The sequence below is a fragment of the Rhinatrema bivittatum genome, chromosome 6 (assembly GCF_901001135.1).
Source record: "Rhinatrema bivittatum chromosome 6, aRhiBiv1.1, whole genome shotgun sequence".
Lineage (NCBI taxonomy): Eukaryota > Metazoa > Chordata > Amphibia > Gymnophiona > Rhinatrematidae > Rhinatrema > Rhinatrema bivittatum.
The window spans coordinates 247966920-248088349 of record NC_042620.1 but is presented as its reverse complement, the minus strand read 5'-3'; the positions used below and the strand labels follow the sequence as shown (position 1 = coordinate 248088349).

The window sequence follows — 121430 nt, the reverse complement described above, 5'->3', positions numbered from 1 at the left end:
CCTGTTTAGATAATGGCTGCTCAGCATCCACATATAGGACTGATAACCTCCTTGATCCAGTGGGCCATTGTAGCCCACGATGCCGGCTCACCCTGTTTACCCCCACCGTGGAGTATAAACAGTCGGTCAGTCTAAGAGGTCTAGAAAACTCTAAATATTCCAAGAGATATTGACATCCAAGGTCCGCGACAGACAAAATTCATCCACATTTCTCTCCCTGTCCAGCACTGGCAGGGAAATCAATTGATTCAAGTAAAAATCTGAAACCACTTTTGGCAAAAAAGATGGAACAGTTCCCAGCTGGACCATCCCTGGAATCGCTAGCAGGAACGGTTCCCGGAAAGAAAGAGCCTGCAATTTGGAAACTCTACATGCAGAACAAATTGCCACAAAAAAAAAAGTCTTCAAGGTAAGTAACCTCAAGGAGAGGCTACACAGTGGTCAAAAGATGGGACCCACCAGAAAATCGAGAACCAGATTAAGGCTCCACACAAAGGCACTGGAAACCATAAGGGAGGACGAAGATGCTTCACCCCCTTCAAGAACTGGCCCACATTTGGATGGGCCGACAAGGATCTACCATTCACCTGATCCCAGAAACAGGCAAGAGACGCCACCTCTATCTTTAAGGAATTAAGGGCCAAGACCTTAATCAACCCATCCTGCAAGAAGTATAAAATGAGTAGGTTCTTAACCGAATGAGGATGAACCTCTCATTCCTCACACCAAGCCTCAAACACTCTCCAAACCCGAACACAGGCTAAGGAGAAAGAGAACTTTCGAGCTTGAAGTAAGGTGGAAATCATAGCCATGGAATAACCACATTTCAGCAACTAAGCACTTTCAAGGGTTATACCGTAAGACAAAACTGAGTTGGATCTTCGTGAAGAACAGGCCCCTATTGTAACAGATCTCTCTGGACCAATAACCAGAGAGACAACAGTCTCTGCAGATGTGCATACCACAGTCTTCTGGCCAGTCAGAAGCCACCAGAAGCACCATCTCCATGTGCCTCTTCATCCGCTGAACCAACCTGCTTAATAAGGGTCATGGGGGGGGAAGGCATATAGAAGCTTGCCCTTTGACCACACCTGCACTAGAGCATTGATGCCTAGAGACTTTAGATCTCGCCTGCAACTGAAAAAACAAGGTATCTTCACATTGTGTGATGTCGCTAGTAAGTCCAGATACAGAAGGCCTCAGCAGCCCACTATGAGCTGGAATGCTTCATCCGACAGTTCCCTTTCTCTTGGATCCAGACTCTGTCTGCTAAGAAAATCAGCTCTCACATTTGTCTTTTTCCGCAATGTGGGAGACAAAGATCTCCTGGAGATGCATCTCCGCCCATACCATGAGCTTGTCTATTTCCTGCAACTCTTGACGACTATTGGTGCTTCCCTGGCGATTGATGTAAGCTACTGTCATCGCATTATCTGACACTACTCAGACCGCTTGATCCTGCAAGCAGTCAACGAACTGCAAGCAAACTAACTGAACGGCATGTGCTTCCAGATGACTGATGCATCAGAGTGACTCCTCTGCACTCCAGCACCCCTGCACCATCAGCTCTTGACAGTGAGCCTCCTCAACCCTGGAGGCTTGCATCCGTCATGAGCATTAGCCAGTCCAGAGCTTACAAGGAAACTCCCTTCCTTAGATGATCCGTTTGCAACCACTATTTCAATTGGATGCCAATCTTCACCAGTAACTGGAGCCATATCAAATAGTCCTGAAACTGCGGACTCCATCATGCAAGCAGTGTGCACTGAAGAGGACGCATATGTGTCCTTGTCCACGAGACTACTTCTAGGATGGCCACTATCAAACAGAGTACTTGCAGGTACAAACTGCTTTTATAAATAGTTGCACCTAAGCCATCAGCTTCTGAATGCGGATCTCCGGCAGAGAAACCCTGCCTTGCTTCATGTCGAAATGAATACAGAGACTCCAGGATCTAAGATGACTGTAAATTGCTCCTGACCAAGTTCACCACCCAACCTAGCTCCTGCAGCAAGAAGACCACCTTCAAGAAGCTTTTGGCTGAAATAGCCAATTGTCTAGGTACAGGTGGACTAGAATGCCATCCTCTTTCAATGCTGTCACTAACACAACCATGACTTTGGAGAAGGTTCTGAGAGCATGGCCAAATTGAAGGACAGCACTTGAAACTGATAATCTCACCCGAAAACGGTGAACCACAGAAACCGTTGATGCTTTAGTTGAATGGGAATATGAAGATTCGCCTCTGACAAATCCAGAGACATAAGAAACTCCCCTGACTGTACTGCTATTATCACCAAGTGTAAGGTTTTCATACAGAAATGAGTTACTTGCAAATGCCGATTGACTGCCCTTAAGTCCAGGATGGGGCAAAAAGAACCTTCTTGGGTCCCTGCCTCTTTTACAGGGAGCTGCAGGAAGACACCATGAAGAGGAACGTTGAGATATTCTAGAGCACAGCTGTCTCTTATCACCTCCAGAACCCACTGGTCTGACGTAATTCTGACCCACCTCCAATAAAAAAAAAAAAAAGAGATAGGTGACCCCCCCCCCCCCCACCATTTCCTGTGCAAGGAGGTGGGTCGGGAGGCACTGCCACCTGAGCCTGTTCCCCATCTGGGCTACCTGGGCTGAAAGGACTGAGACCTACTCAGTGGTCTAGCCCTCTGAGAAACTGCTTCTCTAAGATTGAAAACATCTGAAACCCCTAGCATGGCCTCTCATGTTGAACAAATGCAGCGCCTGCTTCTTATCCTCTGGCAACCGAGGAACCTGGGACTCACTCCACTTATTGGCCATTTTTTCTAACTCACTCCCAAATAAGAGTGATCATTTAAAAGGCAATTACATAAGATTAGACTGCGAAATTGTATCGGCCAACCAATTCCACAGCCAGAGCTGACACCTGGCCGCTATCACTGCTATCACCCCCTGGTGGAAGAACAGACCGGATCACAGCCCGCATCCACGAAAAAGGCAGCTGCCGGTTCCATCACAACCCTGGAATTTGAATCAGTCTCATCGACCTCCTGAGACAGAAACAAACAAGCGCGAGCCACCAGGGAGCAGCAGGAGGCTATCTGCAAATTCATTGCCATTGCCTCAAAGAACTGCTTAAGGATAGCCTCAATTCTCCTATCCTAATCATCCTTCATTGCCACTCCCCCCCTCTACCAGATTTGTCATCCGCTTGGTGACGGAACACACCAACACATCAAATTTTGGAAAATGCAACTGCTCTCTCGCCCCCGGATCCAGGGGGTACAGACCATCCAAAGTTTGTCCCCCTTTAAAATTAGCTTCTGGAGCGCCCCATTGAAAATCAATCAGCTCTTGAATAGCATCCATAATAGGAACGAAACATAATGCTTTATGCAAAATAACCAAAATAGGATTCTTCTTTGGTTCAGACATGGCATCAGCACCCAGCACTCCTAGCAACTTCAGTGTCTGAGAGATTAGTGCCAGCAACTCATCTTTATGAAAAAAGCATATCATCATCCCATAAGGTTCCAACCCCAGAAAATTTCCCTATCCTCCAGGGAGAAAGGATCGCCTTCTTCATCCGTGCCATCTGGGTCCTCGTCAGTGTGACCCGCAACAGGTCGCGGCACCTTCCAATGTTTACTCACAGCACAAGCCTTGTGAGGTTCTGCAGCCTGCGATCCTGACCTTTCAGGTCCAGCTGGCTCTGTCAAATGTGCCTGTAGAAAGGATTGTAGCCCTTGAAAAAATTCCACCCAAGAGAAGGTGGAAGGGTCCATACCAAACCTAGGGGTCGTCGGTCTGGCACCCACTGAGTTGCCCTCACCTGCTGATGAACCAAGTAAGGGAGTCTCAAAACCAGGTGAAATCTATAACAGAACCCCCTCCAGTTCCCTTCCTGGAAAGGGCCGGGCTTAGCAAAATAAGTTGGAGACAACTGCCTTGAGCCTCCAAGCAGCGCTGACAAAGATTAGAGGGGACCCCAGACTGAGATGCCAGAATATGGCAAGCAGTGCAAATCGCAAGGCGCTTAAGCTTCTTTGCTACTGGTGCCATGGTTAAGGATGTCCAGAAGCAGCACGCTCAAAAAAATAAGCATTTGCCAAATGTGTGTGAACAGCGTTTTCTACCCGGCACGTCTGGACAGGATGCCCAAGAACAGGACACACATATATTTATATAGTTAGATATAGATACTCTGTTGAATGCTCAAAATCTGGATGTCCAACTACGCAGTCCAGATGAATGCTCATCCTGGGCACACGGGCGGATGATTGAGCAAAAGAAATTGCACGAATGCTGCAGCGGCCTACCACGTGGCATCCCAGCAAAGCCTGCGAGCAGGGCCTAGCCCAAAGGGCTGCTCAAACTGCTAAAACAAACAAGATTCCCCAAGTCCCCCACAGAGATAGGAATATGTGTCAGATCGGCATGCTGAGGCTCAGCGTCCAGCAATGAATGGAGTAATCCCTAAAGCACTCTTTTTTTTTTTTTTTTTTTTAAATATAAACTCTTTACCTGAGTTCAGCTCATTCCGGTCAAGTACAGAGTCGGTCTCTCACTGCAGGGAGAGAGGGCTAATGCCTTCACTGCGCTTGGCTTCCTGTACCTGCTAGCCTCTCAGCTGAATTTCTCCTGGCAGCAAAGTCCACGCTGGAAAACCAGCTACCGGACCGAGGCACTTGACTGAGGGAGGGATCACCAGATCAGGAGAAGCGGTGTGTGATCAATCCTTTCTCCTTTTTTTTTTTTTTTTTTTTTAAACTAGCAATCCTCAGTAGAAAGCTGCACATCCACCATCTGCTGGAGATGGAGAATACAGGACGGCTGATGTAATAGCAGGGGTATTAATACCGTGACATCAGCTTTGCTCTATCTCCATCTGCTGGTAGAGGTGCATAACCCACTGGTTGTAGATTAACCTATCTGAATGCTAAGAAATAACAGATTGTATAATCTTAACAAGGGAAGAGGTAGGAGTAAAATTCATGAAGTCTAATGGATCAGCAAATGACTTTTTAGGAATTGGAGTTACAGATGAATGCTTCAGGTAGGTGGGTAGTTTCCCAGAGGATAGGGACAAATTAACAATTTTAGAAATATAATCGGCAAATTTAGTCTTAGACAGCTTTAGCACAGCTGGGAGACATGGATTCAGGTTACAGGAAGAGGACTTCATCTTTGTCATAATGTTTGACTGTGTCTGCAGTAATCATATTAAAAGAGTTCCCATTGTTATTCAGGAATGGAAGTAAGAGGTATGGTTGGTATCAGCAAGCTGACAAAGTCTTTAGATATATTTTCTGCCTTCTCTGTAAAAAGTTAGATAATAGATTACAAAAATTAAGGTTTACCTTATTTTGTAATATGTTAGTGTGGGAGGTTAATGACTTTACTATGCTAAACAGCTGGGATTGACTGCCGCATGCATCCTGTAGCCAGTTCATCCTCTGGGTCCTTTATAAGGAAGGACCAGAGAAACCAAGGTTCAAATCGCACTGTTGCTCCTTGGGTGACCTTGGACAAGTTTTTTTGCTTTCATTGTTAACTGGTTCCCCCTAGTTTATTGTAAACTGGTACGATAAGACCTGGTCTTGAGCATCGGTATTTTAAAAGAACTTAAATAAATAAATAAATAAGTCAGTCAGACAGTCATTTCATCCTCCATTGCCTCAGGTACAAAATTACATTGTAAGCTCCCCGAGGACAGGGGAAATACCCACAGTACCTGAATGTAATCTGCTATGAAGTGCTAGGAGATTGTGGAAAATACTCACTCTTACCTTCCTCTATAGCAGTGGTTCCCAACCCTGTCCTGGGGACCCGCCCAGCAAGTCGGGTTTTCAGGATATCCACAATGAATATGCATGAGAGAAAATTTATATGTTATGGAGGCAGTGCATGCAAAGTTTCTCATGCATAGTCATTGTGGATATCCTGAAAACCCGACTAGCTCGGGGGTCCCCAGGAAAGGGTTGGGAACCACTGCTCTAGAGCACAACTAAGGAACTGCCATAAAGGCAGCTAAAGAAAGTCAAATCCAATTGACTTATGGCTTACCTTCACCCTAAATTTCAAATTACTAGGGTCACATGTTGCAAAGAAAGGCAACCAAGCTATTTAGAGGGATGAAGGACTGATCTATGAGGAAAGTCTTATAAGATTAGGGTGCTTTTCTTTAGAAAAATAAAGAAGAAAAACCAAGGGATGCACACAGGGCTGGCTTTTTAGAATACTAAAAATAAGTAGTACTGTTGCTCTGTTAGTCCACTTTGATCCATAGAAATAAAAGCCAGCAAACAAGTTTTATGTGATACTTTTTTATTGGACTAACATAATACATTTGTGACTAGCTTTTGAGAGTGATGACTCCCTTCATCAGACCAGTGCAGAATGATCATTCGCTATAAACTTCTCATCCCTACTGATATTTAAATTTCCTAGTATAGCCTTTATAAATCCAAAGCCAATATTCCCCAGCCTCTTTTACCAACCCAAGCATGAACTTAGCAAGTGAAAGATTTTATTTATTTATTTTTTTTTAAAGTTTATGAAAAATACAAGGGTCAGTAGCTACTGTATGCTTGAAACCTTGACTACTTAGGTAGAGCTACCCAAGATGTGGCATTTTTAAACTGTGCCTCCTGCTCCATGTGCCCTGAAGCCAAATAAAAAGCCAGGCTACTACTGTGCCCGTGTATAACAGTGCATACAGGATTGAAGAAAAGCTGGTTCTCTCTCTTCCCACCCCACTGGAGCCAAGGAAGTGCGAGATAGCAGTATCCTCCCCTGTGACCCAGTCAGCAGAAAAGTGGACCTGCACGTCCAGGGCATCTAATCCATTCCTATTGCTGCCAACAACTCTCCCTCCTTCACCAGTCAAACAGATGATGTAACTAGCATGGGAGAATAGTGGTAGCTGCAGAAGTATGTTGAAGTGCCAGTGCCTAGTCTCCGGCTGTTGAGGTATGAGAGGAAAGTAGGGAGGTGAGACAGCGAGGCTTCTGAGAGACTGGAAGAGCAGCTTTCAAGCTGAGGATTCTGGGACTTGTGTGTGTGTGCATGGGGGGAATAAGTAGCAACTGAGAGATGAGGTTGTGTTTGTGGGTGTAGGGGAGCATATAGCGTCTGAGGGTTTGGAGGAGGGGAGGAGAGTGAGGGGAAAAAAAGTTGTAAATCAGTGCAACCATCCCTGACATCACTTCAGGAGGTGCCCAGGTATAGAGGGGGCTCTCCCCAACCTTTGGAGAGGGTCCCTCTCCTCACCCCTTCTCCCCCCTCTCAACTCCAGCTCTTCAAACTTGGAGGAGAGGAAGCCTGCTGCAGATTATTCACCCTTAGCCCTTCATCCCATTATGGTCAGCCATGATAGTGATCAAACAAAAATGTTTACTCTTCTATGTTAGATCAGCCTTTTATTATATTGAAATGATGTAGATTACCTGTAAGAAACTGCTTGAAATTAGATCAGATAACATGCCTAAAAATGCAAATTTTTAGAAAATAGAGGCATTGTTTTCTTTACAATGTATTTTGTTACAGTCCATGTGTGTTGACAATACAGGGGTTACCTGTGCTGTCTGCATAATCCATATAGCCCTGTGGTTCATATTTAGGTACACTCATCCACCCTCTTTTTCCAGTCATGTAATGGCAGCTTCCATCAGGCCTTACTACAGTCCAATCTGCCTGAGGTAAGATTACAGAGTTCGCTAGCAGGTTCTACTGGATCAGCAGGTTTATCTTGCCTCAGTCTCTGGCGCTTATCTCTCACAATCACAAAAATTGAGGCCACCAAGTATACTGCAGCCAGCAAAGTGAAGTAAGCAAAGTAAACGTAAAACTGAAAGAGACAAAAGAAAAATAATTAGGGAAAAGTAGGAAAGCATTTCTGTATCTTACTGAATGTAATGCACAGGAAAGTTAAGCATTAGCCATATGAGTTTTCATAATATACGGGAGCAGCATCTTCCATAATAAACTAAAAGTCATGATGCAATGCCAGATCTCTCATCTTAGACAACCATCTACATGAGAACACAGTGGAAAGCCAGTCCCATCTTACCTAATTACCAAAATTCTTTCTACATACAGATAATACTAAAATCAAACCCAGCTAATCTAAATAAAGACTCAGTTAAAAAAAAAAAAAAAGCCACAGGTATATCTCATGCAACTTCATCGAAGGATACAGAACAAGCAAGGCAAATCTTATCCAACCCCCCTCTACTTGAGAGCCATTGTATCTATGCACAGTCCCTTTGGTTCTCTACCAGTTCAGTCTATACCAAAATCTTATGTGGGAGGGGGCAAGAGTGTGGGAGATAGTGAATGGTGTGTTTAGTGATCCTTTCTAGAGGCAGCATGACATGGCTATCCCCCTCTTTTGGTTTGTGTTGGGATTCTTTGGGAAGAACATAGAATCAGACAGTCTTCCTTTTAAGTTTGAAGAACCACTTATAAGAACATTTCCTTTTGCTGAGCTGGGAATTTCCCCCCCCCCCCCCTACTGAACTTGTGGTTTGTTTTTTTTTGGTAAAAGGACTTTTATTTTACTTTTTTTCTGGGTTCCCATTAACTATGGGCTCAGTCTTGTGTTTTAACATCCAAAAGGTAGATGTTCTCTTCACAGTGAAGGAACCTGAGATCATCTGTATCCAGAGGAGGGATAACTCACAGCCACCCAGAGGAGAGAAGAGAAAGGAATTTAGAAGGCCGAGGCAATGGCTCACTTGCATCTGTTGAAGATCTTGGGAGAACAGGATTGTAATAAGTATCAGTTTGATACTATGAGGAGAAAGGGAGATGTGAAAGAGATACATGTGATTGACTGGACATTTTTGTTTTTTTTAACACTTTATAAATCAGATATGTGCAAAATAATACAATTTATCACATGTTCAGTGCTGACCCCACTTAAGTACACAGAAAGTGCAAATCACAAAGACACTGCACCATGGCTTCCCCCCTCATATTGGGGTACATTTTAAAAAGGAGCGTGCGGGCGTACATGTGCATGCGCTACCCGGCGCGCACACACATACACCCGATTTTATAACATGCACGGGCAGGTGCGTGCATGCTATAAAACCGGGGTTGGTGCACGCAAGGGAGTGCACAATTGTGCACCTTGCACGCTCCAAGCCGTGCTGCCTGCCCCCGTTCCCTCCCAAGCCGCTCCAAAATCAGCCTAGGAGGGAACTTTCCTACCCCCCCACCCCACCTTCCCCTACCTCACCCGCCCTTTCCCCCCTACCTTTGATGACGTGCCTCTGGCCACACCCCGCTCCCTCCCCCAGACCACCCCTTTTGTAAAGCCCCGGGACTTACGCGTGTCACCGGGCCTTTTTAAAATAGGCCCAGCCCATGTAACCTTTTGAAAATCCGGCCCACTGTACTTATTCACTAAAACCACTCAGTTTCATCAGTCCTTCTTTTTCGGCTTTCCAGTAATGATCTCAAACTTTTTCATACAAGCTAGTCTTCTTCCATAAAGCTGAGATGAGTTTTTCCAGCACAGCAATATCATGCACTTGCTTATCTCATGGGTCAATGGAAGGCATCTACTTCCTATATGTGGCTATTGTAAAGTGTACTACATGAATTAGTTGACCACACAGAAGATGGTGATGTCTATCAAGGTTCAGCACTGTCCCCAGCCCAACAAACACAATTTAAGATGAAAACACACCCAATGGGGAGAAAGAATTCTTCTTCTGACTACTTACAAGGAGAGAGAAAGACCTGCTCGGTGCTCCGGAGGTAAGGCTTCGCAGGACCTGGCCCCGACGGCGACCCCGAAGCCCTGCCCTCCCGAGTGATGTCAGCCCGGCGGGAACCTTAAAGCTGGTGCTGGTAATGGACTTTCCTGGGAGAAAGAATTCTTCTGACTACTTACAAGGAGAGAGAAGACCTGCTTGGTGCTCTGGGGGTAAGGCTCTGCAGGACCTGGCCCCGACGGCGACCCCGAAGCCCCGCCCTCCCGAGTGACGTCAGCCCAGCTGGGATCTATTAAGACCGGTAAGTGCGGTGCATCGCGACCGCCGGCGCGTCGCCTAAGCCGCGCGCACCCAAGGGGCGGGCGCGACTTAGCTTTGGACTTTGATTGAATCTGTTTTTGGTTCCAAATTTCTTTCTCCTCTTAAGAAGGGTCTTGATAAATTTAGGAAGGAAGATTAAAGGTGGTAAACTTTCAAATTATATGATAACTACTTCATTATGCCTCATACAAAGCGGAAGGGGCGTCTGAGGCTTGAGTCTGCTGCCTCTGCCCCAAATACCCCTTCTCAATCAAGAACTGAAGGTTACTTCACCCTAGTGGCAGCCTCACACCAGGAGGAGCAGTCCGTTGAGGGAGTAGGCAGGGAACAAAACCTATCCCTCTTGGACAATCAAACATCTCTGTCCCCAGGTGCACCGGTTATCCCACCACCTCCAAATCTTGGAACTGCACAAGAACTCCTCCAGGGTCCAGGGCAATGTACCAAGGGATTTCTGGAGGCAGAGGGAGTTATTGTGGAAAGTACAAGAGATTCACCTAAAATTGATTTGGTTGATAGGGTTAATAAGTTAAAAGAACAGGAGGAGGGAGGGGACTCGACGGGGGAAATTCAAATGTTTTCCAGGACCTGCCGAGTAGGGGTGGTAACTGCTGGTATAAATTTACCTAAAATAGATAAACCTAATATAATTACATTGGAGTCAATATGGCAAGCTATAACAACATTGGAGAAATCAATCTCTCTATTAGATAGTTCAATGAACAATTCACAAGATATGTTACTTTCGATTGAACCAAAGATAAATAAACATGTAGAACAAATTGAAGATATTACAAGTAAGATAACATCTGTTCAGAAGGTGCAGACTACAATGATTCAGTCAGAGTTTGTTTTAAGAAGGAGATTAGAAAATATGGAGAATAAAATGCGATATCTGAACTTGAGAGTTCTCAATTTTCCTAATGTCAAGTTAATTTCTCCGAAGGAACAATTCAAAAAATATCTTAAGGATGTTTTATTATTTTCTCCTGATAAGTTGCCATTAATCTCAAAAATTTATTTTGCCCCATTGACAAAAAATGGAAGTGAGATAAAGAAAGGTCATCTTAATGTTAATTTGGATTTAGATCTGACGGCTTATTTAGAAACTCCCTCAGAGGAACAGATAGAACAACGAGGTACCTTACTAGTGTCATTTCATTTCTCGTCAGATAGAGACTTGGTTCTAAGGCATTTTTGAAGAATTGAAATAAAATGTTTCTTGGCCAAAAGCTCCAGATATATCCTGATATTGTGAAGGATACACAGACTCGCAGGAAAGTTTTTGTTGCATTGAGTTAGGAAGCTAGAAAGATGGGGGCACAGGTTAATATCAGGTATCCGTGTAAATGTTTAATGCAACATGAAGGGAAAAGGTATATCTATTATGATCCTGAACAAATGAAAATGCATTTGGAAAGTGTAAAGAAAAGGCCAGCAGTACCTAACCAATCAGGTGAAAAATGAAATAGGCTGCAAATATCTCTCCTAATATTGTTATGAGTGTTATATAGATTTTGTTCCATATTTGTGTATTCTATGACTCTTCTGTTTCTTTATAACAGTTTAAGTGAAATTTAAGTTTGCTGATGTTTGATGTAAACTTATCTTTTGCATTGTAATGTTTAAAAAAAGGATAAAGGATTAAAAAAAAAAAGAACACACACCCAATGACAATATTTGAGAGACTATGGTTGTAATTCTGTTCCACCAAATGTGGAAATCCCTCTCCTCTCTGCATCTACTCCAGAACAAGACATATGTCTGCGGTGAGAAAGCCACAAAGTACATCGGATACTTATATGTCCTCCTAACCCATTATACATAAGTTTGGTTTTTCTACTACATATAAAAAATGTATGTACCATTTTCTATGCAGTCTTCCTCTGTTAAATTCTCTCTCAAATCCACATTCCATTTGTCAATTAAGGCAGTGAGGGACTCTTATCTTCATTGGCCATTTATTTATTTATTTTGGAAATTTGTATTATGCTAATCCATAGATATCGGTGGATAACAAACTAACTTGCATAATAGAGTACAGCAATAATTTAAAAAACAAAATAAAAATGTACAGTTAAAATAAAATAACACCAATAAGTACATAAATCCTAACATCTGGAAAAGAAGACATCACAAACGTAAAAATTGTGGAACAAACATGTTCTTTTTGAGAATGCCTCCTTAAAGAAATGAGTTTTTAGCAATTTACGGAAACTGAGTCAATAATTCCCTGATCTAATGAATTCAGGTAGTTTGTTCCGTAGAATGGACCTAGCAACGATAAAGATTTGGATAACTGGCTTTTACATCCATTAAATTAAAGAAAGAGGTTACAAATTTAATAAAAGACATGACTAATCATCAGACATGACCAGTATAGCTATAAAGATCATTCTCATTATTTCAGAACATTTCAGTAAAAGTACTGTTGGAAACCAGTTCTGTTTTCGGTTTATTTCATACAGCATAGATAACTCATCACTGCGGTATACTACCCTCTACTTTGGGAAATGAGTATTTTGCAATGCACAGGACCTAAAATAAATATTTTCTGCCACATTCAGGGAATCCTGGACATTAGAAAAATAAAAAACTCAGTGGGAAGTATATCATCGACTATATATTCAAATATGGGTTTCTGGAACCTCTATCTGAGACTACCAGCCCAGGGGTTAATTCTGCTTAAGAACAGGATTGTGGATTCATGTGGATTCACGCAATAAGAAAGCTACTGAAAAGAGAAGCTAGGCTTCTCATTACTTAAGTATGCACTGCAAGGGCAATGGCCTTCTATATTTGATTCACTATTACCTGAGGATGCACGGAGAGAGCCAGACCCCTCTTATCTGCGATGATGATGGTGATTATTGTCTTCAACACTGTTGCAAAGAAGGTATTTATTCCAAACACTAGGGCACAGAGTTCCTTAGATAATGATGCTGCAATCTGAAAGCTTTAATAGGGAATGAAAAAAAATGGTATATTATAACAAAGAAGTGACAAATGAGAGTGAGAGAGGACAGATTATAGATAATTTGCAAAGGCATTTGATACGGTGTTAACTGAACTGTGAGTTTATCCAAATGCTAAATATCTGGACAAGTTTCTGGAGGAAAAGTCCATAAACCATTATTAAAGTGGAGTTGCAAAAATTCACTGATTATCCCTGGGATAAGCAACATTAAATCTATCTACCCTTTGGGATCTTGCCAGGTACTTGTGACCTGGATTTGCTGTGTTGGAAACAGGATACTGAGCTTGATGGACATTTGGTCTTACTCAATATGGCAATCTTACGTTCTACTGTTCTATATTTCACATTTCCTTTTTTTTTTCCCCATCAAGTATTGGATAACAGAGTGATTTCAAAAGGTCATTTATTTATTTATTTATCGAGTTTTATATACCGTCGTTCGGAGCTTTTACTGGCATGCTGTAAGGAGTGAGTCCACATACTCATTTAAGTTACTATTCTTAAGAGAAACATGGGGGTAGCCTGCACGGAGGGGCAGCTGCTATCTAAGAAAGCTTGCTGGGCAGACTGGATGGACCATGTGGTCTTTTTCTGCTGTCATTACTATGTTGCTTTGTTGAAGATCATGGCATTTAATGAACAATCTAAATTCCAATCCATTTTATAAAATGCTGGTATTCATGATCATGTATCCCAAAGGCCAGGAAACACAAAGGGGCAGATTTTAAAAGGGTTACGCGCATAACCCTTTTAAACCCGCTCCTGAGCGCGCTGAGCCTATTTTGCATAGGCCCGGTGACGCGCGCAAGCCCCGGGGCTTGAAAAAAGGGGCTGGGAGGTCCGGGGGCAGGATCGAAGCCTCCGGCACGGTGACCATGCCAGGGTATCGCGCGCCGGCACGTGCAACCTATGCCTGCCCAGAGGCAGGTGCAACTTATAAAATAAAGGTGGGGGGGGGGGGGGGGGGGGCAGAGAAGGAAAGTTTGTAGCGGCCTCGGAGGAAACGGAGAAAGCCATCGGGGCTCCCCTAGGGCTCGGCACACGCAAAATGCACAAGTGTGCACCTCCTTGCGCACGCCGACCCCGGAATTTATAACACGCATGCGGCGTGCGCAAGGGGGTGCACACTTGTGCACCTTGCACGCGCCAAGCCCTAGGGGAGCCCGATGGCTTTCCCCGTTCCCTCTGAGGCCGCTCCGAAATGTGATTTCAATATGCACATTGACACATCCATATCAGGATCCTTGTAGCTACTATACAAGATCTTATTTTGACCCTGGTCATTCAATGACTGATCCATGAGGCAGGGGACTAGATTGTAGGAGGATGGTAGATAATTCTTTGAATTCTTATATATGATGATACACTGAGATAATATCAAGTAATTCAGGACAGGAAGATATGGCAGGATGAGGGGCTCAATAGATTAATAAAGCAAATTGTTTAAATATCCATGACTTAAATATATGTTCTGTACCCTAATAGGAGTGAAAATACTTGTTCTTCACTTCCCTATATCCTCACTCTGAGTTTATTTAAAAGCAAAATCTCCAGGGGACACAGGTTAGAAACGTTCAGTTTTTCCAATCTGCCATGTTTCAAAACTACGGAAATGAAGTAATTTTAAAACTGCCCTCATTGGTGCAAAATGTGCAGGTACTTTTTACCTATGAATTTTCCACTAATTTTGTAATTGAAAGTACGCATGTACTTTCCCTTTAAATGTTATCTCAGGAAAACCACCTGCACACATTTACACCTCCTAATTTGTTCAAGGAAAATGTGGTGCATATTTTTTAAAATTCAAAAATATGGGCCAGATTTTTAAACCTACGCGTGGGCGTAGATTTGTGTGCGCAACCCGGCGCACACAAATCTACACCCGATTTTATAACAATTTCTAAATTGGCTTTGGTCCTATTTGCAAAACAAATCATAACAAATCAAAATAAATTTTAATATTTTACACTGCCATACTTTAATTACGGCGGTGCCTCAGGGGTCCACCCTGTCGGCAGTCCTGTTTATATCTATATGACACAGATCTGTCACTTAGTAGCTTCTTTGAGTGTGTTGTATAAACTCTACCCAGAAGACATCCATTATTTTTCCCCCACTGAAAGCATCTTGGTATGAGACATTGGTTTGCTTCATCATGTCTGTCTGCAGTCAGTAAATGGCTTTTTAACAGCAGGCTAGCTCTAAACATCAAGAAGACTGAAGTCTTGATTTTGAGTAGATGTCCAACATCAAACAAACAAACTGTCTTCTTCTTCTTTGAAGACCACGACATAAGGCTTTCACAATCTGCTCAAAATGTACAGGTACGCTTGGATTCTTCACTCTCCAAGTGAAATCAGTTGTGAAATCACCTTTTGCAAAATTATGAATGTTACCACATCTCAAAACACTTTTTTTTTAATTGAGCAATATATAACAATACTTTCAACTCAACCCAAAAAAAACAGTTTCAAATTTCCCATAACAGACCAGAATGTCCAGAATCAAACACTTGCAAGGACAGAGAATCCGGTACAGCACTGAACCATCTTCTGCACGTTGCTCATTCAGTTTTTGTTTGTTTATATCTTCATCCCTTCCATCCCAAACCCAAATAGAACAAAACAACCATTTCAGGACATGGAGAAAGTGAAGCAGTTGTAGTCATGTGTGCTACAGATATTACATAAGGTAGAGCAAACACCGAAACAAAAAGTCATTTTCCTTCTTCCAACCTGTCCTGTCCCTGAATCCAGCCTGCCAGTCACTCCTGTCCTGGGGGTTACCTTCTTTACTGGCAGCAGTGCCTTGACAACCTCAAGTGATCACAGCTGGAATAAACCAGTCAGCCACCTCCATAAGTATAGATGAGTTCCTGGTGGCATTTCTCAGGAAAAAAAACATCACTAAGTATTTTTTTCATTGGAGAAGACAGCAACAATAACAAATCATAACTGATTTCTACCAAATAGAAAGATTTCCTTCTGTTAGGTGCCTACTGATTGCATCTATGCCCCTATAAGGACACCTGTGGGCAACGAGGCCACCTTCTGCAACCATAAGGGCTTCCACTCCTTCAACATGCAGATGGTCTCTGATGCCAAGGGTTTCCATCATGGATGCAGTGCCAAAGTTTCCTGAATTCTGTTATGATGCTTACATCCTCTTATCATTTCCAGGAAGGACTCTTCATTGATATTTGGCTTCTAAGTAGATATGCTGCTCTCGGTATAACCACACTATAACTAACCTATGTCCTTTTCTCTCCCAGATATCTAGGTGGCCTTACCACTTTGGCCCAGAAGGCCCATACCAGCTTCCTGGTATGGGCCTACCAACTTTGTCCTCCTCAAAACACAGATCATGAGGATGTTTTCTCTACTACCTCATAAAAGCCTGGGAGATCTTTTTACTGCATATTTCATAACCTCACCAAAAATCGAGTCCTGTCTCCTCCAGATGGGCAAGATGATCTTCTTGAGGAGGCGGCATATGACTTGAGTGAGAAGGAATTTCAGGAGATATATCACCAGCCTCACCAGCAGGCAATAGAGGAAAGGAACATTCTGATTCAAAGAAATTTTCATCTGCGAAGGTGCATTTATTTACCTGACAATTGCAATACTTATGCATATAAAACAAAACTTTAATGCTTCCTAGGCCATTCCCTTTTTTTTTTTTTTTTTTTTAAGGGGGTTGCTCTGGTTTCTTGGACTGGCCTAGTCTGGTGCTCCTGCATAGTGGTGTCCAGCCACTACTCACAGTGCCTTCAGAGAGTATGGACCCTGAGGGCAGTGGCAGAGGGCAAAAGCTGCAAGAGGGTTGTGGAGGGGAGAGTAGCACCTGCCATAAGGGGACTTGAAGATGAAGATCTACTAGCACCGGTGTGCCTCTCCTCTTCAGAAGCTGCACAAGGTAAGTCCACCCCCATGCCTTCAGAGGAGTAGGTCCCCACCTGTGCCCTCATAGAGGGGGAAGTCTCTGTCTATGGTGGTGGAGGTGTTACTGGATGATACTAGAGAGTTCAGGTGGTGTATTTATAGGAGGATGAAGCCCCATCATGGGTGATGGTGGATGCACTGGAGAAGCCACACACTAGAGGATCCTTCAACTGGACTGGTGAAATAATCCAGTGTGGTGGTGCTGGTACACCTGCTGGGGGAGGCAGCATCCAGGGGTCTTGTGACTGTCATGGAGATAATGGAGCCCCTGATAGATCACAGCTGTAAGCTTTAAATGTGACAGCCCTCAAATTTCTTAGTCTACATATCTAGTAGAAAACAGCGGCCCAGGGGAAATTTGTGTTCTGGCAGGCAAACCTCCATTACTCTTCAAACCAGTCCATACAAACGGGTTATGCACACCAACCATCAGATGGAGACAGAGAGCAAAAGATTTGCTTTACTCACATCAGCCTGCAAGTATTCTCTGTCTCCAGCAGATAGCAGGCATACATACTGTTCTGTGGATGTAGGCCTGTCAGCACCGGAATGGACCTAAATGCTCCTGAGGTGACAGCTCAGACTCCCTCCCTTCTTAGCATAGGGGTATTCCAGCAGTCCTCCCTGTGCTCTCCTCTCCCTCTGTTGAGTGTGTAGAGCACTTCCAGGAGGATAAGGCAGCTTTGTGATCCTACTCTCTCTCTCTCTCTAGCCCCCCCTCTCCTTTTTGAGACGCCCCCAAACCCACCCCATCAAGAGCCATAGTTCTGAGGCAATCCTTACTTTTTAGGTTATGGCTCTTTAAGGCAGTTTGTGCCTTTGCTGGTCTGAAAGAAAAAAGGACATCTTTTCCTGACTGTGTGGTTGCTTTCATGGCTCCTTCAAGTCCAGCTGCGTTAGGGGCTGTGTGTCAGGGATCAGTGCAGCAAATCTGTGGGGTCATGAATTCTGAAGGTAACTGCCAGCATTACCTTGTGGGTTTTTTATTTTAATCGGTCCATGTATTTGAAGTGCCAGATGGGGCAAGCTGGCACCAGGCAGCCAGAGCAGGAAAGATTCTGTGCTGCGTATTGCCTGTAACGTAAGGTCAGTGCAGGTCAGGGCTGGACAGAAAATGAGCCAGGCTTGAACTGCAGCCTGGGGGACTATCCCTGCTAGGGAGTTTTCAGTGGCGGGGTTTGGTCTGTTCGCTGAACTCAGGGCTGTTAGAGGAAGCCCCCCTCCTCGAGGTGGGGTAGAGACTGAGGACCAAGTCAGGCCCTGGAAGACCGGATAAAGAATTTGGATTTCCTCCTCCACTTTTCCCTAAAACTCTGAACCTGTGGTGTCAGTCCACAGTGTTGGGATGTCAGCGTCCCTGACACCAGGTATGGTTTTGTTCTCTCTGTCATGGGTAGAGTTTTTTTTTTTTAAGGGATTACAGGTCTTTTGCATGGATCAGAGGCTCTGCGAAATGCCCAGGCCCCTGGGACTCCTCAATATTCCTCACCTTCCCGGGTTAAGAAGTGGAAGGGGGACGTGACTCACGGACGAGGATGGAAGCCTAATCCACGAGCTCCCGCCGCCTCAACAATCCACCCGAATCTGAGCTTAATATACCTCCATTCCTACTAGAATATGCTCGCCAGCACGATCAAACACCCAGACTTGACCTCCAAAACTAAATCGTGGATTTCCAACGTTTTTCCTACAACAAAGAGGGGAAAGGCCCCACTGAGGACTGGGAATATGGCACAGGTGATAGCCAAGATGGCACCGACTCGATCACCCTGAGCCCCGGAGTAGACCCAATGATCCCGGAGCACTCGAAGCAACTGAGCTCCGATCACCCAACGACAGCTGAATTTCGTGAGTGGTTTGCCAATCTAAGAGCTGACATAAAATCTTATTGGCAGGAGATGATAGCCCACATGGAAGAAATGAGAGATGAGATGACCGCAATGGGCCACAGAATCGATCAGCTGGACACAAGACTTGACTGCCAAGCTGAAATATAAAAAAATAATAAAATCATGTGCAAAGAGCTTAAATTGGATAATCTACAATTAAAATTGAAACTTGCAGACCTAGAAAATAGGGCCAGATGATGCAAACTGCTTTTCCGCGGTTTCACAGAGGCCTCAGGTAATGAAAATTGTAATGACCTTGTTGCACGACTTTGTCAGCATTTACTGACATCATCCCATATAGATACAGACTACGTCCCACCCGATATAAAATTAGACAGAGCTCACAGCGCCCTGCGGGCACCCACACCCAACAGGAACCGGGACATAGTGGCTTGTTTTCATGACTATACCATTAAAGAACAGATCGCACAGGCAGCAAAAGCACAGAATATATGGAGGTGAAGAGCAGGATATCTCCATCTATGCAGACTTATCCCAAGCAACACTACAAAACAGATATTCTCTTCGAGAGATAACGACTTTCCTCAGAAAAGACAACAAAGTATCGGTGGCTTCATGTTTTTGGACTTTCCTTTCATCTGGAGGGTACCCTACATAAAATCAGTTCCCCATCTGAAGCCCTTCCCATACTCTCGCCACGAGGATTTACCAGTGCCCTGAGCCTCCTCAAAACGTTCAAATCTTCTTCCTCAAGCCCAGCCTGGTAAAGAGTTGGGAAGAGAAATAGCAGGCTGCGTAAGCACTACGGAGGATCACAGCACAGCTGAGGATCGACATGAATGCGGATCATGGAAGAAAATTGATCGTAATCGCATTGGAATAACCTAGAACACTAACCAATACAAAGAAGTGTCACACATATTCATCCTGATGGCTACAGACACTTTGCTGATCTCCTAAGGAGGTTTAATACTGTACTTTATTGATTATTCTGCAATATTATCAGGCTTTCTGTGGGGGGACTTCCTCTTCGTCTATGATAGGAAGCCCTCCAGGAAGGGAGAGGTACTTGCCTGCATGGAGGGGAATGCAGGCACACGACAACAAAAGGGGGATGAGGGAAGGTCTTATGGGTATCATTCTGCATATTGGTTAAGTAACATATTACTTCTAAATAACATTGTTTTTGTTTCAGGTGTCACCAATGAATTCTGGTCACTACTTTTAAAGCGCTCCTGGCAATTCGTAGTATATGATCTGTTCCTGAAGTCTCCTATTTCTGGCATCTTGGAGTTTACAGGGAATTATTGTCACCACAACACGATAGCAAATGCAGAATTGAAACTTGATTTCCTTTCTTTTCTACTCACCGTGGCTTAATATTATAACAACAAAATGTCTAAAACTCATGTTCAATCTATCAATGTTAAGGGCCTAAATTCCCCACAAAAGAGGAGTTACCTATTTAGAGAACTCAATCTTAGGATGCCAGAGATAGTATTTATTCAGGAGACACATCTTTCAAGGAGATATCAACATCTTATGTGATTGTCTACATTTTTTTTTGTTTGTAATCATTTTTATTAGTTTTTCCATTTAAGACCCCGCCAACAGGCCATAGCCTGAAACATGAACAAGATAACGACTTATAACAATATCTTAGCTCTAGATAACCTTTTCCTTCCCTCCCTCCACATCCCCAGCACCCTTGGCTTGGACAATAACTACCAGAATTACAAGATTTACCAACAGTAGTTATAGCAGAAGGCATTTAAAGTGTAACAGTCAGAGATAAGCCAGTAAAAATGAATGGCACATCCATGAAAAGTTAGGAAAATCTATGAAAGTTTAGCCCTCCTGCGGGAGTTAAGTAGATTCCAAAATAGGCAGAGAAGGAACTTTGTCTAGAGATTTATGTGATCTGAGAGGTAGTAACGAGAGGCTGGGGTTTCAGAAACGTGGACCAAGTTGCCTGAAAAAGTTTCTGTTTCTTGGGAATCGGACGGGGTGGATTTCCATTCCAGCAGATATAAGTCCAGCATGTCATTTTTCCATTCCTGTAAAGATGGCGGAGACGGGGTTAGCCAGTGTCACAAAATCAACCGCAGGGCCACCAGTCGTCATTTGTGTAGCAGGAGCGGTGAGATGTGGAGTTGTGGGTCGCTTTGGTCTTGCTTGACACGCTTGCTTGAATGCCCAGTAGACAAAATCTGGCCTCCCATAGTAAAGTCTGTGGGGCACCAATACCAAGTTCCTGGGACACCCGAGGCCAAAACAGATGAATAGAGGCGCAGTCCCATAAGCAATGTACCAAGGAGGCATGGGGTAGAGTACACTTAATACAGGCATGAGATGAGGAAATGCCTGCCAGGAAGGCCTTATGGGGTCACACAACAAGTATGTGCATAATTTTAAAATGCATTTCCCTTAACGCTATACTTAATGCCACCCCATGGTTCACTCGATGACAGTTGCAATTGCTCAACAGATACTGCTCGGTAAGTCGTCCAACCAGCTCCCTGCCACTGAAGTATATAGGTTATAATGTGAAGTGGAGTGCAGAAATTTGTAGGCCATAGAAATTGTTACAGGCTGTTTGGCGCCCATATGTAAAAATCATTGAAAGGGCCTGCTGGTCAGGACAACTGTGCAGGTATCAAGTAAAACACAAATGTAACTGCGAATCTGAATCTAGACCAAGTAATCCATGCTGATAAACCCAAGTTGTTGACAGCAATAATTAAATGAGTATACATTCCTAGCCTTCAAATCAATAAAGGGCAAAATATTGAAGATTCCCGCAGCTAATAAATCAGAATACTTCTTCCCAATGAAACCGGCTGGGAAGTCAGAGTTTCCCACTAAGGTCACTTACGGGCCGATACAGTACAGTGCGCTCCGATGGAGCGCACTGTTAACCCTCTATTGGACGCGCGTTTTCGATGCACTAGCATTACCCCTTATTCAGTAAGGGGCCAAAACACGTGTCCAACCCCCCGAACCTAATAGCGCCCGCAACATGCAAATGCATGTTGGTGAGCATATTCCCACGCGATTCAGAAAACAAAATGTGCAGCCAAGCCGCACATTTTGCTTTCAGAAATTAGCGCCTACCCAAAGGTAGGCGCTAATTTCTTCGGGCACTGGGAAAGTGCACAGAAAAGCAGTAAAAACTACTTGTCTGTGCACCCTCCGACTTCATATCATGGCGATATGAAGTCGGAGGTCCCAAAAGTAAAAATAAATAAATAAATAAATTTGAAGTCGGCCCGCAGCTGTCAGGTCGAAAACCGGATGCTCAATTTTGCAGGCGTCCGGTTTCCGAGCCCGTGGCTGTCAGCAGGCTCGAGAACAGACGCCGGCAAAATTGAGCGTCGGCTGTCAAACCCGCTGACAGCCGCCACTCCGGTCCAAAAGGAGGTGCTAGGGATGCGCTAGTGTCCCTAGCACCTCCTTTTGCCTATTTTTACCGCCGGGCCTAATTTGAACAGTGAATCGGGCGTACAGGAGAGTGGCCTGTGCGTTTGCCCGCTCTCCCACGGACTTTACTGTATCGGCCCGATAATGATATTTTCCAGGGTAGATGTAAATGATTTCTCTGAAATTTCCAGCATTTCCTCATCCTTGAGACTAAAATATTACCAGTGAGTGAGATGAGAGTTTTTCACGGTGGGCATGTAGGATATAGGCCAGATTTCGTGGCTGAAACAGTGCCTTCTCCAGATGTAAAACGGTGGAAGGGCAACTGTATCCTAGCCATTCCCGCATTATGGGAACTAAGCAAGCTATGTTATAATATCGAATATTAGAGACTCCCATGCCCCCCCTCCTCTTTAGGCACTGTCAATTAAAAAAAATTTAAACGGGCTTTTTTAGAATTCAAAAAAAATTTTCCAAAGATGCTCTTTAAAATCCGAATATCTTTAGACAGGAAATAAAGGGGTGTCATCTGCAAGAGATATAATAATTTAGGAAGTAACATCATTTGGACTAGCGCTATCCTGCCGGAAATGGACAATGGGAAGGAACTCGAGCTCCCATTGTGCTGGCGCAATGTGCTGCCTCAATTTCCTCCTTCTATAATAGAGAACAGTTATAAATTATTATATCGATGGCACATCTCGTCTGTGAGACTAAACAAGTATTATCCCTCGGTAAGCAGGCTGTGCTGGCGCAATTGTTCTCTATTAGGATCCTATAGAGATGTGAATCGGAACCGGAATCGGTTCGGATTCCGGTTCAGATTCACATGTGGTTTTTTTTTTCCATCGGGCCCGATCGCGGTTTTGTTTATCGGCTGCGCCCGACCCGATAAACAAAAAACCCACACCGACCCTTTAAAACTAATCCCTTGAAATGACTTAGAGCAAGCCAGCAAGCCATTTCATCAGGGTTTAAACACTAACTTCCCTTCTCCCTGACCTTTGCCTGAATAAAAGCATCACTTGTGCTTAAGTCTCTGCCTAGGAAAGGATACCTGACTATCATGTATTTCTCTGGCTTGTGCTTAGCCCTGAATTCCTGGGGGAGGGGCTGGGTGTTCCCTAGTCAGAGGCAGGACAAAGTCAGGAGGTATAGATTTCAGCAGCCAATGAGATGATCCGTGCACACCCCCTGAGCCAAAGCCAATAGTGTAGGGACTCGTCTGTTGCTATGGGAAAGTAGCCAATCATGTAATGACACATCATCTGCCTTTGTATGAATGTACAATAAAAGGAAGAGCCTCGTGAGGGCTCACCCCTTCTTCTCTTCCTGCCTGCGATGAAAGCTGCCTCAAGTGTCTTCTTTGCCTCCATACTCTACACACTGTGAATCCTAATCCCGAGGTAATTGATCGTGTCACCTGCCCATAGCAATGGGAAATCTGGCCAATGTGCCTGCAGATGCCCATTAACGTCCATGGCCTCTGATTTCGTTAAGTTCAATTTCAACCCCTAAAAGGTGCCAAAAGTATGTATAGTAGCAAGTAAAATTGGGTAGAACTGCGGGCATTAGAAATAATCATGAGCATGTCATCTGCAAAAACACAGCTTTCTGACGAGGAGTAGTCTGACATTTTTGAAGATTAAGTCTGCCTCAATTTCCTCCTTCTATAATAGAGAACAGTTATAAATTATTATATCGATGGCACATCTCGTCTGTGAGACTAAACAAGTATTATCCCTCGGTAAGCAGGCTGTGCTGGCGCAATTGTTCTCTATTAGGATCCTATAGAGATGTGAATCGGAACCGGAATCGGTTCGGATTCCGGTTCAGATTCACATGTGGTTTTTTTTTTCCATCGGGCCCGATCGCGGTTTTGTTTATCGGCTGCGCCCGACCCGATAAACAAAAAACCCACACCGACCCTTTAAAACTAATCCCTTTGCTTCCCCCACCCTCCTGACCCCCCCCCCCCCCAAAATATTTTACAGGTACCTGGTGGTCCAGTGGGGGTCCTGGGAGCGATCTCCCGCTCTCGGGCCGTCGGCTGCCACTAATAAAAATGGCGCCGATGGCCTTTGCCCTTACCATGTGACAGGGTATCCGTGCCATTGGCCGGCCCCTGTCACATGGAGGGAGCACTGGATGGCTGGCGCCATCTTTAAAAATGGCATTAAACAACAAAAAATTCTTATATAACATTTCCTTTTTGGTTACTACTTGAAATAACAATACATAAATTGTAATAATTCACAAACCTTATGTTTTCAAATTTAAACTGCAAATCCCCATTAATTAGAAATGTGAATCCAGTAAATAAACTTGTGCATATGATTTCAAATATTTCAATTTTGTCTAAACATGAGTCCTGGGTCCAAGAGCTGAACTATTTTTAAACATGGGTCCAACAAAAGATATCTTCGTTTCACCTTCCAAGAAGGCTTCCTCAGGGACTGAATATTGTCAAAGCTGTTTCACTTCCATGTCCATTCACTCATGTAGATACAAAGTAACACAAAATCCAATCTGTTACTTTTATAACACAAGCAGAGAACTTCTCATGAATACACACGGTCAGAAATGTATACAATTGTATTCAGAAAGCACATGTTTCATCCATTTATAACCCGGTAGACTTGACCACTTTCCCCCGAAAGCTGAACGCTGAAAACGGGGGTGCTCGCTTACGACGCTGCACCACTAGGTCAAGAACTCCACTCAAATGTCTCAATTTTAAAACAATTTACATAACCGGATGTGACGTCATATTTGCAGTTTAAATTTGAAAACATAAGGTTTGTGAATTATTACAATTTATTATGTATTGTTATTTCAAGTGCAATATGTTTTTTAAAAAAAGGTGTGGATGAATGGTGTGGATGTGTTAGTTTACCATTTTATATTCAGACATATAACGTTATCCACTTACATGGAGCCGGATACATTTAGGCAAGTATATTCAGTGGGATAAACGTCCCACTAAATATATTTGCCTAAATGTATCCGGGTACATGTACCTGGATAACTTTAAAACCTAACTGGTTGTATTCAGACATACAAAGTTATGGGGCTGTAAAGTGGCCATATAATTGACACTTAACATGATATATTCAAAAGATATCCAGTTTAATGGCAGTCAAATGGAACAAAAAAAAAAATCTTGGGATCTTTAGGCCTGAATCCCAGCTCCCCACCTCTGAAAACAAATAGCACCCACATCTTCCGCCCCTCCCCAAACACAAAAAAAATTATAGCAGCAGCCAGTGGCTCCAGGCTGCCCCCTGCTGTATTTTTAAAAACCGTGATCCTTCCTGCTTCCCTCCCCATTCACCTGCAATTTCTCTTCCACCCCTCCATTCCTGTTCCCCTCCACCCAGGAACCCCAAAATTCCAACTGGGAGCGAGGTCTTGTCTTACCAACTCCTGACACTTCTGGATAAGTGCACAGATATTCAAAAACTTGGTATTTAACCATATAACTTGTGAGTTATCCAGCTAAATCCCTTTGAATATTGACTCCTTAATCTTTTCTTCAGATATGACTATCAGGCATCCCAAGTTCTCCTTCCCTATTTGAGATTCACCAATGTACAATTTATCATCATGCTATCCCTCCTGTAGCAGTACTCACATTGCAATGGGCACCAGAAACTGGTACGAACCCCTAAACAAGATGTATGCTATATAGCACACCCAAATGTTGCCGGTAGTGTTCATGAGGAAGAGAAGAGCTGCTTGGAAGGCTGTGAAAAGCCCAATCACCAGCTCTGACCAAAGCGTCCAGCGTATTTTCAAGTATCCCGCTGCAAAAGAAGTGATGGCTCCTAGGAAATAAACATCAAGGACAAAGGGTTATGATTATTCACTGTTACTAACAATCAGCCTATTTTAGCCCAGGGCATATAAAAAAAAATAAAGTTCATCCTCATTAGTCTGAAATTTTCATAAGAACATAGTTATCCATCTATATCTAAGTTATTCTCCTCCATTGACTTCAATAGTTTCACCATCTGAAATATTAAATCTACTAAAAAAAAAAAAAAAAAAAAAAAAAAAAAGTATATCAGCATGTTAACCGCTCAAGAAAAGACAAATGCAATACACTTTGAACAGGAAAATACGTATCTCACTAACAAAGAAAAAGCAGCCAAGGCTACGAACATGAATTAAACAAGCTGAGGAAGCAAGGAATAAAACTACTAGTCAATCATTGTTTAAGGCTCTTATTCCTTCAAATTACTTCTGGAGTATGGCATTTATTTTTGGGTGCCCATGCTCAAACAGGATTTTCAAATAGGATAAAGACTTACTTGTGTCAAAAAATGGCTAAGCTCAACGTAATTATTCTTATAAAATCCAGATACACCGTATCAACTGGCTTACCTTTATCCACATGTTTGTTTTATGCCATCAAAAAATGTAGCTAATTTGTGAGGCAAGAATTCCCTTGGCTAAATCCATGTTGGTTTTGTCCCATTAATTTATGTAAATCTATATGTTCAATAATTTTGTTCTTTATGATAGGCAAAATGGTAGAAACTGACACAGATGTCTGTAGTTTCCTTGATCACTCCTTGATCCCTTTTTTATAAAAATTTGTGTTACATTGGCAACCCTCCAGTCTTCAGGTACCATAGATGTTACTGATAGTTTACAAATCTCCAATAGCAGGTTCGCAATTTCATTTCTCAGTTCTTTCAGCACTCTGGGATGTATACCATCTGGTCTAGGTGATTTGCTACTGTTTAGTTTGTCAATTTGCCCTAGTACATCTTCCAGGTTCACTGAGATTTATTTCAGTTCCTTTGATCTTTGAATATCATTTCTGACATGGGTATATCTCTTACTTTTGGATTAAGTAGACCTTTAGTCTGACTTAGTTTTGCATTTTTGAGGTTTCTTTCACACAGAATGTACCGTAATCTCTTTATGTGTTATGGCTAATCTGATTACCCTCTAACACAGTGTTTATCACATTTGTTATACAATACAGGATATTCTAAACTTTCATCAATCTCTGGTGTCCCAAGATTTGCTGGAGATTGCTGCAGTCAGTTGCAATTAGTTACGCTGAAATAAAAAACCCTGCCATCTGCTGTTGTGGTAACCTCCAACAAACCCTCAAGACCAACATCACTGGGTTACATGAACTGAATGTAACTGCTAAAGAGATTCTCTGCATGGTATATATTATATGTGATTGCAATGATCTCTGGATGGTGGAAGGACCATATAGGAGCACCCACAAAAAAAAACCACAAACTGGCAGCATTACTACAGTGATCTCTGGATGGGAAGGACCAGGTAAACATGCCCAGAAAGAAAAACTGAAACAGTGGCCTCTGAATGGTATTTCTGCTTTACAAAGATACATGAGTTATCCCTAGTTAGAAGACATGCTACAGTGAAAGAAGTGAATAAGTACATCTGAGGCAGAAGTAGGTCTGGGAAAAGGAACTTACCAAGGAGCGTGGAAGCTGCATCCACACCTCCATTGTACACTTTCCTGTTATCTGTAGTGGGATAGATATCATTCCATAGAATTTGTACATAATACAGCATCAGGTAATAGCCAGCAGAGTTAAAGATCCACCAAAGTGACCAGAGTCTTAACTGAGGTAACTTCACAATATTCTGCAGTTCCTTCAACATGAGAACCAAGACAGAATCCTTCCAGCTAGCCATCACCACCAATTTATTCAGTCTGGATGCTGGCTTCATTCTAGGTGCAGGATTCATTTTGTTTAGCTCCAGAGGGGAGAGTCCGCTGCCTGCTGGCATGCAGTTCCTGTTAAAGAACAGACTGCGCTTGGGCCTCTGCAGAAAAAATGAAAGGATCAGACCCAAAGAGACAAACCCCAGGGAGATGTAATTCAGGGTCATGAAGGACACGCCTGCTAGGGTGACACAGAGCTGTCCTATTACAGAGCTGGTGAAAACGCCCATCAGCACCGAGGATCGAGAGTAGCCTGCCACCCGCTGGTAGTGGGAGGGAGTAACCAGTGAGAAAACATAAGAAGAGTAGGCCACACGGGCTGCCATGGTGATGCCATAGAAGAACTCCATGAACTGCATAGCGAGGATGTCCGTGCCAAATATAAGCAGCAACCAGATGGAAATGTGACTGAGGCTCTGCAGTATCAGCACTGGTGTGTAGCGCAGATAGTCTGTCAGCAGGAAGATGGGAACCAGCACTGCCAAGTACGAATAGGACAAAACAGGAGTGATCTCATTGGTTACCTTTAAAAAAAAAAAAAAAAAAAAGAAGAATGTAAGAAATCATCTGTCACCTCTGTAGGAGACATACACAGCATGTGCCACAATTATCAACTTGTGGAGATGTATACAGGGCCGGTGGAAGCACTAGGTAGACTAGGCGACCATCTAGGGTGCCACTGGCATGGTCTCTCCCTCTTCCTGCCTGTGCGGGACCGCGCCATGGCACGTTCTCTTCCAGCCATGCGGACAGGAAGAGAGACCATGTCGATGCCAACCTAGACGGGAAGAATAAGAGTGCATCCTCGCTGCAAGAAGATGCGGTACTGGCCTGGGCCGTGCTGTAATGAAGGGCTGGAAGAGCAGCAGCAGCTGACCAGCAGTGGTCCCACCCTCTCAGGAAGCCGTAACGTTGGCCCCCAGTTCCTGCTCAGCTGTAGGAAGCTGCACAGGAGGTAGAGAAGCATCAGCCCCCACAGGCCTGAAGAAAGAGGATGAGGCTGTGGGTCGTGTGCTGCCGGGGTAGGGGGAGTGAAAGAGCAGGTTCATGTGTGTGTGTAGGTATGAGAGAGAAAGCATGTCTGTGTGCGCATGTATAAGAGGGCATATGTATGTATGTATGTATGTATGTATGAATGTATGAGAGAGCAAGCATGGTATATATATGAGAGCGCGAGAATAAAGTTTATGAGCAACAACTCCCTCTCCTCTCCCCCTGCTAATCCACAACAATCTCAGGGCATCTGGAATTCAAAAGATCCCAGGTATGGACAGCAGGGGATTTTTTTCATCTTTACTAATTTTAATTACTGGGTGCTCTCTGATATGTCTGTTTTTAAATAGTTTACTGGTATTTGGAAAATTTGTATAACTTTTAAATTATTGGATGTTGTTCTATTTGTCAGCTGTTATGAAATATTTATTCTTTTTATTAGTATGGTTTTACTCTATTGATAATTTATATTTCTTGATTGTATTGTTTATGTTAAATTACTATATATGCAGAATTTTATGTGTGTGTAGAAAGGGTGTGCCGGGGGGGGGGGGGGGGGGAAGCAGCAGGCTGTTTCGCCTAGGGCACCTAATAACCTTGCACTGGCCCTGGCTGTATATACCAGTTTTTCACAACCTTTTCAAGCCCAAGGCGTACCTACATTAATAAAAACGTTATGTGCCTCATCAACTTCCATAGGGCAAGCAATGCAAACATGGAGAGGACTCATACGGTCAAAAGAGAGATAGGGAACTCTGAGAGTCCCACTAGTCCCTTCCAAATTTTAAAATTGGGGGGGGGGGGGGGGGCAGAAACGCACACAATCTCATTCAAATGACCCAGGTCCCTTTATGTACAAGTGCAGGTGTTGGAATAAGTCAGCATGATGCAGGTCTTGGTTAGGTACTTTGGCTGCACCATATGACTGCCAGAGCTCCATCTGCTGCTGCTTCCAACACACAAAATGAGTCAAATCCAGCGCTCAATATATGCTCTCTCTGTCTCACTGAGCCAGGGGCGAGAGAGGCTGGTCCTGAAAGGACTCAAAACGGGGAAACTCAGAAAGGTTTGGTGCACTGTGTGTACCAAAAAAAGTGGGATCCAACTATAAGGAGAGGCATGCATATTTACACATGCAGCTACATTTACAACAGCTCCTTTTGTAACTGAGTTTATCTTCCTAACCATAGCTGGTTAGTGCTGCAAATCAGTGCTGACTGGCTAAGTCTGAAGGCTACACCAGGATGCATCTGAAGCTGCTCCTTTTTTGACCATCTGCATTTACTAACCTTGTGAATTTAGGAAGGGCAAATTTAGTCTGTCAGCAAGGAGAGGGATTTTTAAAATCAGGGTTTTAACTGGCTAACTCCTGACTTTAGCCAATTAAACCCTTCAAAAGTGACCCGTGTAACAGCATTACTGTCTCCAGGCAGCATTTACTGTGACAACCAATGTGGCATGCCTTCAAACTGCATATTGTGACACTGTCAAGGAAGAGAACCTTTGTGGCTGCAGGGTGATTGGTGCCACCTACTGAGCAAACTCACTAGGCCCATGCTGGCATCGGGTGGAGAAGCTCGTAGGCAGGACCAGCTGACTCCCTCACAGGTTGTGCCCCCTTGGGTTCTGGCAGCCGGCAGGACTTATGTGGGTCCCCAGGGCTAAGCTGAATGAGAGTTCAATCTGAGCAAGGGTCGCTGCAAATAGGAGATAGTGAAAGGTCAGGGACCAGGCCAGAGTCAGGATCCAGTAGTCAGTTCAAGACAAAAAGAACAGACAAGACAGAGAAGGCCAACAGGACAAGCAAGGAAGGGAAATCAGCAGGGCCAGGAGCAAGGGCAAACAGGCAGAGAACCAGACAAGAACAGAGCACGAGGAAGAAAGGACAATTCAAGGAATCAAAACAGGAACATAGAACAAGGCACAAGGCAAGAACAAGACAAGGATAGCAACACACACTGGACTGCAAGGGCACCAGGAGACCTGTTGCTGAGGTTCTGGCTGGTTGCAAGAGACTTCTTTACATACTGCTGGAGGATGTGACATCATCAGCCAGCCCCACAGGAAGTCCCGGCTAGGTGACCTCTAAAGCTGTCCAGATTTGGAGGAAGTTCTGTCCTAGGTCCTTGGAACAGCATGCTTGCGGAGGCTATTGCTGAGTAGCCATGGATCAGAGGTAAAGGGCTTAACAGTACCCTTCCTCCCCCCAGTTTTCTGGGCCTGGGCTTAAAAAGGAATCTGCGGTGGAATTCTGCCACCAGTTGTGGAGCCTGAAGATTGATGGCAGGTTCCCATGAGTTCTCCTCAGGGCTGTAGTTCTTCCAGGTGATGAGATATTCCAACTTGTTTTGGACCCTGCAAGAAATCTCTCCTACTTCAAACTGGGTGTCCTCTTCCAGAGAAGGTTCAGGCTTTTGGGGTGGAGTTCTGCCTGGCCAGGAGAGGATGGTAGGTTTTAACAAGGAGATATGAAATACATCATATATTCGAAGAGATGCAGGATGTTCGAGTTTAGAGGCGACTGGGCCTAACTACTGTTCAATGGGAAAAGGTCCCATGAGTCAGGGTGCAAATTTTGTGGATGGCATTTCAAGCTTCAAATTCTTGGTACCGAGCCCTACCAAGGTACCAGGCTGGAGAATGGGTGCAGGGTGCCATTTCTTGTCAGCTTGGGCTTTAGCACAGCATGGAGCATGGTCAATGAGTTGGCGAGTTTTTTCCCCATAGGATCCTGGAGCTCTTGTCCTACTAGGGTGATAGCTCAGCAGGTCTCTGACATAGGAACAGATCGTGGGACCTGTGGGTGGCATCCAAAGACGATGTAAAATGGTGATGATCCAGTGGAGCTGTTGACGTGTTTGTTATTGGCAAATTCGGCCCATGGAAGCAAGGAGGCCCAGTTGTCTCATCTCTGATTCACAGATAAGCTTTGAGGCTTTGGTTGATTTTCTCAGTCTGGTCATTTTGCTCTGTGGGTGATGGATGAAGTTTAGGACAATCCTGAATTTCTGGCATAGACTTCTCCAGTACTTCACAGCGAACTGGACCCCTGATCTGAAAGAATGTGGAGAAAAAGTCCATGGATTCTGAATTTGTGCTGAATACAGAGTTGAACAAGTTCTGGTATGGACAGGAGTCCAGGGAGAGGAACAAAATGAGCCATCTTTAAAAACCTATCCACAATCACCCATATAATGGTGTGGCTATTCGAAGAAGGCAGATAAAAATTGATGGCCACATGGGTCCAGGATTCTGTAGGAGCTGGCAACAGCTGTAACAGCACCCACAGTTGGGCTTGGTCACTCTTCTGCACGGCACAAGTAGGGCAGAAACCCATGTAATATCAAATGTCATTCCTCATTTGAGTCCACCAGTAGTGGCTCACAATGAGTTCCAGAATGCGGGTAAGACCAGGATGCCCCAAGAAACTGAAGTCATGGGCCCATTCTAGAGCCTTTTGCCATAAACACTGGGGGAACCACAGTCTTACGAGAAGAAACCGTGAAAGCTGCTGAGTGTACAAATTTGGCTAGATTGAGGACAGGCTGAAGCAGCTCCAGTGCTCTTCTGTACTGAAGGTGCAGGATAGTGCATCTACTCAATGGTTCTTGTCAGCAGGGCAGTAACGCAGCTCAAAGTTGAACCTGTTAAAAAAAACAAAAAAAAACAAGGACCAGCGGGCTTTTCAGGGGTTCAATCTCTGCACTTAAGCCAGGTGTTCAAGATTCTTATGCTCCGTATATAAATGGTTACAGGATGCTTGGCTCCTTTCAGTAAGTGCGCCATTCCTCTAGCACCAGTTTGATTGCAAGCAGCTCATGATTTCCTATAATATAGTTTCTCAACCGGGGAGAATTTCCTAGATTAAGTAGGAGCAGGTCACCAGAGTGTCATTATGGTTGTGCTGCAGGAGGACAGCACCCACTCCTGGGGTGGACACATCTACCTCCACAATGAACGGTCTTGCTGGGTCTGGGTGATGAAGGCATGGACCCTGAATGAGCTCTTCTTTCAGCTGTTCAAAGGCTCAGGTGGTGTCTGCTGGCCAATTCCTGGTGTCGACCACTTTCCTGGTTAGGGCTATCAGGGGGGCCCGCCAATGAGGAGTAGCTAGGGATGAACTGTCTGTAGTAGTTGGCAAACCTTAAAAATCATTGCATCGCCTTGAGTCAAACGGATCAAGGTCACTCCACAATGGCCTTCATCTTAGCCGCATCCATCTTGAGGCCTTAGCATGAAATAATATACCCTAAAAAAGGAGCTCCACTTGCTCAAAGTCACAATTTTCCAGCTTAGCGTAGAAGCAGTGGTCATGGAGTCTCTGCAGGTCCTGTTTCACATGGTGTCGGTGAGAGATTTAGAGAACACTAGGATGTCAGCCAAGTATACGACTACGCAGGAGCAGAGGTCTCTAAAGATCTTGTTCACCACTGACTGGAATACTGCGGTGGCATTACCTGTCATGGGTATTAAAGGCGGTTTTCCATTCATCACCCTCTCAGATCCTGATCAAGTTGTAGGCTCTCCAGAAGTCTAGTTTGGTGAAGGCTTGTGTGTCCCGCAGGGGGTCAAAGAGTTCAGAGATTAGGGGAAGCATGTAAAGGTTCTTCTTTGTTATGGGGTTTAGGCACCAGTAATCTATGCAGGGGATCCAGGTAGTCACTCCAAGACAAACAGGACAGACAAGACAGAGAAGGCCAATAGGACAAGGAAGGGAAACAAGCAGGGCCAGAAGCAAGGGCAGACAGGCAAAGAACCAGACAAGGAACAGAGCATGAGGGAGGAAGGACAACACAAGGAAATAAAGCAGGAACACAGAACAAGGCTCAAGACAAGGAGAGAAACACACACTGGACCACAAGGGCACCAGGAGACCTGTTGCTGAGGTGCTGGCTGGTTGCAAGAGACTTCTTTATATATTCCTGGAGGATGTGATATCAACCAGTGCCACAGGAAGTCCCAGCTACAGGACCTATAAGGGCAGCCCAGAACTGGAGGAAGTTATATACCGGATACTTGGAACAGCATGCTGCCAGAGGCTATGCCGGAGTCATTTCAGCTCAGAGGTAAGGGGCTTAATATATATACTATACAGAACTACTGTGGCAAACTTTGGGATGTATATGTTGCATATGACTACTAAAGCACAGCTTTGGGCTGCAAATACAGTAACTAATGTGGGACAATGCTGGGGTGCATACACTGCATATGACTTTTGAAACCTATGTGCCAAATTTAAGCGGTTAATACTGTATGTGATTGGTAAGTGGTATCAATGGCATTCAAATGCCCCTAGCACCTCTGTGTTCCAAATATAATAGTTGATTGCTTTAGGACATTTTTTATATACAGATTATTATATATAGATATATATACCAAAAAATAAAATATGAACACTAATAAATCCTTTAGTGACCATGTTTTTCTTATTTTCTAAATTACTTAAGAACCTGAACAAAAAATAATATATGCACAAAGAACACAGAAACCTAAAAACTGGGTGAAAAAATATTTGCACAAAGATAGAAACTTAAAAACAGTGAAAAAGGCTGCTCATATCATCACTTCAAAAACCAGCCATAAGAGGTTTGTTAATCAGTTACAATCACTTTTCAATTTTCCATCTAAATGGCTTTTGAATATCAACCTCAAAATATCTATGCAAACATGTTTTTAGCGCAAAAAATATTTTTTGTGCATATACGAGAAATTACTTACTTACCTGATAATTTCCTTTTTTTTAGTACAGACAGATGAATCCAAAACCAATGGGTTATGCACCTCTTCCAGCAGATGGAGACAGAGCAAAGTTGACATAATAGTATATATATACCCCTGCAGTGGCATCAGCTTGCCAGTACTCTCTGCCAAAGCCAACTATGGAGAAACTAGCAAAACCTGATTATTAAAAGATAGCCATTCCAACCCTCAGCCAACAATAAAACACAGAGCTCAGACAAAGGCGTGTAATAACACAAATCTAGGAACTGGATTGACACTTACCAGTACTCCATGGAACAGCCACGCAGGAGGACCATAGCACCACCATTCGGCAGCCAAGGATGGAAAGCTGGATTCACTTGTCTGTACTAAGGAAAAGGAAATTTCAGGTAAGTAGTAATTTCTCTTTTCTTAGCATACGATAGGTGAATCCAAAACCTATGGGATGTACCAAAGCTACTCCCGAACATGTCCAGTCAAAACTGCATGTGCAAAGGCTGCGTCCTCCCAGGCCTGCACATCCAAGCGATAATGCCTGGAAATGGTGTGTAAGGAGGACCACGTCGCAACTAGACAACAATCTAACTCCCACCCATCATACTGCTTGAGCCCTAGTGGAATGAGCCCTGATCTGACTAGGCTACGGCTACTCAGCATCCACATACGTGGCTGTGACTACCTCCTTAATTCAGTGGGCTATTGTAGCCCATGACGCCAGCTCACTCTGTTTACTCCCACCATGGAGAATAAACAGCCGGTCCATCTTTCTGAGTTATTCAGCAATCTCTAAATACCTCAAGATATGCCTTTTGACATCAAGCAGATAATCCTCCGCATCTCTTGCCTTGTCCAGAGACGGCAGGGAAATAGACCGATTCAAGAGAAAATCCGAGACCACTTTTGGCAAAAAGGAGGGAACAGTTCGCAGCTGTATCGCCCAGGGAGACACTGGTAAAAATGGCTCCCGACAAAACAAGGCCTGTAGTTTGGATACCCAACGTGCAGAACAGAACAAGAAACACTGTTTTTAAGGTCAGTAACCTCAAGGAAAGTTTACACCTCTATCGAAAAGTAGCGGCCGCTAAAAAAAATCCAAAATTAGATTAAGACTCCAAAAGGATACTGTAAGGGAGGACGAAGATGCTTCACTCCTTTCAAGCAACAGGCCACATCTGGATGAGCCGACAAGGGCCCACCACGCACCTGACCTCGGAAACAGGCAAGAGCCGCCACATATACCTTTAAGGAATTAAGGGCCAACCCTTTAATCAATCCATCTAGCAAAAATTCCAAAATGTAATCTTAACCCAAACAAGGAAGAACCCCTCGATCTTCACACCAGGCCTCAAACACTCACCAAACCTGCACACAGGCTAAGGAAGTGGAGAACTTTCTCTCTCGTAGCAAGGTGGCAATCATCATAGTAGAATATCCATGCTTCAACAACGGAACCCTCTCAAGGGCCATATCGTAAGACAAAATCGATTCAAATTTTAATGACGAACAGGCCCCTGCCATAGCAAATTCCTGTGCACCGGAAACCGGAGGGGAGAGTCCACCAGAAGCCTTCACAGATCTGCATACCATGGTCTCCTAGGCCAATCTGGTGCTACCAGAAGCATCATCCCTCTGTGACTCTTGACCCTCCGAACCATTCTGTCCAACATGGGCCAGGGGGAAAAGCATACCACAGCTTGCCCTCTGGCCACTTTTGCATGAAGGCATCAATGCCCAAGGTCTTTGGATTTCTCCTGCGACTGAAGAATCGAGGAACCTACCACGCGGCAAACCAGACAAGTTTTGGAGCAGGGCCTAGCTGCAAGGGCTGCTCAACCCGCCAGGCTGTCCCATCCCCTGAAATCCACCAGAGCTGGGAACAACCTTCAGATCGTACACCAACCATGGAGATCGGGGGGGGGGGGGGGGGGGTAAGAATCCCTACTCAACTCCCCTTCTCTTTGACAATTTTTAAAAAATTACCCTTTACCTGAGCTTTGCCCATCCCACTCAGTACAAGGTTGATTTCCGGCTGTGGAGGGAGAGGGCATAAACCTTCACTGCCGTGCTCTACTTACTGCACCTGCTTGCCTTTCAGCTGTTTTTTGGGGGGTTTTTTTTACAGCTACGTCCAGGCCAGTTGAAAAACCAACTACCGGACCAAGGTACTCATCTGAGGGACTGTGGAAATCACCTTAGGAATTCTCAACTGAGGGAGGGACCATACGGTATCACCACAGGAGAGTGGGGCAAATTTAATTTCCTTCTTCTTTTCCCCTTCTAAAACAAAGCAATCCCCAGTAGGGAGATGCATGTCCACCATCTGCTGGAGATGAAGAATACTGGCAGGCTGTCACTGCAGGGGTATATATACTGTGATGTCAACTTTGCTTTGTCTCCTCCTACTGGTAGAGATGCAAACTCACTGGTTTTGGATTCACCTGTATATATGCTAAAAGCATATTTGTGCACAGAAAATATGGTTTGTGTGTGCAAATCATGTTTTTGGTTCATAAATCCCATTATAGGTTCCAGTGCCTGAACGCCATCTCTAACCAGGCGTAAGATTTCCAGTGCTATGAAAACCTGGGTTAAGCCAGTACCATCCTTCTGCATTGGGAGCTGATAGGTAATGTCTTCATTTGCATCGGATTTCCATATAATGGTGCTATGCAGGGCGCACAATTTTCACATGCACATTTTTTGTGTGCAAATCTTGCTGCATTGGGAATAACATTTGCACATAAAAAATGTAAACAACTGATGGTAAAATTGTGTACTCTGCTGAAAGCAACTTATTGCATTTGCCTTCTTGTGGGTAAAATACTTTTTACGCATGGTAATTCCTTTGAAAATTGCCTTAGTTTTGTTGATTATTACTGGGAGGACAATGTAACAGATGGAATTAGAAAAGGCTCCAAGTTCAATCACTTTCCTCCAAAGAAAAGTATAACTATTAGAAACTTATGACAAGATGTGTAATGAAGTAATTTACATTTAGCTTATTTTATTTTTTGATTTAAATTCTGCTTTTTTCAGGCATTTCAAGTTAGATTATATTCAGGTACTGTGGGTATTTCTCTGTCCCAAAGGGCTCACAATCTAACCCCTAGATTCATCAAATGTTATAATAACGCATGGATAATGCCCGCGGTAAAGAGTATCATGGTAATCAACTATTTATATCACTATAGGAGGGCCAGCTAATAGCTCGAAGTGAGGTGTTGGTGGTGGTTTAGGGGCCAGTTTTACATGCAGAGTTAGATGTACGAACAGCACAGTACACCTCAGTGAAGATTTGATGTCATTTGGAGTGAGGAAAGCTTCACAGAGTTGAGATTTCTACTAGGGTATGTACCCGAGACAGTAGGTGACGTAAAAAAAAAAAATTACCCAAACTTATGTTATTGGAATTTAAACCCTGGCTTCCAAGGTTCTCAGTCCACTGCTCTAACCACTCCATAGACCCTTCAAAACAATGTGTTTAGATTTGTAAATCTAATCTATGCGTGTTTCCTTCCTTCAACTTAACCACACCCCCAAATCCACCTACTTTTTGACTGGATAATAGTATATATGTATTTTTACCTCTGAAAAAGAACATGTATACTATTTTAAATGGCTAATTTAGCTTTAAGGGGGTAATTTTCAAAGCCAAGTGACAAGACTAGAAAGCTAAGGCTAGAAAGATGCTGGACTGCATAGAGAGAGGCATAACATGCAGGAAAAAGAAGGTGATATTGCCCCTCTCCAGGTCCCTGGTGAGGCCTCCCCTGGAATACTGTATCTCAGGAAGTATAGATAGGACGGAAGCAGTCCAGAAAAAGATGATCTAAATGAGGTGGGTCTGCACCAAAAGACATGAGAGTTGAGACCGAGGGACTTTAAATATGTAAAGGATATCCTAGAGGACAGGATAAGTTATACTGACTTTTAAATTCCTGAAGGGTATTAAATGATGCACTGGCATCAAGCTTTTTCCAGTGGAAGGAAAGCTATAGAACTAGGGGAGATGAAACTCAGGACCATCATCAGGTGGTAGATGCATGGAAAGCTCTCCCAGAAGAGACCAGAATGGTCAAGAAATTCAAAATGATGTGGAATAAACACAGAGGATCTGTAATGACTGAAGGGTGGAAATGAAGAAAAGGGGCAAGCTGTGTTAACTGTTGTAATCTCTACGGAGCGGCAGATTACGAAAAAAAAGTCTGCTAAGCAGACTGGATGGAACACTTGGGTCTTTTTCTACCATCATTTACTATGTTACATGATAAAGCAGTGGTTTGTGCACTTAAATGGCTCATTATAAACTGAAGGAAAACAGGATGGATTCATTATAAAGTAAACTAAAAGGAACTCCAAATGACGCTAATCACAAATTTGCTATTATGATTCTTCAAAAGAAGTGTTCCAATATCCCTAATTTGTAGTACAGCTACAAATAATTGATACAAATTGCACACAAATGTAAATTTGTTTGTCAGGTAAGAATAGATTTTATCCTCCAGTTATGAATTGGGCATTCGTAAGCCACATCGTTCATATTTATGAGATGTTGGTTTTATGTTTGATTTAGATTTTGTAAAGAAGTGAAAGTGGTTATAAAAGCAATTTACAAAGTGGTGTTAATGCATTTGAGGTTGCTGTCATTTTTGGGTTATTTTTATATTCTATTTTATTAGCATGTATTATCCACACTCATCGCGCGTAAAGGCTATAATATAATAGGAACAATTCACCTCTTTTTGGAGTAAATGGGAAATGGAGGATGAATTTGTGGAATTTATTACCAGGTGGTTGATTTATAGGAGGGATTGTTGCTGATTGTTTTATTTGTCTCTTAGACTACTGCTGATGAGGTAAAGACAATAGATGTAGAGCTACGTCTCCTGAAGGAGCCAGTTACAGGCGAAATGAGGGTCCCTCGAGGGTATACAAGAAGGGAATAGACTTATCTATATTTTTAAAAGATATCCTAAGAAGATACCACATTTTTCTTTTAGAAAAATGTTGGGATCACATTAGTTAAAATTAAATGAGGCAATTTGTTGTGTGAGGGTTTATTCAGGTTATATAAAAGTGTAGATGTCAGGTGTATTTGAATAGCGGTGGTATGGATGTATAGATATCATACGAGTGAATGGGAATTGTGTGTGGATATGTATATAATATTGTACTATGTAATATGTCATCAAAGAAGGGCAATTTAGTTGCTAAATTACAATTATTTTGTATTTATTGTGGGTATATTATATTTTATGACATGAAAGATATTACTATACAGATAGATTTTAAAAGTGTTGCTCATGCATAAAATGGTCCCATATACGTGTATGTGGGCTGCATGCAAGCAACACAAATTTTAAGAAGTGTGATGTACGCATGTACGTATCTGTGCGTGTGCATTCCTGGGCGGGGCCAGGAGTTACATGCATAACTCCGAATTTTAGAAAAGCTGACCACAGCGCGTGTTGGTGTGTTATCCAAGTCTGTGTTTTAGGGATTTTAAAGACCGCTGAGCTACCATATATACTCAGTGGGGAGGGAGGAGAGACGGAGACACACACACACACAATGTGACACTATATATATTTACCACTGTAAGAAGGGCACTTTCAGCTTAGGGTATGTTTGAATAATAAGAACCTTATTCAAACCTAGTTACACTAAATGCTGTAACCACATCCTCTGGCAATGAATTCCAAAGCTTAATTATGCATTGAGTGGAAAAGAATTTTCTCCCTTTGTTTTAAATGAGCTACTTCCTAGAGTGTCCCTCCTAGTCTTTTTATTGTCTAAGGGGCCAATGCAATACAGTGTGCGCAGCCGAGCATACTGTTTAACCCACAGTTGGACACAGGTTGGGGATTAGCGCGTTAATTGCTGAACAGAAAAGCAGAAAAAGCGCAGTTGCTTACCTGTAACAGTGTTCTCCTAGGACAGCAGGATGTTAGTCCTCACAAGTGGGTGACATCATCCGATGGAGACCGGCACAGAAAACGTTTGTCAAAGTTTCTAGAAGCTTTGACCAGCACACAGATGTCCAGCATGCCACTATCCACGCATCCACGTGTGGTCCCCCTTCAGTCTCGTAACGTAGAAAAAAAACGAGCGAAAAAATAAAATAATAAACTGGAAGGAGAATCTAACTCTGCGGGGAGGCGGGCGGGATTCCTGAGGACTAACATCCTGCTGTCCTAGGAAAACACCTGTTACAGGTAAGCAACTACGCTTTCTCCTAGGACAAGCAGGATGGTAGTCCTCACAAGTGGGTGAGTACCAAGCTCCAGGCTGTCCCTGTTAGCAGAAGAGACCAACAAGGTGCCAACAGGCACAACAATTGCAGTGCTGTTGGTCGGCAGGGGGCTGTCTGGCTCCCACCAGAGGAACTAGGTCCGAAGAATTTGGTTCAGGTCTGGAAAAGATAGCGCAGGATGGATTGACCAAAGGCATTGTCCTGACGCCCATCCTTGTCCAACCAGTAGTGGGCCACAAAACGTGTGAAAAGAACTCCACCTGGTGGCCTGGCAAATTTCAACAACAGGACTGCTTGCAGATGAGCCACAGATGTCGCAATGGCCCGCACAGAGTAAGCTTTAACTCTGCTAGCCAGCAGAAGGCCAGCTTGTGTATAGCAGAAGGCGATGCAATCCGCCAGCCAGTTCGATAAGGTCTGTTTACCCACCACCATTCCCAGCCGGTTTGTATCAAAGGACACAGAACTGAGTGGATTGTCTGTGACTGACTGTGCGATCTAAATAGACAAAACCCTCTTGCAGTCCCGGGTATGAAGAGCCCACTCCCCTGAGTAGGAATGAGGCCTAGGAAAGAAAGTTGGCAAAACGAATGACTGATTAAGGTGGAAATCAGTCACCACCTTTGGCAGAAACCTTTGGTGCATAGCATGACCACAACATCGTGAAAAAAACCTCGTGTATGGTGGGTACATAACCAAGGCCTGAAACTCACTCACCCTACAAGCCGAAGTAATCGCCACCAGAAATATAACTTTCCAGGGAGTAAATTTGTGTTGCAGGAATGCAGCAGCTCAAAGGGAGGACGCATGAACCATGTCAGGACAAATGCTGAGGTCCCAGGATACAACAGGGGGGTCGTAGAGGGGGCTTCAGTTGGAGTAGGCCCCTCATAAAACAACCTACTAAAGGGTGCACCGATATGGGTGTACCAGCGACGCCTCGATGGTACTCACAACGCTGAGATGTATCCTTGAGTTGATTTGAAGCCCAGACTCGGAAAGGTGCCACAAGTAGTCCAACATCTGTGTGGAAAGGGGGCATGAGAATGAATCCAAGCCCTGCCCCGCACACCACATGGGAGAATCTTTTCCATTTCAAGCTGTAGGACTATCTGGTGGAAGGTTTCCTAGAAGCCACCAGCACCTGGGAGATACTGTCCGAGAGAGCCAGGGGCTCAAGGACTAGGCACTCAACATCTAAGCCATCAAGGCCAGCGCCCAGAGGTTCAGATGGTGCAGGGTGCCCTAGTTCTGTGTGATCAGATCGGGTGCAGTCCCCAGCCGGATGGGGTCCTAATAGACAGGTCCTATAGTAGTGGGAACCAGGCCTGTTGGGGCCAAAAAGGCACTTTGAGGATCATAGTCCCTCTGTTCTGTTGAAGCTCAGCAGGGTCTTCAGTAGGAGCAGGAGAGGAGGGTATGCATACAGCAGACCTCTCCCCCAGTAGAGGGAGAAGGCATCACAGCCGAGGTGCCTGCCCCCCACCCCAATAGGGAGCAGAACCTGCTCACCTTGTGATTGTGTGGGGAAACGAAGAGGTCCACATCTGGTGTTCCCCACCAGTGAAACAGTTCAGTCACTACCTCTGGGTTGAGGCTCCATTCGTGTGGCTGGAAGGAGCAACTCAGCCAGTCTGCCAGCACGTTCAGAGTCTCGGGCAGGTACATCACACTCAACAACATCCCCTGCGACAGGGCCCAGGGTCCATACCTGCACCCCCTCGAGACAGAGGAGGAATGAGCCTGTGCCTCCCTGTTTGTTGATATACCACATTGCCACCTGGCTGTCCGTCCGGATCGGGACTGCTTTGTGTGATAACCAATCTCTGAACGCCCATAGGATGTAACGGATTGCCCAAAGCTCCAGAAAATTTGACAGCAGGCTTCATGAGCGATCCAGAGATTGTCCACATGGGCTCCCCAGCCCTTGAGGAGAGGCATCGATAGTGAGGATCACTTGAGGAGCAGATTGATCTCCAACTCCAAATTGGAGGTGTTCCCACCAGGACAGACACACCAGCAGACGTTCCATGACTGCAATGCAAGTCTCGATGTCCCAAAAGGCCTGTCGCCACTGTGACCACAAGGTCCATTGAGCCCTCCACATGCACAAACGGGCAAGAGGGGTAACATGGACGGAAATCACCATATGGCCCATAAAACTGAGCAGACGACAGGCAGTTACCTGCCGGCTGCTGCAGGTTGCAGCCACCAGCAAGGCGAGGGCAAAAGCCCGATTGTGTGGCAAAAATGCCTTCTTCTGCACAGTTTCCAGTCAGGCGCCTGTGAAGTCTGGCTGAGGAGACAGGTAGAATTGAGACTTTGGATAGTTGATAATGAACCCCAAGGCTTGTAGAACCCACACTGTCAGGGCTAGAGCACTCAGTGCCCCTGAGCAGGTATCGCTCTTGATTAACCAGGTGTCTAGGTATGGGAAGACATGCACCTCATGATGCCAGAGATACGCAGTCACCACCGCCAGATAATTGGTGAAGAAGTGAGGGGCTAAGGCCAACCCAAAAGGCAGCACCTTGTACTGATAGTCAGCCTTCCCCACCAAGAAGCGGAGGTATTTTTTGTGGCCGGGGAAAATGGCTATGTGAGCATAAGCTTCCTTCAGAACAAGGGAGCAGAACCTGTCTCTTTTGAGAAGGGGAAATCAGCGTACCCAGATAGACCATCTTTAACTTTTCTCTTGAGAGAAACTTGATCAATGCCCTGAAGTCGAGGATGGGGCATAAGCCGCCGTTCCTTTTCGGAATTAGGAAATACCTCGAATAGAACCCTCGGCCCTGCTGGGGGCAAGGGACCGGCACTACTGCGCCTGTTGCGAGAAGGACAGAGAGTTCCGATTGAAGTATGACCTGCTAGGCAGATGAACATGGGGGAGAGGTCCCTGGGAGCAGACTGAAGTTGAGATGGTACCCTTGATGGATTATGTTAAGGACCCATTGGACCGAAGTGACATCCTCCCAGTGATGGGTGAAGCCAATGAGCTTACCTCCCACTGGGGGATCTGGCATCATGAGCTCGCTCGACTGACTCGTCAAAAGCCCATAGCCGGGTTTTGCTGGGGTGCCGGCTGGAATGGCCCCTGGAGCTAGTGCGTGGCGTGCAAGACCGGGAGGCAGGAGGATAATACTTCTGCCTATAGAAGGGTTTCCGGGATTCCGGCCTGGAGAATTTCCTGACCAAGGACAGGGCATCGGAAGCACTAGCGGAGAGCTGTTGAAGGATGTCGTGATGGTTCTTCAATTGCACTACCACATCCCGGAACTTATCCCCAAAGAGGTTGTCACCTGTGCAGGGGGAAGTCAGCTAGCTTCTCTGGGTGGAGGTCAGAAGCTCTGAGCCAGGCCATCGATGCCCACCATGGCTATGAGGGACGCCATCTCAAAGACACTGTAGGTGGATTGCACCTCATGCTTGCCAGCCTCTAAACCCAGCAGGACGATGGCCAAGAGTGCCTCCTGTTGCTGCTGAGGCAGATCCTCTGCGAGGTCCTGGACTCACTTCCAGGGGTTTCGGTTGTACTAAGTCATGTATATCTGGTAGGCGGCAATACGGGCGACCAGCATAGCACCCTGGAAGACCTTCCTGCCTGAGGCATTGAGCTCCCTATGTTCTCGCCTCAGGGGGAAAGAAGCGTGGGTACGGGAGTACCTGGCTTTTTTTCAAGGCAGACACTACAACCACAGACTGGTGGGGGAGGTGCCGCTTCTCGAACTCCACCACTTGCTGCACCAAATAGGTGGCATCTGCCTTCCTATTGACAGGGGAAATAGAAATCAGGTGCTCCCACATACAAAGGAGGAGGTCCTTGAAGATGTTGTGGATAGGAATTGCCATGATCTCCTTAGGAGCGTTGACGAACCGGAGTACTTCCAGCATCTTTTGATGCGCATTCTACTCCATGAGCAATTGGAAGGGGATAACCTCGGCCATGGCCATGGCCCTGACACCCCACGAAGGACAGATCCTCGGGGGAGCAACCGATGCCTTTCCTCAGGTGGGGAGGGCTCCGAGAGGGGGTCGTCCGACTAGTCAAAGGAAGATTCTGTGGAATCATCCCCCCCAAAGATTGTAAGGTCCTTTCTCCTCACTAGGGCCAGTGCGGAGCGGGCAAGGCCCATAAGGGATATCAGCCCTGGGCTCCAATGACTTTGGAGGCCTCGAGGGCACTGCAGGAATCGACGGCTCCCCTAGCATCAAGAGGGCTGGAGGGACCCGGTAAGGGCTCGGGGAACCAAGGCCTCAGGAATACGGCACCGGCCGCATCTTCCTCCTTGGAGGACCTAATAATCAAGATTGCTCCAGTGGGGGGCATCAGTGCGGCACCTAAAAGGAAGTCCAGACGCTCCAGCAGGGGTGCTAGGATCGACAGCGAAGGCTCAGTCACCGATATGAGGGCCAGTGGTTTGATGATCTGAAGCGCCCTGAGCACCACAGTCTGAACCCTGTGGTCCAGCTCATCCTGAAAGTCTGGTGAGGCCAGGACTAAGGGAGGGAGATGAGGCATCACCTGCTCTTCCTCAGGTCTCCGAGGTGGCAGGTGCCCAGCACAGACATCGATGGGGGAACGCCTGGGACTCCCAGAGGCATTGGAGGATGCGGTTTCCAATGGCCGGGGTCGCTTCATTGGCGGTATGGCTGGCTCCAGTACTGCGCTGAAACCGGAGCCATGCGCCGATGGCGACCGGTGGCGATGCTTGCGGAATCTCCCACGGTGCTCGGCCCGGTCTTGCCCGGCGCCGAGGCAGCAGAGGACCCCGATGTCCGGGTCACCGGTGAGATCATGGAGGATCTGTCACCGTCCCTACGATCCTTTGAAGAAGTGGAGAGAGGAACAGTGAGAGGGAGAAAATCCAGGGGCTCCCCGCTTCCTCACAGTGTCGAGGAGTCCAATATCGGTGTGGATGGAGTGGACTTTGAAGAACCAAAAAGTTTCTCCATCTTATCAAGACGTGCTTGATGGCCTTTGGGGGGGGAGTCATCTGATCACACAGAGACACCCATGGATGTCATGCGAAACCCCCAGGCAGAGGATACAGACCTCATGCGGATCTGTGATGGACATGGTCCGTGGGCGCAGGGGGCACCTACGAAAACTGGATGATGCCATTAAAGCTACCCGGCATGCGGCTGATGACCGGCGATCACTGTGAGGCGAGATGTCAGGATCGACTGCAAGGATGGAAAAACAGCAATTTAACCTACCACGCCGAGGAGGCACTGTCTGCAAAGAGGGACCAATGATGGAAAAATCATGATATTTTTGAGAAAAAAAAGAAAGAGTGGAGCTCCACAAACTGCCAGGCAATGCACAGCGGAAAAGAAGAGACTGAAGAGGGACCTCGTGTGGATCGTGGCATGCTAGGCATGCTCAGTGTGCGGTCAAAGCTTCTAGAAACTTTGACAAAACGTTTTCCATGCTGGGCTCCATCGGATGATATCACCCACTTGTGAGGACTACCATCCTGCTTGCCTGTACATCCTCCTACTTAACATCGTTGCGATATTAAGTAGGAGGAACAAAATCTTAAAACAAATTAAAAAAAAAAAAGTTTAAAAGAAATGTGCCTGTGGTTCGGGTTCAGGAAGCGGACGCTCAGTTATCATGCATCCGTTTCCTGAACCCCTGGCTGTGTGCCGATTAGGAAAACGGACGCTGATAAATTTGGCGTCCGTTTTCTAAACCGGCGGACAGTCAACCGCTCGCGGGCTCCCATTGTCAAGGAAGTGCTAGGGGCATGCAAGCAACCCTAGAGCCTCCTTGACAACGCGACCCCTAATTTAAATATTGCATGGCGCCTCCAAGAGGGGGGGGGGGGGGCCTTCATTCCCTCTCCCATGGCCAGAGTGCAAGGGTCTGTAGCACACCAATGTAACACCGCACCCCGACAACCCACCCTGAGTTGAAAGTGCCCCTTTCACAGTGGTAGATTTATACAGTGTCACATTGTCTCTCCTACAGTACTCTCCCCCTCCCCCCCAAAATTAGGACATGAAAAACCTGGTTTTCCCCCTTGTGTGAGCATACACATATAAAAACCGCTAAAGCCTTGGTGGTAATACGTGCGGGACATTTACTCGAGGCAACTGTTAAGATCACACGCGCACATATAATGCGGCAGGGTATTTTAAATGATATGAACTTGTGTGCGTATGATATAAAACTGCAGCATATCTTCAGACGACTCGGATGACCCCCTCTCGGAGCCCTCCTCACCTGAGGAAAGGCATCTGTTGCAAGTGTTTATGGGTGCACACACATTCTTTATAAAATTAGCCAAATAGGTTTTAAAACATTTGTAGAAAGTTTGGAGCATTGATCATATCTTATTAAGTTATAATCAATGTATTTGTATGTAATTTGTATCAATTATTTGTAGTTGTACCACAAATTATGGACATTGGAATGCTTCTTTTGAAGTATCATAATAGAAAAATTAGTCATATGAGGTTCTTTTATAAAATTGCCTAGGGTTTGTTGAGTAAAAGTATGCATGAAATGCTATTTTGTGCATAAATTTACTCAGGCTCAGCAGAGGCATTCCGGGGGCAGGAGTCTGGGCAGGGCTGGGATTTATGCGCATACTTTTTCATTTTCAAATGTATTCACATAACATTCTCTCCGAAAAACTCCCTGCACAAATTAGCATGTGTGAGTAATGCAGGGAGTTTTGCCAACACAGTTTCAAAGCGAATTTATGCGTGTAAGTTTGCTTTGAAAATTGATCACGTGTGTGTAACAACCCACAGATTTCTACGAAATTACCTTCTAAAAGATTTGGAGATAGAGCTAGGGGCAGCAGTGCCTATGAGCCCAGTCTTCTGCTCCCTACACACACAAGCTCGTGCATCTCTTCTCCTCCCCCCAAAACACGTACACACTGTGGGGTGAAGTCTCCGCGTACACGCGCACAAGTTCACTGTGAAAATCCTGCCTTAACTGGCCGAGTACATGTGGAGCTTTACTCGCACACTTGCTCCAAGCAGAGTGTCACTTGTGAGCGTCAAATTCTCTACATAAATTTTGAAAATATGCAAGTATGCACACAATTCCTATCCCTGCTTCAACTCTGCTCCCAAAATGCTTATTACAAGTTTGCGTAAAGTTACACACACATAACAGGGTTATGTGCAGGTGTGCTCGAGATCTCCCCTTTCCACCCTTCTCCATCCCCTCCCTCCTATCCCCCTCTGCCAGCTTGATCCCCGAGGCTTTCACTCCCCCCCACCATGCAGCCTAATATTCATAGATTAATCCCTGGTTTTTCCCCTCCACTCCCTCCCACCCCTGTCCCCCTTCAGTTGAATCGCTGGACCTCTCTTCCTCACCCAGCTCATTCCAGCTTCTTCCTGCACTCCATCCTGATTCCTCTCTTTCCTTTCTCCCCAACTCCTTCTCCCTTTCCTGATCCAACAGGAAAAGGAGTGGACCTCATGGCTCCCTCTCTCTACCCCAACTCCTATGGACCTTAGAAACTTTACCTCTGCTTTTTTTCTGGGGCGTGTGTGTGTGTGTGTGCGCACTACTGTTTACACGACGTCTGCACGTGAATGGACGGGACCTGCCTCCCTGTCTTGCGTGGTTTGTATTGTAGCAGCACCCCATACTACTGCTGCTGCCACCAGAGGCCCATGCTTCATCCTTCTCCCTCATTCTCTTCCAAGCATTCACCTCTTTTCCTTTCCCTGCAATCCCTTCTCTTCTCACGCCTGCTTAGCTTTTATTACATATTTTAGCTCTCTCGCCTACTCCTCCACCTTTTTCGTTTCTATCTCATTCCTTTCCTTTGCCTGCCACCCCCCACCACCTCATGCCTAAGCCCCATTCTTACCCCTTGCCTTTACCAAACACCTCACTTTTCTGATCTCCAGCACCCACCCTTCTGCCTCTTTCCTACTTCCCCCGGCATCCATGCCCCTGGCTTATCCCCTGCTTTTCCCAGCCCCTGCCCCTGGCTTACCCCCCACTTTTCCCAGGCCCTGCCCCCTATTTCCCCCTTCCCCTAGCATCCATCCCCCTGTTTTTCCCCTTCTTCCCCTCTTCTCCCCATTCCCCAGCACCTGATGCATGGAGTTTGACAGGGAGGGAATGCCTTGCGTGTTTTGGAGGTCCTTGTAGTGCCAGCACAGAACAGAGAGCAGACAGAGGTCGCAGAACAGGCTCCTGCCATTCCCTCTAACTCGTCCTGTGTAGACTCACGTGCAGCCTGAACCATCTTGCAGCAAATTAAGCTTCTGTAGTTATTTCCCAGAGGACATAAGAACATAAGAAATTGCCATGCTGGATCAGACCAAGCATCTTGTTTCCAACGGAGGCCAAACCAGGCCACAAGAACCTGGCAATTACCCAAACACTAAGAAGATCCCATGCTACTGATGCAATTAATAGCAGTGGCTATTCCCTAAGTAAACTGGATTAATAGCAGTTAATGAACTTCTCCTTGAAGAACTTATCCAAACCTTTTTTGACCCCAGCTACACTAACCACATTCTTTGGCAACAAATTCCAGAGCTTTATTGTGCGTTGAGTGAAAAAGAATTTTCTCTGAGTAGTCTTAAATGTGTTACTTGCTAACTTCATGGAATGCCCCCTAGTCCTTTAATTATTCGAAAGTGTAAATAACTGATTCACATCTACTCGTTCAAGACCTCTCATGATCTTAAAGGCCTCTATCATATCCTCCCTCAGCCGTCTCTTCTCCAAGCTAAACAGCCCTAACCTCGTCAGCCTTTCCTCATAGGGGAGCTGTTCCATCCCCTTTCTCATTTTGGTTGCCCTTCTCTGTACCTTCTCCATCGCAACTATATCTTTTTTGAGGTGCGGCGACCAGAATTGTACACAGTATTCAAGGTGCGGGCTCACCATGGAGCGATATAGAGGCATTATGACATTTTCCGTTTTATTAACCATTCCCTTCCTAATAATTCCTAACATTCTGTTTGTTTTAACTGCTGCAGCACACTGAGCTGATGATTTTAAAGTATTATCCACTATGATGCCTAGATCTTTTTCCTGGGTGGTAGCTTCTAATATGGAATCTAACATCGTCTAACTACAGCAAGGGTTAATTTTCCCTATATGCAACACCTTGCACTTCGCCACATTAAATTTTATCTGCCATTTGGATGCCCAATCTTCTAGTCATGCAAGGTCCTCCTGTAATGAATCACAATCCGCTTGTGATTTAACTACTCTGAATAATTTTGTATCATCCGCAAATTTGATAACCTCACTCGTCGTATTCCTTTCCAGATCATTTATATATATACTAGCCGTTAAGCCCGTAACAATGGGCTACATTTAAAAAAAATTTTTCGGTCTATTTCCTTCCCACTTCCTCCCCCCTCCCCTCACTCTCTCCTCCCTCCCTCCCCCCACCTCACTCTCTCCTCCCCCCTCTATTCTCCCTCTCCTCCCCCCACTTCCCCCCTCTATTCTCCCTCTCCTCCCTCCCTCTACCTCCCCCCTCTCAGCTCACTCTCTCCTCCCTCCCCTTTCAGCTCATCCATAACCGGCTTGAAGGGGGGTGTCCCTCCCTCGTGCGTGCGCCGCCGCTCCTGCTCCTCCCGCTCGTCGTCGTCGCCACCGCCACTCCTGCTCCTCGCCGCCGCTCCTCCTGGCAGGCGCCATTTTTTTTGGGGGGGGGGCACACTCTGCTCTGGCCGACATGCTCGCATGCGCGGTAGAGCTGCTCTCTACTGCGCATTTGCAGCACGTTGGTCAGGGCTCCCTTATCTAGTAGATATATATTGAAAAGCACCGGTCCAAGTACAAATCCCTGAGGCACTCCACTGTTTACCCTTTTCCACTGAGAAAATTGACTATTTAATCCTTCTCTGTTTCCTGTCTTTTAACCAGTTTGTAATCCTGAAAGGACATCGCCTATCCCATAACTTTTTAATTTTCTTAGAAGCCTCTCATGAGGGACTTTGTCAAATGCCTTCTGAAAATCCAAATACACTACATCTACCGGTTCACCTTTATCCACATGTTTATTAACCCCTTCAGAAAAATGAAGCAGATTTGTTAGGCAAGACTTCCCTTGGGTAAATCCATGTTGACTGTGTCCCATTAAATCATGTCTTTCTATATGCTCTATGATTTTGATCTTGAGAATAGTTTCCACTATTTTTCCCGGCACTGAAGTCAGGCTCACTGGTCTATAGTTACCCGGATCACCCCTGGAGCCTTTTTTAAATATTGGGATTACATTGGCCATCCTCCAGTCATAATGGATGATTTTAATGATAGGTTAACAAATTTTGACTAACAGATCAGAAATTTAATTTTTGAGTTCCTTCAGTACCCTAGGATGCATACCATCCGGTCCAGGTGATTTGCTACTCCTTAGTTTGTCAATCTGGCCTACTAAATCTTCCAGGTTCACAGTGATTTCGTTCAGGGGTGATGAGTCAGTTTGTCTGACTCATCACCCCTGAAAACCATCTCCGGAACTGGTATCTCCCCAACATCCTCATTAGTAAACATGGAAGCAAAGAATGTATTTAGTCTTTCTGTAATGGCCTTATCGTCCCTAATAGCCCCTTTAACCTCTCTGTCATTTAATGGTCCAACCAACTCCCTCACAAGTTTCTTGCTTCGGATATATTTTAAAAAGTTTTTATTATGAGTTTTTGCCTCTATGGCCAGCTTCATTTCAAATTCTCTCTTCACCTGTCTTATCAATGTTTTACACTTAACTTGACAGTGCTTATGTTTTATCCTGATCATTTCCTATTAAATACTGATCATTTCCTATTAAACTGAAACAGTCTCTATCTACCAATCATTAAAATGTTTTACTTCTCGTTAAACTGTTTTATCTTTCCTCTAACTCTAATCCCAGTTAGAATGACCCCCGTTTTATTGTAACTTTTTTCTTCCATGCACTTGTTTTACTTTTTAATGTATACTCTTATGTTATTAGTTATTTACGTTATAATGTATTTCTCACCCCTTGTTTTATGTAAACAGACATGATACGAACTCCGTGAATGCCGGTATAGAAAAATACAAATAAATAAATAAATAAATAAAAAATCCTATTTTCTTCACATGGATCCTTCTTCCAATTTTTGAAGGATTTTTTTTTTGGCTAAAATAGCCTTTTTCACCTCACCTTTTAACCATGACGGTAATCGTTTTGCCTTCCTTCCACCTTTCTTAATGCGTGGAGTACATATGGACTGCGCCTCAAGGATTGTATTTTTAAACAATGCCCAAGCCTGTTGAACACTTTTAACCTTTGCAGCTGCACCTTTCAGTTTTTTTCTATTTTCCTCATTTTATCAAAGTTTCCTTTTTGAAGGTTTAGTGTTAGAGCTGCAGATTTACTCATTGTCCCCCTTCCAGTTATTAGTTTAAATTTGATCATGTTATGATCACTATTGCCAAGTGGCCCCACCACTGTTACCTCGCTCACCAAATCCTGCGTTCCACTAAGAATGAAATCTAAAATAGCTCCCTCTCTTGTTGGTTCTTGTCTGACCATTTTGTCCAGGTGGACAGAAGTATACTCCTATCACTATACTCTTACCCAACACACATGGGATTTCTACCCATATTGATTCTACTGAGCATTTAGTCTCTTGTATGATCTTTATCCTGTTGGACTCTATACCCTCCCGGACATAAAGTGCCACACCCCCACCAAGTTGATCCTCCCTATCATTGTGATATAATTTGTACCCTGATATAGCACTGTCCCACTGGTTATCATCCACCTTCCACCAAGTCTCTGTGATGCCAATTATGTCAATCTCATCATTTGCTGCTATACACTCTAACTCTCCCATCTTACTTCTTAGACTTCTGGCACTGGCATACAGACATTTCAAAGTGTGTTTTTTGTTTGTATTAACAACCTGTTTTTCAGTTGTTAGGGATAATTCGGAAATCATTAGCTTCGGTAATTTTTTTACATATAGGCACATGGACTATGTTTGCTTTAAATGGAACCTCTCTGTTGGGATGCCCTAACTCTCCTGTTTCATTAGTATCCTTCAAGGATACATTCCTCCGAACCATGGACTGCTGAGTGACTGTCGGCTTTCCCCCTTGTTCTAGTTTAAAAGCTGCTCTATCTCCTGAGGGCCTTATTTACTTAGCCATGGCAGAGCTATTATTGTGCAGTACTTTTATAAAATACCACATGCTAACAGTTCCACTTTACTGCGTTATTCACTAAACAAAAGAGGCGCGGTCATGAAAATATCATTTTGCACAAAACCATAAAATACACGCAAAGCGATATTTAACCGTTTGCTCGTTATTTTTCGGGTATACATAAGCCATCCTGCAGCTGTTCATTTGAGGGTTCGTCAGGTATTCTAGGAGAGCGTGAGCAGATTCAGGAGGGGAGACTTTTTTTGCATCAATTACCTGAGCAATTTGTCTTGTGTCTGTTTTCTCTCTGTGCTTACTGTTGCGTCCATCGGTCTTCGATGGCTTCGCCCTGCCTACCTCTCACTACTTGCGGCTCCTCCCGCTCACCTCAGACTACTGGCTGCTGCGGCGTCTCTTTGCCGTCCTCTCCGGCATCCCTGGACCGGCTTTGGTGCTGCCTCCCGCCATGCTCCTTCAAGGTACCTTAGGGCGCGCACGCCACCCTCATCTTTATTTCCACATTGGCGCGAACCTCAGGGGCATCCCCCTGACATGACGTCACGCTGCTCGGATATTTAAGCCTACAGTATTTGCTAGCTCATCGAGTTAGCAACGGAACCCTACGGATGGGATTCGCTCTCCGTACCGAAGCTGCTCGCCACTCCAGCACTATCTGGAACTCTTACACTCTTCGGGGATGCTAACGGGATACTCGCTCCTCGGGGGCCTCTTCTGCTTCTTTCAGGTGCTATAAGGAAACCGGTACTCGCTCCTTGAGGGCCCATGTTCCCTGAGTCGCTGCCTGCATCTTCAAACCTTTCTACTTGGAAGACTTGACTAAGTTTCCATCTGTGAATACAACTACCATCTATTCCACAGCACTGCTTCACTGGAACTAGGTACTCGCTCCTCGAGGGCCTGCCCTCTGTTCCGGTGCCAGACCTCTCGTCTAGTGGAATCTCTGTTCTGCTACGTGAGTACAATACAACTGAGTCTCTCTGCTCTAAGGGATCAAGTACTCGCTCCTCGAGGGTCTGCTCTCCCTGTGTCGGAGCTTCTCCTAATTCTACCTGGAACTCTGAATGCTTCTCATTGTGTACTCATAACTCTCAGTCTCTTTCCTCTACAGCATAGCCTAGCAGAGGATTCGCTGTTCCAGCTTTCTGTGGGAGACCTGCACAGTCGGGCTCAACATCTACTACTCACTACTGCCACCTCTAGTGGTTTCCAAAACTATCTAATAAAAGATTCAAATCCGTGTTTGTGTGTCCAGAGTCTAGCCTGACACTGTGGTCCTTCACGTGACTGCTCCCCCATGGGCGTGGTCAGCTGCCACAGTGTCCAAGGATCCACCCAAACATCAATAACAATAACACTTACTTTTTCCATTGTCTGTTTATATCTGTATATAGGGATGTGCAATCGTTTCTCCTGAATTAGGCAATTTCAATGAAAAAGTTACACAATGTTAGGTTCCACATTAAGTGCTACCACCCAAGAAAGAGATCTAGGCGTCATAGTGGATAACACATTGAAATTGTCAGTTCAGTGTGCTGCGGCAGTCAAAAAAGCAAACAATGTTGGGAATTATTAGAAAGGGAATGGTGAATAAAACGGAAAATGTCATAATGCCTCTGTATCGCTCCATGGTGAGACCACACCTTGAATACTGTGTACAATTCTGGCGCCGCTTCTCAAAAAAGATATAATTGTGATTGAGAAGGTACAAAGAAGGGCGACCAAAATGATAAGGGGAATGGAGGTTAGGACTTTTCAGCTTGGAGAAGAGATGGCTGAGGGGGGATATGATAGAGATGTTTAAAATCATGAGAGGTCTAGAACGGGTAGACGGGAATTGGTCATTTACTCTTTCAGATAATAGAAAGACTAGGGGTACTCCATGAAGTTAGCATGTGGCACATTTAAAACTAATCAGAGAAAGTTCTTTTTTACTCAACGCACAAGTAAACTCTGGAATTTGTTGCCAGAGGATGTGGTTAGTGCAGTTAGTATAGCTGTGTTTAAAAAAGGATTGGATAAGTTCTTGGAGGAAAAGTCCATTACCTTCTATTAATTAAGTTGACAGCTACTGCTATTACTAGCAACAAGTAACATGGAATAGACTTAGTTTTTGGGTACTTGCCAGGTTCTTATGGCCTGGATTGGCCACTGTTGGAAACAGGATGCTGGGCTTGATGGACCCTTGGTCTGACCCAATATGGCAGGTTGTACAGGCACTAACTAATCCCCTTATGCAATTAACACCTCAACAACGCGCGTCCAGCGAGGGATGAATCTAATAGTGCTCATCACATACAAATGCATGTGAATGAGGCCATTAGCTATTCACTCCGAACAGCTAATAGCAGGCATTAATAGCTGAGCGCTCCCACCTTGATAACATGATCCCTAATTTAAATATTCCATGGCGCCCCCAGGAAGGGTGCCTGGGGACACATTAGGAAAGCAGGCGCTGAGTGTTCAGCACCCGCTTTCAGCACACAATTACATCAGCCCCATTGTTTGTTCTAGTTTAGAATCAGGAACTGTGCCAAAGGCCTTGAAAGTAATAGTATTAAAGAAACAGAACCTTGTTCTAGATTACGTTGATATTTTTCGCCCAGTTTTAAACCTTCTTTTTGGGTAAAATTGAGAGAACAGTGTATCAAGTGCGACATTTTTTATATAAGCAGAATGTTTTCCATCCTTGTCAATCAGGGTTTAGACAAGAACATAATACTTTAACCCCGGAGGACAGGATGCTAATCCAGGCTGATAAGGGGCTTGATTCACTTCTGATTTTGTTGTATTTTTTTGACCACTTTTGTCATAGTATGTTACTTCAGCAGTTCGAATTGGTGGGAAAGTTAGGAGGAAACTTGTTGGGGAACTGAAATTCCTGGTTCCTGCAGTTCCAGAAGTTCCAAAAATTCCACAAGAGCTGAATTTTGCTGCTCTGGCTGCAACATAACAAGGAGGCTAGAGATACAAGAAAATAATTTTCAGTACTGAATTAGATAATATTTTCCACAGTTGCATATTTACAGCTCAATAGCGTTCCAATGAGGTTTGACTCATTGAAATCAGATAAAAAATGTAGAAGGAATTCACTGTAAGAACTTGCCAGATTAGCAAAAATGAATAGCTTCCAACCTGCACATAATCCCTTGATTAATATATTTTCTAGCATACATTAAGCCAAACAATGGGCACCAAAGTCCAATTTAAAGTGCACTATACACTTAAGTCCTTTTGCTGACTTGTTCTGGGAAGTACAGGCTCATGCAATACATAATTTTCATGCCTTTCAGTGAACTCTAAATGTATCACCATGCATTTATTCAACTACAGAAAATTTCACCTGTCATTTATTTGCTCATTTTCTTAAAATGTCTAAATCCTTTTGGAATGCCAGGGCACGGCATTATGTTTACTACACCTCACCACAGCCTGTCTTCAGCAGTGGATTAAACATAACCTCCAACACTCAAATCTCACACTAATCAGTAATACCCGTGAGGCCACACTCACCTCTTCTCTGGTGAAGTTTTTGTCGGATCCCAGGAGCAACGGGGTGATGAAGCTCTCTCCGGGTCTGATCTGGGTCATAAAGCCATAGAAGCAGAGGAAGACGACCATGCACTTCCAGCGCTGGGGCTCAGCTTCATGTACCAGATCGGCGAGCTTGGAATCCTGCTCCACTGTTCTGCACACCAGATCCCGGGGCTTCAAGAACTGGGGCTCTCGGGTGTCCTTACTCTCTATAGCCATGATTCTTCTAACAGACTCACCGTGTGGTGGGTGAGGGGGGAGGAACTTGGTGTTATGAATCTCACAGAATATGCGCAATCTGAGAGCTATCAATAAGGATTTGGGAAATCCTCAGGTACAGCTCTGGCTTCAGCAAACCGTCTTTGCTTTGGGTCTTTGTCCTTAGGCTGCAGCAGGCTCTATATTGCAGGAATTCTCTGTTGTGCCAGCACAAATATTTTCACTTGGTGGGAGGCACACAAGCATTGTACTCAAATGTGTGTCTTTGGGAAACATTAAGGAAATGACTTCTATTCGTTTTAATATTAGATGTAAACATGTCCTTTATCCTGACAGAAGTACAGGGAATAGCTCATGCTGACAGTGGATGCCATCTGTAAAACAGAATAGAGGAAAACAAAATTCAAGACCAAAAATGTGCACAGGAAGGTAAAACTCATTTCCACAAAGACAGAACCAGAGACAACAGCCGCCCTGATGAGAGAAGGGTCAAGCAGTCTCTCAACACAGAAAGGAATAGTGGGGACTTACAAAACAGATCTAACAAGGAGGGAGGAACTGAACAGCCCCAAGTGTCGAAAAGCCCCAGTACAGAGTAGACAGGATGAGCAAGCCATCCTGATTTTAAGCAAGGAAAGCAAGGTGGGCAATCCTGAAGGGAATGGAGGATATGTATCTCAGCCATCTCCAAATCCACCAGGGACACTGAGTCAGTGTCTGGTTTTTACAACTTTCAGGTCTAAGAATTTCTCAGATTTGTAGCACACGTTTTGTATTGACACATCAGGGAATGATACAGAATGGGAGCTTTAAAACCAAGACTGGTTCAGTATGTTAGCTGACAGAGCTATGCCAGGATTAGGACATACTGCCTCGGATGGCCTATAAGACATTTGATAACCTTTATTCAAGCTGGGCAAGGAGAAACAAATCTGTTAATGGTTTACTAAGCCAACATAACATGGACTTTAGACAAGTAAGCAACAACTTCTTATTTCTGTTTGTCAATTTTCTTTTCCATAGTTTCAGCTTGAAGATATTCATATAAAGGACTGAATGCTAGCCAAATCCTCTTATCCCTTTCATGTGTTAATGAAAGATTTGAGCTCCATAAGCAGATCTTATTTAATAAATAGCTCAGTTACAAAATGCAAACAGGCAGAACAAGAGAGCACTAAGTCAGCCCACCAAAAAAAACAACATTTTTTTTTTTTTACGTCAGCAAAATAGTTTGATACTTTTACAAAACTTACAAATGTTTTAAGATGCATATTCTTAGGGTGACCAGACTTCTTAAGTACACCGTCAGACGAAGGAAGGAAAAACTACTACTTACCTGATAATTTCCTTTCCTCTAAGGAAGGCAGGCCAATCCCCACAAGTGGGTTGTGCACCTCTACCAGCAGATGGATACAGAGTAAAAGCTCTGCCCCAACATCTGCCAGCCAGTATTCTCTGGAAAAGACAAACTGGACATGCTTCCTACCAACAGGGAACACTGAGCTCGGATAAAAGAATTAACATTCACTAGATTGAGGGACTGGTTAAGACACTGACCAGTCCTCCAACGAATAGCAGGAACACCACTCTGTAATGTATGCACCTAAAGGGCGAAGCAAAGGCAAAATCGGCAGCCAAGGGTGGGTCGGGGATTGGCCTGCCTTCATTAGAGAAAAGGAAATTTATCAGTAAGTAATAACTTCTCCTTCCTCTGCACTCAGGCAGGCCAAGCCCCACAAGTGGGATGTACCAAAGCTACTCCCGAACAGAGCAGGAGGCTGCCCGTGGTCCAGTTACCACTGCAGGTGAGAAGGCTGCGGCCTTCGGAGCCCGAACTTCCAAGCGGTAATGCCTGGGAAGGGATACAAGGAATATTATATTGCTTGCTCGGGAAAACTCGGCCAGAGACAATAAAAGATTCCACCCATGATACCGCCTGAGCTCTAAGCCGCTTAGAGAAAGGAATCTCGGCAACCACACAGGCGGCCGTGATGAAATCATTTTTCCAACGGGCTATAGTTGCCCGTTCTCCTTATTTACCTCCATCATGGATCATAAACAGCTGATCCTACTTCCTGAAAGATTTAGAAATTCTCAAGTACTTCAGCAGATGCTTCCCGAGATCCAAGGCCCACAAAAGATGATAATCGCACATAGCACTATCCCTGTCCAGTGTGGGCAGGGGAAAAAGAGTGATCCAACTGAAACTTCTGAAATCACTATCAGCAAAGGAAATGAAGTTGTACACTGAAATGGCCCACGACGAGAAGTCTGTGCAGCTTGGAAATCAGATGCGCTGAACAGATTGCCACGAGAAAACAAATGCCTTCAAGATAAGTAGTAGAAAGAAAAAGACCATGCAGTGGACAAAAGGTGGGAACCATTCAAGAACCGGAACACCTCTGGATGAGAAGACAATGGCCCGCCACTGACTCGCCCCCTATAACAAGCGAGAGTTGCTACTTGAAACTTCAGGGTGGTAAGGGCCAAGCCTTTAAGCAAACCTTCTGGGAGAAATTCCAAAATTAAAGGAATTTCCCCTTGAGAGGGAGAGAACTTCGCTCCTCACACCAGGCCTCTCAACTCTCCAACTGTAACAAAAGCCAGAGACATAGAAAAATCTTTTCTGGCTTGGCGCAAAGTGGAAATCACTGCAAAAGTATAACCATGTTTCAACACCCGAGCCCTTTTCGAGGGCCAAACCGTACAACAAAAATAACCTGGATCATCGTGTGGAATGGGTCTTTGATGCATCTGCTCCGTCCAGAGTGGCAGCCTTAGAGGACTGCCCACCCACAGTCTCTGCAGAAAGGCCTACAACAGCTTCCAGAGACCATCTTCTGAACGATCCCGCCTAGCAGTGGCCTCGGTGGGAAGGCAAATGCCATCCTGTCCCCACGGCCACATCCGAATGAGAGCATCTATATCCTGCACTCTCCAACTTCTGCTACAACTGAAGAACCATGGTACCTTTGAGTTGGTGGAGAGCACCTGCAAAAAACAGAAACGGACTGGTCGTTGGGACAAAACCTAAGAAGAGTTGACAGTGCACTAACAAGACAAAATGTATACAACTGCTTTAAACAGTTTGAGCCTGGTGACAGGAGAAAGCAAAAGCAAAATTTATGAATGAACTTTGCTAACGCATCTGATATTATTTGCTTTAATGGTTGAAATGTGAAATATTCCCCTGGAGAAGCCTTTTGTTAGGTGAAACTTAGGTCTTTGTTCGGTGGTTGAAAATAAGAAAAAAATGCTATATTTGTGATACTGAACATGATTTTTAAGGGATTAGGAGTGATAGGTTTGTCTAAACTTTGCATGCATTTTGAGATATAGTGTTTGAGGCATATTTGAAATATGATTGGTGTGGATGAGGTGTATGTATGAGTGCTGTACTATTGGTTAATAATGGAGGGTTTAATATGTGGTTTAAGTGTAAAGATTTTTATTAAATGAATGAAGAAATTAAAAATGTTTGAATTGAAAGGATACCATAGGATAAATTGGTTTTTTTTTTGCTTTATATATATATATATATATATATATATATATACACATACATACATAAATACATACACACACATATTATCTGTCTATCTATATATAAACCTTTGTATTTTCCTTTCCTTTTAGTTTCTGTCACTATAAAGACTCCAGATAGTATGCATCCATGTACCAAGCTTTTATTCAAGCTGTCAAATAAGTATAAACTAATAAAAAGACCTCTTATCTTGTATCGTAAAATTGTCTGTGTTGTATATTCTCAAGAATTGATCCTGTGTGTTATTTTTGTATCTTTCTAGGTTTCTAGACTAACCAGGGATGGAGTGCTCTAGGTAAGAATATGTGTCTCTCTAAATTTCTTTTGTCTATTCAGTTGTCTTATGTCTGTATCTGTTTTCTCTTTCTTTTAATTTCTTTCACTTTTTCTCTGTTCTGTTTCTTTACTTTCATCTGTAGTAGCTGTTGATATTGGTACCAACTACTGTTGGTGTGTGCTCTCACTTATCTCTATCTGGTGGCAATCTCTCCTTTCTTCTTGGTTTTTCTCCCAACTGCCTATCTCTTAAACAACTCAAAAAGAGAGTCTGCCTCCCTGCACTGACCAGTCTTCTGCAGCCTGATATATGCGTGTTCCCTCAGCGTATCTTCAACGTCTTAGCGTTTACAGAGTCTAGCCAGTCAAAATAAATAATAATTAAAATGTCCCTACCTAAGGGAAAGAACTGTGCTATATTCAGCTGTCACTTATGGATGTCTCATTCTCAGGGCTTCAACACTGTATTTTTTTCTTACTATGCTACCTTTTGTAACAAGGGAGATAGAATGGTCAGGGTAGATAATTGGTGCTGTTCACTATTACCAATTAAGTGGCAGGAGACACAGTGGAAGGTTAATGTAGGGCTATATAACATTTGCTTATCTTGTTCCCTGAACAAATTGTACTTTTCTCCCTGGCATACAATCTCGGCATACACTCTCAGCCTTCCCACTATCTTAATTAAGCTGCCAAGTCTCCACGATGCAACATTAGTATTAGCATTACCTTCACTGACTTGACCTTACCTTTACTGGATACAGTGTATTTTCTACAGTCACACATCCCATTCACGCTTAATTTATATGTAATTGCTGTTCTTTCCCCTTAAAGTGTTTTGTCACTTTTACCCTCTTTGAAAGAGCACCTTGACAGCACTTCTGCTCCCATCAAGTTCAGCCTCACTACCGTACAACTTCCAAACTGTCCCTCTCCTTCTCTGGCTTCCTTAGAGCTATGCGCCGTGATGTCATCAGGCTCTATTTCCTTATATTTAGGATAGGTGTTCCCTTATTCTGTACTGGTTAGCCTGTCCAAGACTTTGGGTCACCTAAATAGAATTTTCAGAATGTTTCCCTTTTATTTTGGTTCAGGGGTGCCTGATATTATATAATGGATTTCTGCTTTTCCCAGTTCTTGTATTGCTGTACTGACCTGTTCACCCATCGCTAGTGAAGCCATAACCATGTATCCCCCAGATACAACTTCGGAACTTCCTTGCTTCTTCTGAGATGTTTTGGCTGGTCTGCTAGTTTTATGGGTGGCTGGACCCTACCATCTGCCTTTAAACTTTAATTTTGTTTTCGTTACAGATGTTCAAAATATGCTTCTCATTAACAAATGAATTATTCTGGTTCAACAAAATGTATATAGGTCATTTCTTTATTTAAAGATCATTTTACAGCTGACAGCAGACATTTGTTATTTAAATTCCTCAGTTTCCAATTTCTGGACAACGCCTGGATTGGGGTCTGCAGGGTCTCTCCTGGGACCCATAATTAAAATTCCCTGGATTCTAGGGGATTTTAAATCCCAAGTTAGGCAGGTCTCCCAAATGGGGTTAGCCACAATTTTTAAAGTAATGCTGGAGGTCAGGAGGTGGGGTTGGTCAGGTGGTCAGGGTCTCCTTTCCTGGCCAGAACCTTTGTATTTCCCAAATGTTAAAATTTAATTTTGCTTTATTTTTTTAACAAAATTGGGCCCCCTCCCGAGCAGCGGGTATCCCACGGACATCACTGACTTCAGCAAACAGGCACGGGCATCCTAGTCACAGCGTCAGGACTTCCCCAAAGGTCACGATGCTAGTCTCTCTTTTTTTTTTCATTAAAATTATCATCGTGGCGACGACGGGCAGTAAGATTAGGGACTTACCCAATTATAGGCAGAAGAGGACTGGGCAGACGTTGGCAAATGGTAGTCGCAGGGATCAGGCGGGCAGTTGCTTCACTTCAGGCCCAGCAGCAGCGCGCAGCCTGACATAGGAGGAGGACGCCACTGGCAGAGACGATGATTGCCATTACCTCCATCCTGCTGCCGGCTGGCCAGTTCCTTTACCTTTATTAGGATTTATGAATCGGCTCTATCAGTATTCTAGGCGATGTAGTCCCACGATCTGTTTCTTCTCTTCTCCCGAGTCGTCCCCCCCCCCCCTTGGTGGTAAGGAATGGCTGCATCAGCGAGGCAAAGGCAGAAAAAGTGAGCCTGGCCTTGGCGAAGTTGCGATGCCGCTCCTCTCCAGCTGGCCCCTTTCTCCATGCAACTCATCTTTTTCCGACTGGCCTCCTCACCACTCAGCTCGGCCCCGACTGCAATTGCAGCAGGCTCTCTCTCCCCTCTGGCTTGACAGCGTGCAGCAACGAGAGCAGACGCAGGCCCCTCTTCCCTCTCAACAGCGGTTCAAGGACGGCACGGGAAAAGGGAGAGAGTGGCAGTCTGCATTTGTGAGAAGGAATGGCGAGAGTGATGCTCCAACTCTGTACTTGCTCGCAGCCTCTCTCTCATTTTCTTTTGGTGCCTCTCTCTTCTCTAGGGCATCAGCTCCTTTTTCCTACCGGCTTCCTTCCCTGTCGCGATCCTTCTTCCGCCAGCTCTTTCCTCCCTCCGACGAATCAACCATGATGTTCCTGGCTTTTGCAGTCACTCTCCTTTTGCTGTTGCTGCTTCAATGTGTCTCAGCTTGGAGGAACAGCCTGCTTGTTTCTGTGATTTTTTTTTTTTTTAGTTTTGTTCCATTTTCTCTTCTGCTCTGCCTTCTTAATCTTGCAGGGGGGCTAGCACTTAACATAGGTCTCTCTCTTTCTTGGGCTCGCCATTTTCAACAATCGAAGCCTCCAGCCCAGCTCCCAAGTCCAGGAAATTTATAAATGTATTTATTTAGGGTATCTACCTCCCTATTACATATGGATAGAAACAGAGTGTGCATATTCACCCGACAAAGTCATGAAAAGCACAACATTAAAAATGCCATACTGGGTTAGGATGCTGGGCTTGATGGACCTTTGGTCTATCTTCAACAGTGGCAATTCCTAAAAGCAGAGTCAATTATTTTGCTGCTCAGTCCCTTTGACAAATGGTGGGGCTCCCTAAGTCACCTGGTTAATTACTAACTATGGACTTTTCTTCCATGAGCTTGTCAAAACCCTTTTTAAACCTACGGTAGCTATGTTAGTTGCCCTGACCACATTCTCAAGCAACCAACTGCACAGCTTGATTGTGCATTGAATGAAAAAATAATTTCTCCAATTTATTTTAAATCTGCTACCTGTTAACTTAAAGGCGTATCCCCTATTCCTAGTGCTATTTCAAAGAGTAAATAGTCATTCCGTTTACCTGTTCTACTCCAGTCATGATTTTGTAGACTTCAATCAAATCGCTCCCTCCATCGTCTCTTCTCCAAGCTGAAGACCCCTAACCTGTTTAGCCTTTCTTTATAAAGGAGATGTTCCAACCCCTTAAACATTTTTGTTGCCGTTCTCTGTATGTTTTCTAACTCTGCTATATCCTTTTTGAGATGGGCCGACAAGAATTTACACAATACTCAAGATGTGACTGCACTACTAATCTATACAGAGATCTTATGATATTCTGTTTTATTACCATTCTTTTCCAAATATTCCTGTTTCCTTTTTTGGCTGTCATCACACTGAAGGTAAGGATTTCAACATATTGTCAACAATGACTCTTAGATCCTTTTCCTGAGTGGTTATTCCTAATGTGGAACCCATTACTGTGTATCTAAAATTAGGGTTAGTTTTCCCTATGTGCACCTGTCTGCATTATATTTCATCTGCCAAGTAAATGCCCAGTTCTCCAGTCTCATAAGGTCCTTCTGTAGTTCCTCACAATCCATGTATGTTTTAACTATCCTGAATATTTGTGTATCATCTGCAAATTTGATCACTTCACTCATCACTCCCCTTTCTAGTTAATTAAAGAGCATGTTGAACAATGGTCACAGGACAAATCCTTGGGGCACTCCACTATTCACCTTTCTCCACGGAGGAAACTGACCATTTAAATTCTACTCTTGTTTCCTGTCTTTCAACCAGTTACTAATCTGCATTGAGAAAAAGCCTCCTATCCCATGGCTTTTTAGTTTACTGAGGAGTTTCATATGGGGAACTACAGGATAGCCTTAGACTTTAGGCATAAGGCACTGCTACTCTAACCTTCTTATTTAAAGATTCCACCTTTATTTATAACAGAACCAGTGTTCATAAAACGTAACCCGCTTACCTCTAGAACAGCGGTTCTCAACCTATGGGTCGCGACCCCGGCGGGGGTCGAACGCCCAAAACGCAGGGGTCGCGCGCTCCCGGTCTCTCCTGCTGCCGTTGCCGCCGGGCTGTCAGCACGTTCAAGCCCAGCGGGAACGGCAGCGGCGCTAGAAGAAGCTCTGCACCCGCGGCTGGGCCTTTTCTTCTTCCTGCGCCTGCCCCCCCCCCTCCCGTGACCCGGAACAGGAAGTGAATCGTGGTGCGCGGGAAGGAGAGAGAGCCGCGCGAAAAAGTAGCAGCGGCGGCTGCAGCATCGGCCCCCGAGCAGTTGAAGCAGCCGGTAATGGAGAAAGGAGAGAGCAGCACGAGCCTCCCGCGGCCGATGGGATTCTTCTTTCTTGGCCAGCGGAGGCTGCTGCAGCTCCCATTTGTGCTCGGGGGAGAAGAGGAAGTGAGTGAGAGAAAGAGAGAGAAGCAGCCAGCCAGCCTGTGTGTGATTGACTGGTCAGAGAGCTGATGTGTGTGTGTGTATGTGAGAGACAATGAAAGTGATTGCTCAGGGAGATGACCGATTTGTGTGTGAGAGTGTGAGACATTAGTCAGGGAGGTGACTGATGTGTGTGTGTGAGAGAGAGAAAAAGCATGGAAGGGAGAAGTCTGGGTATGTGAGAAAGCATGGGCGTAAGAAGCCTGGTGTTGTGGGGGTGAAAGAAAGCATGGGAGTGAGAAACCAGGGTGAGTGTGCATGCATGAGAGAGAGAGACTGCTTGGTAAGGTGATGGTGTGTGTGAGAGAAAGAGACTGGTGTGTGTGTGTGAATGTGAGAGAATGTGATTCAGGGAATGAGAAGCCTGTGCACGTGGAGAGTGAGCATGGAAATGAGAGAGACTGGTGTGTGTGTAACAGAGAGAAAGTGATTATGGGAATGAGAAGCCTGTGCATGTGGAGAGAACAAGCATGGGAGTGAGAGACTGGTGAGTGAGTGAGTGTGTGTGTGTGAGAGAGAGAGAGAGAGACAGAGAAAGTGATTATGAGAGTGAGAAGCCCATATATGTAAGTAGAACACGGGAGTGGGAAGCCTGTGTGTGTGTGTGTGTGTGTGTGTGTGTGTGTGTGTGTGTGTGTGTGTATATGGCATGAGAGAAACTGTTCAGGAAGGTGACTTGTGTGTGTGTGTGTGTGTGTGAGAAAGTGATTATGAGAGTGAGAAGCCCGTATATGTAAGTAGAACACGGGAGTGGGAAGCCTGTGTGTGTGTGTGTATGGCATGAGAGAAACTGTTCAGGAAGGTGACTGGTGTGTGTGTGCCAAAGACTGTTTGGGAGATGATTGGTGTGTGAGAGACAGAAACTGGTCATGGGGGCATGACTGGTATGGTGTGTGTGTGTGAGAGACATGGGCACTAAGGAAGAGGACCATAAGTATAGAGCTTAGCTTCTACTGCTGCTTCTGGTGAGTGCCACGGCCTGCAGGGAAGGGGAGTAGGAGAGCTGCTGGAGGGGGTAAGTAAAGGTGGCTTTTTAAGTTTATTTTTCTTGACTGCCATTTTAATTGTGTGATGTCTGCTTTTTTGAAATATTTTATTGGTGTTTGGAGAATGTTTAATAGTTTTTATGCGTTTTTAATTGTTGGATGTTCATAGCTGTTTTGAAACATTTATTCTGCTTATTAGTATAGTTTTACAATTATTTCTGTGTGGGGATCTATAGCTGCTTGCTAGTTCTGTTTTCCTAATAAGAGGTGTATTGGTTTTTAGGACCTGATTTAATATTTGTAGTGTTGCCTTTTCATAGATAGGGTTGCTCCTGTTTGAGTGTATTCCATAATACAGGTGTAACTGTGTGCGGATTAGTTTATGTGCATTACTACAGATCCTGGGAGTATGTTAGGTCGGTTCTGTGTCTGTTACCGAGATGAGATATTTTGCTAGCATGTAAGCGTTTGTATCGGTCTTATTTGTTGTGTTTTCTCAGAGGACATGCATTGGTGGTAAACTGCTGTCTTTTCATAAGTAGGGCTATTGAGCCTGGAAATAGAAGGAGTTTGAGTTGCTGTTACTGAGATGTCACTAGAACCAGAATATCTTTTTTGTAGGGTGAGTTGTATGGGGAATGTCATAATTCTGCTTTACATCCATTATTGTGGGTCAGGGGGGTTCCTGTGGATACAAACTGTACTTTTACATCTAGCCCCGTGACGATCATGGGTCAGTGTGCCATGCATGTGAGAACCTATGGTGAGTTGAGTTACATTCACATTATAAATGTCATAATTAAATGATAAGTGTGCACTAAAATCCAACCCCATCCATAACCCCGCCCCCATATGACCAAAGCCCCGCCCTCACCCCACCCTCACGGGGCGAGGGCGGGGCGAGGGGTCACCGCAACATGAGGAACTGTATTGCGGGGTCACGGCATTAGAAAGGTTGAGAACCACTGCTCTAGAAGTATAACTTACACAGCATTCACTTCAGGACAGAGATGTGTCAAGAGCTGCTTTCTTCTGAAGACTCAAGGCCTGTTCAGGGGCGGAATGGCCTAACGGGGGATCAGGCTTCCCCCGGTGGGCCAGTCTAGCTGGTCACGTGGTCTCGACCGCGTGGCTCTTCCTCAGCGCCTCCCAGCCAGCCCCTGCCGGAGACCAAGCTGGCGGAGGCCGAAGAAAAGAAGATAGGTGCCTCCCATCCAGCTCCTGCTGGAGACCAAGCCGGCGGGGGCCGAAGAAATTAAAATAGAGGCCGGCGGAGGCCGAAGAAAAGAAGATGGGCACCTCCCAGCCAGCCTCAAGTGGGGGCTGGCTGGCTGGCGCCCATCTTTTCTTCGGCCCCCGCTGGCCTCGATTTTAATTTCTTCAGCCCCCGCCGGAGAACAAGCTGGCGGGGACCGAAGAAATTAAAATAGAGGCCGGCAGGGGCCGAAGAAGTGAACACCTGTGCTGCTAACTGCCGCTGGAGACCAGCTGTTCAGCTGGGGGCCTTAGATCGGAAGGGTGCTTCTGTGTGTAAGTGAGAAAGGAATGACGCTTCTGTGTGTGACAGGGAAGGTGCTTCTGTGTGTGAGGCATGGAGGGTGCTTTTGTATGTGTGTGGTGTATATGTGAGTCAGGGAGGGTGCTTGTGTGAGTCAATGTGTGTGTGCGAGAGAGAGAGATGGAGCATGTTTTTGGCTGGCTTGTGGCTGTGAGAGTGAGGGAATGTGTGTGATTGAGCCTGTTTGTAAGTGAGATAGAACATGTGTGTGATTGAGAGCTTGTGTGTATGTGAAATAGAGAGAGCATGTGTGTGATTGAAATCCTGTGTGTAAGAGGGAGCGAGAGCATTGTGTGATTGAGAGAGACTGGCCAGAGAGGTGACGTGTGTATGTGTGAGTCTGATCAGGGAGATGACTGGTACGTGTGTGTGCGTGAGAGAGAGAGAGAGATACTGGTTAGGGAGATGATTGGTGTGTGAGAGACAGAAACTGGTCTTGAGGGTATGACTGGTGTGTGTGTGTGAGAGAGAGAGAGAGAGAAGAGACTGGTTGTAGTCCCTAAGGAAGAGGACCGTGAGGACAGCTTCAGCAGCTACTGCTGCTTCTGGTGTGGCCTGCAAGGGAAAGGAGTAGGAGAACTGCTGGAGAGGGTAAGTAAAGGTGGCTTTTTAAGTTCATTTTTCTTGATTGACTACCATTTTAATTATTGGCTAGAATGTGATGTGTCTGCTGTTTGAAATATTTTATTGGTGTTTGGTAAAGGTTTCAAAATTTGCTTGAGTCTTTAATTATTGGATATTCTATTTATCAGCTGTTTTGAAATTATTTTATTAGTATGATTTTATAATTATGATTCATGATTTATATATCTTGATTTTATTGATTGTTTCATGAGGAATGGTGGCATTTTTGTTTTTCCATTGTTGTACTGTATAGAGTCTGGCGGGATACGTTTTACAGTTTAGTTTTTCTCTGCACATTTCTATCTATACTTTATGTGGCTTTATTCTGTATTTGGTGAGAGTTTGTGTTCTGCATGCAAAGACTGAGATTAAGCATTCTTTTAGCATGTGGTTTCTCTGTAGGGATCTATAGTAGCTTGGCCTGTTCTGTTTTCCTGATAGGAGATGTATTGATATTTTAGATTCTGGTGTAATATTTGTGGTATTCATTTTCATAGGTGGGGTTGTTATTCTTTGAGTTTTGGCAAATAGTACTGTGTTGATACGGGAGGACCATGCCGAAATATAGGGGTGTGTACATATATATGTAAATTATATATGTAAATTATATTGTATATGTAATTGGGTACCCAAGGGCCAGTATGGAGAAAAATCGCCCGGGCCACTATTTTCCCACAATCCGCCCCTGGGCCTGTTTGTTCCTAGTTGGGTCCAGACTCTTATTCCTCTCTTAGGGACCTACCCACAGAGCTAATTCTCTCTCTGGGTTTTAAGGTGGATCAGGCTAGCTGTCTAGTCCTGAACAGATTAAGGAGGGTTTTCAGGGCAGACTTGATGGGCCATATAGTCTCTTTCTGCCATCATGTTTCTATATTTCTACCCTTCCTCTCAGCTCGAATCTGTTACGGCGAGGGTCTCTACTCACTCCGGATCCCTTCCAAGGAAGTAATGTCTCTCCCCCAATGTGCTTCTTCTGGTCTCTTGCCCACTAAACTCAAGGTAGAGCTATAGGGTTGTACCTCCCTCTATAAATAGGGTTACCCTTAACCAATCTTCAGTTATCACAACCAGACACTGTGCCCTTTGACAGTGTCCACCCATAGTCATAGTAACATAGTAAAGACTGCAGAAAAAGACCAAACGGTCCATCCAGTCCGCCCAACTAGTTTCTTTTGGTAGTAACTGCTGCTCTCCACAGGTTACCCCCCCCCCCCCCCCAAGCCTTAGTTAAAGATAGTAATGCTATTAACAACATTTTTACGGGGCAAACAGTCTTGATTTCATACAATGCTGCTTGAACGTGCTTTGCTTTTGGACTCAGCCGTAGAAGCAGTCCTGCGCTTTTTCCCTAAATGTCTGCATAGCAATATGCCAGACTGTAAAAGTCAGGGCCCGGTGTTGGCTGTCTGAATCATGCTTCTATATGATTCAATTCCTCTTTTACCCCTGCTGTTGAAGCAGATAGCAATGTTGCAATTGCAACAAAATCAAGAAATCTAGTTGGTTAAGGGTAGTAACTACTACTCCATGCAGATTATCCCAATGGAGTCTTTTCTTCATTTCCATTTCTCTAGCTTTAGGGATCCATAGTGTTTATCCCTTGCTTTTTTGAATTAGTTTACTGTTTTCATCCTCACCACCTCTTCCGGAAGGGCATTCCAGGCATCCACCACCCTCTCCATGAAAAATTATTTCCTGATGCTGGTTCTGAGTCATCCTCCCTGGAATTTCATTTTGTAACCCCTAGTTCTAACTGTCTGCTTTCCAATGGAAAAGGCTCGAAGTTTGTACATCATTATTACCTTTCAGGTATCTGAAGGTCTGTATTGTATCTCCCCTGCACCACCTATCCTCCAGGATATACATATTTAGATCTTTCAGCCTCTCCTCATAAGTCTTCAGATAAAGACCCCACACCATTTTGGTCATCCTTCTCTGGACTGCCTCCAATCTGAGTCTTTCCTTTTTGAGATATGGTCTCAAGAACTGAACACAGTATTCCAAGTGAGGCCTCACACCAAGGACCTGTACAAGGGCATTATCACCTCCTTTTTCTTAATGGTTATTCCTCTCTCTATGCAGCCCAGCATTCTTCTGGATTTAGCTATTATCTTGTCACATTGCTTCCCCACCTTCAGATCTCCAGACACTATCACTCTTATGTCCCTCTCTCAGTTCATACACAAATCAACTTTTAGCTCCCATCACATACAGCACTTTTTGGAATTCTGCACCCCAGATGCATAGATGAGCCAATCTGAAGCTCTGCATTCCAATCCTCTTTTGGCAAGACTCTCTTATCTCCAACTTGGGTGCTGCTGCTTCCTCTGGAAAACTCTGTTCTCCCCTCAGGGCTCTCAAGTTGTAGTTTCTCTTCCACTTGCTCTCTAATCTGTATTTCTTTATTTCTCACTGTTACAGACTCCACCGGTTTTCAAACTTTTACCACAGCGTCTTCTGACTCTTCTGCGCCACCTCCATCTGCAGTGCCTCCCTCTAAACTGCCTTCCTCAGGCCAGTCTGCACTGCGCCTCCATCAAGCCAATCTGCACTGCCTCCTTCAGGGCAGTTGATGTTGCCTTCTTCAGGCCAGTTTCTAAAGCTCCACCATGAACTCCATCGTATATAAGCTACAATTGCTGCAGGTTTATTCACCTGGCTTTCATTCTCTTTCCCCGTATTCAGCTGTGTCTGTTCTTGCAACTCTGGCTCTTCTCCAGATGTTTCTGTAGCACTGTCCACAGGCTCCTTTCTGACCCCAGCACATTTAACTATCATTATCTTCCTCTGAACGTTTGTCCCTCTGGTGGGCAGAGCACCCAGTAAGGTGATTCAGATGGCTGCCTTCCAGGTGCACTGAGCCCTTCCCTGGCCTTAAATTCTGGCAGGCTGACAAGAATACACCAACTGCTTCCCCATCTTTTAAGGGACACACACCCAGGCAAACTGGTACTATACAACCCTCTTTTGAATTTGTATCTATCCTTCCTGAAGGATTTGAATCCACACTTCTATTTCTTGCTCAGTCTTGCTTGCTTCCCTAGGGTCACACTCTGTTCAAACGGTTCCTTTTTTTCTGTGACAGGAAAAGGCAAAAACAAAAAAGACCTTCTGCTTGTCCATCACTGGGGGCCACTTTCACATTCAACATGAGACGTACGAACAGAACAGTGGTCTCTTGTGAAAATTTGCTGGCCTTCGGAGTGAGGAAACTGCACAAATCTCATCTTGGAGTGAATGTTCTCTCCACCTAGCTTGTTGTTGCCCAGGTAGAGTGTCCATCAAGCTAGGTGGAGAGAACATTGCCCAAATCTCATCTTGAAGTGAGTTTCCTCACTCCGAAGGCCAGCAAATCTTCACAAGAGACCACTGTTCTGTTCGTATGTCTCATGTTGAATGTGAAAGTGGCCCCCAACCCCCTACACTCATACCTAATCCCCACCTCGAGTTACTAGGTGGGCCTCCCATAGGGATACAAATACCTGTCTAGGGAGGAGGCACTATAGCAAGGCGCTCTCTCTCTCTCATATACTGAAACAGGCTGTCTGGAAACATCGTGAACCACGATATATACTGGCAATGTAGCCCAATTAGCGATACACATGCTTATTAGCATAAGGTACGCCCCTTTTTGGTATCGCATGCGATACCAATGCGATAATGGAAAATGAGGCCCTAAATCTTAGCTGCCAGACTCTAGACCATTCCTCAAGCTTCACTAAATCCCTACTCATGTTTTCCATGCCTTCCAAGGTGTCTACCCTGTTGCAGATTTTATCATCCAAAAATGACAAAACAGTTCCTGACAGCCCTTCCCCATTGTTGCTAACAAGTTGAAACTGTACTTACTGGATAATTTTCTTTCCTCAAGTCTTCCTAGACCAATCCTTACATAAGTGAATTTCCTTCTCCATGGCTGGCAGAAAAAGAGGACACACCTTTTTAATGACTTCACTGTGAGGTATAAAGGGGATGTGGTCCTGGCCCAATACCAATAGACTGTTGCCAAAGCACTGTGACCATTAGAAACCCCCTCACTCCACTTTCTTGAACATAACCATTACTGGATATTAATGATTGCTCTGAGTCAAGAAGTAAGACAAGTGGAAGACAGAAAGAGGTAGAAGGAAGGCGCAGGCAGGCGTATCTCATATGCTGCCAATAGCCCCGATGATTCTCCTTGTCTTCCTGTGTGGGATCTGGACTGGTCTAGTAGAATTCAAAGAAAGAAAATTATCAGGTAAATACTGTATGATTTCACCTTCCTTATCTTCCTGCTAGATCAGTCACTACAGAGGGGAGTTAGCAAAGCTCCTCTTTTGTTGGAGTGGGAGGAAGACAAGGCTATCTCACCACCTGTTCTCTAGGCAGTATCTACCTTGGTCTGGTTGTCCAATCTTTAGTGTTTCCCAAAAGGGTGCAAGAATGACCAAGTGACTGCCTTTCAAATTCCTTATGTTGAAGCCAAGCTGCTTCTTCCCAGGATAAGGCTTGTGCCCTTCTATAATTGACCCTGGAGCACTACCAGTGCTACTGACCTGAAAATAGGTAGGCCGAGAATATTCCTATGATCCAACTGGCTATGGTGGCATTGGGTTCAACAGTTGGGTATTACTCTAGGCTTACTCTAGTTTACTTGAACAGGCACACCTGTGAAAAAGGTTAGTCTGTCTAAGGCCTCCTACCCTTTCTTGGCACCACCAAATGCCACAAACAACTTGTCTATCCTATTAGTTACCTTCCAGTATGTCAAGAGAATCTGATGCCCATCTAACCATTACTGATATTTTTTTTTCTTTTCGGACAGCCACTAATGCTGAGTGCTGGAAAGGAATCTGATAAAATGCCAGTGCCAGCTTGGGCAGAAATGGGACCTCACCTTATAAAATTCCTAGATAGGGATCTCTGCAGTACAGGGCCTGCAGCTCTGAGATGCAACTTAACCAAGCAAATTCCGTCAAGGAAGCAAGATTTATGAGATAAGCCATGGTTTGAGGGCTGCTGGCAAAGGATATTCTTCTGCCCCCCCCCCCCCCCCCCCCCGCAAGTGGTAAGACTGCTTCTTGCCCCAGTGGGGAGCTGTTAGTGCCACCTCTTGCTTGTTGACGTATGCCACCACTGTGGCATTTATCTGAGAGAATCCTGACTGCTTTTGTTCTTATTTGCAGGAGGAGCATTATCTGAGCTAGCTTGGATGGCTCTTGTTACTAACCTGTTCATAATGTAAGAACATGCCATACTGGGTCAGACCAAGGGTCCATCAAGCCCAGCATCCTGTTTCCAACAGTGGCCAATCCAGGCCATAAGAACCTGGCAAGTACCCAAAAACTAAGTCTATTCCATGCTACTGTTGCTAGTAATAGCAGTAGCTATTTTCTAAGTCAACTTAATTAATAGCAGGTAATGAACTTCTCCTACTTGTCCAATCCTTTTTTAAACACAGCTACACTAACTGCACTAACCACATCCTCTGGCAACAAATTCCAGAGTTTAATTGTGCATTGAGTGAAAAAGAACTCTCTCTGATTAGTTTAAATTTTTTATTTTGCGTTTTCAGATATATTAACAATGTCATATATCAAAGAATAGAGATTATACAGTACATTTCTCTTAAGGCAATAATGAAAAAACAGAATATTTCCAACATCAAATCTCTAATATTTTAAGAAAAATAGGGAGCCAAGATGTTAAAAGGAAAATGGATACAAACCATTAATCAGCTCAAAAAATGCAATCCCCCTTCTATCCCGGTTAGACACCTCCGAAATTCCCATCTAAGAAGCCCCTTAATTGTTCTGGCGCTAGAAACACATTTTTCTTCCTAATATTTTAGTAGGCATTTACATGGGTATTTCAATACCATACTAGCTCCACAATTCAGCACTTCTGATCTCATTAGTAAAAATGTCTTCCTACGTTCTTGTGTAGGTCGGACTATGTCTGGATAGATCCAGACATTTTATTCATAGTATTGAGTCATCCTATTTCTAAAGAAAAATGTTAATACAAGATTTCAGTCATATTCAAAAGTGAATGATATTAGCAACGTCCCCCTTGTTGAAATTTCTGTCTGTATTGACATCTTAAGCATCTCAGTAATATTCAAGGATTGTTGATCCTGTATTTCTGTTCCATCACAGTTCAATGGCTTACGTGATATAAAGACTGCTTTGGTAATCACCGGAGTGACTTCTTTAGTAATTTTAAGGCATTCTGTCATATAGGATTTAAATACATCCACCGGTGGTATTCTCTTCAGAATTGGAAAGAGAACTACCCTAAGATTCAAAAATCGAAGGAAGTTTTCAATGCTCTCTAATTTCTTCTCCATTAGATTTTCAGATTTAATTAAATTTGTTTGAATACTCTCCATCAATGTTATTTTTTTCTCCACATTTTCAATTTTTTCCTGATGTTGAGTCACAATCTTTTCTGTATTTAATCCCTTTTTACATATCTCCAGAAATGCTTGGGTTAAAGACAATATCGCTGATTCTATGGAAACTAAAGCGTTCCAGACCGTTTCTAGAGTCATAATTGGAGGTTTCTGTAGTGCAAACACAGTCCCTGGAATTAAATTCAACCATTCATATGGTGTGTTAACTTTGTTGTTATTTCGTGCTGATACAGCCTCTTTAGGGGGCCTAAGTGTGGATGTTATACCTCCTACCGGAGTTCTCTCACCTTCCTCTGTCGCTCTTTCCCCACCTTCTCCGTCCAAACCTGGGGACACTGTCTCTCTCCTTCTCTCTCTCGGGCAGCACGTTGGATCTTCCGGTTCAACCCCTGTCTGTCCTCGGGGTGGGAATGGCGTCTCTGGGGCCCTGGGCTAAGCGATATCATCTAGGCCATTGAAAGGGAACCGAGCTCCTGGTTCTCTCCCACCACGGCCGAACTCCGATTAGTTTTAAATGTGCCACATGCTAACTTCATGGAGTGCCCTCTAGACTTTCTATTATCCGAAAGAGTAAATAACTGATTCACATTAACCCATTCTAGACCTCTCATGATTTTAAACACCTCTATCATATCCCCCCCTCAGCTGTCTCTTCTCCAAGCTGAAAAGTCCTAACCTCTTTAGTCTTTCCTCATAGGGGAGCTGTTCCATTCCCTTCATTATTTTGGTTGCCCTTCTCTGTACCTTCTCCAACGCAACTATATCTTTTTTGAGATGCGGCGACCAGAATTGTACACAGTATTCAAGGTGCGGTCTCACCATGGAGCAATACAGAGGCATTATGACATTTTCCGTTTTATTCACCATTCCCTTTCTAATAATTCCCAACATTCTGTTTGCTTTTTTTGACTGCCGCAGTATGATTTCAATGTGTTATCCACTATGACGCCTAGATCTCTTTTTTGGGTGGTAGCTCCTAATATGGAACCTAACATTGTGTAACTACAACATGGGTTATTTTTCCTTATATGCGTCACCTTGCACTTATCCACATTAAATTTCATCTGCAATTTGGATGCCCAATTTTCCAGTCTCAGAAGGTCTTCCTGCAATTTATCACAAACCACTTGTGATTTAACTACTCTGAACAATTTTGTATCATCTGCAAATTTGATTACCTCACTTGTCGTACTTATTTCCAGATCATTTATAAATATATTGAAAGTATGGGTCGCAATACAGATCCCTGAGGCACTCCACTGTCCACTCCCTTCCACTGAGAAATTGTCCATTTAATCCTACTCTCCGTTTCCTGTCTTTTAGCATGTTTGTAATCCACGAAAGGACATCACCACCTAACAGTCTAACCTCAGTTAGTCAGCCAGAGTGACTCACTGCTCTCTTGATTATCAAATGTTGGTACCTAATCAAACCAAATCACACTACCTTAACACCTTTCCAAGGTGAGTGCTGAACTTTTCAACCTTTTTACTTAGGTATACACTGCTCCTAGCTTATTTCTAGCTTCTGGCTACTTTTTTTTTTTTGTTTTAATATACAAACACTAACATCTGCTTATTAGCTGCCTTACAGACTATTAAAAATAAACACACTAACTACTGCTTATTAGATGCCTTACTATTTAAAAATACAAGCAGTCTAACTTCAGTTTATTCCCTGCCTTACTGACTATTAAAAGCACAAAACACACTAAATAATATTCCCAAATAGTTAACTTCGTCCTAATACTTTTAAAAAAGAAAATTTCCCAAGGAAAACTTACTGATTCCTTTCAGCCACCAGCAAGGTGATCCTCTCCTCTCAGTGCTCTCTTGGGTAATGTTCTTGGTTCACCTAGCCCTGATAATGCACACCTCACCCCTTTTCAACTGGCCTCTGTTGTGGCCCTTACCCCGTTGAAAGATTCTAGGGCCATCCTTTCTGGATGTTTTGGGAACTGAGCTCACCCAATTAGGCTATTTCCTACCCTGCAGGGACATGAAGTTGCAGCTGGTAGTCTTTGGAGAGGATGTGGAAATGACCAGTGTATTAGCAGTGCCTGAATGCTAGTACTTGGACTATTAAAATTGACTCAAATATTAGATGATGGCATTTCCTGTCCCTGCCATGCATTGAAGCAGGCTACTGGTACCTGCTGAGCCAGTAAAATTTGTAAGCTGTTTGATCATTCAGGACCTTACCTGACTACAAAAGGAGTAGTAGTATTGATTCAAAGATCTGATAGTTCTCTTGGGCCAGCTTGGCCTAAGCTGGACATCTAGATCCAGGTGCATCATAATGCCCTGCGTATGTGGGGCTGCTAATATCACAACCTTGGTGAGTGTTCTGAGAGCTGCCTCTAGGGTGAAAGCTGCACGCTCACCTATTACGTAACTAGGTTCTGATAGGGCAACAAGATGAGCTAAGAGAGTGAGTTTCACTAGATCATAGGACACAAGGTACTCTCCTATCCTAACTGAAGCTATCACTAACTGCAGCCTCTCCATTAAGGAATGGGTCCATGTATGTATCTGTTGACCCCCCCTTTTTGGAAGAAGGGACCATCTCTTTCTTTTTTTTTTTTTTTTTTTTTTGATACCACACAATGTATTGACTAGGTACCAAGACTTCTCTCCTGTGGGAACCCCCTGAAGCCAGAGCCCTGGAGGGCATCCTCACCAGGTTGCATCTACAGTCAGCCAAGATTGCTAAGGCCGATTCCATTCAGGCTGATTCTGGGATGACTGGGAACTGTTGAACCCAATGCCAAGCGATTCAAGCCAGTCTTTGCAAGCAAGGCTTGCAGAACCATTGCCAAGTTATAAAGGTCCATTTAAGAGTTGCCTCTAAATTTCCTGTCTTGAAGGTCCTTCAGTACTGAAACCCCTTCTACCAGAAAGGCGGTCTTGAGTATAATTGCTTTGGAAATTCTGAGAAGGCTATTCCTCTCCTCCTGCTGCAGGATTTAGTCCTGCTTAACCCTTTTCCCTCCTCTTTCAGGCTATCCAATTCCTTAAGGACATACCCCTAAGGGTTCTATGTGAGGGGATATCCTTTGTGGCCTCCTAGTACCCTGGAGGGAAGGATCCCTTACTGCTGGGTCTTTAGTGGGGATAAGTAACATCCCGGGGGCTCCGAACAGCATTGTACCTAGCGCAGAAAAACATTTAGGGTCAGTGGTCTCACTAGGGGGTTTGCTGTCTTTCCCCTTTGCTGGAGCTTATTTCCTAGGGGGAGGAGGAATCCTAAATCCATCCCTGGGCTTGGGACCTTGAGAGTCCCTTTGAAAGGGAGAGGGTTGTTATAGATTTTTTTGGCCCTTTTTGCTGCTGTCTCTAGGGGCAAAGTTATAGCTTAGAAAACCAGAGACACTAGAATGTGTAGATGCTACATGGCTAAATAAGCTTTGCGATGGTATTATCAAACCTGCGTTACTGGATTTGTATATTTGCTTGTATGTTGATTCAATGTATTGTGTAGTATGTCATTTGTAATCAGTGTCATTCACAAAGTGAAGTTAGCCAGTTATAAGATATGCTAAATAATAAATAAATAATTCCTGTCAGGAATTCTTAGAGCCCCCGGAGGGGGTGAGCCTTTCCTGGATCTCATGGTGGGGCTGGCTCCCCTTCTACCTATAAGGGGAGGAAGGATTCCCTTTCCCAGAAGGTCCAGGCAGTTCTGATCTTTTCTATCTGTCCTAGGTCAATGATTCTGCTCACAAATGCTCTTCCCTTACCTGAGGTATTAAGCTATGCTTTTCCATTCAGGATCACCTGCTCTTCAGAATCTGTCAGGGTGGGCACCTGCATGGCTCCAAAGTCAAACTATTTTCCATCTAAACTAAGAATAATGGAGTGTCATTGTAACACTGCAGCGCTGCCAATTGCATAATTAAGAACATAAGAACTTGCCATACTAGGTCAGACTAAAGGTCCATCAAGCCCAGTATCCTGCTGCCAACAGTGGCCAATCCAGGTCACAAGTACCTGGCAGGACCCCAAACGGTAGATAGATTACATGCTATTTATACCAGAAATAAGCAGACTTCTGCAACTCCACTTTAATAATGGTTCATGGATTTTCTCCTCCAGGAAATTATCCAAACCCCTTTTTTTTTTTTTTTAATCAGCTTCATCACTCTCTGCTAGGTTTGTATGATTACATAGAAGAGCTGATGCAATAAAGGGCGCTAAGCCTATCGCTGGTTTTTACTTGCATTTTAGCATGGGTTCTTCGCTAACTTAGCCCTGGTATGTAAAAAGGGCTTTAGCACCAAAAAAAACATTCACTAAAATACCTGTGGCAGGCTTAGCATGGGTGCATGCAAACTGCAGGATAATATCCTAATTGGCTATTACGCTGCAATACAAGGAGGCACGCTAGGCAGCTGGCTGACCAAAGCTCTCTCCCAAGGACTGGTCCAATGGGCCAAGAGGTCTTGGTCTGGACCCAGAGGCAGGTCCATGTCTTAAAACAGCGCTTGCCAGATCCAAAATCTCTCCCCTGCCCAGGAACCCCTGCCAGAGATTAGTGTTGCCAGGTAGTTATGAAAGAACAAGTGCGCTGTGCTGAAACAACCAAGCCCAAAACATGAGAGATTTAAACTACTTTTATTAGAAAGTATTTATACACAGAAAGCACTTACAAAAAATACTTTTGTGAGTATAATGGAGGAAAACACTGTCGTACCTCTCACAGTAAACTAAAAAAAAAACAAAAAAAAAACAAAACTGATGATCAATGACAACTGCCAGTATTTCTTTTATCTCCGAATTGTCAGCTCAGAGGAACTTGCTACCACTTTGTTTTTCATCGGTAATACAACAATATCGACCAAAACATTTATTGTGATCATCTCAATTTCTATTAGAAATTCCTTCTATAAGGGAAATATGGTTAACAGAATCCCGTAACTGGATGTTTAGAGTTGCAGGTCTGATTATGTGCAAAAATCTTCCAAACGAAATCAGGGCCAAAAAGGATCTACTTTTTTTTTTTTTCTTTTTTTTTTTTTTTTAACAAAGATTCTTAAGGATTTCTTCTATGTATTAGTTGTTTCCACTGAGCCTTCAAGTTTATTGACCCACTTTTGTCAGAGAGAGAGAGAAAGAGGAGGAGGTCTTGGCTAGGAAGAGAAAGGGTGAGAAAGGGAACATGGGAAAAGGAGAATGGGGAGAGAGGTGGAAAGGGTGAAATGAAAGGAGGGGAGAGGAGAAGAGAAGAGAGGGAAGGATAACAGATGGTATTTTTTGTTTTATTATTATTAGTGTGTTTTTAATGTTAAAGATTATTTATGTATTGATGTGATCCACCAAGATCTGTGGAATACAAATGATTTTAAATAAATAGTCACGATACATATTTTCAATGAATCACTTCAGCATATTATTGGCTGGCACGAAGCAGCAATATTGCTGAAAGAGCTGCATTGGCCTTCACAATATCACTCACAAAGATATTGAACAGAGCGGATCCTTAAAGAACTCCAGTTATCACTCTTCTCTCTTCAGAGTAGGCTCATTTACCCCTATTTACTGACTGTCACTCAGCCAATTTATAAGCCATTCCACCACCTTAGAACTCACTCCCAAGCTTCTCATTTTATTCATGATCCTGCTGTGTGGGACCATATCATGCCACTATGAAAGGAAATCACTACCAGCAGAGAGGACACCATCAGACTGAAAGTAGTTGAACTGCTTGCACTTTGATTCCTGACAAGGGTAATCTAGATAAGTCAAGGGCTCCAAACATGGTTTTCAGGACAACCAATATATGTGAGATGTAATGGAGAAATAACTTACCTGATAATTTTGTTTTCCTTAGGGTAGACAAATGGACTCAGGGCCAATGGGTTATATGCTCCCCTGCCAGCAGATGGAGATGGAGCAAGCTGACGTTACAGTATACATAATCCTGCAGTGTCCCCAGCCTGCCAGTATTCTCTTCAAAAGCAACTGTGGTCAGACTAGCAAAAAACTTGATTAAAAACAGAAAACCAGAACTGTACTCAACCAACCATAAACACTGAACTCACATAAGATTCTAGGAACCCCAAGCTAGGGACTGGATGAACACTTACCAGTAACCCTTAAGACCCACAGCCCTAAAAGGAGGACTATTGACACACTCATGCAGCAGCCGAGGGCAGGAAGCTGAGTCCATCTGTCTACACTAAGAAAAACAAAATTATCAGGTGAGTAATCTCTCCATTTCCTAGTGTGTAGACAGATGGACTCAGGACCAGTGGGATACACCAAAGCTACTCCCCAACAGGGTGGGAGGTTGCCCGCAGTCCAGTCAACACCACACGTGCAAAAGCTGCATCCTCCCGGGCTTGCACATCCAAATGATACACACTTTTTTTCCAGGTTTTAAGGAGGACCACGTCACAGCTCAGCAGATATGGATGGGAGCCAGCAAACTAGCCTCCGCCCATGACACTATCTGAGCCCTAGTGGATTGAGCCCTAACCTCAGTAGGCAACAGCTTTCCAGCATCCACATTCGCAGCCATGACCACCTACTTAAGCCAACGAGTTATGGTAGCCCGTGAAGCTGAAGTGTCATGCTTACTTCCACCATGGAGAATAAACAAGTAATCCCACCTCCAGATACCACACAAGATGCTAACATCCAAGGAGCGCAAAAGATGAAACTCCTCCACATCCCTGACTTTATTCAACGATGGCAAGGAGATGGACTGATTCAAATGAAAGTCCGATTCTACCATGGGCAAGAAGGATGGAACAGTACGCAGCTGTAATGCCCCAGAGTCACTTGAAGGAACAGCTCCCAGCAGCTGAGAAATTTGATGCACAGAACATATAGCCACCAGGAACACAGGCTTCAAAGTCAGCAACCGTAAGGAAAGGCCACGCAGTGGTCGGAACGTAAGGCCCGCCAAAACGTCCAGCATCAAATTAAGACTCCACAATGGAACCGGTACCCTCAAGGGAGGCCTAAGGTGATTTACTCCCTTCAAAGATAACTCCAACGACTGGGATGGTTGAAGATTGCTCTTGGTCAGTTTCACCACCCAATTGAGCTCCTGCAATAAGATCACCACCTTGTGTCACCAGGTGGCTCTCTTTCTGAGACTTGGCTCAAATCAGCCAGTTGTCCAAACACAGGTGCACCAGGATTCCTTCTTTTAGTAAGGTCACCACTACCATCACCATAATCTTAGAACATGTTCTGGAGCGGTGGTGAGACCAAAAGGCAGGGCCCGAAACAGATAATGGTGCTCCAATACCGCAAAGCATAGAAAGTGTTGGTGTTCCAATCAGATGGGAATATGAAGGTAAGCCTTTGAGAGATCCAAAGAGGTCAGAAATCCCCCCGACTGCACAGCCATTATTACAAAGCATAAGGTTTCCATTCAAAAATGAATCACCTTCAAGTGACGGTTGACCCTCTTGAGATCCAAGATGGAAAGGAAAGAAGGAGTCCTTCTTGGACATAAAATAAATGGAATATCACCCCATACTTTCTTGAGACGTGGGCACCAGAGCCATAACCCTCAGTCTGAGAAGCCTTTGAAGTGTGAACTCCACTGCCTGCTTCTTCTGCAGAGAGTGGCAAGGGGACACATGAACACGTCCCAAAGAATATTGTGGAATTCCAGTGCATACCCTTCGTATATTGCCTCCAGGACCCATTGGTTTGACGTGATCTCGACCCACCTCCAATAAAAGAGACACATCCTATTTCCTGTTCTGGAAGGTGGATCAGCAAACCTTCCTTGGGAAGCTTGGGATGGTCCCCTACCCGAACCTGCTCCTCTCTTGGGTTGCTGAGGACTAAAGGACTGCAACCTACCAAAAGGTCGAGTGCGCTGAAAGGTCGTTCCTCTGTAGGAACGAAAATGCCTAGAACCCCAGAAATGACCCCTCATACCAAAGGGATGCTGTAACTGTTCTTACCATCTGGCAACCTAGGCACCAGAGACTCACCCCACTTACTGGCCAGTTTCTTCAACTCGCTCCCAAACAAGAGCGAGTCTTTAAAGGGCTTCTTAGTAAGATTGGCTTTGGAAGCTGTGTCAGCTGACCAATTTTGTGACCAGAGTTGACGCCTGGCTGCAAATGACTGAAGCCACTCCTCTGGCCAAGGTCAGGACCAAATCACAGCCTGAGTCTGCTAAATAGGCGGCAGCAGGCTCCATAACCGCTCTGGAATTCCCTCCAGATTCATAAACCTCCCGAGAGAGACGCAGACAAGATCTCGCCACTAGGGCACAACAGAAGTCAATCTGCAAATTCATTGCCATTGCCTCAAAGGCTTGCTTAAGAATAGCTTCAATCCTATTATGTACATCCTTCAAGGCCACTCCTCCTTCTCCAAGGATAGTCTCCGCTTAGACACAGCACATACCAGGGCATCCACTTTGGGAAAACGCAAATGCTCTCTCACAGCCGGATCCAGGGGGTACAGGCCTTCCAATGTCCAACCCCCTTTATAATCTGCCTCTGGGTCATCTCATTCCAGATCAATCAATTCCTGGATGGCAACCATCACTGGAAAAAAACAAGAGGCTTTACATAAGGAAACCAAAATGGGATTTTTCCTTGGCTCTGACATAGCATCTGAACCAGGAACACCCAGCTATTTCAAGGTCTGCGAAATCAGAGCTGGCAGTTCATCTCTATGAAAGAACCTTTTTCTTTCTCTTTCTTTTTCTCTCTTTCTTTCTTTTTCCTTTTTTCTTTTCTTTTCTTTTTTTTTTTTTTTTTCCTATTTTGTTATTGAAGAAATGTATGACATAAATTACTTGATTTTTCTTTCCTCTCTATATTGTTAGATTTAAAATGGAATGTATAATTCTTGGAAAAGATAAATAAATAATTAAAAAAAAAAAAAAAAAAAAAAAGAACCACAACATGGTTCGATACGATTCCAGCCCTGGAGGAATTTCCCCATCTTCCAAGGAATTGGATCAACCTCATCATCAGGGCCATCCAGATTCCTGTAGAGAACACCCGCAGGGAGCCGGGGCGAGCCCTGGCGCTTAAGTATAGGACTGAAAGAAGGACTAGCTACGTTGAGGGTCTGACTGGACAGAAATGGGGGAAGCAGAGGACTGCACCTGAAGAAAGGCTTGTAAGCCTTGAAAACATTCCACCCAAGAAAAAGCAGCCAGGTCCAGACCAAGCCCAGAAGGAACTGGAGCTGGTCCCACAGAACTGTCCCCGCCAGCAGAGGAAGCAGGCAAGGGAGAATCAAGATCTGGAGTCCCCCCCATTCAAGGCCATGATCAACCTTTCATCAGAATGGTAAGAGCCTGGCTTAGCAAAAGCCGCGGAAGACCACTCTCCCTGAGTATCTGAGCAGTGCTGACACAGGTTAGAAGCCAGGTCAGGCTGGGAAGCCCTAATATGACAGGCAACACAAATAGGAAGACGCTTAAGCTTCTTGCTTACTGGCACCATCGCTGCAGTAAACATGCGTTGGAACGGCTTGCGCTCAAAAATGAAATGCACCCAAAAAATAAGCGCTTAAAAGAAAGCGCAGCCAGGCGCACGCACAACCTGTGCGCCAAGTGCATAAAAACGTTTGTGCGTGTAAAAAGCACGCCCAAAAACCGAGCACACAAGGTGTGCGCAGAGCCAACACACTGTGCACACCGTCAGCCTATAGAGGACAGCAGAACACGCACAAGAGCGAGTGAAAACGGCTGCCACGGCCTACCACTCAGCAGGCAAGAAAAAAGCCTAAGTGCAGGGTCTAGTCCACCGGAGGCCGCTCAACCCAGGCTGCCCAGTTCCCCAACCCCAATGGGAGCAGGAACGAACGTCGGCAAGACGCGCTGAGAACCGAGACCAGAGGAAGGCCTCTCTCTGGCAGCCACATTCAAGCATCCTCCCACCCCTGCTCTCTTACCTCCCATGCTCTCTCTCACACCCTCCTGCTCACCCCCTGCTCGCTCTCTCACCCTCCACACCCCTCTCCCTCTCCTATCACACACACACACACACACACACACACACATTCACTCTCACTGGGGCCTTCATCTTCGCCGCGAGCAGAGCATACGCCATTCGCGGCATGCCAGGGACTCCTCTGCCATTTTCTACGCAGAAAATGGCAATTCTGCATGGGCGGGGGGGGGGGGGGGGAATTTTGCACAAATTCTGTACTCCGTAGCTGCACAGAATTCCCCCAGGAGTATATTGTGGAAGCACTCAGAGTCATTGTGAAATATCTTCGCCACAGCCAGATCCTACTGGCACAAGTGTATTTAATTTGTTGCTAACACTGAAAGGGCACTGGAGTATTATAGATCACAAGGCACTGTTCATAATCAGAAAGAGATCATATGCTATATTTATTTTATGTGATTACAACAATTATTCTCCCCCAGCATAAAATATAAGGACACAAATAATTTGCTTCAGCTCAGAGGAACTTTACTAGTTCTATTCAATATTGCTATACCTTTTTAAAATTAAAATTATGTATTACTTAAAAAAAAAAAAGAAAAGAAAAATAAATCACTTTCTCTCATTCTGTTCTTCATTCCATCTGCCTATCCCTGCTCCACTATTACATCCTGGATCCTGCTAAGAAGCAGCTGAGCCATTTCTTAAAACCACAGAACAAGTTGTTAGAAGCAGAACAGGCAAAAACAAGAAAAATACAGGAACTATTCATTGTCAATCATGACAGGAACAGCAGGGCATGAATCCATCCCATCAGGCTCCCCCCCCCCCCAAAAAAAAAAAAACCCAAAACACGAGTAGGAAAAAAAAAGATGCCCCAAAAAAAAAGCTACCCACAAGTTCCAAAAAAAAAAAAAAAGCCCAAACTCAAGAACCTGGCAAGTACCCAAAAACTAAGTCTATTCCATGTTACCATTGCTAGTAAAACAGTGGCTATTTTCTAAGTCAACTCAATTAATAGCAGGTAATGGACTTCTCCTCCAAGAACTTATCCAATCCTTTTTTAAACACAGCTATACTAATTGCACTAACCACATCCTCTGGCAACAAATTCCAGAGTTTAATTGTGCATTGAGTGAAAAAGAACTTTCTCCGATTAGTTTTAAATGTGCCACATGCTAACTTCATGGAGTGCCCCCTAGTCTTTCTATTATCCGAAAGAGTAAATAACCGATTCACATCTACCCGTTCTAGACCTCTCATGATTTTAAACATCTCTATCATATCCCCTCTCAGCCGTCTCTTCTTCAAGCTGAAAAGTCCTAACCTCTTTAGTCTTTCCTCATAGGGGATCTGTTCCATTCCCCTTATCATTTTGGTAGCCCTTCTCTGTATCTTCTCCATCACAATTATATCTTTTTTCAGATGCGGCGACCAGAATTGTACACAGTATTCAAGGTGCGGTCTCTCCATGGAGCGATACAGAGGCATTATGACATTTTCTGTTTTATTCACCATTCCCTTTCTAATAATTCCCAACATTCTGTTTGCTTTTTTGACTGCCGCAGCACACTGCACCGACGATTTCAATGCAGTAAATAAATGAATGAAGTTGGTGAAACTGCTGGAGACCTTCTAGCGTAAAGGACCAATCCCCTTTCTGAACAGCCTTCTGAAAGTGGCTTGGTCCTTTTGCTGACATGTGACAGTGAATGGACCAATCAGCAGTACGTGGAGTGAATAAATTAAGTAAAAAGGACCAATCGAACAGTCCTGCTGGAAGAGGGTCTCTGACAGACGTTTCTGGGCTTGGGGGGGGGAGGGGGGGAGGGAGGGGGATTTGGGATCTGGCAAGCACTACTTTAAGACACGGACCTTCCGACTAAACCTTTGCAGGTAGAAGGCCCCTGGGTCCAACCTAGACCGCTTGGCCCGTCGGGCCAGACCTTGGTGGAAGGAGGGGGAAGGGAGCTTTGGTCAGGCCAGCTGCTTGTGCTGGTCTGGATCTAAGCTTCATGTAGTGGTGACTTTACCATTGCATCAGTTCTGAAGAAATGGATGCAGTAAACATTTGAGTGCTACAATTCTCCCTTTTGTATGCAGTCTCTCATTTAAATACTGCTTCCGGCATCCAGGTGTAGTCACTACATACGCATTAGGATAATGGGTGCTCAATACGAGCACCCGTTTTAAGCACGTGTTTTACTGCAATGGCCTCAATGTGTGAATAGGCAGCCTGTTAGAAACATTCCCTGTTAGCCATGCTATGTAGTTGGAGATAATTAAGCTCATTAATTGCTGGGATAGACTTCACTTCAGGCTAGTTCTGCAAAATTTTAAGAAGCTTGTTGCAGAGTACTCTGCAGTTAGCTCAGAACTCCAAATAGATTGTTTTGTAGCTTATTTAGGGCAGTGTATTTTCCTGCGTCATGAAAAGGAAGGAACTGCTAAAATATAAACCCCAGGGTCTCCTGTTTTCCAACTGAGCCACAGCCACTGAACCAATACGGCTGTGTTAAGACAAAGTGTATGTTCAGGTAGCAAGGGGTAAACTGTTTGAGCCTTTCTCTGGAGCAACAGGATCAATTCTGCAGCACAGTAGGACACCGAGCTGTCCTGATATCACAGGTAACAGTACCTCTTAGTCTAGCTTGCTTATTACCAATTAAACCATGTACATGCATTTTAAAAACTGTGTCTGGAGAACCCAACAAACTAAGTACCTGATTCACTAAGGGTTTCTCCCATAGACACAAAATGGGAGAAAGGCCTAATGAATCTGGCCCTAAGAATTGTCTGCTGTAGCAGTACTTTATAAGGTGTCTTTATTTCTGCTGGGTTTAATCATTGAACTGCATGGCTACCTTTCCTCAGTCTGGACTTGATAATCCTGTAGAGATATTGCACCTCCAGGAATGTATGTGCATACATATTGTAAGATTCCACATGCATATCTGAGATGTGATAACAGACTTTCAGATACTTGAAAGGTTTTAATGATCCAAAGACAACAACAAACCTTTTCCGTTGGAAAAAAAATCAGCAGAACCAGGGGTCACGATTTGAAGCTCCAAGGAGGAAGTCGCAGAACCAATGTCAGAAAGTATTTCTTCAATGAAAGGGTAGCGGATGCCTGGAACGCCTTTCTGGTGGAAGTGGTGAAGACTAAAACTTTGAAGGACTTCAAAGGGGCATGGGATAAACACTGTGGATCCATAAAGTCTAGAGGATGTGAAGGAAGAGAGGAAGGCTTGCGGGAAAGACTGCTACTACCTGGAGATAATACCCTTATTCAATAGACATACACACGGTAAATGTGACTCCGACAGTGCTCTGTGCTTCAACGGCAAGAGGAAATGTGAAAAAAAGGATTTGCATTCACAAAAAAATGCGGGAAGTAGCTTGCTTGATACGGTGGTTACTACCCCAAACCAAACAAGCCTGATGCTTCACTTTCAATGCATATCCAGTGTTGCTCTCTGCTTCAACGGCAGGGGGAATGAAGAAAAGATGATTTTTATATTCAGACAACAACTAACAAGGACTGAATTCCAAGGTCTGGGTAAACAAATAAGCATGGGTGTAGCTTGTTTGCTACGGCGGTTACTACCCGAATCAATTAAGCCTGATACTTCACTTTCAATACATATCCAGAAGAAAAGTGGATTTATATTCATATAACAACCAAGGACTGAATTGCATAGGCTGGGTAAACAAATAAGCGTGGGAGTAGCTTGCTTATTGCAGCGGTTACTACCCCTAACCAATTAAGTTAGATACTTCACTTAGAAGCATTCAAGCACTGCTCTCTACATTAATGGCGGGGGTGGAAGGGAAATAGAACCAAAAGGTTACTAAAGACCAAGAGTAACATAAGTATGAGAGAGGAAAAAAAACAAAAAACCCCAAACTGTGGAAGCTTGCTGGGCAGCCTGGATGGGCCATTTTGGTCTTCTTCTGCCATCATTTCTATGTATAATTAAGAACCTGTGTGTATAAGTAAGAGAAAGAACATGTCTGAGTGTATGACAGAGCCAGTGTAGGTGAGAGAGTATGTGAGTATGTGATTGAGAGCCTGAGTAAGCGTGTGAATGAGAGTCTGTGTGTGTAAGAGAAAGAGACAGCATGTATGTAAGTATGTGACTGAAAACCTGTGTGTATTTGTGAAAAGACAGACAGCATGTGTGTAAATGTATGATTAAGAGCCTATACAAGCGAGAGAGAAAAAATGTGTATATATGCATGATTGAGAGCCTATGTAACAGAGAGAGAGCATGTGTATATGTTTGTGACTGAGGGCCAGTGTGAGCGAGATAAGAAAGCTGCAAGCAAACCATCCCTCCTCCTCCTGCTAATTCAAAACAATCTCAGGGCACCTGGATATCAAACCTTCCCAGGTATGCAGAACAAAGCATTTTTTTATCATTATTTTTCATTATTGGGTCTTTGTGCCTGCTATTTTGAAATATTTTATTGGTATCTAGAAATTTTCCATTCATCAGCTGTTTTAAAATAATCTGTTCTTTTTATTATGGTTTTACTACTATTGATTTTATATTTCTTGATTTGAGGACTAGTGATGTTTCTCTTTCCTTTGTTACACTGCATACAGTCTCTCTGGCTTTTTGCGGTTAGAACATAAGAAATTGCCACACTGGGTCAGACCAAGGGTCCATCAAGCCCAGCATCCTGTTTCCAACAGTGGCCAATCCAGGCCATAAGAACCTGGCAAGTACCCAAAATACTAGGAAGATCCAATGCTACTGATGCCAGTAGTAGCAGAGGACATTCACTAAGTCAACTTGATTAATAGCAGTTAATGGACTTTTCCTCCAAGAACTTACCAAACCTTCTTTAAACCCAGCTACACTAACTGCATTAACCACATCCTCTGGCAACAAATTCCAGAGCTTAAATGCGTGTGGAGTAAAAAAGAATTTTTCCCAATTAGTTTTAAAATGTGCTATTTGCTAACTTCACGGAGTGTCCCCTAGTCCTTCTATTATCCGAAAGTGTAAACAACCGATTCACATCTACCCGTTCTAGACCTCGCATGATTTTAAAGACCTCTATCATACCCTGCCCTCAGCCGTCTCTTTTCTAAGCTGAACAGCCCTAACCTCTTCAGCCTTTCCTCATAGGCGAGCTGTTCCATCCCCTTTATCATTTTGGTTGCTCTTTTCTGTACCTTCTCCAGTACAACTATATCTTTTTTGAGAAGCGGTGACCAGAACTGTACACCGTACTCAAGGTGCGGTCTCACCATGGAGTGATACAGAGGCATTATGCCATTTTCTGTTTTATTATTCATTCCCTTCCTAACATTCTGTTTGTTTTTTTGACTGCTGCAGCACACCGAGTTGACAATTTCAATGAATTATCCACTATGATGCCTAGATCTTTATCCTGTGTAACTTCTGCATGGGTTATTTTTCCCTATATGCAACAGCTTGCACTTGTCCACATTAAATTTCATCTGCCAATTGGATGTCCAATCTTTCAGTCTTGCAAGATCCTCCTGCAATTTATCACAATCTGCTTGTGATTTAACTACTGTATCATCTGCAAATTTGATAACCTCACTCATATTCCTTTCCAGATCATTTATAAATATATTGAAAAGCACCAGACCAGGTACAGATCCCTGAGGCACTCCACTGTTTACCCTTTTCCACTAAAGAAAATTGACCATTATACTTACTCTCAGTTTCCTGTCTTTTAACCAGTTTGTAACACAAAAGGACATCGCTTCCTACCCCATGACTTTTTTAGTTTTCTTACAAGCCTCTCATGAGAGATTTTGTCAAACACCTTCTGAAAATCCAAATCACTACATCTACCAGCTCATCTTTATCCACGTTTATTAACCCAGTCAAAAAAAAAAATGAAGCAGATTTGTGAAGCAAGACTTCCCTTGGGTAAATCCATGTTGACTGTGTTCCATTAAACCATGTCTTTCTATATGCTCTGTGATTCTGATCTTTAGAATAGTTTCCACTAATTTTCCCAGCACTGAAGTCAGCCTCACTGGTCTATAGTTTCCCGGATCACCCCTGGAGCCAACCCCTCCAGTCTTCAGGTACAATGGATGATTTTAATGATAGGTTACAAATTTTAACTAATAGATCTGAAATTTAATTTCTGAGTTCCTTCAGAACCCTGGGATGCATACCATCCGGTCCAGGTGATTTGCTACCCTTTAGTTTGTCAATCTGGCCTACTACATCTTCCAGGTTCACAGTGATTTAGTTCAGTTCATCTGACTCATCACCCTTGAAAACCATTTCCAGAACTCGTATCTCCTCAACATCCACATTAGTAAACACAGAAGCAAAGAATTAATTTAGTCTTTCTGCAATGGCCTTATCTTCCCTAAGAGCCCCTTTAATCTCTTGATCATCTAATGCAGCGCTTCTCAACCGGTGTGTCGCGACACACCAGTGTGTCGCCAAGAACCGGCAGGTGTGTCGCGTGCTCCCGGTCTCTCCCACTGCTCTTCCTTCCCTGCTGCCATTGCCACCGGGCTATCAGCATGTTCAAGCCCAGTGGGAATGGCAGCGGTGCTAGAAGAAGCTGTGGCACCTGCGGCTGGCCTTTCCTTCTTCCCACGCCTGCCCCCCCTCCCCCTGACCCGGAACAGGAAGTGATACACAGTGTGGTGCGCGGGAAGGAGAAAGAGCCATGCTGCATGGAAAAATAGCAGTGGCGACGGCAGCAGCAGCAGCATCACCCCCAGCAATCGAAGCAGCCGGTAATCGGGAAAGGAGACAGCAGCATAAGCCTCCCGCGGCCGATGGGATTCTTCTTTCATGGCCTGCAAGGGCTGGAGGAAGAGGCTGTTGCAGCTACCATTTGAGCTCGGGGGGGGGGGGGGGGGAGAGGAAGTGAGTGACAGAAAGAGAGAGAAGCAGCCAGTCGGCCTGTGTGTAAGTGAGAGCATGTGTGTGACTGAGAGAAACTGGTCAGAGTGCCGATGTGTGTGTATATGTGAGAGACAATGAAAGTGACTGCTCAGGGAGGTGACTGATGTGTGTGTGTGAGAGAGAGAGAGAGAAAAAGCATGGAAGTGAGAAATCTGGGTATGTGAGAAAGCAAGGGAGTAAGAAGCCAGGTGTAGTGAGGGTGTGTGTGAAAGAAAGCATGGGAGTGAGAAGCCTGATTAGGAGAGAGAGAGCATGGGAGTGGTGGGAAGCCTGTGTGTGTGTGCATGCATGAGAGAGAGAGACTGATTGGTAAGGTGACTGTGTGTGAGAGAGAAAGACTGGTGTGTGTGAATGTGAGAGAAAGAATGTGATTCAGGGAATGAGAAGCCTGTGCACGTGGAGAGCGAGCATGGAAATGAGAGACTGGTGTGTGTGTGTGTGTGTGTGTGTAACAGAGAGAAAGTGATTATGGGAATGAGAAGCCTGTGCATGTGGAGAGAACAAGCATGGGAGCGAGAGACGTGTGTGTGTGTGTATGTGTATGACAGAGAAAGTGTTTATGAGAGTGAGAAGCCCATATATGTAAGTAGAACAGGGGAGTGGGAAGCCTGTGTGTGTGTGTATGGCATGAGAGAAACTGTTCAGGAAGGTGACTGATATGTGTGTGTGCAAAGACTGTTTTTGGGAGATGACTGGTGTGTAAGAGACAGAAACTGGTCATGGGGGCATGACTGGTATGGTGTGTGTGTGTGTTTGTGTATGTGAGTGAGAGAGAGAGACATGGGCCCTGAGGAAGAGGACCATGAGTATAGAGCTTAGCCACTACTGCTTCTTCTGGTGTGCTACGGCCTGCATGGAAGAGGACAGGAGTAGGAGAGCTGCTGGAGGGGGTAAGTAAAGGTGGTTTAAGTTTATTTTTCTTGATTGACTGCCATTTTAATTATTTAATATTATGTGATGTGTGCTTTTTTAAAATATTTTATTGGTGTTTGGAGAATTTTTAATAATTTTTATGAGTTTTTAATTGTTGGATGTTATTCTGTTCAGAGCTGTTTTGAAACATTTATTCTGCTTATTAGTATAGTTTTACAATTATTTCTGTGTGGGGATCTATAGCTGCTTGCTAGTTCTGTTTTCCTAATAAGAGATGTATTGGTTTTTAGGGCCTGATTTAATATTTGTAGTGTTGCCTTTTCATAGATAGGGTTGCTCCTGTTTAGAGTGTATTCCATAATACAGGTGTAACTGTGTGCGGATTAGTTTATGTGCATTACTACAGATCCTGGGAGTATGTTAGGTCGGTTCTGTATCTGTTACCGAGATGAGATATTTTACTAGCATGTAAGCGTTTGTATCAGTCTTATTTGTTGTGTTTTCTCAAGAGGACATGTGTTGGTGGTAAACTGCTGTCTTTTCATAAGCAGGGCTATTGAGCCAGGAAGTAGAAGGAGTTTGAGTTGCTGAGATGACACCAGAACATCTTTTTTTGTAGGGTGAGTTATATGGGGAATGTCATAATTCTGCTTTACATCCATTATTGTGGGTCAGGGGGGGTTCCTGTGGATGCAAACTGTACTTTTACATCTAGCCCCATGATGATTATGGGTCAGTGTGTCATGCATGTGAAAACCATCTGTCAGGTGTGTCCCGACAGAAAAAAGGTTGAGAACCACTGATCTAATGGTCCAACCGACTCCCTCACAGGTTTCTTGCTTCTGATATATTTTAAAACGTTTTTATTATGAGTTTTTGCCTCTACGGCCAAATTCATTTCAAATTCTCTCTTCGCCTGTCTTATCAATGTTTTACACTTTACTTGACAATGCTTATGCTTTTTCCTATTTTCTTCAGATGGATTCTTCATCCAATTTTTGAAGGATTTCTTTTTTTTTTTTTTTTTTTTTTTTTTACTAAAATAGCCTCTTTCACCTTACCTTTTAACCATACCGGTAATCGTTTTGCCTTCCTTCCACCGTTCTTAATGCGTGTAATACAATCTTAGATGCGCAGTCCAGATGTATTTTTAAACAATGTCCATGCCTGTTGAAGACTTAACCTTTGCAGATGCACCTTTCAGTTTTTTCCTAACTATTTTCCTCATTTTATCAAAGTTTCCCTTTTGAAAATTTAATGTTAGAGCTGTAGATTTACTTATTGTCCCCCTTCCATTCATTAGTTCAAATTTGATCAATATTGCCAGGTGGCCCCACCACCGTTACCTCTCTCACCAAATCCTGCATTCCACTAAGAATTAAATCTAAAATAGCTCCCTCTCTTGTTGGTTCCTGAATCAATTGCTCATGGAGCAGTCATTTATTCTATCCAGGAACTTTGTGTCTCTAGCAAGTCCTGATGTTACATTTAACCCAGTCAACATTGGGGTAATTGAAACCTACAAACACAATAAGTGCAGAAGACTTCTGCACTTATTGTGTTTGTGGATTTGGATTAAGAGTGCAGATTCAGCCCGTGTGGTGTCTGGGTAATTGAAACCTCCCATTATTACTGTACTGCCAAATTGGTTAGCTTCCCTGATTTCTCTTAGCATTTAGTCATCTGTCTGACCATTTTGTCCAGGTGGACAGTAGTATACTCCTATCACTATACTCTTACCCAACACACGGTTCAGTTTTTGTCTGCATGTTTCTGTTTATGGTCTCTTTATTCTTTGTTAGGTGAGGGTCTGCACATGTGATTGAGGTAAGGTATTCTGCTGGCATGTAGGGCTCTATAGCAGCCTGGCTTGGTGTGTTTTCCTAATAGGAGAAATATTGGAGTTTTAAGGCCTGGTGTAATATTTTCAGTTTTGCCTTGTAGGGTGGTTACTGTTTGAGTACTGGAAATTGGTGCTGTTTTGGTATGGGATGTTTACTATTTATGCAATTTCTGTTCAGACAGAATACTTAGCGTTCTCTTCTGTCATTCTTAACAATAAAAATAATACTGGGCCTTTATTTTTGCCATGAATTGTAATGAACAGTGTGTCACACATGAGCGTGGTCTGTCAGGTGTGTAATGATGGGAAAAAGGTTGAGAACTACTGGGCCTAGGGGACTGTAAAGCCAAAAGGAACAGGGAGAGCATGGCTGCTGGAAAATGTAGTTTGGAGATCCTTGGTAGAGCACCAATTAGACCCATTTGCTGCCGCAGAAAAGTGTGCCACTAATTGGAAGACACAGTTGAGGCTAATTATTAGAGCTACTGCAGAGGATCAATGTATCTGTTAAGGGAGAGAGCGCTGCCTTTCAGGCAAAGACAAAGGGAGACACAGGTCGGGAGTGAGAAGTGGGGGCTCATTCAGCCCCAGCTTTCAGTTAAGGATTTTTATCTGCAAAGGTACAGTTGGGGAAATATAGCCTTGGGGAATTGGGCAGATCTGGGTGTAACTACCAATGTATCCTGATGCAGAGATGCCCATAGCCTGCGGCTAGGGATTTTGAACCTGCAAAGGTACAACTGGGAAACAGGATTCACATGGCTCCAGGGAATTTAGCTGGCCTGTGAACTATTGGAGTGATCCTGCTGGAGACTCCGGGGAAAAAAAAAGAGATGAATATTACAAGTATAAAGTGAACAATGATGAATGAAATAAAGTTGGTTTTTACTGCAAATGGCTGATTCTGACCTGCAACAATATACATGAGATATAGTTGGACGCAGATAGGTTTCTTGCATATTAATTATAGAAATCCTGAAAACTCTACTGGGCTCTGTTCCTCAAGGACTGAGTTGGAGGACTCTCTGTTGTAATCCACTGGATTCCAGAAACTGCACTATTGCAGCAATTCCATTAATGTACTCACTAGTGAGATCAGATTAACTGACCTAGAGTTCTCATACTTCCCCTTGTTTCCACTTTTGTGACGATGAATCACCTTTGCCTGCCTCCAGTCCTTTGGAACAGTTCCCGACTCTAAAGAAGCATTGAATAGGTCAGAAAGTGGAGCTGCAAGGACTTCCTTAAGTTCCCTTAATACACTAAGATATATCCCATCTGGCCCCATTGCTTTATCTGCTTTAAGTTTTATAGCTCTTTGTGAAAGGTCTGCTGAAAATTGAGGGATAACTCACTTCCATTCCTGTTTTGGCAGTTTTCTGTGGTCCCATTCCAAGCTCTTCTTGGAGCACACACTGAACAGAAATCTTTGTTAAGCAATTCTGCTTTATCATCAGCCTCTACATATTCTCTCCCCCTCTACCTTTTGAGTCTTGCAATTTCACTTTTGCTCTTCCTTTTGTCACTAATGTATCTAAAAAAGTCTTGCCTCCTGAGTTACTGTATTGGCTGTTTTTCTTTCTATTTGTGCCTTCACTCTCCTGACTTTGTTCCCATCTTCTTTTAGCTTTTCTATACATTGCTGCCTGTCTTTTTCTTTCTGCAATCGTTGTAGTTTTATGAATGTTAAGCATTTGCCCCTTACTTTTCAGCCACTTCTTTGGAACACCACTGTGGTCTCTCTTAAGTTGTACCTTTATTTATCTTCCTAAGAAAAAAGTTTGATGTCCTTACAATATCTCTTTTAGTTTTGCCACTGCTCCTCTACTTCCCTGGTTTATCCCATCCAGTTAATGACTCCTTGGGGTACTTCCCCATCCGAGGTGGTGTTTAAACAGATTAAAAAATAAATAAAACCAGATGCAATAATTTTTCAGTCACTATATGCTGATAACAGATTTCAAGGAGGTGCTTTTTACAGTTTAACCAATGTCACCATACTAAGCCAAAAAGTGTTGCTATACTACTCCACCATTAGGTGCCAGTACACATAACCATTAAACTATATTGTTCAGCCACGGTGTAATTACTCAAAGCAACGAGATACATGGTCTAGAAGTGAGAGCTGAATTTGCAACAGCCACAACATAATGAAATATACACTTGAACCACTAAGAGCCATTTTTGCCCACTAGATGTGTACATGGAAAACATTGTGTTTTGTTTTACATTTATATCATTTTGTTTTTCCATGCAAATCACTTTAGTTTTAGCACATGCTATATATTTGAGGTGCCTGTAGTTTTGGCATTTTAACCAGCAAGCGATCCCCCTGAACTCGAAGACATCAAGAAGACGACGCAGGTGCTGAGACAGTGTCCAGGAGTGGCTGGTACAACTCAGAGTCAGTCAGCAGCCCACGCTTAATAAGTAGAGTTATTTACACACACTTCTCTTGGTAGAAGTACTAGGGTAGCCAGTTCCAACAGGCCCCTCAACCCCCCCCCCCCCCATTACCTGGTCGTCTAGTGCCCCCTATCCTGGACTCCCCCCAGATCTCCCCTTACTTTTAAATAATCACCGGTGTGTAGTGGAGGACACAGGCCCAACTACTGACCACCAATGGTGTTAAAGGAAAGGGTGGATCTGGGGTGAGGGCCACTAGCCCACTGGGTAATTTTGGGGAAGCTGACGGGTGCCCTACCAGACTTAACGTTTATTGCAAAGGGGGTTCAGCTTGGAGTATGCCTAAGGGAGTAGTTGCTCTTCTTTACGGAGGGGGACGGGGAACGGACATTGCCCTTTCAATCCACTGTGGAAGCATTGGGACGTGTAAGGGTCTCTGTTCTCCTGCGGTAGAACAACATTTTAGGAAAAAGGTATAGATAAAATAATGTGGCTGAAAAATTTCTAAGTCACTTTCAGGCCAATACAGTACAGTGAGCTCCGACAGAGCGCACTGTTAGCTTGCTCTTGGACGCGCATTTTCCCTTACCCCTTATTCAGTAAGAGGAGGAAAACGCGCGTCCAACCCGCGGCACCTAATAGCGCCCTCAACATGCAAATGCATGTTGAGGGCCCTATTAGGTATGCGCGCGGGATACAGAAAGTAAAATGTGCAGCCAAGCCGCACATTTTACTTTCAGAAATTAGCGCTGAACCAAAGGTAGGTGCTAATTTCTTACGGCACCGGGAAAGTGCACAGAAAAGCAGTAAAAACTGAAGAGTAAAAAAAGTAAAAAAAAAAAAAAAAAAAAATTGAATTCGTCTGTCGGCCAAAAACCGGACGCTCAATTTTGCCGGCGTCCGGTTTCCAAGCCCATGGCTGTCAGCGGGCTCGAGAACCTACGCCGGCAAAATTGAGCGTCTGCTGTCAAACCCGCTGACAGCCGCCGCTCTGCGCTAAAAGGAGGCGCTAGGGACGCGCTAGGGTCCCTAGCGCCTCCTTTTCCCCGTTTCTACCACACCACCTAATTTGAATACTGAATCGCGCGCACCGGCGAGGGGCCAGTGCGTGCGCCGGGAGAGCAGGCGTTCGTCCGCTCTCCTGCGGACTTTACTGAATCGGCCTGTTTATTTATATATAGGATAAGGTATTTGCAAAATTCATGCATGTAAATGCCATGAAAAGCATCTCATTGTAGTAGGGGTGGATTTCAGGGCCACATATTGCAGTATAATCGCTTGATAGATATATATATATATATACACACACACTGTTTAACGCATGTTATAGTCCTATCACAGCTTGATAAATCTTATTAGATTGTAAGCTCTCTGTGGATAGGGACATTTGTACAGTATCTAAATATAATCCGTTTTGAAATACCAAATGGCACAATATAAATAAAAAAATGAACAAATACATTCTAACACACAAATATGACTGAAGCAGCCATAACACATACATGCATGCAATAATGTCATAGAACATGCCCTTTTAAAATGCCGTGCAATTTTAGAGGCCACAGTACCTGGCAAGCTCCCAAACAGCAGTGACATTCTCTATGTTTATTTAGTTAATAACAGTTTATGGACTTCTCCAGGAACTTGGCTAAACTATTTTTAAACCCAGCTATGTTAACTGCCTTAACCACATCCTCTGGCAAAGACTTCCAGAGCTTAACTGATTTGAGCGAAAAATAATTTTCTCTGATTTGTTCTGAATGTGCTATTTACTAACATTCATGAAGTGTTCCCCTAATCTTTGTATTTTTTGAACAGGTAAATAACAGATTTGCATTTACCTGTTCTATTCCACCCATGATTTTATTGACGTCTATCATATCCCCCCTCAGATGTCTCTTCTCCAAGCTGAACAGCCCTAGCCTCTAGCTTTTCCTCATAGCGGAGCCATTCCATCCCCTTCATAATTTTGGTTGCCCTTCTCTGTACCTTATTCAACGCAATTAAATCTTTTTTGAGATGTGGCGATCAGACCACACACACAGTACTCCAGGTGCGGTCTCACGTTGGAACAATACAGAGGCATACATTGCTTGATTTATTCTACATTCCTTTCCTAATAATTCCTAACATTGCTTGCTTTTTTGAAGGCCGCAGCACACTGAGCCAAGGATTTAAAATTATTGCCCACTATGACACCCAGCTCCTTTTTCTAGGTAGTATCTCTTATTATGGAACCTAACGCTTATCGATGGGGAAAAAAGCAAGTTTGCTTACCGTAAACAATGTTTTCCGTAGATAGCATGATGAATTAGCCATGCTGTATGGGACGTCCTTTGAGAGGCCTGGGCAGAGCTTCTCAAAGATGAGAGCTTTGGCTCTGGGTGGCTGTGCGTACTTTCCCAAATGGCACCATCTTCCCTCAGTCTGTCAGATTGGTTACTAGTTGCACCTGAATTAGCCAATCATCTAGGTAAGGGAGCAATTGTACTCCTTTCCTTCTTAAGTGGGCCACCGCTAAACACTTCGTGAAGACCCTCAGAGCGGACAAAAGTCCAAAGGGGAGGACTTTGTACTGGTAATGGCGCATACTGACTTGAAAACAGAGGCAGAACCAGGAGGAATGGTGCATTGGAATATGAAAAGTATGCATCCTTGAGATCCAGCGAGCACATCCAATCGTTGAGTTGCAAGAAGGGTGGGATCGACTTGAGGGACGTCGTCTTGAACTTTTCCCTCCGAATAGACTTGTTGAGAGCCCGTAGGTCCAAAATTGGTTGGAGTCTTCCTGACTTCTTCGGAATAAGGAAGTATTGGGAGTAAAATCCCTTGCTGTACTGGTGCCGAGGCACCTGCTGGACTGCCCGTTGATGAAGAAGGCTGTTTACTTCCTCCTGAAGCAGATGGCCGTGCATGCGCGATGGAGGGGAATGCACAAGGTGCGGAAGGGTGGGACTGAATGACGGTCAGTTGGTATCCTTCCCTGATGATGTTCAACACCCACCAATCTAAGGTAATCGCTTCCCAAGAATTGAACAAGAGGGATATCCTGCCTCCCACTAGAGGCAGTAGAGGTGGCCCTGTTATCTTCAAAAACCCTGTTGGGGTTAGGGGTTGTTTTTTTGTGACTGCTGTTGACGACGCTGGCCCCGTGCCCTAAACGTGGGCTGCGGTTTGATTTGCTGGAAGGTCGGTGGGCAGTAAGGCGGATACGCCTGAAGAGGCGCCTCTGGTAATAGCCCTTCCTGTAGCTTTGGTGCTCTTTCAGCTGGGAGAGAGTCTCCCGTAGCTTGTCCCTGAACAAATTATCGCCCTTACAGGGGAGGTCTGCCAGTTTTTCGTGCAAATCCTCCCAGATGGCACTGGCTCTTAACCAGGCAATTCTTCGGGCTGATGTCTCGAAGGCCACGCATATTGTACCGAGCAGATGCCGCAACCCCTCTTCCAGCTCGAAGAACGGCTGTGGGAAAGTTGTAGCTGTCAAGGTGGATGCAAAGTGGGGTTTTAGGGACTGCAAGCACTCATACAGGTACTGTGCGATATAAAACTGATACTGTTGGAGCTCTGCATTCAACATACCCACTTGGAAAGCCCTCTTTCCAAATTCGTCCAAATACCTGCTGTCCCGACCCAGTGGGGTATTTGAGTGAAGGAGGGACTTCTTTGAGCGCTTCATGGCCGACTCGACCGCCACCGAAACATGCGAAAGCTGGACTGTGCTGTAGTAGGGCGACTGCCTCATTCTGAATTTGAGGTCATTTTTTCTGGAGGTAGGCTGACCAGAGAAAGGGGGAACTCCCAGGTTTTCGCCATCACTGAATCCAAAACGGTGTGGGATGGTAAGGCCGCAGGCTCGGCTAGGACCTCGAATATTTTTAGGATTCCCAATACCTCCGCTCGTGGGTCTGGAACTTTCTTGGTCTCGATGTTGAAGCGAGTTCCCACCTTCTTGACAAATTTGGAATAGGAAAGGTCCTCTAGAGGCGAGGACGGTTCTGGCTGATCTTCCGGCGGGTCTGACAAGATCCCCGTAGATGACCCCAGTGAGGACGGAGGGGAGTTCTCCGGTCCTGTATCTGGGTGCAGGGAAAACTGAAGGCGTGGACTCAGAGGCCCTTCTGATGGGCTGTTCTTCCCCTGAGATGAAGACAAGGACCTTCCAGCCAGTGAGAGATCTTCCAAAGGGCCTGATGGGTGGGCCTGCTTGCCCTCGAGGGAAGAGGAGTTGTGATAGGATCTCTGATATTAGTGACATAGCCTAGGATGCCAGCCCCCCCCCCCTCTCCCCACTGCCCAGGGGTGGGAAATTGCCTCCTGCGACCATGGCCTGATGGAGGCACCTCGGCCAGTAGGCTATTTGAGTCCTGACCCCTCAGGCAATGGGCAGGCATTTCGCTCTTATGAGACATGTCTCTTCTTGAGAGGTTCTTGAAAATGAGGGGGAACTCCTTTTCCTTTTGGGCATAGAAGACATGTCCAAGTACACTCTCACCAAGGAGTCAGAAGAACCCATAGACAGATGTTCTGAGAGCGGCTCCACATCCGAGAAGCCCATTTGCATCATCTCTTTGGGAGAGAACACAACCTTAGATCTATAGCTTGTCCTGACTTGTGGGGAATCTTGCAGGAAGACTTGCTCATCAGCCGGTGAGTCGGACGTAACTCATGGACCTTGTGCGTCATGTGTCGCCAGTGTCTGCATCGTGCATTGCTTGGCATGTGTCGAGTAAACAGACATGCAGTGGTCCTGCGTCGTTGCATTGGAGGTCCTCGATGCATCCTTGCATCAAGAATCCTGGTGCTTTGTCTTTGACACATGCGCCATGTCTATGGCTTTCGGTGACATAGTGCTTCCTCAGTGGCGTCAGCGGGAGGGCTTCCACGACGCTGGCCAATGCAGCCTTGTGAAAGGGCATTTTCGGTGCATCTCCCAACGCTCTGCAGGGGCGTTGAGGCAGGGTGACCCACCTGTCCTTTTTTTGCACCAAATGGTCCAAGGGAGGAGGCTCTCCTGGGTTTCTCCAGCCGATTCATGCTGTGCCCCGGTGAAGAGTGGGCAGACAGCCACTCCGATGCTGGGGCATAGGACCCTATGCTCTCCTCCCTTAGATGGGAGATCTTCTGTACCCACTGGCGCTGGGCCCAGGGCGACATACAACCGCAGCCCCGGCAGGAGGACTGTTTGTGGCCTGAGCCTAGGCAAAGATAACAATAAATGTGCCTGTTTGTGATGGACATTAACTTGCCGCACTGGCAATACTTGAAGCCCAGCGGCTTCGGGCTCATGGTAGCACTTAAAAGTGCTGTTTGGTGGAGAAAAATGCTCGAAGGAAAAAAAACTAAGGAGACGAGAGACGTAGCTCTGCGTGCAGCCTGCAGTGTGGGAAAAAAAGACCGAGGGACGACGGCACCGCACTGGGAAAGGATGCGCAGCTGCAGAGAGCCAAAGCTCTGTGATTTTTGAGAAGCTCTGCCCAGTCCACCTGGAGGACGTCCCAGACAGCATGGCTAATTCAGCCTGCTTAGTGAGAGGAAAATCCTCATTAGTAAACATCAAAGTAAAGAATTAATTTAGTCTTTCCTTAATGGCCTTCTCTTCCCTAAGGTGCCCCTTCAACCCCTCAATCATTTAATGGTCCAACCAACTCCCTCACAGGCTTTTTGCTTCGGATATATTAAAAAAAAGTTTTTATTATGAGTTTTTGCCTTTTCAGCTCACTTTTCAAATTCTCTTCTAGCCCAACTTATTGTTTTACATCTAACTTGCCAATGCTTATGCTTTTTCCTATGTTCTTCAGACTGATCCTTTTTCAATTTTTGAAAGTTGGTTTGGCTAAAATAGCCTCTTTCACCTCACCTTTTAACCATGCTGGCAGTCATTTGGCCTTCCTTCCACTTTATTTTAATCCACAGAATACATCTGGACTGGGCTTCCAAGATGATACTGTTAAAACAATGACCACATATAATATAAACTCAATCTTCGTAGCTGCACCTTTCAGTCTTGTTCAATTTTTCTCATTTTCTCAGTCTCCCTTTTGAAATTTTAATGCTAGAGATGTACATTTACTTAAATGTCCTCCCTTCTGTCATTAAGTCAAATTTAAATCACACTATGGTCACCATTATTGAACAGCCCCACCACACAAACTTTTTCTTTTTTATATCCCCTATAGCTGATCCTCTGTACTAAACCCTCTCTTTCCGCCCCAATCCAATCACCCATCTTCTGTGTCAGCCCCTCGCCTCCATTCCATTCCCTCTTTCACCCTACCAATTCTTCTCTCGCCCTACAGCCCATCCCCTTTCATTCTTTATCTACTCCATCCAATCCTCCTCACATCATGCCCAGCTGCTCCCCTCTTTCATCTCCAGCTCCTCTCAACCTTCTCCCAGGCTCATTCTCACTCTCTACACCCCACACCCCCCCCCCCACTTTCTCTCACCATTTTCCCCCTCCAGGCACATACATCCCCTTTCTCTCATAATTTGCCCTCTGCAGGCATACCCCTCCAACCTCACCACTTGCTCCCCCCACCATGCAAGCATCCTCTCTCTGAACATCTGCCTCTCCCCCACTCTCAGACACACCTCCCTATCGCTCACTTATCACCTGCCATCCGCTCTCCCCAGGCCCATCTCCTGTCTCTCTCTCAACCCCTTACATCCCCTCTCCTAGCATCCTCTTCTCTCACACATATATGACACCCCCCCCCCCCCCCCAATAAGAATACAAGAAGTTGCCATATTCGGGTAGATCAAACCTAGTATCCTGTTTCCAACAATGGCTAATCCAGGCAGATACCCAAACAGTAAATAAATCCCATGTGACTAATGCCAGTAATAAACTGAGGCTATTCCCTATGTCAATTTGATGATTTATTTATTTACAAGTATTTATATACCTTTCTTCCACAATAGACCAGAACGGATTACAGGATAAAAACAAACATGTATATGTATAAAAAAATAACTTACATACAAGCTGACATTGAGAAATCATCAAAAGCAGCTAGCTACTGAAGATGGGATTAATTCCTAAAAGCAATTTATAGTCTTCTCCAGAACCTTGTCAAAACCTTTTTTTTTTTTTTTTTTTTTAAATCCAGCTACGCTAACCAGGGGGCAGATTGCAGGAAAATATCAGCCTGGGATTTTTTTCAAAACCAGCCCACAGGGAATCTGTCAGACTTTCTTGTGCTTTCCCTGCAGTTCCCAAAAGCATGACAAACTGACCCTTCAGACGTACATCATGTGACCTGGAACCTGACATAACTGAAGGAAAAAATCTCCAACATAAATTTCACATATTTCCTAACTAATACTGCACACCCATGACCAGAGGTGAGCAAGCATAGATGCAGGCCACCTTCCATCCATGCAATCAGTTGTGCCAACCCCCCTTCCAAATTTGGTTAGATCTCTCATATATACGTATATCCTGGATTCCTAGTCTAGTATTGAAGTCTCTTGCCAAACAATTAGCTTTTGAGCCAGTTGCCAAGTAATGAGACAACCACACTTCCAGCCAGTGTCAGAAACACTCACAGACAAAAAAAAACACCCACACACACTTTCAGATACTCATTTTGTGTCTGAGAACGTGTGTAGATGTTTTTCTCTCTGACACAGACACTCAACAAATACACTCGTTCTCAATGTGTGGATGTCTGTGTCGCAGAAAGTGAGTGTGTGGATGTCTTTCTGTGTCAAAGAGGGAAAAAAAAATGACACCCACCCACATACATACTACTCAAAGTATGTGTGAATGTCTCTCCCTGTGACACAAAAAGACCCCACTTACACACACACACACATATTCTGTCATTGTGCTGCTGCTCATGTACTCACACACAGGTCTATCCAGTAATGAGCGGTAGGAAGAGCTGCATTAGTGCCCGGCGCACCCACGGTTGCCGCACGCACAGTGCAGCTCACCTACCGCTCGATCCTGTATGTAAATAGCTTGCAAATGCAAGCTGCGTCTAAGAAGCGTCCGTGAAGCGTTAGGCCCGCGCAACCCATTTTACTGTATAGAGCGCCTATACAGTATCCTGGGTGCGCGGGCCTAACGCTTCACGGCCACGCTGGTATCTGTCGTTTCAAATGTCATTTGAAATGACAGATACCAGGAAGTCGGGATTGCCAGTTCCCTCTCCCCTCCTCCCGAAGCAGGGCGCGAAAAGCTGCCTTGCTCCGGGAGGAAGGAAGAAGGGACTGGCAGTACGAAGCGACTTACTTTTTGCAGCCCCCTCCGGACATCGGATGACCTCTCCTGCCTCCAGCTGCTCGCGAAGATGGACGCCTGCACGGCCGCTGAAGACGTGGTGTCACGGCATGTGACATCACGTCTTCAGCGGCCGTGCAGCCGTCCATCTTCGCAAGCAGCTGGAGGCAGGAGAGGTCGCTTTACACTGCCAGTCCCTTCTTCCCTCCTCCCGAAGCAGGGCGCGAAAAGCAGCCTTGCTCCGGGGAGGAGGGAAGAAGGGACTGGCAGTGTAAAGCGGCAAAGCGACTTACTTTTTGCACCCCCAGGCCTGCACGGCCTGGGGGTGCAAAAAGTACGGCAGCTGAAGACGTGTCATCTGTCATGTCTTCAGCTGCCGTGCAGGCGTCCATCTTCGCGAGCAGCTGGAGGCAGGAGAGGTCGTCCGATGTCCGGAGGGGGGTGCAAAAAGTAAGTCGCTTCGTACTGCCAGTCCCTTCTTCCCTCCTCCCGAAGCAAGGCTGCTTTTCGCGCCCTGCTTCGGGAGGAGGGGAGAGGGAACTGGCACGGGGGAAGCCACGATGTCCGGAGGGGGGCTGCAAAAGTAAGTCGCCGAGCGTAGGATTGCCCGTCCTCTCCCCTCTCTCTCTTGCAACTTTTTTTTTTCGCTTCGGGAGGAGGGGAGAGGACTGGGGCTGCCCCGGAGACCAGCATCCATGGACGCGGCCAGGGCAGGTGAGTGGGGGCTGGGGGAAAGCTTGCCGCCTACCCTTATCCCTGCCTCTAACGCAGGGGTAAGGGTAGGTGGTAAGTTAGCAGGTTAAACGCGCGGCAAAACGGCAGGGAAAGATAGCGATAGTCGGGGCGCGGGTTACTGGATGCTAGGGAATAGCTAATTCGCTCGTTTACATGCAATATACATGCCGCGTGCGGAAGGGGTTGCCCGGGGATTTTAGGACGCGGTAAGGGTAGGTTAAAGGGGGTTGTGGATCGCAGGAAGGGCTAACGCAGCCGGAAAGTGAGTAGAACGCGGGTTAGGAGCAGGGTAAACGCGGCCGCACTTTACTGGATAGACCTGACAGTGAGTGTCCCAGTTCCAGGTTTGCCACATCATTATGTAAAGTTTTTTTGCTTGCCGCCAGCCCGTTCCCATTCCCACCCTTACTCTCCAAGGAACTCACTGCTTCCATAGCCAGAAGCCTCCCCAACATTACACAGGCACTTCCTCTAGGTTCACCCCATCCCTTTCTGTAACTGTAGCTTGCCTCCACACTAATTCACTGCATTCCCATTGACTGTGTGCTGGAGAGTCTGCTGCTTTTATAGTTCCTCAGGCTCTGCACTACCTACCTATTCTAGGGCCTAGGGGAGGGGGACACAAAGTGATCCATGTTGTTCCACCAGATGTTAAGAAAAAAATAAAACTTAAACTCTGGGCAAGACTGAGAAGAGTCACAGGACCCAAAGCAGCACAGCTCCAGAATCCTGTTTTCCCCTGTGGAGTTCGTGCAGCCAGGGCTGGTGCAAGGGTATTAGGTGCCAGTGGTAAATCTTACAGCCTTGTACGTCTCAGCTCCTCTCTCCCCACACAATCTAAAATTATGAATTTATGACTACATATTTTACTTCAAAAAGGATATTTAAAGTACAGTCTTATGAGATAAAAATATCACATGTACATTATATTTACATGCACTGCTGTGGAGCCAACCAGAAAACACAGCCAAAAAAAAAAAAAAAGTAAAAAGACACTTGGATCCCATATTACATTAGGCCTGTTCTAACATGTTGGGTATGGGCTCAGCTCTCAGCCCATACCAAAACAGCACTAAATTCCAGCACTCAAACAATGACAACTCTACTTATGGAAAGGCAACACTGTAAATATTACATCAGGCCTTTAAATACCTTCTATTAGAAAAACAGGCTGAATATATCTCTACACAAAAACAACACATGCAGTACACAGAGAGACCCTCATCAATTACAAAATAAGGAGACCATAAAGAATAAATAGAAATGTGCAAACTACAACTGAACTGGGGAAACTGCAAGAAGCCAGACACTATATGCAGTGGAACAATGGAAAAACAGAAACATTACCATACCTCATAAAACAAACAATGAAATAAAGAAATATAAATCAGTAATAGGAAAAGCATACTAGTAAGAATAAATATTTCAAAACTGATGAATAGAGCATCCAATAATTAAACTCATACAATTTTTAGATTTCTCCCAAATACCAATAAAATATTTTAAAAACAGCAGACACATTAGATAACATCCAATAATTAAAACCAATAAGAATAAATCCCCTGCTTTATATATTTGGCAACTTTTAATTTCCAGTCATCCTGAGATTGTTGTGGATTAGTGAGGGTAGGGAAACACAGACTTTTTCCTCCCTTACATACACTCACAACCACAATCTCATACTCTATGACACTTGTATGCTCCCTCAGGGTCTCTAACATGCAAGCTCTTTGATACACACATGCTCCCTTTATGGTCTCTGACACACACTCCCTGACATTCACACGCACTTCTCTCATGCATACTTGCTGACACACATGCCTGCTCCCATGCATTATTGCACATGCTCACACACATGTGCTCCTGCTCACTGTTTTTCCCACCTCCTCTGAATCTATAAAAAAAATATTTCTACTTACCTTGGTGGTCAGGGGGAATCCAAACAAGGATAACTGCTGATGATGCTGGTCTGGGAAGAGAAGTCAGGAAGACCCTGATGCAGGGTGGGGTGGGGTGGAAAGGGTTATAATTTTTTCTTTGCCTCAACATAAAATGGGGGGGGGGGGGGCCACCGGTCAGCAGCAGAGATCTTTCAACCGGATGACAGGAAGCAGCAGTAAGTCTGTCTGCTGCCCTCCTGAGACAGAGGCAAAGCTGGAGTGAGGAGAGGCAGTGGAAGCGTTACCGCCTCCGCTGTGAGGAAGGGATGAGGTGATTAAGTTCCATAAGGCACTGACCACAACAGGAGAGTAGGGGAAAGCAAAAGGCAGAGCCATGGAGTTACGGCTGCATCCATGGTGAGTGCTGGAGAAACAAATGGCAGACCCATGGAGCCTCAGGGCAATAAAAACAAAAGGCAAAACAAAGGTAAACAAAGAGGCTCCCACTCTGCCAGGAGAGCTACTGCAGGACCTGACAATGATTGCAGCAAATCCACAGGCATGGGACTGCTGTGATTAATGCCAATCACATGACTAACCTGACCGGCCCACCAGGGCTTAGCCAAACCGCCCCTGGTACTAATTGCCTTAATCACATCCTCTGGCAATGAATTACAGAGCTTAATTTTGCATTCAGTGAAAAGAATTCTCTCTGATTTGTTTTAAATGTGCTATTTGCTAACTTCATGTCATGCCCCCTAGACCTTCAATTATCTGAAAGAGTAAAAAAAAACGGTTCACATTTTTTCAGTCATATTTGCCCTTCAGCCATTTCTCTCACCACCTGCCCTCCAAAATACCTGTTTCTCTCTCCCCCCCCCCCACACACACCCCCATTTCTCTCTCATTACTTGCCCCCACCTAGGCACAGCACCCTTTTCTCTCTCGATCTACTCCCTGTAAGCACATACTCCCCTCTCACTATTTGCCTGCCCGCCCCTCTCTCTCACCCTTTTAAACTCACCCACTCTGCCCAACGAACAAACACCAGTCAGCAGTAGCGATGGTCTTGTCGCGGGTCAGTTATAGCTCCTTCTCGGTGTGATCGCATCAATAATCAGAGTAGTGTTGCAGATTCCAGCAGGCCCAGGCTGCCGGCAATGGCGGGCAGCGTGCATACGACCGCGATTGGAGGAGTACGAGATCCGAGAGCAGCAGGAAATGAGTTTACCTGGCTCCCTGCTCTCTCAGCAGCCAGCGGGTGGGCACACTCAGTGGGACAGCAAACTGAAGCAACTGGCTCTCGGTTCTGTCCTTCAGTCAGCAGGCACATGTGGCTTTTGAAAAAGCACGGGCTTGCAGCGTGCATCAGTTGGCCACATGGTACTGGCAGTGCTTTTTTTTTTTTTTTGCTTTAGGGACATGCTGACAATTACAGCTAATGATTTTGTAACTCCATCCAGGGTCACAAGCCACGGTTTGGACACCGCTGGGTTAGTGAACTCATGTGTGGAGAATGGCTCCTATGAGAATCCGGTCCTTCTTAATTTAGGTGTTCTTTGTGGCATCTCTGTATAGGAAAATCTAATTGTAAAATCAAACAAATACTTATTGCAACTGGGTTCGCGTTTACAAGCTTTCCTCTCTCATTTTAACTTTTTGTAAATAATCACGGTCCCTAAATCCTTTTAATAATGATAATGGGCCCACGTGGCCGCTCAGACAGATACACATTCAATTCATCATCCCAACTCTTTCCAGCAACCGAAATACTCAAAAGCAACTGATCACTTTGTCAATTATTCTCCTTGTCTCTCACCCTTCCCTCCTCTTCCGAAATCAAACAAAGCAGCTCCTTACTCAGAACCACACGCGGAACATGCCAGCAGCCCACTGTCAGGACTTCTTAAAGGGGCAGGCCTTTCCCTTATACCTGTAAGTAACAAAATAAAAACTAGGACCCTGTGACCCATCGCTCACACTGTAGTGTAAGGTTTAATTAGTACGCGCTCTTGTGTCTAAAGTCACAGGGGCTCAGGGTATTGTATATTGCACTAGGATTTTCCTCCTTATACAGCAACAACAGTACCAAAGATGCAAACTTTTTTGTAAAACACCCGAGTGGGAGATTGTCAACATCAGCCACAATGCCAGGCATGGAGATACCTTTAAATGGGTAGGTAACGAGGATTAGAGAAGGGGGGAGAAGTATAACTGGGCTACAAACATATACCCAATTTTTTTTTTTTTTTTTACACTTACTTTTGTGTAGGGTTCGGTCTCTTTACGATGCCACTCAGTTGGGGAAAAGCAAATCACAGTAGGATACTGCCGTCATGCTCGACATGTCCAGTGTTTATTATTTTAGAGACATGATGGGGGAGGGGGATGTCAGAAGCAGACAAGGTAGCAACATTTTACAACAAAGTAGCTGTTTTCGGCCGGAGCAGGCAGCGAATTGTGTTGTACCATTAGAGATCAGGAAAAAAAAAACAACCCAAAAACGGCTGGCTGGTGCTGCAGCAAAATGCGTGCCTGGCAGCAGAGGGACAACTGCTATTGAATTCCGGAAGCCAGAAGGCGGGCCAAAATGTTCGGAGTTTAGACTTCCAATCCAGCTGCAGTCCGCCCAGCGCCGGTGCCTTTAGCTAAGTGAACACCGTCCCTATCGCCAGGGTCGGCGCGGCGCCTCTTCTGTCGCTCCTACCAAACGCAGTTCAAACGTCAGCTGCGTGAACTACAGGGGCCTCCGTAGCCCGCGCGGTTCAAGCAGCCCTGCCTGCTACCGGTATCAAAGTGCTCCCAATGTAGCTATTTTGTGGCAAGATCTAGCCACTTTTCAACTGCAAATGCGACAGGGAACTAATCTAGCCATTTTCTCACCATTATGAAATTTGCATCAGGTTCCCCACTCGGGTTGCCAACTTTTCCATAGACAAGGACTGGACACGTAAGGAGGGGAGGGGATGGTACCCTTCATTTGCATAAATGTTAGATCCAGCCAGTGTATCTGTGTATGCATTAAAGGGCAATAATGAACTAATAGGCTGCATATAGGCAACAATTTCTGTAACTCTAGCAGCAGTGACCATGTCACCACCCCAACTGTGCTCACCCCCCACCCCCATACGTTTAAGTAGCACAAAAACATTAATTAGCATACACATCTACAAACCACTCATTTAAACTTAAGCATTAGGTGGGTGAAAAAGGCTGCAGCTTTATTGAACAGCAGATATAAACTTTAAACACCCAATACCTGAACAGACCCACAGATAGCCAACTGGGCTATCCCCTGCTGCGAATCAAGCAAGGTGGCGATCTTATTGGCCCCCTCCACCTTATCCCCAAGCAAGGGGGGGGGCGCACTTCCGAAGCATACTAACACCTCGCTATTAGCTGTAAGGCGCTAGCCTGGTGCTGCCCACCGTGATGCACCCCTGCACGTCTTAAACTCCAAAACCGACTTGGGGTACCCACCACTGGCATGAGGTAGGGTGAGCTCTTGCCTCATGCCCCCCAGCACCATATATATAGCTGTGACCATCACCTCAAACCTTAAATAGCTTTTCTGAAGCCTCCTGCAAAGCATTACTGAACAAGTCATTTCCAATGTTGGCCAAATGCACCTTGTCGGGCCTTGCACATCGGCCTAATTGTGCTTGATTTGTCAACCCCCAAACTTGTTAATCCACAGACCAATCTGATAATTCACTTTCTTGCGACCTCACCTCCATAAACGCAAGTCGCTGCATTTTGGTCACATGATGATATCAAGTTCATGGGAACCATGCAGCGAATGCAGCCCAGTCCACCTTGATTAGATCGTTACTACCTAGGTGAATTATCAAAGCATCAGGAGTGGCTGACAATTCCTTCAAACGATGCAACAATGAAAATAGCTGCTCCCCACCACATGCCCCGTTTGCCCATCCAGGTCACCCGAATACCACGAAGTGCCAACTCAAGGTGTGGTCCATACAAGCGAACGATAGCTCTTCTTGCGGCCCAGTGCACAAATGAATGGCCAATAATCCATGTGGCTGTTGAAACTGGGGTATGTCTATAAAGATATTTAATTGTTGCGAGTGGCTAAATTTGCCGGATCCAGTCGAACAGAGGAATTAACAGCAGCAGACCTCCACTTTTCTATCTGTTGAATGGCGTCTATTTGAAATCCCGCCTGGGCTGCGCTAGTTGCAGCTCCAATCCTGAAAGCATGTGTGGTGAATTTCCCTGCATCGAGACCTATCTTGGTCAATGCTAACCTGAGAATGGCGGAGAACTGGTGAATGGCACTAAATCAGCATGCACCAACAAGTGAGCCCTGCCAGAGGGCCGAATTGCTAGGTATTTCTCCAAGTTCTGCACCGAGCATATGACTTGCAAGTCGATGAGGTTCAGGGAGAGGGTTACCCTCCCCCCCCCCCCCCCTTGCCGGCTTGGTCAGTTTTGGAATTGTGTATTCGTTTAAGGATATTCTGACCCGTACATGAGACATTCCTCCTCGGTATGCCACTAGAACCCTGGTCTCTCTTGGCGGAGGCAACCAGCTCACTCACGCGCAGAGGGCCAAAGAAAATGCCAGATGAAACAGGCTGGTTTTGAACTTTGATGCACGTATGGATAGTAGCAGAAATCATAACTTCACCAGCATATCATGCATGATCAGCCACTGAGTGTCATTTGCCCTAAAATCATTTTTGCCCAACCAACCAACATCTTTTTTGATTAGGAAGGACTTCTTGGTAGGATTGCCCCAATCACGCATTTTTGCGAAGAAAGCCAGCCCTGCTAGATGTTTGACCAACGAGCCTCTTCTAGATACTCCCATGAGCTTTGCTGCAGAAATATGACGGACAAGCAAGTCCTTTGGCACAGGCCCCGTGACCCAGCCATGCTGCCACAGAAAACTTCTCATGTGCTTATAACCTCTTGATGGGCAAAATCCGCAAAGACCACGGGTACACCGTGACAGCGAGAGAGTGTGTGGCTAGTGGCAGGTCCCCCCGGGAGGGCTCCGGTTCAGATGAGCTCATACCTGAGCCCTTGTGGGGACGCACAACCACAGGGCATTTGGGACGCACCGGCGACACAGCTGCATGAAGTCCTCATCCCTAGTTTGATGGCACGGCAGCCCTCAGGGCACATCCTGTCCCCTAGCCTGGAATATGGGGGCATCCCTAAAGTGAGGCCAATGCCTGGGTTAATCAAGTGGGGCCGCATGGGCTCCCAAGAGAGATGCCGGATCACCCATTTTTGCCAGCAGGGGTCATGCTGGTCCCATGGTCCTCTGCAGACTGGGGGCCCAATCCCTGTCCACATAACGGGGCTAATGATTGGTAAGGCCTGCAAGGAACAGGGAAGCAGCAGTGGAGGGCAATGCTGCAGTGACACAGTTACCTCGAATCACCCAAGAGCAGGCAGTGCCAGTGGGCATAGCATCAAACATTCCTGTCCCGCAGGGCAATCTAGAAGGGCAACAGCGAAGCGAGGCAATAGCTCCAGTTGGACCTGTGGGCAGCATGACAGCAGATAGTGAGTCTCAAGTGGGCGATGGGTGGTGTATGTACAGAGAAAGAGCGTTGGGTTTCTTTCTGAGCAATTAAAAGAAAGGGCAAACAAAAATGCAAACGTAGGGACAGCCACACCACCAGCAGCAACTCTACCGACACAGCTGATTCTGACACCTCCTCAGACCGCAACGCACACTGCCCTTCAGCAGAGGCCGGCGAGGCCTCCAGGGGTCCTCCAGCCCTGACTACTTTATCCCAGCTATGGGAAAGTGTGCCAAGAACTCTACGAAAGAAGATCAGAAAAAGCTTATACATCAATATATTCAGGATCATGGAAGGAAGGTGTAGGCGGTCAACATGGAAGAAGGAAGAGAATGGAGAAAGAAGATTTCATCAGAGTATCAAGAGACATCTGTGCTGACATCACGGTTTTGTTATCCTTTCTGGACAATTTCAACAGTGTGTCCGTGTGGCTGGAACCTCCACTCTCCAGTCAGGACCTGGCCATATATTCAGATGCTACCGGTGGATGGGGTTTACAAAAATATGAAGGATTACAAGGTTAAGGAGGATAACAAGGTTTTCAAAAAGGTTCAAAAGATTGTTAACATAGGGAAATCATATACAAGGTAGATGCTGTTCAGTTGGCCTCAAACCGATGAAGAAATGTCATGTTGTGTGGGACGATGTATTTATTTATTTATTTGTTGAGTTTTATATACTGTCATTCGGTAAAGCCATCATAACGGTTTACAAAGTTCAAATTACAATACTTTGAGCAAAAGGTATAACAGGAGGCATATTAAACAAAAAACGAGAAAGACATCGGATTACAAAGATATTAACTAGAACATGCACTACAGATTGCACGAAAGGGTGCACAAAGGGGAGAGCCCCTTTATCACGCCCCTTTGGCGTGTGGCGCCTGCTGGTATGGCGCTGTTTAACGGTCGGCGCAGTTCTCAGTGACGTCGGGGGCGAGGCTTCTGATCGGCCCTCTCCTGCCGTGACTCCCCTCTCAGTTCCAGATGGTCTATTTTTTTTTCTTTCTTTCTTTTCATTCCTCCCGTGATCAAGAGGAGCTGCAGGGTGCCTGGCGATGGTGGGTGGCCTCCCTGTGCACGGCGCCTGCTGGTATGGTGCCATTAAATGGTCGGCGCAGTTCTTAGTGACATCGGGTGGGCGGGGCTTCTGATCGGGCCTCTCTCGCCGTGACTCCTTTCTCAGTTCCAGATGGTGCCTATTGCTCCAGGCTGAACTATCCAAGTGCTGGCTCAGTCAAAAAAGGGTGGCTGGTCTTTAGTTCAGCCCTTATATATATGTCGCTCTGACATCTTCACCGTACGCCCATTGCTTATCCTTCTGCCCCTCCCCATCACCGCACAATACTACATGGGTAGCACAGCCACGGGGAGGAGGAAGGAAGGCGTGACGCACTACACCATCACTGCCCCCCACTGAAGCTCCGGGTCACATCAGATCACAACACATGGCGCCCAGTTACTGGTGGGCTCGGGCTCACCCACTTCCACCATCACAACAAAATGAAGGGGGCTTGTTGCCACTTAGCTGCTCCCATTTCTGATCATGGATTATTAGGGAGTGATGAGGGGCACAAACTTTCTCCTCTTTCTCTCATACACACACATGATATCAGAGGGTCAGAAGCCCGTTGAGCAGGGAGAGGGGAACCAGGGCTGGCAGGTGGGGAAGGCAACTGCCCAAAGTACTGGGCACCAGTGCTGCATGCCACCCTTGTAATGGAATAAGTGCTCCTTAGCAGGGGCGGCTCAAGGCAATCTGCTGCTTGAGGCAAGAGATGAGTTGGTGCCTCACTGCTCCCCCCTCCCCCCAAGGCACAGCACATTGAGAGAGTCATGGGAGGCAGAGGGTCCCGTTAGACTCTGGCCCTTTTGATAAATTTGAAGTGCTGCAGAAGGCGGAAAACAGGGGTCAGAATTCCCAAAGGAGAGGAAAATACTATTTTAATGATAATATTTCAAGGAAGCTGGCAACTCTGCCACACTCCCAGGAACCCTACATTTCCCCAGCATTTGTGGCCTGGAGAAGTGGGAAATGGATGAATGATGGGGGACTTTGTGTGGTGTACTCTCCAGGTCAATGCAAGGATTTTAGTGGCGCACTAAGCAAACTTTACAGCCTTGTGTTCCCAATTTCCCAGCCCTCACCACACACACAAGTAAAAATGTGTATTTATAATAACAGATTTTACAAGAAAAGGACATTCATAGTCTTCTGAGGTAAAAATATTACAGCAACAAGTATATTATTTTTACATGTACCGCACTGGTTCCGGAAAACCCTGCAAAAACACTTGGAACCCATATGGTATTAGGCCTATTGTAAAGTGCATTTAATATGCCTTCAGAAAGCCATGAGTAAACTGAATTACAATGATAATTTAATAAACCTCTCATACCAAATGCCAGCACTCAAACAATAACTGCCCTACCAATGAAAAGGCAACACTACAAATATTACACCAGGTCCTAAAACACTAATATACCTCCTATTAGGAAAACAGAATAAGCCAGGCTGCTATAGATCCCTACACAAACTACATGCCAGCAGAATACCTCACCTCGATCATACATGTAGAACACAGATGGGCCGACACCAAATACAGAATAAAATATAAAGAGAAATGTTCAGTCAGAACCTGAACAAAACCACAGGAAGCCAGACTTTGTATGCAGTGCAACAACGGAAAACCAGAAACACCATCATTCCTCATAAAATAATAAAATCAAGAAATGAAATACATTAATCATAATAGTAAAACTATACTAATAGAATAAATATTTCAAAACAGCTGACGAACAGAACATCACTCAAAAATTAAATTTACATTTTTTTTTAAATGTTCTCAAAACCAACATCAAAACAAACAGATCAGTTAAATCTAAGAAGAATAAAAAAGAATTCCCCACACTCCATACCTGAAATCTTTTGATTTCCAGTCACCCTGAAACTATCATGGATTGGGGGAAGGGGGACCACACAAACTTTATCCTCTCTCACACAAACACATAAACTCACAGGCACTCATGCACAGTACACACACTGACACATACACACAGGCTCTCTCACACACCACACTCACACATGACCACAGGTTATCTTGCACACTGCACACACACACATGCACGCAAGCTCTTATGCATACCTAAACCACATATTCTTGTATACAGGCTCTCTCTCACCCCCACACCAAACAGCCATGCACAAAGACTCCCTTGTGCACACGCACAGGTTCTCACTCTCGGGCACATACATACACACAGGCTCACTCTCTTACATACATACACACACACTGGCTCTCACTCTCTTGTGCACACACTCACACTCTCAAGGCCTCCCCATCTCTTCAGGCCATGTCAGGAATGCATCTGCCACGGCCCCACCAGGCCTCTCTTCAGGTTGTGACAGGATAGATGATGCTAGCAGTGCCCTGTACAACCACCCACCACATACTACCAAAGGCTTACTGCTCACACTCACCGTCTCCCCCAGTCCAGTCTTTCTTTCTCTCTCACCAGACATTGTCACTCTCTTCCCCCCCCCCCCCCGACCAGTATTCTCTCTCTCACCAATCAGTCAGCCCCTCTTCCAGACCACTCTCTCTCACCAGTAACTGTCTCTCCCTCCCCTCAGAGCAGTTTTTTTCTCACTTGTCAGTCTCCCCTTCCTCTAGACCAGTATCTCTCTCATCAGTCACTGTCACTCCTCTCCTCAGACCAATCTCCCTCTTTCTTCAGTACTGTCATCAGTCCAACAAACTTTCTCTCTCTCTCACTCTAATTATATTTCTCTCTCTCTATTCAGTCACTGTCACCCCTCCTGCTAGACCAATGTCTCTCTCTTTAGTCACTTTTACCCTCTCCTGCCCAGACCAGTGTCTATTTCTCTTACTTTCCAGGAGCAGGGAGGAGCCGGTCTGCTGCATTTAGCAACATTCAGACAGAGGATCGAGCAGGTGTCACTGCACTTGCAATGCTGCTACTGAAGAGCAGGACCTGCCTGCAGCGGGCTCAGGGTCTTTCACCAGGTCTCCTTGATCGTCGCTGTCCTGCCCTGCCCCAGCCTCCGGTCTGTGTGTGCTGCCTATAGTGCTGTGGCTGCCTTGGATCTCCTGTCCCATTGTACCCCAAGGGCTCCCCTCTTTCCCTGAGACCACCTTGGCTCTTCCTTCTTCCGACCCTCACCTGGCCACCTCCCTTCCTGTGGGCTGCCGAGCAACATAGGGGGGACAAGGGAACGAAGGCTAAGCAATAAAATGTGGCCTCTGCCAATTTTAAACTTTATTAATCCTTTACTTACTTTTACTTTAAGATCTCATGGGGCTAGGCGTTTGAGCTGAACAGGCAGCACAGCACGGCTGCAACTTGAATAGAATGAGACCAGTTTATAACTTTGCTTCTGCCCTGCTCCTTAGTCAGCAAAGCTCTATGGCATGAGGCAGAACAAACTGGTGAGCTTGCATGCTCATGCTGAGGATGGGATGATGCACCTCCATTGTTTTTTTGAGGCATGCGCTCTGGTAACTGTTCATGTGAGGCAGACGCTGCAGGGGCATTTGGGGGGGCATAATTTGCCACCTCAAAGGTTTGCTGCCTGAGGCAGCCACCACACCCTGCTTCATTATAGAACCACCCCTGCTCTTTAGCCCCTATGTGGCTGCTGGTTCAGCTGGCCAGTCATGCCATCTAAGGAAGCATTGCCCCCCTCCCCCCATGGCCAACCATATAACCCATACTGGGCAGCCCAACAACAGGCCTGAAGGAGCAGGGTGGGGAAGACTGGGTTCAGGGCAGGGAAAGGGCCAGGAAGGGGGTAGAAGGATGGGTAGAGAGGGAGAGGGGGGTCACTGAAGTATGGTATATGTTTTTTGTTTAAAACTAGGTACATTTCAAGTTATTAAGGGGCAATACATGGGTCCAGAGTGAGACCTGAGAGGAAGGTACAGCCTACGGAGCAACTTCCCACATAACTGCAGCTGTTAGCTGGACTGAGAGTCCCTGTGAATCATACCCTCTATTTCAAACCTCCCATGCTCCTCATGTGTCCATCTCCCCTTTTGTTCTGTCCCTTCTGTATCACCCTCCTCTACCAGCCCTGCACCTCCGTCTGTCACTTCACCTTCTCCTTCGTGCTTGTATCTGTCTCTGCAGGCTCAGTGCAGCCCCTTTCTCGATTCCTGGCCCAACAGCACGCTAAGAGAAAGGGGGTGGGACCAGGAGGGCAATAGCTATAGACATCCGTGGAGCCACTGGGAACTGAGGATTCTGTTGTGTTCCACCTCCTCAGCCTACGCTGGCCAATCACAGCATGGGAAAGGAAGCAAGGGGCAGGGATATAGAACAGCTTGCCTGCGCGAGAATCCGACCCTGCTTTTCTCTCCCTCTAACTAAGAGGTTGTGAGAGAGAGAGAGAGGAGGAGCCACCTTCTAATCTAAATCGTACTTTTAGTGTCCTGTCAGTACTTTTGCCTGGAGGCTGCACAGAATGCCTGACAGCCTGGCTATCTAGTCCAAAACCTGGCAGTTAGCATGTCTGGAAGAGAGAAAGACCCTCTGGCTAGAGTGCTGCAGAAAAGTACCAGAGAGTGACTTCTCCTCTGGCTAGAGTGTTATGCAGCTCCACCCCAGTACTCGTACTAGGGTCTTAAGGAATGAGGTTACGGCTGAGTGCTCTCTCAGCTGGAAGACGAAAGAAATAATCACAATCGTGGGGGGAAAAAAAAGTAGGAGACCCAAGGTTATTATCACCTTATGAGTGACAAACTAACAGCAGTTTTTGTTTTTTTTACTGAGTTGCTGGGACCTGGAGAGACCTTTTCCCTCCCACAGGGGCACTTTCTTCCTGAGCCCAGGAGAACTGACCCAGACTGAGCCTCGCTCCTGGCTTCCCTGCCTCTTGTGCTCGCTTGCCTTTTATTCTCTTCCTCTTAATTGTGAATGTGGGAAAGGAAAGTTCCAAGTGCTTGCCAGTTTGTTTTCTTTGGATGTCTCTGAGGGCGTGCAGGGTCAGTAGCAGTTGATTGTCCTGATTGTTAGTTTTAATAAAACAGCAAGAAAGGCAACCGAAAGTAGTGTAGCAGGAGGTGGTTGCCTTTTTGCTGTATTGGGGTATGTGGGGAATATACAGCATGGAAGTGTATACAGGTAAGAGGCAGTTTGTCACTGACTTAGAGGTTTGGGGAAGTTTAACTATATCAAGGTTTCGGGAGGTCAACCTATTTTTTTTTAGGTGGATGTTAACTATATTAGAATGAACATGAATATTAGTTTTTTTCATTGGATCTCTCCCTCAGCAGTAGAAATGTCTAAATGAATTTTCCCCTGTATGTTGATATTGCCTGGATTCTAAGCTCTGCTGATCGGGAACTGTCTCATATGTGTTTGTACAGCGCTGTCTACATGGAGGGAGTAGTGTTATAGAAGTGACGAGTAACAGTGGTACTAAGAGTGAATTGCTCTGGACAGGTTTAAAATTGTATCCTGTTTTGATGAAGTAACCATTCCCACCAATCAAATTTATGTGAGGGCTAGGAGAGTGTTAAGGCAAAGCTCACATCCAATGAGAAAACGCTAGGGTGGAAAGAGTGATGGCTACAAGTGGTTGGGAGACTGCAGTGGAAGGGAAAGCACGATGAGAAACTGCAGGGTGTACATGCTTACAACCAGCTTGGCTGAGTCAGTGAGTGCAGGAAGAGGTAGGCAGGAATCAGACTGAATCAGTGTGCACACTGGGCTCTAACGACAGTTCAGCTCTGAGCAACAAACTGATGCTATTCTCTTTTTCTCTAGTATGGATTTCGGTTTATATTTGTGACAGGGTCTCTGTTCAACATGTCTGGCTGAAGTGAGGTATTCTGCTAGTGTGTAGTTTCTGTGTAGGGATTGGTAGCCGTATCACTTATATTGGGGTTCTAGGTGCCCTGGTGGAATATGTGCAATGCTGACTTTTGATATAGGGTTGTTGCTGTTCGCATTCTGGGAGTTAGCATTGTTTTAGTATGGTAGAATTGCGATATCGCCATACAAGTGGTAACTGTCCGGGGAAGTCTTGTTTTGCAGATCCAGCAGAAAGGAAAATTCTCTTAACTTCTTGTACCATTTGGAGTTTTACAAGTGCATTATCAGTGCAGTTCCCTTGTGTTTGGGGAATTAAGGAGCCTCACTGGGCTCAGCCATGAGGCCATCCAAGCTTATGGTCAGACTTCACAGCATGTGACTTGCTGGCGAATGAAGCTCTTGGTCATTCTGAGGGCAAATTCCAAAGTTTTACCTGGTTAAACACACATTTACTCATGTGGAATCCTTTTGAAAACCATGGTGCCAAGCATTCACCAGCAGGTGAGTTCCTTTAAGGGCCCAATGCCGAAGGCAGCAGTTTGTATGTGAAGTGGGAGGTTAGGGGGATTTAAGAAGGGGGTGAGGATGAGGGGGGGAGCAGAAGGTAGGGAAAACCATCAAAGTGCACAGAGGAAGAGTAAAGCAAAGAAGATGAAGGGAATAATAGCGTTATTTAAACTCTTGGGCAGCAAAAGGAAAAAGGGGATAGAGATGTCGGGTCAAGCTAGCATATGTGAGGAACAGTAGTGAATAATAGTATCACTTTGGGGTCTGTGTCCCAGATAAGATATAGCAAAAGATATGGAAGCAAAATATGTGGATGTTTCAACTGTTGTTGAGGGATCCCAAGAGGGCAGGTGAAGAGGAATGGCAGACGGGGGGAGGGTCTAGAAAAAGGTAGTGACCGCCCAGATCAATAAATAACTGGATCTTGGGCTCTTCATATATTAACCAGCATTGTTGGGAAGAAAAGGCCTGTTTTGCATGCAGGTATATGGAGGTACTCTGACATCTTAATTAGAGCCCACAGAAACTATGGTGGCTGGGCCTGGTTAATCTATGTTGGAAAGTTCAAAAGAAGCTAGCTTTTGGCAAATCAGCAGCTTGAGGATTTAGGGATTTAGACCTGTGGCCTAATGAGATGCCTCTGCAGTGACCACAGTCTGGCTGGGACTCGCCAGTCCTTGCTGGAGAGTGATAGGACAGGGCAGCATGAGCTTCCCGTTACTCTGGTCCCTCAAGCAGCAACCGCAGAGACACACTCCCTTTCAGGACGCAATGCAAGCAGCTCTGCATACCAGAAGGCAGCAGCTGTTCATGGGGGCAGATGGGACAAGCAGGGGTGCTGTCCTATCTTGTGGCGAGAGATGACGCAGATTACAGGTTCGG

At 44.9% G+C, this 121430-nt stretch overlaps 1 protein-coding gene across 5 annotated transcripts; it reads right to left on the bottom strand.

The window, feature by feature from the left end:
- Positions 1-6289: 6289 nt before the first annotated feature.
- On the bottom strand, positions 6290-118408 carry SLC19A1 (solute carrier family 19 member 1). Of its 5 annotated transcripts, none has more exons than XM_029606743.1 (6): positions 118324-118408; positions 56549-57162; positions 27679-28456; positions 25848-26040; positions 12840-12981; positions 6290-7828 (listed from the first exon to the last, which is right to left on the bottom strand). In XM_029606743.1, the coding sequence occupies exons 2-6, from the start codon at positions 56786-56788 to the stop codon at positions 7649-7651; spliced, it is 1533 nt and encodes a 510-aa protein (XP_029462603.1). In that variant the 5' UTR covers positions 56789-57162; positions 118324-118408; the 3' UTR covers positions 6290-7648. The 5 variants fall into 5 exon arrangements, with proteins under 5 accessions (XP_029462603.1, XP_029462600.1, XP_029462604.1 ...); XM_029606740.1 differs by lacking the exon at positions 118324-118408 and adding an exon at positions 109910-110348; XM_029606744.1 differs by lacking the exon at positions 118324-118408 and adding an exon at positions 108879-109018.
- Between the last annotated feature and the right edge of the window lie 3022 nt (positions 118409-121430).

Coding starts and splice junctions, on each gene's coding strand:
- SLC19A1 (XM_029606743.1), bottom strand. CDS start 56,788: ATGGCTATAGAGAGTAAGGACACCCGAGAGCCCCAGTTCTTGAAGCCC. Junction 28,457..56,548: donor AAAACTTCACCAGAGAAGAG/GTGAGTGTGGCC, acceptor TTTTTTTTAAAG/GTAACCAATGAGATCACTCC. Junction 7,829..12,839: donor CTCTCTCCGTGCATCCTCAG/GTAATAGTGAAT, acceptor TGTCTCTTTCAG/TTTTACGTTTACTTTGCTTA.